Source organism: Pelophylax lessonae (genome assembly GCF_965119305.1).
Source record: "Pelophylax lessonae genome assembly, chromosome: 2".
Classification (NCBI taxonomy): Eukaryota; Metazoa; Chordata; class Amphibia; order Anura; family Ranidae; genus Pelophylax; species Pelophylax lessonae.
In genome coordinates this window covers 142,077,089-142,221,267 of record NC_138769.1, presented here as the reverse complement: position 1 = coordinate 142,221,267, position 144,179 = coordinate 142,077,089, and the positions used below count along the sequence as shown (strand labels likewise).

The 144,179-nt window shown below is 43.5% G+C and overlaps 2 protein-coding genes across 2 annotated transcripts in view; one reads left to right on the top strand and one right to left on the bottom strand.

The window, feature by feature from the left end:
- RAP1GAP2 (RAP1 GTPase activating protein 2) overlaps positions 1–20,962 on the top strand; it is a 949,148-nt gene extending 928,186 nt beyond the window's left edge. The window contains exons 20-24 of the mRNA XM_082245390.1: positions 1,077–1,190; positions 3,033–3,150; positions 10,269–10,386; positions 15,150–15,232; positions 20,108–20,962. Of these exons, the coding sequence (XP_082101516.1) occupies positions 1,077–1,190; positions 3,033–3,150; positions 10,269–10,386; positions 15,150–15,232; positions 20,108–20,110 (436 nt within the window). The 3' untranslated portion in view covers positions 20,111–20,962. The remainder of the gene's footprint in view (positions 1–1,076; positions 1,191–3,032; positions 3,151–10,268; positions 10,387–15,149; positions 15,233–20,107) is intronic.
- Positions 20,963–70,040: 49,078 nt separating this feature from the next.
- Positions 70,041–143,707, bottom strand: LOC309546878 (tapasin-related protein-like). The gene is made up of 6 exons (XM_082246574.1): positions 143,632–143,707; positions 131,446–131,616; positions 129,322–129,573; positions 126,514–126,855; positions 83,773–84,099; positions 70,041–70,177 (listed from the first exon to the last, which is right to left on the bottom strand). Exons 1-6 carry the CDS (start codon positions 143,681–143,683, stop codon positions 70,074–70,076), a joined length of 1,248 nt encoding a protein of 415 aa, XP_082102700.1. The 5' UTR covers positions 143,684–143,707; the 3' UTR covers positions 70,041–70,073.
- Positions 143,708–144,179: the final 472 nt, after the last annotated feature.

Here is a 144,179-nt window from a genome sequence, read left to right as displayed (position 1 = left end):
CAGTCACACTTCTGCATAGAAACAAATCAGCTTCCAGGATTTTTTGCCAAAGCCTAATTAAACAAGCTGAGGTTAGAAGCCGATTGGTTTCTCTGCAGAAGTGTGACTGATTTGCACTCTCTAGCTTTAGGAAGTAAACCCCTAGGTAACAAAGATGAAAATGCAGAGCATAACACCTTTTTTATAAAACACCTGAAGTGTTCTAATAGTACATGGCTGCACTGGGAGGCTGGATCACTGGAGGTTGGAGACCACCTGAAATATATCACCTTGAACTTTTTTACACAGACACTCACCTTGAACGACCTTTTATGTTTGCTTTTTAGTATTTTTCACTTTAATGTATTATTAGAACACTTCAGGTGTTTTTATATAAGATGTGTTAAGCGCTGCATTTTTTTTTTCTTATTTTTAGTATTTCAGTGCTTTGTATATCTGCACTAATTACAAGCAGCTACTTTAGCCTCGTACACACGCGTCTAAAATTGGCAGGGAAATTTCATCCAACGTCCGATCGCCGATTTTCGGCTTGTTAGTATGATGCTTCCAACAACCGACTCCGACTTTTCGGACGAAAAAAATCTGGTCTGCACACTATAAAATTTTTGTTGGCCGTCAACACAACGGCCGATTTTCCGTCAGTACAGATTTCGTCAGAAAAAAATCTTATGAGCAAGTCTGGGCATGCTCAGAGAAGAAAAAACACAAAGAAAGCAAACCAAAACATGACATCACTTCTGAAGTAGATTTTTGTTGGGCGAGAAAATTAGTGTGCAGTCTAGGCACATTCCAACCAACAAAACACCACTCTGGACAAAAGTCGGACGATCGGTCGGCCGATAATCGTTGCGTGTGTACGAGGCTTTACACTAAGAAGTGCTGACATTCTTAAATTTATGTAACAAAGATAATCACAGTTGAGTTGAACGTGGACAGATGTCTCACTGTCATTCTTGGTAAAACCTCTGGACATCCTAATAACTGTATCTAGTCACCCTTGTAGATTTGTCATCCTTCTCAGTTGACTTATGTGTTAACCTTAAATGTTTTGTGTTTTTTTTTTTTTGTGCTTAAAGTGATAGCATGTCCACCACTCCTAAAACCCCAGACTGTGCACATTCATCGCAGGATGTTAAATCTGAAACCTCATCAAATCCCAGTTCTCCAGAGATCTGTCCCAACAAGGAGAGGTAAAGGATAGTGTTTTAAACATTACATTGAAGCAACAGAAAATTCAGATAGTAAAATGCCTGTAATTTCTTGCTTTTATGTTGCTTTTATGTTATTCTGATAGCAAGGACTCTTCTCAGTTTCTTGTCCCTGTATTTTACGGTCATATATTTTCCAGATATATATAAGTGTAATGTTGTAATAGCTATGAAAAGTCATTGATAATAATACTGTACAGAATCAACATCTAAGTATGCAGATAAATTAAAATGGAAATCAAGGCAATTTTTCTACCCTTTTACGTGAATGCTCAGCTTGTAGAATCTTGATTTATCAAGTTCTAATTCTGTTGGCTGTAGTGGTGGCACTATAATAAAATGGTAGTGATTCTGTCATGTCCAGTGCCTCCACAGCTTGTGATATCAGAGGTTCTATGCCTCCCCGTACCTATATAGGGATAGTTAATGCCCTGTGTCATGCCTAATGAGTGGTTTCTAGAGGCAATCTCCTCCTTGTGCTATTTAACTACATCACAGATTACCAACATACACCTCTACAGCCATTTCTACTCCTCTTGAAATATGGATCAGACCAATGTGAGATCAATTGACCTGATTTTGTAACAGAATTTTATGATACTTAAGTAATTTATTTTTATAAGTGAATATTTTTAAAGTGACACTAAACTCGTTACGTGCTTTCTTCATTGTCCCACTGTATCTACAAATGTAACCACCCTCTCTTACTCACTCCCAAAATTGGACTAGGAACTATCAACTATGGGATTGGTAGTGTGCACAGAGCAGCACACTCGACCGCAACTAAATTGCCTTGGTCAATCAAAACAATGTTTCAATCTGACTGCAGTGAAAAGATGGCAAGGCTCAAATTCATTCTATTAGGGCTCATTTATATTTGGAAGGCAAAGGTTATGGCAGGCAGTATTCTAATTTTCTTGTGTCAGAGTGAATCTCTACTCACTGGAGGTCTGAAAGGGGCATGGCTTAACTGGAGACAATCACTGTCACTGTCTCTGAGGAATGCGACTCCCCCCAGCCAGGACCTGTGGCTGCCAGAGGAGCCAGTAGTGCGTATAGAAAAAAAGCCCTATGAAATCCTATCCTATTTTTCATTCCATAGCGTAGAGGGTTTGGGGTTTTGTAACACTCCCTGAGGTTTCAGTGCAGCAGAGGAAGGGTTGTCTGTTTACTTCAAGAAATTAGGATTTCACTGGATTTCTGGACGGATCAACAAGTATTTTTCTGTACTTGAAATGTTCATGTATTTCATAAATGGATGTGGTTTTATTTGCTCAGGTATATACTTAAAACCGGTAGTAAACTCTGCTTTTTTATATATACCTACAGATAAGCCTATAATAAGGCTCACCTGAAGGTACACTAAATATCTCCTAAACATGCCTCGTTGAGGAGATATGTTCTTTAGTAGCAGCCAGTGACGCCACTGGTGCATGAGCTCTCAATGGACGGCGTGCCATTGATTGAGAGTTCTGTGCTGTGGCCGTGACTCCTGCACACATGCAGAGCCCACCAACCCAGAAAGAAAAATGGGTGAAAATTGAAGCCCTGTCACCGGTGACAGTGCACCACTGGAGGGCTTAATTTTAAGGTAAGTCTGTCAGATCATGCTAGTATGTGATGCACGCTAGCACAAGACATTATACTGCAGGGACCTAATTGTTTTTCTTTTGCTGTTTACTACCGCTTTAAATAAAGAGCTGGATAATGTTTATTTGCTAATTTAACCATGATTTTCTAACTTTAAAAGCTTCCCTGTTGAACCAACTTTCTCAAGATATACTCATATTGAATCTTTCTTTTAACTATTTTCATTTTTTTTAGACCCTACATAAAACTGAAAGAGAATGGCCGATCCAATATTTCTCGCTCCTCGTCCAGTACAAGCAGTTTCAGCAGTACAGCTGGAGAGAGTGAGGCCATGGAGGAGTATGAGAGTGTGGTGCGTATTTCACAGTCCCAGTAGAAAGCTAACCTGTTTGTGAGTTCAGCATATAGACATTGAAATTATATAGCAAGAACATTTTTTATCCAAAACATTTTTTGGCTGTTCATTGGCCTATGTTTTAGTACCAATTTTTCTCAGGCCTAAATTATCGCAGTTGCTGACATGAATACACATTTCTTAGCTGAAAATGGGCAGAAAATACAGGGGCATCTCATAAAATGAGAATATCCTCAAAAAGTTAATTTATTTCAGTAATTTATTTCAGTAATTCAAATCATCAATGATTGTGTAAAATGTTGCATTTCATTTGGAAATCAAGCTCCCAGAGTCTGGAGGAAGAGTGGAGAGGCACATAATTCAAGTTGAATGAGGTCTAGTGTGGATTTTCCACAGTCAGTGATGATTTGGGGAGCCATGTCATCTGCTGTTGTTGGTCCACTGTGCTTTATCAAGTCCAAAGTCAGTGCAGCCCTCTATCAGGAAATTCTCGAGCACTTCATGCTTCCCTCTGCTGACCAGCTTTATGGAGATGCTGATTTCATTTTCCAGCAGGACTTGGCACCTGACCACACTGCCAAAAGTAATTATCATGGTATCACTGTGTTTGATTGGCCAGCAAACCCACCTGACCTAAACCCCATAGAGAATCTGTGGGATAGTGTCAAGAGGAAGATGAGAGACACCAGACCCAACAATGTAAATGAGCTGAAAGCCACTATCAAAGCCGCTATCCATAACACCTCAGCAGTGCCACAGGCTGATCGCCTCCATGCCATGCCGCATTGATGCAGTAATTCATGCAAAAGGAGCCCCGACCAAGTATTGAGTGCATACTATACTGTACATGGACATACTTTTAGTAAGCTAACATTTCTGTACTAAAATTCCTTTTTTTATTGGTCTTATGTAATAATCAAATTTTCTGAAATACTGAATTTTTGGTTTTAACTAGCTGTAAGCCATAATCATCAAAATTAAAATAGGAAAATCCTTGAAATATATCACTCTGTGTGTAACGTACCTATATAAAATATATAAGTTTCACTTTTTAAATTGAATTACTGAAATAAATTAATTTTTTAATGACATTCAAATTTTATGAAATGCACCTATATATATTTATTAACAGCACACATTGTGTGCAGTAAACCTTCATCAGCCAAGTAAAAACCATCTTTAAAAAAAAGCAGAACAAACTCATTAAATAAAAACTGTTTTTTGATTCAATGTATTCTTGCAATTAATGTATGTATTATTAATAGGAAGTTACCTATGAAGATAATATATTTTAGAGATTCATAATTTACCTGGTGATGAGGGATACTTTGTTTTCTTTCAATTGAACCTCAAAATATATGTATGAAATATATATATATATATATATATATATATATATATATATATATATATATATATATATATATAAACAGTATATATATACAGTATTTGACAAAAGTAAAGTAGTGAATGTACAGGTTGTATAACAGAGTAAATTTGCTGTCCCCTCAAAATAACTCAACACACAGCCATTAATGTCTAAACCCCTGGCAACAAAAGTGAGTACACCCCTAAGTGAAAATGTCCAAATTGGGCCCAAAGTGTCAATATTTTGTGTGGCCACCATTATTTTCCAGCACTGCCTTAACCCTCTTGGGCATGGCGTTCACCAGAGCTTCACAGGTTACCATCACAGAGCTGGTGGATATTAAAGACCTTGGGCTCCTCCACCTTCCATTTGAGGATGCCCCACAGATGCTTAACAGGATTTAGGTCTGGAGACATGCTTGGCCAGTCCATCACCTTTACCTTTAGCTTCTTTAGCAAAGCAATGGTCAGCTTGGAGGTGTGTTTGGGGTCGTTATGTTGGAATATTGCCCTGCAGAGGGGAGATCATGTCCTGCTTCAGTATGTTACAGTACATGTTGGCATTCGTGGTTCCCTCAATTAACTGTAGCTCCCCAGTGCCAGCAGCACTCATGCAGCCCAGGACCATGGCACTCCTCCCACCATGCTTGACTGTTGGCAAGACACACTTGTCTTTGTACTTCTCACCTGGATGCCGCAACACACGCTTGACACCATCTGAACCAAATAAGTTTATCTTGACCTCATCAGACCACAGGACATGGTTCCAGTAATCCATGTCCTTACTCTGCTTGTCTTCAGCAAACTGTTTGTGGGCTTTCTTGTGCATCATCTATAGAAGAGGCTTCCTTCTGGGACAGCTTAGCAGACCAATTTGATGCAGTGTGTGGCGTATGGTCTAAGCACTGACAGGCTGACCCCCCACCCCTTCAACCTCTGCAGCAATGCTGGCAGCACTCAAATGTCTATTTCCCAAAGACAACCTCTGGATATGACGCTGAGCTTGTGCACTCCACTACTTTGGTTGACTATGGCGAGGCCTGTTCTAAGTGGAACCTGCCCTGGTAAACCACTGTATAGTCTTGGCCACTGTACTGCACCTCAGTTTCAGGGTCTTGGCAATCTTCTTATAGCCTAGGTCATCTTTATGTACAGCCACAATTCTTTTTTTCAGATTCTCAGAGAGTTCTTTGCCATGAGGTGCCATGTTGAACTTCCAGTGACCAGTATGAGAGAGTGAGATTGATGACACCAAATTTAACACACCTGCTCACCATTCACAACTGAGACCTTGTAACTCTAATGAATCATATGACACCGGGGAGGAAATATAGCTAATTGGGCCCAATTTAGACTTTTACACTTTGGGGTGTACTCAATTTTTTTGCCAGCAGTTTAGACATTAATGGCTGTATGTTGAGTTATTTTGAGGGGACAGCAAATGTACACTGTTATACAAGCTGTACACTCACTACATTACATTGTAGCAAAGTGTAATTTCTTCAGTGCTGTCTCATGAAAAGATATAATAAAATATTTACAAAATTGTGAGGGGTGTACTCACTTTTGTGAGACACTGTATGTATGTATATATATACCTTAGATTGTACGCTCCTTGAGGGCAGGGACTGATGTGAATGTGTAATGTAAATGTAAAGTGCTGCGTAAATTGACAGCGCTATATAAGTACCTGACATAATAATTATATATATATATATATATATATATATATATACATATATATATATATATATATATATTTCCTTTGGATTGAGTAGGGAAGGTCTCAAACTCTTTCAGGTTTTTGCAGTCTGTGTCCTGTTGGGAAGATTTTCCTTCACTTCTTGTCCCAGGGACACAGCAGGATGTGAGAAAAAATTTCCCCAAATTTAGAGGAATTACCCACTTGTTACCAAATCAGGTGTACTATTGCAAGGCATACCTTCACTATTTGTTCAGGTGAAAACTCTGGGATTTACGCTCACTTGCTTTTTCAGTGACAGTGGTTACCAAGACAAAGCGCGGGGTAAATCTTCCCAGTGGGGATATAGGCAGCAATAAAAAATTTGGCAGAAGATCTAACTCTTCTCCAATCTATCCAAAATAAATAAATATTTTAAAAAATGTTTTCTTTAATTCCACCTCAACACAATTTAAGACATTAAGCACTGCTATATGTTTCTAAAGCAACAATATCGTACAACTAATATTTCCAGTTGGGAAATATTATCTTCTGTGTTGTTATGTAGCATAGTGTGTTGTGTTGTTTTTATGTATTCACAATGTGTTGGAAACTCCCTTGGCACTGGAGAAGTTGAGAATTTTATTATTCAAAATTTTATTTTTTTAGAAGCTGATTGTTTAACAGAAAATCCCGTTTGATTAAAGATGAGTTTATGCAAGTAGTGTTGGATTCTATCAATACATTGTATTATAGAACACAAAGCAAATGAGTGATGTGACAGAGTGCTATATCTATGTACTGAGGATATAAAAGTGACATACACTTCAATGTGCAATCCTAATCTAAGAGACAGAGATAGAGGCCATTGAATCCAGAAGTAGATCAATTCACTGTCAATATATAAAACAAACTGAAGCTTACAAAAGTTCTGGTTTGGCAGCTGACAGGCCTCACTGTCAAAATATAAACCATACTGAAGTGTACAAGGGCTTTGGTTGGCAGATGACAGACATTAATAGTCCTCTAGGGGTGTTTTGGGTGAAATGCAAGAGATATAGGAAAAAAGAAAAATGTGAGATTATATTTCATACTGAAACATCAAAAGGCAAAACCAACATAGTTCTAACTGACCGCTTAACCCTTCATAACGGCTCAAAGGGTTTCTGTGGTCAGCTTCTGGAACTTGCTCTTAACATATTAACATTTATCATATTGAACACATCAAGCCTGATACCATCCGGATTTTTATCAGCAATTTTAAGCCCCAATAAATGTTACATAGTTAGCCTGGTTGAAAAAAGACACAAGTCCAACCAATAGAAGGGTAAAATAAAAAAATATATCTATATATATCTATCTATCTATATATATATATATATATATATATATATATATATATATATATATACACACAGTGCATTGCGAAAGTATTCGGCCCCCTTGAACTTTTCGACCTTTTGCCACATTTCAGGCTTCAAACATAAAGATATAAAACTGTCATTTTTTGTAAAGAATCAACAAGTGGGACACAATCATGAAGTGGAACACAATTTATTGGATATTTTAAACTTTTTGCACAAATAAAAAATGAAAAATTGGGCGTGCAAAATTTTCAGCCCCTTTATTTTCAGTGCAGCAAACTCTCTCCAGAAGTTCAGTGAGGATCTCTGAATGATTCAATGTTGACATAAATGACTAATGATGATAAAAAGAATCCACCTGTGTGTAATCAAGTCTCCGTATAAATGCACCTGCGCTGTGATAGTCTCAGAGGTCCGGTTAAAGCGCAAAGATCATCATGAAGAACAAGGAACACACCAGGCAGGTCCGATATACTGTTGTGAAGAAGTTTAAAGCCGGATTTGGATACAAAAAGATTTCCCAAGCTTTAAACATCCCAAGGAGCACTGTGCAAGCGATAATATTGAAATGGAAGGAGTATCAGACCACTGCAAATCTACAAAGACCTGGCCGTCCCTCTAAACTTTCAGCTCATACAAGGAGAAGACTGATCAGAGATGCAGCCAAGAGGCCCATGATCACTCTGGATGAACTGCAGAGATCTACACCTGAGGTGGGAGACTCTGTCCATAGGACAACAATCAGTCGTATACTGCACAAATCTGGCCTTTATGGAAGAGTGGCAAGAAAAAAGCCATTTCTTAAAGATATCCATAAAAAGTGTACTTTAAAGTTTGCCACAAGCCACCTGGGAAACACACCAAACATGTGGAAGAAGGTGCACTGGTCAGATGAAACCAAAATCGAACTTTTTGGCAACAATGCAAAACGTTATGTTTGGCGTAAAAGCAACACAGCTCATCACCCTGAACACACCATCCCCACTGTCAAACATGGTGGTGGCAGCATTATGGTTTGGGCCTGCTTTTCTTCAGCAGGGACAGGGAAGATGGTTAAAATTGATGGGAAGATGGATGGAGCCAAATACAGGACCATTCTGGAAGAAAACCTGATGGAGTCTGCAAAAGACCTGAGACTGGGACGGAGATTTGTCTTCCAACAAGACAATGATCCAAAACATAAAGCAAAATCTACAATGGAATGGTTTACAAATAAACATATCCAGGTGTTAGAATGGCAAAGTCAAAGTCCAGACCTGAATCCAATCGAGAATCTGTGGAAAGAACTGAAAACTGCTGTTCACAAACGCTCTCCATCCAACCTTACTGAGCTCGAGCTGTTTTGCAAGGAGGAATGGGCAAAAATTTCAGTCTCTCGATGTGCAAAACTGATAGAGACATACCCCAAGCGACTTACAGCTGTAATCGCAGCAAAAGGTGGCGCTACAAAGTATTAACTTAAGGGGGCAGAATAATTTTGCACGCCCAATTTTTCAGTTTTTTATTTGTTAAAAAAGTTTGAAATATCCAATTAATTTCGTTCCACTTTATAATTGTGTCCCACTTGTTGTTGATTCTTCAAAAAAAATTACAGTTTTATATCTTTATGTTTGAAGCCTGAAAAGTAGCAAAAGGTCGCAAAGTTCAAGGGGGCCGAATACTTTCGCAAGGCACTGTATGGATGGATAGATAGATAGATAGATAGATAGATAGATAGATAGATAGATAGATAGATAGATAGATAGATAGATAGATAGATAGATAGATAGATAGATAGATAGATAGATAGATAGATAGATAGATAGATAGATAGATAGATAGATAGATAGATAGATAGATAGATAGATAGATAGATAGATAGAAAAAAAAAAACAATAAAGCATGATCCAATTTGCTACAGCATTGGAAAAAATTCCTTCCTGATCCCCCAAGAGGCAATTGGATTTTACTTGCATCAGCTTTACCTATAAATATTACTATCCATTTATATTATGTGTATCTAGAAAGAATCCAGGCCTTTCGTAAAACAATCTACTGAGCTGGCCAGAACCACCTCTTAAGGGAGTCTATTCCACATTTTCACAGCTCTTACTGTGAAGAAGCCTTTCCGTATTAAGAGATTAAATCTCTTTTCCTCCAGATGTAGACCTTAACCTCTGTGGTGACCTTAAAGTGAATAACTCAACACCAAGTTTACTATATGGACCACTTATGTATTTATACATCTTGATCATATCCCCTCAATCTCCTCTTCTCAAGAGGAAATAAAGGACGCAAACATTAAAAATGAACAACAGATTGCAAAAGAAAGTAGAACAAACCCCCCAAAAATCTTCAAATATATTAATAATAAAAATGTCAGGTCTCAGTATGTAGGCCCTCTACAAAACAATCTGCAGCGGGTGACTGGAAACAAAGAAAAGGCAATGTTGCTATCCCAAAGAAATGCGTTGGCTTCTCCTTTTATATTTGAAATAAACTCTTCATAGTTTCTCAACAGTTTGTCTGGCGCTCTTGTTTTTTTTTTTTTTGTTCTCTACCTTTTTCAGTATAAATCTGGCACAGTTTTGTCTATTAACAATCCATATGACTTACTTTTATTGTAATCATTTGTGCAGTCTGGTCCTATTCATAACTTGTCTATTTCTGAATCAGTTGAATGCAGCTTTATCTAAATATATTTTTACAAACATTTTCCACAGGGCAGCCAGCCACTGACCGCATCACCCTACAAACAGGACGTTTTTGTCTACAGTCCGTCGCCTAGCAATGAGAACCATACTTCCTCTACCCCTCTAATCATGAGCAGGAGCCCCACAGGTGCTTCTCTAACTAACCTTTATACACAAGCCTGAGCGGGTGCTAAAAATTGACCTAAGTTAGTGGAAAATAAGTAGGCATAGGTTTTAGGTATATTTGTGCTTTTTATGCAAAAGAAATGGCGCCTCCTATTTGGGCTACTTGATGATCACTAAGTTGTTGCCATAAATTTTGGGATTACCCAAAGTAAATGGTAAAATGTTTAAATTTGAGGCGCTGCATGATATACTAGTGCTAATTAAAAGTGACTAAAATAGAAAAAATATCATCCAAACTTAATAGATTTGTGTAATAGACCCAAAACTTTTTTTCCATGAATGTTGTGAAATTCTATATGGAAATTGTACACTTAAGTTAAGAAACTATATAAAAAAACTTAAAATTATGTAAAAAATATAATTGTGAACAATTTTTTCAAGATGAACAGCTGTCTTTCATACCCCATGCTCCAATGTGCTCTATATTTCCGTCTCACATGTTCTCCTTAGTGATACTTCTCCACCTTAATGTAAGGGGGTCACTCACCAGATGGATCTGGGCCACCAGGACCCACACAGCATGGCATATACAATAGGTCTCAGCTTAGGACTCCCATCTTCAAAACCAATCGCCTCAATTAGAATGGTCCCGACTTTGGTATATTTGTAAAAGCTTCTTTAAATGTTACATCAGGCTCCAAATCATCAAAATTCCCAGAATAAAGCAAAAAGCATATAATCATGCAATACGTTCATTAAAATTCAATTTTCCACATAAAATAATCCATAGAACAATCAAATTTTGTTGTGCCCAAAAGCGGCACCCACTACTTTGCATTCAATTGTGCAGTAAACTGTTTAAACGGTAGGAGTCTTAGGTTGAAACCTATTGTATATACCAAGCTGTGTGGGCCCTGGTGGCCCAGATGCATCTGGTGAGTACCCTCCTTACATTAAGATGGAGGAGTATCACTGAAGAGCACATGTGAGATGGAAATATAGAGCACATTGGAGCATGGGGTATGGAAGACAGCTGTTCATCTTGAAAAAATTGTTCACAATTGTATTTTTTACATCATTTCAAGTTTTTTATATAGTTTCTTAACTTAAGTGTACAATTTTCATATAGAATTTCACAACATTCACAAAAAAATTATTTTGGTCTTTTACACACATCTATTAAGTTTGGATGATTTTTGTTCTTTTTTAGTCACTTTTAATTAGCACTAATATGTCACACAGGCCTCAAATTTAAACACTTTTACTTGTATATTTGTGCTTGACTGGAAATATCTATGAAACAACCATTTTGTATTTTTAAATCTGTAGAATCCAGACACCCATTGCTAAAGCTGGTCTATAATGTACCCATTAAAGTGAACCTGTCACTTTGACATGAAGGCTTTGGAACAAACACCAGAAGATTCCTACAAGTGCTGTGCATAGTTCATTTTATTTACAGCCCAAGATACCATAGTGCTATGTAAGTTACAGCTCTGGCAACTGTAGCTTACAATACTTTGCTGCAGGTGGCAGAGGTGCAAATGGAAGGTTAGTACATCCTTGCAAACAGGTGTTCTGTGCATCCATGCAGGCAGTCCCATTTATGTCTATTGAGACGCAGCAGCTGCTCCCAAATTCACATCCATGTGGATACGGGTCCCCGAATGTATATATTGTAAATTCGAGGACACACACGCACCCGCACCCACATGGGTGTCAAATTAAGAGCAGCCACTGTGTCCCATTAGACATTAGACTGCCTGCATGCAAATGCAGGGAACACCTGCGAAACCTTTGTGGGCAAACACAACCTTAGGCTTTCACATGTATCCTTAGGTACACACCTGTGAACGATGCCCATATGCTGCTGGGCAAGTCATAGTTAAACTGAACCTATTGCTTTGGCCTCCTTACTATGTCATGCAGATGATCACAAGGGGGAGGGGGGATAGTCTGCTGCCCAGCAGAGGATAACTGAGTGGGGCTGATATAATTGTCAAGGACTTTAGTGCAGTAAAGTCACCTTTGTCAGCTCAAACAGAAATGTCAAAGTATACAGTGTGTTAAAAGATTAGACTGTGGAGTTGGGTGTTTTAGACTCAGCTGTTTTTCAGCATTTTAACATTGCTTCTTATACAACATATCAGCAAATTTCCTGTGTTACAATAAAAAGGTTAGAGCTGAATGCTACAAAAGTGTATACATACATACAACTGCAAAATATAAAGTACGTGGAGCTTTGCAGTCTGCAAGGCAAGGTTACCTACAGCCTTAAGCCCCGTACACACGCGCAGATTGTTGGCCAACTGATCGGCCAACTTTTGTCCAGTGTTGTTTGTTGGTTGAAATGTGCTCTAGACTTGCACTGGACTTTTGTTGGCCAACAAAAACCAACTTCAGAAGTGATGTCATGTTCTGGTTGACTTTCAGTGTGTTTTTTCTTCTCTGAGCATGCCCAGTCTTGCTCATCTGATTTTTGTCTGCCGAAATCTGTACTGACTGAGGAACAATCGGCCGTTCGTTGTTGGCCAACAAAAATTTTATAGCATGGACACCAGATTTTTTTCGGCCAAAAATTCGCAGTTGGTTGTCGGAAGCATCATACTAACAAGCCGACAATCGGTCGATCGGACGTTGGCCAACAATTTACGGCCAATAATCTGTGCGTGTGTACGGGGCTTTAGTACAGCGGGGGAAGATTACTGTCTTAAAACCTTCATCGTTAGTAAATGGCATATCTTTAAAAGGCTTATCCTTACCATCTCCAAACTGCAAGTGCACTTTAATAGGTAGTTACAAATTTAGAAACAGAAAAAGTCAGAGGCCTATTGTGAAAAGGGAGTTATTTAAAAAGGACAGAAATTTAGAAAAAACAAAACTGCTGTTCATAGTGACCAATCATGTTTCTTATTTCATTTCTGGAAAATAAGGAATCTTACTTTTGGCAATAACTCCACCTTTTTCCGTTGTTCCCTTCTTCAGTTCTTTATAAATAGCTCACCTGTAATGATTTCTGAAAGGCAACACTTGAGCACTTTATAAAGAAGAAATGGAACTTTCACTTTAAGTCACCTAAATACATTCCAGGTGCATGAATTCAAAAGCTGCTCAATGTCTTACAGTTCATTTTCTTTCTAATGCAGCTTGCATAGAAAAGCCTGACACCTGTCAACAGCTGCACAAGAGGACCCTTGAAACTCTGAGGATAAGTAGTAGTCTCTCTGCAGAGGTCTTCCACACCCTATGCTGCCTCAGACCTTTAGCGCTTGCTCCCTACCGATTGGAGAACTCTGGATCTGACTCAGGAGGGGGCATGTTGGACCTCTGCAGTTTGATCACTGCTTTCATACAGAGAGCAAGGGCAGGGGACAGGTTTTCTCACCCAGGCTGTGGTTGCTTTCTAAAGAAAGTAGACTGTAAGATGTTGTATACTTTTTGTTTTGATGCACCTGAAATGAATTTAGTTAATTTAATGTTAGGCTTTAATGTGACCCTTTTAGCCCGGTTCACATTAGTGTGATCACGGAGATCGCATGTAATTCGGAGCGCACTGCTCCTAAATTACATGCAATCTCATGTGCGGTGCAAATTTCAGCCATACACTTTGTATGGCTGAATTCGCACCGCATCCACACTAAACTCGCCCCTGACCCTTTTTTTTATCCGCAGCAGAATCGGATCGCATAGTGGTTCATACTAGTGCGATCTGATTCTGTGCGAACTTGCAGATCGCACTCCGATTTGCGATCGCAACTGGGGGTGTCCTTAACTTTTAATTGACACCCCCTGTGTATCGCATATGGCAGTGTGAACTGCCAGGGGTGCAGATGCGGTGCGGGATCACGCTGCATATTCGCAGCGTTCCCGCATCGCAAAATGTGAACTGGGACTTACCACAGAGTTACTTTTGCACAATGGATTGCCTATAAAACAAACATTAATATGTTTACCTTTCTAGTGACCAGCGTACTGAAAAACCAACTCATCTCCTCACCCAGCTGCTGCATTATATTCAGATCTTCCACTCATCCAAGTACTTAAGCTGCAGTGGCCAGGGGGAAGCAACTATTCAACTCATCCAGTTGGGGAGTGGAGATGTGGGGGCTTTTCAATACATGGGCCACTGGTAAGTAAGTATGTTCACACTTCTTTTACAGGCAACCTATTGTGTAAAATGGCCCTGTGGTGACAGGGTCACTTTAGGCTGACAGTTTTTCCTGTAATGCTTCTGTTCCTCCTTCATGTTGCTTCTCTCCTACATACCATCCGTTTTATTATTTCCACCTGGTACATATATATAAGATAAATAAAAAAACAATACCCAAATTAAAATGGTAGAAGCTATGAACTAAAGTTAACACATGGCATATATAACTAAATCATAGTATGTCTAAGTGGTATAGTCATTTTGCTAAACATTTCCCTCTATAATGAAGAAAATGTTTAAAGTGGATCTCTACCCAGAACTATTCTTTAGTTTGGGGTTAACTGTGTTTGATCACATTGTGAAGTTTTTACTCCTCCTCCTGTTGTACCATGACAAAGCTCTGCTGTGAGATTCATGGTTCCTCCAGCATATGGTGTTTCTAGTTCAGAACCATTCCTCAGTCAAAAATTCTGGTTTCTATTGCCTTGGGGTAAATAGAGGGGAGCTGGAAGGGGGTAAAACCTTGCTTTACTTAACCCAGAACTAAAAAATAATAAATGCACTAAGAAATGTCCACTTTAAGTTAGCCTAGAACCCAATTGAAGTGCACATCTGATGGTTTTTCCTTCTCACAGATTTAAAGAGTAGAAATTCCCCAAGATCCAACCTCAAATTTCGTTTTGATAAACTCAGCCAGTCAAGTTCCGGCTCCAGTACAGTAAGTAGATGTGTCTGCAGGCACGCAATCCAGCTCTAGATAGCATGAGCTTGCTGTTCTAGTGTGTGGCTTGGCCTCGGTTGTGCATTTTTTCAACTTGGAAAGTAAGCTTGGTGTGACCCAATCAACCAGCATATCTATAAGATGCCTAGAAACTTGTGTGTTAATTCTAGAAGGATTTTGTCACAGATATATTGATGTTTTTTACAACAGTGATGGGCACTTGCCATCAATATGTTTTTTAAGTGTGACATTTTAAAAATGTAAACGGGATAAGATAATACGTTTTAGTTTTGCAGGCCTAATTTTGCTTTGGAACACTCTGTTATATGCTAAGGCCATGTTCACACTTATACATTTTATGTGTGCTGTTAAGCACACTTTTAAAAAAAATTCTGCTTGTTGCATCTTTGATGTGCTTTCATCAAAACCTACTTTATATACAGTAGAGTTAAATGGTAATGCATTTAAAGCGCATGTAAACAGACCTAAAATATAACGCACCTAAAGTGCACAACAGATGTGAACACAGTCCTAATCTATAGTTCACTAAATTTTGTTTCAATTGATTTGCCCCAACTTTTCAAAAACTGTAGGTAGTTCAACATATGAACTTGTTACTAAACAGAAATAGTCCCAAGGGTTATTAGAAACTGCTTCCAAACACAGTGAACATAGGAACTATATTTCAAATATAGTTATTGAGCTTTCTTTTTCATGGGTATTCAATAAAAATTCTCAAGAAGCAAATCTCTAAGCAAAAAGTGCAGTACACACAGCAACCAACCAACTTTACCCTCTTAAATGGTGACATTGAGACATGAGGTGTGGTGCAAGGATTGCATGTTACCAGTTATAGCTTCACAGCAGCACGGATTATTTATGGAAATTGAAATTGACTCTTTGCATGGACTTTATGACATCAGTTTGTAGTGACATTTAACCTCTCACAGGATAGTCTTATGTTTCTTTTTTCTGTCCATTTTTTATTTAATATATCAGTTGTAATTTTATTATTGGTGTAGTAGAAGCTACACATTTGATTCACTAAATAGATCTCATGTGACAGTGCTGCTATATACCTACACAACACAGGTTGCTTCAGTATAAATACAGCCTGTTCTGTGCAGCCCTCTGAGGTTTTTTTTTAGAGAACCTTAGTGAACAAACAGCATCATGAAAGCCAAGGAACACACCAGACAGATCAGGGATAAAGTTGTAGAAAAGTTTAAAGCAAGATTAGGTTATAAAAATATCCTAAGCTTTGAGCATCTCATAAGGCACTGTTCAATTCAACTGTTCAAAGATAATTTTAGATTAGAGCTAGGAATGGTTAAAACCCATGTGAAGTTTTTTCTTTAGCATCGGTGAAAATAAACCTCTCTTGCTGCCCCATAGAGGAAATTTCTCCAAAATAAGAGAAAGCCATGCTCAGACACTTGCCACCTGAACACGTTTACCCATTGGAAGATTGTAAGGCTAAGCCCCGATTCACACTATTGCGATGCGGGAACCAGCACGATTCCAGTGCAGGTGTAAACACCCATGCAATCCAATTTCAGTGCGGGAAAAAGGCTTCTGTAGCATTTTTGTGCGAATGCAGTGCAATTTCAGCCATACAAACTGTATGACTGAATTCGCCTCGCACAGACATTGCATGTGATCTGCACAGCAATGCGGTGCAAATCACATGCAATGTCTATATATTGCAATAGTGTGCACCCAAGCTTAGTCTTTATTCCTATTCTGATAACACTTTAAAAATCCATTGGAACCAGGATAAGGCCTTGTTTGTTTGTTGACTCTACAATTCAGGTTAGGTTGGTGTGCAGCGACTTTGGTTTCTTTTTCCCCAGAGTGTGTTCACAGAGTCGGGAGGGGCTCTTTATTCGCCTATAATCATGAGTGGGAGTTGCTAGGGCTTTGGATGGTCACGCACAGTGGTTATATAGAAAGATGAACCAGTAGTGGATCTTAAAAAATCTTCACATTTATTCAAAAACCACAGTACACTACCGCAGATACGTTTAGCTGATGCGTTTCAAACGCATCAACTGATCTTATCTGCGGTTGTGTACTGTGGTTTTTGAAAAAGGTGAAGATTTTTTTAAGAGCTACTGCTGGTGTGTGGATCATCTTTCTATATATGCACTCAGTGAAACGGCTGTGGATCGGGCACCCTTGGGGCTTTTTCATTAGTGAGTTTTTTGGGTAGCAGCGCTGTTTCTTCTGTGGTCATGTGGAGTGGTGCCTCTAAACTTTTGTCACAGTTGCCATACTGGTTTTGAACTCTAAAACTTAAATACATTTCAGCTAACATTTTACTCCTTTGTCTGTAGATGTAAGAGTATGTTCCTTTTCTATGAAGCCATGCTGTATGTGTATGGACTGATTGCTTATACATGAAACCCATTAGATAAAAAAAGAAAATACATTTATATGAAAGGAGCATACTACTTATGATGTTCTCATGCATCTGTCAATAAACATTTGTTTGAGCTTTTGCTCCTGTGTGTGCCCTCTCCTCTGTGCCAAAGCTCCTCAACTCCCATCATGCAATGCAAACATTCAGTGGTTTGTTATTTGTACTCTTTAGTGTCAGTTAGCAGAAGGTAGAAAAGGGGGCACAGAGAATATTTTCAGGGACTTACTTTGCATTAAATGAGTTGGTCCCCTATTCTAAAGAAAGTAGAAGAAAGTGTTAATAAATTGTTTTAGTGATTTTAAAGCTTCTACTTTAAATTTAATACCCTGTTTATCAGCTACACTTATATACTTTATAGTTATGTATTTTTCTGATACTTATCATTTTGAAGATTTTCAATATTTTCTTTTACCGGTCAAAGCTTATTCCCCTCTAACCAAAAGCTACGATAGTTGATCCAATACTAACTTTGCACATCACTCATCATATGGTCCCATATTGCCTATGCATGAAAATGGCTATATGAAATGCAAATAATCCAGTGCCTGAGAGCTTTGCAATACATATAAAGGGCTTAGCAGTCTTGGCTTATAATCTGTGATCATTATTAGCGCTCAAATAGCTTTCTTTATATATACATTACATTATATTAATACTACAGTTTAAATACAAGGTGGTAAATCTCAGTTTTTCAAGCCACCTTCTCTATACCTGATGCTACAAAATGTCCTAAAATACACAGTACATTATTATTTATGATAAGTAATATATTTTTTGACAAATTCCACATTTTTCTGTGTAATGACTACAAGCAAACCTTTGCATATATAATGACCTTTATTATGTTTCCCAACATTTGAAAATGTAAAATGTGGCTGAACTAAATTATGTAAAAAAACATTTTTTTTTTGGTAGATATGCAAATGTTACTACTTCTAATTGTTACTAATTGAGCCAAATATGGGCAAAAGGGCTAGTAAGAAAAAGCAAGACTTTTGTTTGTTGCATTTACACAGAACATAGAGATTGATTATTGCACTGTATTGTCACAGAGAATATGCAATGGTTATAAATGATTATATGTAAAATAATATTATCAAATATCAATGTGTGTTAACTATTGCAATTTATACAGTATATGCAGTATATAAAATATGCAGTCATATTCTATCATTGGATAGGCAAGCTTTACAGCGTTGCTTCCTCCATTGATCAGTGGTGGAACACAGTGGTGGTGCTTCATTGTTCTTTCTGACAGGTTTATACCCCAGTTGGTAGTTTTATTTAAAACAATATATATATTTTAAACCTCATACTAACTAGGCCATTTGATAGGATATGAGTCACTGCTGTGATGGCTCATTCAGTTACGTAGTTTTGATTTGCTCAGCAAATCTAAAATATGAGGTAGCTGAAAATGTGGAAACAAGACTAAAGTGCCATCTGCTGACTGAATCAAAGACTACTTGGTAAGAAGAACTACACTGCCTCTGAGCACCACAAACCAAAAATGCTATTTGTTATATTTAATATTCAAAGCAAACTCACCCATCCATCCATGTCTCCGTGCTTTATTATACAGAGACATCCCTTTAAAATACATCCCTTAGCATGTCTGGCTGTGGCCATCTTGAGTAAGGGCAAATGATTCATGTTGCATTTACTTCCTGGAATCCATCTGCCCTAGGTAGGCAGGAAGGTGTGATTAGTTGAGAAAACCCCTCATCCCCCCTGAAGACTCCTGGGATATATTACATCATATGCCTAGGCATGGAAAACAGGGGGCAGATGAAGAAATGTAAAACAAAGTTTAAAATAAGTGGATTTAATTTGCCTTTCTATCTTTTTACTAATGCTAGCAGCATAAGGTTTAAAAATAGCCAATGTTGATTGAGAGAGTGAAGTTCTGCTTTAATATGCTATTTTTTAATGTTTTGACTATATGTACTATATGTACTACTATGTTTTGAATTGACTATATTTACAGTGTGTGTGTGTATATATATATATATATATATATATATATATATATATATATATATATATATATATATGTGTATATATATATATATATATATATATATATATATATATATATATATATATATATATATATATATATATATATATATATATACACACACACACACACGCACAAAACCACTGCACATTCCCTTCTTATAAATAGAAGAAGTAAATTGGGTTGCAAAATTTTACATGAAAAGGAAAGAATTGAAGCACATCCTGTTACCATTTGGTATGCCCATAGTCTTCTGTTTACCCTCACTGTTGTTGCAGTTCAGTATGTCCTTGTTTGGCTATGTGCACAGTGAGCATGTTCTTGTTAATAAAGATAAAATACTAGGCTACCGTTTAGCATAAGCATGTAGGACACACTATCACATATACGATTTCTTCACTGACTGTCTTTTTTTTTATTTGCTTTGCAGTGAGTTCAAGACTAGTCAAACTTTAACTACCATCTTGAGAATTGACCTGAATGGGTATGCTCACTCCACGAATAGTTACTGCCACAACGCATTCAAGGAAATGTTCAATTACTGCGCTGTTCCCCACGAATCAATGAAAGAACTGTCATCTTAGTGCACTCTTTGTGTCCACACTTGTCACACTTGTCTTGTGAATGGAGTCTTGTCTGATAGTGGACTTAACTCTTTTTCATTTCATTCTTTTATTTTGTCTAAAGCAAACAGCATTTTTTATGTGATAAATCCTACTTGCACAGTCTTTTTATTCAGGTGCACTGATCACCGGGTGCACCGGTTTGTTGTAATTATCAGGAAAGATCACTGGAATTAACACCACAATCCTAGGCATCCCATCTAGAAGTGGTGCTTCATGTTTAATTTACTGATATTACCAAACGCTGCTTTTCCATCTTCCAGGATATGTTGAAATCTTCCTGAAGCTTGCGCAGTCCCCTTCAATGCTGCCATACCATAACGCTTTGTCTACAGTACCACTTCATACATGGCTGTACAATAGTCACTGACCACAAAACATGTGCAAAATCATCCTAATGTTTTAGTAGTTTGAACAATTAATTCAGCTTAAATGTTACTTATGAAACATGAATTCCCGTTGTGCTGAGTAAGTCAAAGCAGCAATAGAGCTTCCAGACCATAGTATACTAAATATTTTTGCCATGTCTTGGTGATTTTAGAGAGGAACTTTATTTAAAATGTATTTAAAGTGGCTTTTTTTAGATTGATGTGCAGCTCTCAATTCATTGGCTTCCATAGAGACTGTGCTGAGAATGGTTTTTAGGGTGGGTACCCTAAAAGATTTAGGATCTAAAAAAAATTCTATGCTCAGCTATGGAACCTTAATGAGCCGTTGGCTGTACAAGGCTAAACAGTGCCCTTTCCTTAGAAACTAGGAGTTTAACTCTCTTTATTCAACCTCTGTAACCATTGTACAGAAACTTAGAATGGATGTAAATGAAAATGTCCAGCTTTGTTTACCTAAGCAGTATGGAGATGCTCAACTCATTGCCTGCAATGACAACATCAAGGAGAACCAAATAAGGCTTTCTTCCTCTGTAAAACTGGTAAAAAAAAACAACAATTTGCGGCCCTAAGAGCTTACATGGTGATGTCATGGGGCAGTAGGCCATCTCATTTGGACTATAGGTAAGGGAGTTCTTCAAAAAGTGTCATTGTGAATCTAACAGAAAGGTCATCACAATAAGCAGCACATATACAGTAAATTTATGTACATGTTTTCATAGTCTCTGCACAATGGTTAAATCATTTTAACTAAAGCTTCTATTTATTATTTCCTTTTGGTGATCACTGCTGCTGTTGAATGGGCATTTATTTATAGTGGTTTACAAGTAATGTGCATGGTAAGTACCAGCCCCAAACAGGGTGCCTCAAATGCGTTTTATGGGTCTCCAGGTCATTTACAGCATACATTCTGTTGAAAAGTATTTGGGAACTACTTTTTTTCTGGGGTCACAGAAAAATAACATATTGACAACAGAGGTCAATCAATTATGTTGTTTGGAGTCCCAGCATTAATAATATACCTCTGGTTTAGAAGACTGAACACACAGTACAGTGATACCTATCAGTATATGTATAGTGTGACGTGTTTGTTGTCATTCTGTTATAAAATATATTTTCAAAAAAAGAAAATGAACATATATGACAGCGAATAGAGCTTGTTTACAGACATTAGGAATAAGAAAAAGAATCAGGGATTTAGGGAGTGACAATGGCTAGAAAGTGATCATTTCTATATTAGACTGTTACCAAAGTTTTACTTTCTGCTATGTTATGTCTATAAAACCCAGACAAAATAGGTTGTGGTTTCCATAACATCACTCTGATTATAGCTTACAATTTAAAGATAGAAATGAATTACCTGATTGGTTGGTGTGCTATGCCTATGTCTTTTGTTTCCATGCTTTATTTTTTTATATTGTTGTATGTCCGTTGGTAGAAGTCCAACCTTAGGTGATACTTGGTATTCAAAAATTAACAACATTTTTATGCTTTAATGATAGAAGAGTACATAGCATGGGTTAATAAGGAATGCCTTCTGCCCCTAGATTCAGGTTCAGGTGAGGGGATTTGCTAGAAGCCAAAAATTTAGATCATAAGCTCTAATGTACAGGACCCTCCTAACTCCCTTGTCCTGAATTGTAACTGTACTGACTCCCTTTATACAGTAAAGCACTGCACAAACTGTTAGCACTATATGAATTCTGTATAGTCTTCAAAATAGTATTAAAAATAATAATAATGATACTAATAATAATAACTAGGCATCTTTAAAAACAAATTACAAGGAAATTCAAAATTGGAACAACAGCGTTTAATGCTCATACAATGTAAGTGAAGCCGATTCTCAATATTGTCCATTTTGGGATATATCTGTGAGAGTTTTGTGTGTGTGTGTGTGTGTAAGGGTGTGTGTGTGTGTGTATATATATATATATATATATATATATATATATATATATATATCTGTCCAAAACTAATATTTTAATTATGGATAGACTTTGGGCTGCTGAATCACCCTCCTGGTTTTGTGCATTTTATATTGCAGTCCATGGCTCTGCCTTTAACTCTATGAAGTCTCACACCATCCTATGAATTCTAGAGTACTGTTAATAAAAATGCAACCTGGAAATATAATCCTCTCATAATGATCATCACAGTAAGTGAATTTAAGGATTTCAAAGACTTCATCAGCAGTAAATCCATAGTTTGTAATCCGGAGTGTCTGTCTTCTAAATTGATCCAGCTCATAGTATAGTTAGTAGTAGTTATGCATGTTCTGCTGGACTTGTTCTATGAGGTAGTATGTTTGAATGTTTTACCACTCATCCTTATGGCTTCCTCCATTCTGATAAGTGTTGGAATTGAACAGTGATCCCACAGGTATAGCATATGCATAATTACAGTATATTGGTGCAAGCTGAACCAATGTAACTATGCTTAAAGATCCATACCTGGAATTCACTGTAAAGGAATTGCCCATGGGGCTACAAGTGCTAGGATATGTCCCCAACACACATTTGATTTGAGAAAGTCACCTGCATGAGTGGTAAAACATTTTTTAATATAACAGTCTAGTAAATGACTGACTACTTCTATATTTCAAGTGATACAGCTCACTGACATCTATTCATACTGAAATGTCAATTAATGGTAACCTTAGTCTTGTACCCTTGAAGCCAGTGCCATCTCTATGGATATTAGACATTAAATGGAATGTATAGGATTTCTTTATATATATATTTCTTGTAAATATTTTTTTAATTTCTAAAAAAGAAAAAGCACTCTCAGCCAGCTCCTTGCAATAATCACATGTAAAAACCTGGCAGGCTGGTTGCACCAAACTTTTTAGACCGCCCACACATGATTAGACTCTCGGCGGGTTCCTACTAAAGTGGGCGAGATTCAAACCATCTATGGCCAGCATTAGGTCTCATACATACTGGACAGTTAGCCTCCATGCGTGAGATTCCAGCATTTCTGCATTGTCCCAGCAGCTTGTAACACGGTATAGGAGGCTGAAAGCTGCTGTGGCTGGATGGTGCACTGTGTGGTGTTAGTGTTTGGGGCAATATATGTCCAGGGCCAAATTACAAAAATCCTAATTTCTTGTGTTCTAGTCATTCTTCCCTGGGCCCATATTGGTCTAAATGTTAGTTAGATACACCATCCAGCCACAGCAGTTTTCAGCCTCTCATAGACTTTTACAGACTGCCAGAAGCCGGGCTGGATGGTGCACCTGTGCCTTAGGCTTTACTGGTTGAAAATGGCAAATAGGGCATATTATACAGATAGTGCTGGGCTTTCATATCAGAAAGCCCAGCATGTAAAGTGGATGCACCCTGTAATACATAGATCATACATATCTGTAAAATAAATATTTAGAGTTTAAAATGTTAATGCCAAATCATATGGTTCTTCCGGCTTTAAATGTCCTGCTGTTTCTCTTTTTTGTTTGTTTCTGTAATAATATGCATTATCAGAAACAGACTTAAAAAAATGCCCAGAACAGTTTTTTTAACTGACTTTGCTGACTTTAATTTTGAACAGTGTGTGCATTTAGAATCTCTGCAACATTTATTGTGCTACCAGAGATAATGACACCATTATCACCTGAACAATGATTCAGTACTCTAATATTCAATTATTTAACATAAATATTTGTACATGTGTCATATAAACCATTACATGAGCATATAAAACGCCACATTGAGATGTGTATAGCTTACAGTTTTGTACGCATCTATTAAATGATAAGGTATAGGGCTGGATTCTAACACATGACAAAATACTGCTGTGTTGGGTGTCACTATCATTATCATCTTTAAGACTTAAGAATTCAAAGCATTTACCACTATTGGGTGTCCTCTTCAGGAACATCTCAAAAAAGTGTTCTGTGGAAACTTACCTTAGTATATTATTCACATTGATGCATTTTTGCAAGTTGCTTTTTTAGGGATATCCAAAAACGTCTTTTTTTTTTTTCTATGTTTTCCGAAATCATATTGTAGAGTTAAGTAGCTAAATGGCTCATTTATTTCTTATTACTTTAGATCAGATTAATTACTTCAATCTGTAAGTTTACATTTGTATAATCTCCAACTATAATTGGTTACATAAAAAACAACTCACTGGCTGCGGTATAAAAAGTGACATTGGAGCACCAACCTAACATTCTTATAGTGTAATCCCAAAATGCCATGCTCCAGATCCCCATTCATGCCCACCTCTCCACTACAGGAGGCAGCTCATCCCAAATTATATCCACATGTATTTTAATTTTCTTTAGCTTCTTAAAAGATTAGGGCTTAAAGCTGAACTCAAGTCAGAACACAAATTAATGCAGCTCTGTAATCATTAATACACCATTGAATGTGCTTTTTTTTTAATTCAAGTGGTGTAAGTACCTGAACTTGACCTGGTATCAGCCTATTTCAGTTCCTGGAATGTGGGAGAAAACAAAAGCAGTACAAGGAACCAATTAGAAAGAGAAAGCCAACAGATAAGCTCATTCTTCACTCACACCCCAATCATAGACCTGCCAAAGGCATTTGTCAAGAGAGTGACTACTATGCCTACCCTTCTCTATTCATAGAAGCTGTACTATAGTTTCCATCAATGAAAAGTGCTCTATGAATGGAGAAGGCAGACCTTTCATTCATCCACCCTTCCTCCATTCATAGAGCGCCTTTCATTACTGGAAGCTATAGTACAACTTCTATGGTGGAGGTAAGAGCAAAGGGCGGGCATGAATGTCTATGACCGGTCCAGTGATTCATATTAACACCCCTTCCCAGCAGTGGAAGATTACGGTTGCAGGGGTAAGCAATGGGGGGAAGAGGACTGAAGATTTCAACTAAGAGAGCAGTCACCAGCACAAGAGACATTTTTTATAGAATTAGGCATTAACTAAGGTTTAAGTGTAACTCTACTTATGTCAAGAAAAAAACATTCCCCTCTGGGTGATCTCTGTACATTGCAGGGATTATAAAAACCATTGTTGCAGATTCCTACCTTTTGGTATTGCGAAGAAATCACTGTTTGTTCCTCTGTGCTGAGTGGGTCTAATGCAGTGTTTCTCAACTCCGGTCTGCAGGGCACACTAACAGGCCAGAAGTATTACCTTGTGGAGATGCAAACTAGAATACTGCAATCACTGAGCAGCAAATAATATCACCTGTTATGTATTTCAGTTTTCTTGCAAACCTGGCCTGTTAGTGTGCCCTGAGGACTGGAGTTGAGAAACACTGGTCTAATGGGAGTGGTTTCATAATTATCAATCCACTGTGCAGCTGCAGAGCACTAATGAGGAAATCTGCTGGGCCTGCATCCCTTTAGATGTGATTTCCTATTGAAAGTATCTGACCTAAAATGACATTTTTGTTGCAGGGGATGCCAGAAATCTGACTTGTATCTTAGGCAGACTAATGGGAAAATTGGTGAGCCAATCACACAAGCAGGAAATGATGTTTCTGGGGTGTGGTCAGTACACATTCTGTGTACAGAACAGCTCCAGGTAGCCATATTGCATTGCATTTTCAGAAAATTATAGAGCTGCAGATTGATAAGGAAAGGTAACTTATAATAACATTCAATTACAATATGACTTGTGTCGCAATTGTATACACTATATTATTTTTTCTTTGCTATTTTTTCCCCACAAAAGTGGAGTTACATTTTAAGTGTAGTTTACGCACAAAAACACCCTAATTATAATTTTAGTACTGCTATACAGGCCTGGATTTTTGTAAGGGTAGCTTAAATGCTAAACATAGCAGAGTGGTATTAGCATTTTCATATTTTTTTTTGTAAGTCCTAAGCGAGAAGTTATGAATATTTATGTCATGTAAGAGGGAGTATTTTCTTTTATTTGCAGAATGACTGTTGGTGTAATGCTATAAATGTTATTACACATGGCTGAAAGTAGCCCAGAATTTAAAGCCTGAATGAACTTTCAGTTTAAGTCAGCTAAATACAGTCAGGCGCATCAAAACGAAACTTGCTCAATGTCCTACAATTCATTTTCTATCTAAAGTAACCATAGCCTGAGTAGAAAAGCCTGCCTCCTGCCAGCAACTGCAGAGTGGGAGCCTTGCTTTCTGTGAGATGCATTGGTCTGATTGCAATGTTCAAAATGCCTCTTACTGGGTTAGATCTGTAGCTTTACAATAGTAAAACTCCCTGCTGTTTGGAGAGCTCTCACTCTGACTCAGCAGGGGGCATGTTGTACCTATGCAAGGAGATCACTGCTTTCAGAGCAAGGGTCCTACTCCACAGTTTGCTGGCAGAGGACAGGTTTTTCTACCCAATCTGTGAATAATTTATACTTAAATGAAAACAAACTGTAAACTTTGCTCACCTTTAGTTTTGCTACACTTGAATTGTATTTAGGTCATTAAAACTGATAGTTCAATTCGAGTTTAAATGTAGTGGCAGTAAGATCAGATTGACCAGAGGTTCAAAGGCAATCTTCAGTGGCGGTTCACACTATAGTAATGTCAGACATCGCATGTGATTCGCACCGCACTGCTCCGCAAATCACATGCGATGTCTGTGCTATGCAAATTCAACCATACAGATTGTATGGATGAATTTGCATCTCATTCGGCCAAAGTCGTGCAGGACCCTTTTTTGATCCGCACCAGAATTGGATCGCATGGGTGTTCACACATATGCGAACTAACCTGGGGGTGTCATTAACTTTGTATTGACTCTCCCAGCAGTTTGCATATGGCAGTGTGAACTGCCTGCGAGTCGGGTGCGATGCGGGAACCCGCAGTGGATTTGCAGGGTTCTCGCATCGCACCGATGTGAACTGACACTTCATTCAGAATATTTGTTGTGATACATTTGTGTTATTCACTCTGACCAAAATTGAAATCTGCTTTAAATATTACTAGAACAGGTGCCATCACTCACTCTAATAAAACATATTTATGGAGTGCAAAACACTGATTATTTATTATAAATTACATTGGAAATACATTGTACTTTTATATATTGCTAAGGGTTGTGCAGTTATTTTAAAAAGCCCATATTATTACTTTTACCAAAGTGTTTACAGCAAAAGCAGTTGGGTTTAGGTTTCCACAGTCATGGAAGGTGAAACCAAGCTAAGGTTCTCTGAGAGTCAGAGTATAGAAAGAGCATAAGCAGGGAAAGCCCTATTCTGCTTCTAAGCATTTCAAGCAGTAAAGTGAGCTGCTCACCAAAGGCTCAGAAATGTAGTTTTGAAAGAGCAGCGTCTCTGGCATTTCAGCTGATCAGCGTATATTTAAAATCATTTAATTATTGTAAAATTATTTTAAAACTTTTTTTTATTTGAGAAAGGATTATATATATATAGTTATATTAAAGGTCATATTTTATGGGCAAAATTTGTCCTTTATTCCAATTAAAAATAGTAATAATAATAATAATAGTAATAATAATAATAATAATAATATAAATAGAGACAGAGTTCCCCAAAAAACAATCCTACCTAAAATTGCTATGACTAAAATGAATTTTCAGGTAAGATTTGATATACACCTTTTAAATTCTTGCAATCTTAAAAGCAATGAATAAAGTGGCGAAGGGTACCCTCCAGTGCGTATTAGTGTGTAATGCGTTCATATCTACTTGACAAGCGGGTACCCTATATCAGATTTATATTGATGTATCTCTCCCTGTTGGAAATATTTCCTCTTCCTGTGCACAGTCTGACAAACCGGGTGGGGGAAGGGCCAGAAGTAGCCCAGGGATCCAATCAGTTGTGCTGCAATGCACATGTGCTAATAAGGTACACGCTGATAGCTGGATAGAGCAGCATGACCGAGAGATGAGCTCATCAATCTGCTGCTTCTCCTTTCACTGCCCAGTCAAAGGCTGTGGGAGGGACAAGACCTGTTAGTGTTATTTAACTGGTGTAGATAAAAATCAGGTCCCCCCTACCAGTCAGAGCTGTATTGTAGAGCTGTATTGCTATGTTGTAGAGCTGTGTAAATCTCAAAACTGGATAGACAGAAATACAAGCATTGGTAAAACAGCTCCCTTATACATATTTTATCTGTGTATTAGGCTGTTTGCCTGGGGCTCAATTTTAAATATATGTCCTTAGCAGGGACATCGAAAGCAGTCAAAATTCCCAATTTATTAAAAATTGTAATAATTGTTCTGGCTAGAGTTGGGTTTAACAAAAAAATACAAAAATAAGATAAGGCCACAATTTTACCATTATTATCAGTTCAACAGTGGTTTTTATTCAGGATATTTTAAGGGACATAATTAAAAATTCAGAGTTTCTGTATTTTAATAGAAATCTTGTCTTTATTTTTTTATTTTCAGCTGCCAACTTTTACATTGACTGTCATTGCCCAGTTTCAAATATTTTATTCTATGGTATCCCAGGAGATGTTGGTGTTATAACCAGACATCTAAATCAGATTGTGTTTGATGGTTTAATTTATTTCAAACTATTTGTTTTAATTTTGCAGATATAAAAAAAAGAGTTGTGTACATAAAAACAGCATGCTGATATAAATAAATATAATTTTTACCTAAATGTAGCACTAGACAAAATACAAACAATAAGCAAAATCGGTTTCTAATTTTAGGGTAAAAAAAAAATAATTTTTAAGTATGTGAATTGAGTAAAGGGGATAATATACATCTATTTGTATTCTTTTTAGATTGGTGGTGCTTATTGTAAGTCTCCGGTGACCTCTGTCTGTAAATAGTGTACATTTAATTTATTGCTATGGTCTAGTAATGTATAGAATGAAATCAAAAGTTCACAAATGTATATTTTGTTGCTTAAATGTGTCTTTGCAAAATTCACAATAAATGACCTATTTTATGTCCACATTGTGCATTGTCTCCTTGTTTCTGGTGTAGGTTGTAAAATGTTAAAGTAGATGTGAATGGCAATAAAGTGGTTGTAAAGTCAGAAGGTTTTTTTTTTTATCTTAATGCATCCTACACATTAAGATAAAAAAAATAAATCTTCTGTGTGCAGCAGCCCCTCTCAGCCCCCCTAATACTTACCTGAGCCCATCTCACTCCAGCGATGTTGCAGGAGTGTCTTGGCTGCCCGGGACTCTCCATCCTCGTTGACTGAGATGCATGGCCCCATTGGCTCCCTGTCAAAGTCAGTTAGCCAATGAGGGAAGACAGAGGAGGCGGGGCCAGGCCACGGCTCCGTGTCTGAATGGACACACAAATCTGTGGCTCAGCTCAGGTGCTTGCTGTGGGGGCACTCGGCAGGAGGGAGGAGCCAGGAGAGCCTAAAAGGTAAGAGAAGAGGAGGATCTGGGCTGCTCTGTGAAAAACCATTACACACAGCAGATATACAAGTATAAGGTTTGTTATTTTTAACAAAAAAAAAAAGACTCTTTAGTATCACTTTGGGCTTGCTAAAGGCCTGTTTATCATAAGGTGGGCCATAGATTATGTGATTTTTCTACTGTGGTTGCAGGAAAGAAAATCGCTTGATTCCCCCATCAAAACTGATTCCCTCCCGCTGAGCTATTATGTTCTCCCAGTGAGGGGGGGCATGGAGAGCTGTCCCTGTCGGGGGAACACAATAGTTATTGCTAGTGGCTTTAGCCGCTGGCAACAATCACATGCTATAAATTAGACATTAAATATCATCATCTGTCTATACTGGATATTAGTAAATGGCTGCGTAATACTATGACCATGATTGGAAACAGGTGGTTGTCACAATACCTCATGTTGAGTCTCATTCACCGATGATCTGTCTATCTGCTCCAAGCAATTTCTGCTAACAAGACAAATACAACTAATTTATTACTTCTTAGGACTATACCAGGACCCTGTGACTGATGCTTCTTACGGAACTAATAGTTTCCACTTCACTTGGAGAACAAGATATTATGTTGGAATTGCTGGATTGATACTACTGGTCATACTTTAACATTCATCTGGTAAGCAGTTTGTAGGGCTGGGGTGACGGTCCTTCTGTGTGGAGTTGACCCTCTTCTTATCACAATCCTACCTTCCACTGGCACTATATCTTTTTCTGGTAAGCAGATAGTGTTATTGGTGGAGGCACAGCTTTTTTGAAGCTATCTGGTGTTCACATACACTTAATTTGGCGATTTATTATCTTAATCTGGTAAGAAGATTGCACTACAGGTGGCGGTTCTTGCACTTGGTGTGGTTTTCACCATTTAGAGGAATCTCTCTTTACACTGTTCAGTTTATTATATCAGTTTTACGCTATGGGATCCTATATCATTTATTTTTCATGTGCGTGGTCTACCGTTTTCTGAGTCTTCTTGAGCCACGGGATCCATAACACAGCTGAATTTGATCATATGATATCCCTCCGGAGTTTTTGGGTGCTATACTATCCTATTGGGCGTATTATCTGAAGCATTCTGTTAAGCAGTTTGCACAACCAGTGGATATTCATCTTCACTCAGTGGATTTCACGTTTATGTTTGAATTTGTATAGAGACTCAAAGACTTTGGGACTTTTTTATCACATTATTTCTCTGTGTGTTATAGCACGGATTCACTATTCGGCGCGGCTTATTTATATTATTTTCTGTTTAGGTGTTTGTCACACTTTAAGCTGCTGCTTATCAGTATATTTGCTTAGCGTGGTTCATTTTCCATATTTACATATTTTTATATAGAAATTAGACATGCTGGTTGTACACAAGCTGATCGATGAATTGACTTGGGTACATTTAGCCTGCCCATACATGGGTGGAATCTCGGCCAGTCCCTGTTGAACCAGACGAGATTCGAACCATCTATGGCTGGCTTTAGAAATTGCTTTTTGTATTATAATGCTGTTTTCATCTTTTCTTATCCATTGTTGCATCTTAGTATGGCTATTTCCGCATACATTATTTGACATTTCTCAAAAAAAAGTTTACTGATAGTGACAACAATAGACCAAACCTGCGCAAGGGTTGCCTGTAGCCTCCGATGGGATAACATGACAAGGTAGCAACACAGGAGCGCAATTGGGAGACAGGGACAAGTTGTATCACCATGTAACAGGAAGTGCCTGAACAAAGACCTTGACGGCAGCATCACAGAACACTATTTCAAAGAGATCTGCAGATTCAACAAGATTAAAAAATAGGATTTTTGACTTACCTTAAAATCCATTTCTCTGATGTTCATTGACGGACACAGCTCCTCAGAATCTTGACCAGTGGAATATACTGCCCCCTACAGGAGTAGGAGCTAGGGAGAAAAAAAGGCTCACTGACCTAGGCCAACTAAAAAGCCCTCCTTGTTCTTTTTACCATGCCAATCGAGAGTTATATTTCCTGGCTTTGAGGAGACCCCCAGGTGGATGGTGTATATTGGTTGGAGTGACTTACTGGAGATTGAACCACTCGTTTTTGCCCGCTTATTATCCTGTCTACAACTTTTGAATCTCAGCCTGAACCGACCCCCTATAATTAAGGGGTCCGTTCATTCTGGGAAGCATTTTTGTGCACACCGGGTGGTCCTGTGTCTTGGTGAAGGTGTTGGAGAGCCAAGAAGTGCCATTACAAGATCTTTTCAGAGACTCTATTTGATTATAGGACGGTGTTATTGGATTAAATCAATCTGTTTTATGGTCCCACACACCAATATCTGATTGGATCTTGTTTTGCACATTGCACTTTAATTTCACTATTGTATCATAGGACCATTCATCCTTCTACAATTTATTGATTGGATTATTTAATTAATTATTTATATATTGCACTGGATTAGAGCACTTTAACTGTGTATTTTTTTCTGAGTTTTATTTATTTATTTATCACACATGATTTAAGTGTATCACCCACACATATGTGCACGTGGTAATTAGCCTTGATTGTTTATCATATGGTTTTTTGGTATTTGCACTTTACACTAGTGCACTTGGCAACTAACTGGTATTGCTTATATATGATTTGAGAGTATTTTTTTGCACACAACACTAAAGTGTATGAGATTAGTTGAGCGCAGCTATTATATATTATTATATAATTTTTTACCAGAAAAAAAGGCTTGACTACGCCTATGGGCAGTCCCAAGAGGTATACTCCCCCGCTCTGCTATAGTTACTCAGTTTCGTCACAAGCAGTGCCAGAAGTATGACAACTCCATAGAGGGGCGGGTGCTGTGTCCGTCGATGAACATCAGAGAAATGGATTTTACGCTAAGTCGAAAATCCTATTTTCTATTTCGTTCATTGATGGACACTGGTCCTGAGAATCTTTACCAGTGAGGGCTCGGAACAGCAAAAGATTCCCCAAGGCTAAACCATTGCCAACCAGGTAACAGGAGCTCAACCAAAAACAACTGGAGCCCACCTGAAAATAACTCTCTTGAAGAGGGAGCAGACCCTCTAAACAGCAGCCTGCAAAACCTTGCGGTCAAAAGAGGCGTCCGCAGATGCCAACACATTCACTTTAACAAAATGTTATGAAGTGTGCACCGACAACCAGGTAGCCGCCTTGCACACCTGCGTCACTGATTCTTGATGACGGAAGGCCCAAGAAGCACTGAGCGCCTGTGTAGAGTGCGCCTTCAGAGGGGAAAAAAGCAACTTGACTCTTAATTGAATAGGCCTGAGTCACTGTCTGTCTGATCCATCTAGAAATGGTCGCAGACGAAGCGGACAGCCCTTTTTGAGGCCTATCTGTGAGTACAAATAGTGAGTTTGACTTCCTAAAAGACTCCATAGCTGCCAGGTACACCCAAACCACATCCAGGGCATGAAATGCAATTCCTTAGGATGTTTCGGCCTGGGACACAGGGAAGGCAACAGAATGTCCTCATTCAAATGGAAATTTAGAGACAACTTTTGGATGGAAGGAAGGAAGGACGGACAGGGGCAAAGAACCACCTTATTCTTTGTGAATTACCAAGTGAGAGGTGCGGCAAGACAACACTGACAATTCTGACACCCTGCGCGCAGAAATAATAGCCACCAAAAAAGCCACCCTCTGGGACAGCGCAAGCGTAAATCTCCCGAATATTCTCAAAGGGAGAATTCTGGAAGACTGAAAGCACCAATTTAAGATCGCAAGGTGGTAGTGGTGACCGCACTGGTGGAGCAAATGTCAAACCCCCTAAATAAAGGTACACACCAGGGAGTGCATGGCCAAGGGTCATTGAAAGAAAATCGCCAAGGCCGAAACTTGGCCCTTGATGGTACTCAAAGCCAATATCTGCTCAACCCCCTGTTGAAGAAAGGTCAAGACCTGTGCCACAGAGAGAGAGAGAGGGTGAACATCAAGTGACTCACACCACGAAATGTACGATTTCCTTGTACAATGGTAGATCTTCCTAGAAGTAGACTTCCTAGCTTTTAACAGTGTTGGAATCACTGACCCAGACAAACCTCTATCCTTCAGCACCTGGCTTTCAACAGCCAAGCCATCAAAGCCAGCGACTGTAAAGCAGGATGGAGGATCGGCCCTTGGGACAACAGATCCTCCCTGAGAGGCAGTCTCCAAGGAACGTCGGTGTACCAAGCCCAGTGGGGCCAGACTGGGGCCGCTAGAATGACTGGAATACCTTCTGCCTCAATCCTGCGCAACAGTCTCAGAAGAAGCTTGAGTGCAGGAAAGACGTAAATCAGATAATACTGGCCCCTGGGGGGACACCAGCGCGTCTGCTAGCGGATCCTGTGACAGAGCCACAAACCTTTGCAGCTTCCTGTTGAGCTGAGACGCCAACAGATCCAGCTCAGGGGTGCCCCGCCGCAGACACAGCTGATGAAACACATCCGGATGAAGGGACCACTCCCCTTGGTCTAATGCCTGCAGACTGAGATAATCTGCCTGGCAATTTTCCAGTCCTGGAACATGTATGGCGGAGAAGGCTGGAACGAAGTGTTCTGCCCTCCAGAGCTGCCAACACACTTCTTGTTCCACCCTGGTGATTGACATAAGCCATGGCTGTGGCGTTGTTCGATTACACTGGACAACCCTGAAGGCGATCCGTCCACTGATTCAGGCACAGTCTGATCGCTCACAGTTCTAGAACATTGACTGGGAGTCTGGACTCTTCCAGTGTCCAAACACCCTGAGCGGAGGTCCGACCCAGGACACTTCCCCACTAAGACAGACTGGCATCCGTGGTGACCACCGTCCAATACAAGGGGAGAAAGGATTTGCCCTGACGAAGAGCTGGAGAGTGAAGCCACCAGACCAGAGACCCTTTTGTTTCCTGGCTCAGCCAGATCTGAGACTTCGGACACTTGTCCCATTTGGCCAAGATCTCCCGTTGCACAGACCTCATATGGAACTGTGCAAACAGGATAGCCTCAAAGGTAAAAACCATCAGGCCCAGCACGCGAGGCAAATCCGGAGGGACAATCACCTGCTGGACAGCAGGAGATCGCTGCATGCAATTTTTGGAGCTATTCCAGAGGAAGGAACACTCTGGCTAAAGCCGAGTCTAGAGTCAGACCCAGATAGTCCAGCTTCGTGGAAGGAACCAGAGCAGACTTCTGATAATTCAGAAGCCATCTAAACTCCTTCAGAGTTTGTATAGTGATTTCCACATTGTCCACCAGAGCAGTAGGGGACTTTGCTCGCAGAAGAAAGTCATCGAGGTAGCACTGCGATCCCTCGTTGACAAAACAACGGCAGCGCCAGGGCCAACATTTTTGTGAAGACCCGAGGAGCGGAGGCGAGACCAAAGGGTAACGCCATAAACTGATAATGCTCCTCCCCCACGGCAAATCGGAGGAAGTGACAGACACATATGTGTAAGTAAGTGCCCTTGATGTTAATAGAGGCAAGAAAATCCCCCTGAGGCAGGGATGCCACCACCCTGCGAATGGACTCCATGCTGAACTTTTGTACCCGCACAAAGAAGTTCAAGGCCTGGAGATCCAGAATTGGACGCACCTTGCACTCTTTTATTTGAAAAGAGTGCTTGCAATCAGTCCGTGGACAGACGCACATTACATAGTTACATAGTAGGTGAGGTTGAATAAAGACAATAGTCCATCCAGTTCAACCTGTGTAGGTGTGTGTGGCTGTAATCATCTCGCATACCCCTGAATGTTCTGATCCTTGAGATGTACGTCTAGAAGTCTTTTGAAAGCCACCATATTACCTGCAGAAACCACCTCTTGTGGTAGAGAATTCCACAATCTTGTAGCCCTAACAGTAAAGAACCCCCCACGTTGCCTGAGGTTAAAACGCTTCTCCTCTAATCGCATTGTATGCCCCCGAGTCCTCATGCAATCCCTGCGACTGAACAGCTTTTCTTCTAAGCCTAGATCCCCATTGAGATATTTAAAAATTGCTATCATGTCCCCCCTCAGGCGTCTCTTCTCCAGGGAGAATAAATCAAGCGATTGCAGACGCTCCTCATACTCAAGGTCCTCCAATCCCCTAATTAGTTTAGTTGCCCTTCTCTGGACCCTCTCCAGCTCCAACACATCCCTTCTGAGGACTGGTGACCAGAACTGGACAGCATACTCCAGATGCGGTCGGACCAGAGTTTTATAAAGTGCAAGGATTATAGTCTTATCTCTGGAATACATCCCTTTCTTTATGCATGCTAATATTCTGCTGGCTTTGGCAGCTGCCGCTTGACATTGCATGCTGTTGCCTAGTCTATCATCCACCAATACTCCCAGATCCTTCTCCATTTTTGATTCTCCCAGGGGTTCCCCTCCTAACGTGTATTGTGCTTTTATGTTGCTAGTCCCCAAGTGCAAAACCTTACACTTCTCCACGTTAAACCTCATTTGCCAAGTCGTTGCCCACTCCGTTATTTTGTCCAGGTCATTCTGTAGGATATCTGCTTCATGCTGTGCTGTTATTGCCCTGCCTAATTTTGTGTCATCTGCAAAAACTGATATTGAACTACAGATCCCGTCCTCAATGCTGTTTATGAATAAATTGAACAAGGTTGGTCCTAGGACTGAGCCTTGGGGGACCCCGCTTACTACCTCAGACCAGTCTGAGTATGCGCTGTTTATTACCACCCTTTGGACACGCCCTTTTAGCCAGTTCCGTATCCAAGAGCAAACCCTGCTGTCGATACCTGCAGACCTTATTTTATAAATTAAGCGCTTATGGGGAACTGTATCGAATGCCTTAGCGAAATCCAACTACACCACATCCACTGGTCTGCCCCTATCTAGCTCACAGCTCACCTCCTCGTAGAATGTTAAGAGATTGGTTTGACAAGAACGCCCATTTGTAAACCCGTGCTGGTTACTACTAATGATGTTGTTGTCCTTAGCAAACTCTACGATATAGTCCCTTATCATCCCCTCCAGAAGTTTACATACTACTGATGTCAGACTGACAGGCCTATAATTTCCGGGATATGCCTCTGACCCTTTTTGAATATCGGAATCACGTTAGCTTTCCTCCACTCCCCTGGTACATCTCCTGTCCTAATACTGTCTGCAAAGATCAGGAACAGTGGTCTGGATATAACCTTACTGAGTTCCTTGAGTACTCTCAGATGTACGCCATCCGGGCCTGGTGATTTGTTTGTGTTAAGTTTATCCAGCCTTTCCCTGATTTCACCCTCTGTTAGCCATAGTGGCAAGTCCTGTGTATTACTACTAACCATACAGTCATGGTCAGTGTACCCCTCCTTTTCCTGTGTAAAGACTGACGAGAAAAAAGCATTCAGCATGGTTGCTTTTTCAGTGTCCTCTGTAACCATCCTCCCATCATCGTTAATTATGTGTGCAATATGCTCTGCCCTAGTTTTTTTGCTGTTGATATACTTAAAGAATTTCTTTGGGTTTTTTTACTATCCTCCGCTATTTGTCTCTCAAAGTCTATTTTAGCCATCTTGATTTCGTGTTTACACTTCTTATTTACCTCCTTGTATTGGTCGAAAGCCAATACTGTGCCTTCTGATTTATATTTCCTGAAGGCCAATTTTTTTCCCCTAATAAGATTTTTAACGCTATGGTTTAGCCAGCCAGGTTTGGCTTTGTCTCTTCTAAATTTATTTCCCATAGGAATGCACTGCAAGATGCCTTTGCTTAATATATTCCTAAAGCATTCCCATTTTTCCTCTGTGGTCAGGGATCCCAGGGTTCGGTCCCAGTTTACCCTTTCCATCAACGAGTACAATTTTGGAAAGTCTGCCCTTCTGAAGTTTAGGGTTCTTATGTTCCCCACTTGCCTTGCTATATTGTTATTTACGCTAAATGTGATCATCCTGTGATCGCTAGAGCCCAGGTTGTCCTGGACCCCTACCTCCGAGATTAGGTCTGGGTCATTAGTGATCAATAGATCCAGGATTGCGTTTTCTCTAGTAGGAGAGTCCACCAACTGTGACATGTAATTATTCTGTAAGGTTTCCGTGAATAGCCGGGCCTTCTGTGAGTGTGTAGTCCCCTCTTCCCAGTCAATGTCGGGATAATTGAAGTCCCCCAATATGATGACTGATCCTAGCTTTGCCATTTTACCCAAAAGTGCTAAAAATTCCTGCTCTACCTCCTCCCCTTGTTTAGGTGGCCTATAGCAAACCCCGACAATTACTTTCCCCTTTTCTCCTTCCCTATGGAGTTCTACCCATACAGATTCTAACTCCATACTCATCCCTTCCGTGATGTCACTCCTCTCTATCACCTTTACATTATTCTTGACGTAGAGACATACCCCTCCCCCTCTTTTTCCTATCCTGTCCTTCCAGTACACTGAATACCCTTGGATATTTGCCAGCCAGTCATGTGAGGGGTCGAACCAAGTCTCTGTTATTCCCACAAGGTCTATGTCCTCCTCATGTACTAACATTTCCAACTCAACCATTTTATTAGCTAGGCTCCTGGCATTAGCATATACCCCTCTTAGTTTTACGGAAGATAAACGTGATTGGTGGTTATGTTGATTCCTGTTTGGTCTGCGGTTCTCCCGCACAGACCTACCGATTGACGTTGTGGACCTACTGTCGCTGCTGACCCTACAACTGCCTTCAGTCCTTTGCTCCCTCCTAACTGACTCTACTTCTGAGCCCTCCCCCCCGTCACCTAGTTTAAAAGCTCCTCCAACTTGGTGGCCATCTTTCTCCCCAAAAGAGCTGTACCGCCCCCATTAAGGTGCAGCCCATCCTTACTAAAGAGCCGGTAGCCGACTGAGAAGTCAGCCCAGTTCTCCAGGAACCCAAACCCCTCCTTCCTACACCAATTCCTCAGCCACTTGTTAAGTTCCCTAATCTCCTTCTGCCTCTCCTGTGTGGCTCGAGGTACAGGCAGTATTTCAGAGAAAACCACCTTGGAGGTCCTTTTCCTCAATCTATTACCTAAGTCCCTGAAATCGTTCTTTAGGACCCTCCACCTACCTTTAACTTTGTCATTAGTGCCCACATGCACCATGACCGCTGGGTCATCCCCAGCCCCGCACAATAATCTGTCTGCCAGATCTGCGATGTGCCGAACGCGGGCGCCCGGTAAACAACATACTGTTCGGTTCACGAGATCTTTTTTACAGATTGCACTCTCTGTCCTCTTGATAATTGAGTCCCAACTACCACAACCTTTCTAACCTTTCCTGAGTTACGGCCCCCCTTCTTCCTGGAGCCGTCCCTCCCCTGGCAGCTGGGGGAGGGCGCATGCTCCAGCTCTGCCACCCCTGAGTTGATATCCCCCTCAACCTGCAACTCGGCAAATATGTTAGGGTGTACCAACTCAGGACTGGCCTCCCTGACTCTCCTCCCACTAACATTCCTAACAGTCACCCAGCTGCGTGCCTCTGCTGCTTGCGTCTCCTTCATTCCTCCCTCCTCTATGCTGGCCCCTGCCAGCGCCTGATGGGTAATGTCCAAGCTCCTTTCCAGGTCGTAGATGCGACCTAGTCTTGCCACTGTGTTCTCTAGATCCACAATGTGGGCTTCCAGAGCAACAAGTTGCTCACATCTCGCACAGCAGTATTCGTCCTTGATTGGTTGATCAAGAAACTCATACATGCCGCAAGAAGTGCACTGAGTGGCATCCCCAATCCTGTCGGACATTATTACCCACTACTCTATGGGGATGATGTTAACGACCTGCTCTTCCTTACCTACACCAGTGGTTCTCAAATCCGGTCCTCGGGACCCACTAACAGGCCAGATTTTAAGTATTACCTTGGGGGATGCAGACTAGAATACTGCAATCACTGAGAAGCAAATGAGATCACCTGGAATGTAATTTAGTTATCTTGCAAACCTGGCCTGTTGGTGGGTCCCGAGGACCGGATTTGAGAACCACTGACCTACACTACCACTAACTTCCCTGGTACTAACCTGGGGTACTCACCAGTCGTTAATATACTATCCAGTCACTAAGATACTCACCAGTCGCAAGATAGCAACAGACGCAAAGATACTCACCAGTCGCAAAGATAGCACAGACGCAAAGATACTCACCAGTCGCAAAGATACTCACCAGTCACAAAGATACTCACCAGTCGCAAGATACTCAGATACTCACCAGCCGCAAAGATCACCAGTCGCAAGATACTCACCAGCCGCAAAGATCACCAGTCGCAAGATACTCACCAGTCGCAAGATACTCAGATACTCACCAGCCGCAAAGAACACCAGTCGCAAGATACTCACCAGCCGCAAAGATCACCAGTCGCAAGATACTCACCAGCCGCAAAGATCACCAGTCGCAAGATACTCACCAGTCGCAAAGATCACCAGTCGCAAGATACTCACCAGCTGCAAAGATCACCAGTCGCAAGATACCAGCTGCAAAGATCACCAGTCGCAAGATACTCACCAATTGCAAGAATCTCTCCAGTCGCAAGATACTCACCAGTCGCAAGATACTCACCAGTCGCTAATATACTCACCAGTCGCTAAGATACTCACGGTCGGTCAGTCGCAGAGCACTGTCAGTCAGTCGCAGAGCACCGTCAGTCAGTCGCAGAGCGGTCTGTCAGTCGCAGGGCGGTCTGTCAGTCGCAGGGCGGTCTGTCAGTCGCAGAGCGGTCTGTCAGTCGCTGACGGTCGCAAGCAAGGTCAGTCAAACACAGATCCCTATGTGGTCAGTCAGTCAGTCACAGATCCCAATGTGGTCAGTCAGTCAGTCACAGATCCCAATGTGGTCAGTCAGTCACAGGTCTGTCAGCCAGTCAGTCACAGGTCTGTCAGTCACAGGTCTGACAGTCAGTCAGTCACAGGTCTGACAGTCACAGGTCTGACAGTCAGTCAGTCACAGGTCTGACAGTCAGTCAGTCACAGGTCTGTCATTGGAAGGAAAGAACCTTACCGGAGGGTAAGCATGAAACTCGATCTTGTACCCGGACCATATCCCTTCACTGACTTACTTATCTTGCACCAAGAAGGTCCATGGGCCCAAAAACCAGCGAAGATGTCCGTCCACCCCAGGCATGGGTGAGGGCGCATCTTCATGCAAAAGAAGCCTTGTCCGCGGGTCTGGAGAATCCCGCTCTGGGCTTGCCAGCCCAAGGTCACTTGGATCCTCCCAAAGAGGCCTTGAAAGGCTTTGAACCCTTATCAGCCAACCCTGAGGGACAAAAAAATTCTTGTGAGCCGGGAAGGACAGGCCACATCTGCGACAAGGTTCCTTACCCTTACCAGCCTGGGGAAGAAATGTACTCTTCTCTCCTGTGAGACTCTTAATGATGTCCTCCAGGGTAGCTCCAAACAGGCGATCTCCCTGAAAAGGAACATCAGTTAAATCTTTTTTTAGAGGTCTTGTCCGCAGACCAACACTTGAGCCACAATACACGCCTAAGTACCACTGCCGAAACAGACCGTCTAGAAATCAGAGCAACTACTTTCAAAGAGGCATCACAGATAAACTGCAGCTCCTGGACCAACTGGTCCACCAGATGAGCAAAGGCAGGGGGGAGCTGCTCACCCTCCAGGTCATGGTGTAAATGTTTAGCCCACTCGGTCAGAGTTTATGACACCAGGGCAATGGTGAAGACCGGCCTAAGTGCCGAGCCAGCCACAGTGAACATATTGCAGGCCACAGCCTCCACTTTCCTGTCATCCAGATCCTTAAATGCCAGCGATTCTTCTACTGGAATCATGGTTGCCTTATTCAACCTGGAAACCTGGGGATCCACCACCGGTGGAACAGTCCACTTTTTGAGGAGGGACTCTTCAAAGGGGTACCTCATTGTGAATCGCTTAGGAACAACAAAAGAACTTTTTGGATATTCACACTCTTTTGCAACATATCTGTCAATATAGGAGGGGAAGGGAAAAGCCTTTGCCCCTCTAGATGGCTTGTGAGTGCCAAAGGTATCCGGTGCCTCCGCCGCAGCTTCAGCTCCTCCATTTTTAAAGTCTAATGCACAGACACATTCAGTGTGTCCATCAGCGCCTTTTCATGCGCAGCTACAGGAGTGGAGGAATCCTTCTCACTATCTGTGAAATTAGGGCACGTGGCCGCAGAGCTCTCAGGGTGGGTCCCGTTAATGTCGGCCAAATCAGATTCATGATCTGAGGAGACAGATGAGGCAGGGGAAGATGGGGGGGGGCGCTTTTTACTACTTCGCTGCCCAAAAGCCACCTCCACCTGGGACACAAAGAACTTGAGGACCGCCGTCAGTGCATCAATGGATGGTTGGGACCCGGAGGGCTTCGCAGGCTCTGAGAGGGGGTCAGGTGGGGAAATGTGCTCCAAAGACCCCATGCTATGGGACACCCCCACCGCGCTGGTAACACCACCCAGTCACCAACAACAGAGCACCACCCAATCCTGCAGCAAAGAAAAGGAGGACCTCACCAGACAGTCTCAGGCAGCCCCAGGATAAAAGCACTCCACCTGTGGCACCCAGAAAGCAAAGAGACCCAGGAGTCACCACCAGGGGATAAGAAGGGGCTCCCACAGCCGAAATTGTTGCCCAGAAGGCTCCTTTACATAATATAGGCTACAACCAAACGGCGGCCCCGCGTGGCTCCACGAGGCTCCCAGGGACCCGGGAGGGATCCCAAGGACCCACAAAAAGGAAAGGGGGAACCAGGTAGGTGCTCCCGCCAGGTACAGCCCCCCCAGCAGATCGCCCAGTCACTAGCAGTGCACCCCCCCTGCACCCTTCGGCAGTGCAGCGCCCTGCCCCAAGCCCCAGAAACAGCCCAGACCGCCACACTACCCCATGCAAATAGGGTAGGGGGATGGATGGGGAACTAGATGACCCACATGTACCACAAAGGCACAAGGAGGGGACCTAAAAGGAAAAAGGGAAACCCAGGGGTCCGACCCTCCCAGGAAGGGCCCTGAATCCACCCCAAAACACTCCAGGGAGAGAGGGAAGACAGCTACTCACCATACCAGGAACCAGGTGGGTACTGCTTCAGACAGAACACCTCGTCATCTAAATGGGGGGCTGTCGGCCAGGAGGAACGCTGCTATGAGGGCCGAAACCCAGTCATATGGGACCTCGCAAGACGTTTAACTTGCAGGCCAGCCCCCATCCGGTGGGCTATGTTGCAGCCGAACTAGCGCAGAGCTGTGGTCTGCACATGCTCACTGGCCAGACTGGGGTGACCACTGGATCTAGATTGGAGTTGATTGTAGCACTCACAGGAAAAAAACAGGAGAAAAAATCTAACTAAAAAGAAAAAATTGCCAGGACCAGAGATCCCAGCAATGAGCGAAGTCCATACTCTGGACTAGGCAGAAAAAAGTACTTATAGCAGAGAGGGGGATTAAACCTCCTGTGAATGCTTATAGGAGTAGTTAAACCTTTTTTTCTGCCTAGTGTTCAATCCTGTAGGGGGCAGGATAACTCACTGGTCAAGATTCTCAGAAGCTGTGTCCGTCAATGAATGAAAGATAAATTACTTTTAAAATGGCGATGCAATGGTAAAACATATATGAGATTTTAGTGATTGGGTTTCTGTATATTTGAAGGTATCTGGATGCCTAGACGGATCTATTGCTCTCGCAGTGTGTGGCCTCAGCCATCACTGCTCCGGTCACCTTCAATGCATTTCCCCCCCACCGGGCTGGGTCACAGAGGTTCTGGATAACTTTATATATAATAAATCAGACCCCTCTAGTGTTGAAACGTCCCAACCACCTTCCCCATTTTTATAAACAACAGCATTGATCAGGCTGTATTTGTGCTCACAGTTTTATACTTCTTTCAATTTGCTTGTAGAATATGCTGATGTATTTGCATATTTGCCAGCACACCAAGGATACTCAAATGTCGTCCAAAAGTTTTTTTTTTTTTGCAGATTTATCACATCACAAGAGAGAGTGCATTGTTTTGGAGCCTTGCAGGACCCCTTCGTCAGCCATGTGATTTGTCACATATGCCTGACAAAAGTCCAGTGAGGCTCTGAAATGTTGCACTTTCTCTTATGATGTGATCATTCTGCAATAAAAACTTTTGGACGACATATGAAGATCCTTGCTGTGCTGGCAAATATGTGCATTTACCTGTGGTTTTCCAGTAACCAGCTGGTAGTCACTGCAGTAACCACTACTAAAACATGAAAAAGGTGCTGTTTGAATAATATCTCTAGTGTTGGAGTATACTAATAATATCTATATTTCAAAGAATTCACAAACATAAATAAATCTCATGCACACATAAATAAATAATAATCGTGACTGCAAATGCTCAAAATTAGTACCTATTACAATGAATACATGCTACAGGAATAAATTAATTTAGAAATAATTAGAATTTGCACAATCTATAGGTAACAGAGTAAAGTGCTATGCGCATAAGTGGAAAATATAAAAAATGTAAAAAGTCCAATATTTCAATGTGCAAGGGAAGTAGGTATATCCGATGGTTAAGTGATGAAAATGGCTGTTATGACCCGCACACCATAAAGGAGAGTGGTGGAATAATTTTCACCCAGTGGGTAACGATAAACAATTTGTGCTCACCAGACAGCTTCAGGCCCCAAGGACCTATAATGCTTTGTATAGACAGGTGTTAATTCTCAATTCCCCCTGGGATCTTTCCCACACTCCAAGGACATAGGCAATGTATGGACACAAAAAAGGGGTATATAGTGTAATCCTGTTTTATTAAAGACAATACCAGAGTAAAAAAGTTGCGCTTACATTCCAAAGTGCCCACACGGCACTGGTAAGATCTGCCACAAGAGAAAGAAATCACATCCCACTCGATATCCCTGCTGTAAATGTCACTCTCTTCTGCACAGACTTATATGATATTGTGTTCACAGAACACCTGCACTAAATACAATATATCAATGCACTAATTGTTGCACCTATATGTATTGCATTACTCACTTAAATGTAAAATCACTTATTATCCAAAGACCACTTCAGCACAATATTTTTAAAAGAATGGGCACACTTTAGAATATATTTTTATACTGGTCTTATCTGAGTACTATTCACAGTCATTTGAATGATGGTTTAAAAATTGTTGGTAATTTATTATTGATCGACACGTGATTATCATTTTTATACACTAGCACCAGCGCCCACTATATTTAAATTTTCATTTTGTTCATTTGTGTACACACATATAAAAGGGGCAGCAGGTCATTTTCCACAGAGTAAGACACAGCAACTTGGCGCCTTCACCTTTTTTATTTAAATTTGAAATCATTTAGCATTGATTGACAGCACTGAGATACTTTGTTCATGCTCAGATTATGAAATTACATTATGGAAATAGAAATGCGATTGATAACTTACAATCATATATCTTAACTATTGACCTAAATCCACTTTCCTGCATGTGTCATATTAAAAGAATGCAGAGGCGTAACTAGAACCTTCAGGGCCCCGATGCAAGAAACCATGAAGGGCCCCCCAGACCCCTGGCCGGGGCCCTTCCCTTCAAGCCCCGGGCTCTTCCCACTAATCCTGGGGCTCTTTACTCTCATTGCATGGCCTTTTATTATGGTCCCGCATCAGGATCCTTTCACAAGTTCTGCAGTGGGCCCCCTTCCTGCAATCTTGGGGCCTCCCCACACTGGTGAAATGCCAGGGCCCGGTCGCAAGTGTGACCTTTGAGATCCTAGAAGTTCACCCACTGGTTTGCTACCGGGCCCCCTGGAGCATGGGGCCCGGTAGCGATTGCAACCCCTGCAACCCCTGTAGTTACGCCCCTGAAAGAATGGTTTGAGACTATAGTCCACATATTCCTATCACAGGAGATTAATCAGAAAATACATTAACATTTATCACAATATTTTTATAGCACTGACCATTTACACAGTACTTTACATACTGTACTTTCACATCAGCACCTGCCCTCAAGATGCTTACAGTTCAAGGTTACTGCCTCACATGCATACATACACACATACCAGGGATAATTTAGAGCGGAGCCAATATCAGCAACCAGGTGTTCTCAATGGACATTGAGACTATGATGGAAGGGAGCTTAATGCCAAAGAATGGAGGCCTTAGTAAGAGAGTTGCCTGAGAAACCTCTTAGCACAGTTCTCAAGCTAATAAAAGTAAAAATGAGTACCGTTCAATGCATGCTTTTAGGGAGTTCTTTTAGTTTTAAGACTTTATTGGGCATACAGCGGTTTTTATTAGCAACTGCCATCCACATGGAAATTTTTAGCATCGAAGTGGACTGTTCCACAGCAACTCTTCCTGGATGGAAAAGAGAAACCATGTGCAGGCAGGTTGTGTTTTCTATATGCTTTTCAATCCTATTTTTGTTTAATTAATATAACTTGAGTATGCTATAAAGTACCAATCAAATCTTTATACAATAAACTTTTCAGCAGTATATGTTTATATATAATAATTTATAAATATAATAGTGTAGTGCCAACTAATGTGTACATTAATGGACAGTCTGTGAATTTACACCAGTTTTCTGCCCATCTATTGTTCCCATACTGAATGCACCCTGTTCATGAACAAGGCAGTTAAGCAATGTATATTTGCCACTATGAATGTGTTCCCTGGCAGGCACACTGGAAAATAATTCATGTAGCTCTCCACTGTCTGTCAGGCAGCTGAGGTGAAGCAGGGGCAAATCACTGTGTAGGAGAAAGTAGGCAGCTTGTGCAAGGTAAGTGTGAGCTGCTGAGTAGAGGAGTTTCAAACTGGAAGCCATGTCAAGGTATCGTATAAAAACAACAATTAATGGTAAGTAGGAATATGGGCCTTATCTCTGCTGCTGGCTCTGATTCTGGAGAATATGGGGCCCCGGATGTCCATGCCGTGGCCCTTTGTTGCTTAATATGCACCCCTCAAACCCCTGCAGTCGGTAATCGAAGCTTTGATTTGTAAAGGGGTTGTGATTGCGGTGATCTCTAACAGTTTCAAGTAACAGATCCCCAGTCTCCCACTGTCGCTTGTAGCAAGTCTCCAGTCTTCAACCACTCCTGTGTCTCTCACCATGTCATGTACAATGTCTGCAATCTCTAAAAGTCCTCTGTGACATTCCATATGCTGAATATTTGGAGGTTAACGTACTTAAGGCAAATAAGCTGTTCACTTTGCAAGCAAATTTTCCAGGGAGCTGGGGAATGTGGCAAAATTTCACTTTAGAAAAAATACCAAGTCACATGCACGTGGAACCCCTGCGCATCCCTTGTAGGCAGACACGGGTGCATGCTTAAGCACGCCCATGTGAACAAGGCCTAACTCTGCACATGTATGCCTCTACTTTACTGATTATTTTATTGTCACTGTTGATGGTTTCCCAGATCTGTATTTTATTCACTTAGCTTTTTAGTATCTTTCATAAATAACCACCAGTGCATTATTCATCAAATTCCACTATTTCCTGCAATAGTAGACAGCATGTTTCTGGTGGCTCATTTCCCCTACCGCCTCACTGTTCTAGTGTTGCAGTTTCTGAAAGCCTCTTCTGTATTAGTTACTTCCGGGTGCATCATTGTCTATACTCCTAAGGCAATGTTAAGTCCTGTAGGGATTTTGTAAACTGAAAGATTAGTAATACAGGGGTTACCTCCCTAAGAGAAAAAAAATGCATTCATTTTTACCTTAAACAGGTTGTAAAGTCAATCATATATATATTTACATACCACCCAACATTTTGGGATGGGAACGAGGGACACCAATTAGCAGAAAGCATGTAGGCATAGGAGAGGGGGTGGGTGTTACACCACCTTAAAGGAGAATTATACAAAAAATAATTAGGTAAACCCACAGGTGCTTTTTTTACCAGTACTATTCTTTTATACTGGCTTTTGGAATTTACAAATGCAGCAATTTAGAAACTGAATGAAAGGTTTAGCCTTGGGAAACACTTTTTGAAAGATAAAAAAGAGCATTTTATATACAACTATATAGATCAGACCAAATTAAGGGAAAAATAGGGAGGAAAGAGGGACAGAGTGACTTTGATCCAAATCCGGGACAGTCCCTCGAAACCAGGGACAGCTGGGAGCTATGTATTTACCTGCTCTGTGCAAGGGTATTGAACAAAGCAGCCAAGAACCTCCTCTCCTGACGTTCTCCACCAGCGCTCTCTGCCCTGCCTCTTCTCCGTGTGCCACCATAGGAAGCCACTTCCTATGGGGGCACATTCCTGTGTATGGCTGCGTGAGTCCCTAGGCACACACAGTGTGGCTCAGCCCTGCCTCCCTATCCCTCCTTACTGGATTTGACTGACAGCAGAACAAGCCAAAAGCTCCCGCTGCTCTCAGCCAAGATTATGAGAGAAGGGAGAGAGAACAGAAAACTTGCAGACGAGCACAGTGCTGGATCGATTTAGGACTCAGGGTAAATATTTAAGGAGATGGGGAAGAGCAGAATAGAATACATTTATAGTAAAAATCCTTTTTACTTTAGAACCACTTTAACTCAAGAAGTATGTATCTCAAAGGTTTTGCAATATTTACCACTTAAAGTTATTGTAAAGTCTCATTTTTTATCTAAAAAAATAACAAACATGTTATACTTCCCTGCTCTGTGAAGTGGTTTTGCACAGAGCAGCCCCGATCCTCCTCTTCTCAGGTCCCTCGCTCCTGGCACCTCCCTCCTGTTGAGTGTCCCACAGCAAGCAGCTTGCTATGGAGGCATTGAGCCAAGCTGTAGCTCTGTGTATCCATTTAGACATGGAGCCTCATATCCGCACAGTTTTGATCATCTCCTGTATCATGTCCGCACAGTTTCTGACCATCTCCTGTATCATGTCCTCACAGTCTCTGTCCATCTCTTGTATCATGGCAAAAGCAATGGTGTAGCGCAAATCATACAAAATATCATGCATATAAATCATGAACATAATCCATCTTTCATGAGGGGCTGGTAGGTGTCCTGGTCTCCTTCTCTTGGAATATCGACCCGAATAAGATTATTTTTCTGGATTTAGAAATATTCAGAGAGGGTGACGCTATCAGGACTCGTAGTTATTTCAAGCCAATGGACAGGAATGGTTACATTCCATTAAGTAGTTGCCACCATAGACTATGGCTTTGCAACATCCCTAGGGGGCAATTTGTTCGTTTGAAAAGAAATTGCTCCTCTGAAGCGGACTTTCTATCCCAATCTGCACAGCTATCCAGTAAATTTTTGCAGAAGGGTTATGACAAAGCAGATCTGGATAAGGAAATAACACGAGTGGCTGATCTGGATAGAAATTTGCTCGTATCAGGCTCTACTAAGAATAAAGAAAACACCCAGGAATTTAGGATGATTCTCGATTATAGTAGCTTTTGCCATATTCTGTCTGGGATTTGCTGTGTATCCTGGGTCGGTGTTTAGCTAGCATTTCAATTTTGTGTTCACGTATTTGATATACCTGTCTGCGCTGATTGTTTTTCCTTTATTTATATCTCTTGTATCATGCCCACAGTATCTGACCATCTCCTGAATCAAGTCCGCAGAGCACAGGAATAAATTTGTTCTTATCTAAAACTAAACCATATCAGGGGGAGGGGGGGGATGAATTCAGTCTGTGGACTCCTGAGGGGCGATTAGGGGTTGTGTTTGATTTGCACTTGAGCACTATCGTCTTCTTGGCATAAAATATTGAGACCCAAGTACACTTCGCCCTACTAACAGCCAGAGAGTCAACTAACCCCAGGATGCAAACCCCAAATTTTACAGGGACCTGTATAGTAGTTAGGGTAGATATAAACTGGGTCAGTAGCTACTAATCTGAGGGCACCCCCAAAAGATATTGGCAAACCCAGCAGGGTCACTAAAGCATCTCCAACAGCAAGAAGAGGAAATAGGGTATATATGATGTAGTCGTCTTGGTGTAAAATAAATTCTGTGCACTATTTTAAATTGGATCAGTCGGTCGATATTAGTGCTTGAAATGGGCTGTCCTAGAGATCTTCCCAGTCTTCATTGTCCAAGTCCTGTTCCTCCGAACGCCACGTAGTTAGCAGGGCATCTAGTTCCACATGAACGCAGGGAAGTAGTGACTTGTAGATCACAGAAAGTGTTTTATTTTAGAGCGTCATCCCGGAGGAGAACCTGCAAATCGTCCTGCTCCAATCTAAACAAGGAGGACCCAAATTGCGTTGCATAGGCGTGCCGGAGTTGCAGGAATCGGAAGAAGAAAGCATTAGGCAGTGTAAATTTATCTTTCAACCTATTAAACGTAAATAGTGCACTCCCATCACAAATATTTGAAAGGTATCTGATATGTCCACATATTCTTTGACCATCTCCTGTAACATGTCTGTACAGTCTCTGACCATCTCTTTTATCTGTTTGATGGGATCTGCCTAAGGGGGAAGATGTTTGGAGTATCTTTATCTGCTAATTATTAATTATTAAACTTTCTGGAATACACATATTGCTATTGTGGTGCAGGATCTGGGCCTGCTGTCCCTCCATTCCTCTCTTTTTCATTCCTTCTTTCTTTTCTTTCTTTCCTCTCGCTCCCTCCACACCTCTATCTTTCCTTCCTTCTCTCTCCCTCCCTCTTTCTTTCCTTCTCTCTCCTTCCTTCCCTCCCTCTCTTTTTCTTTCTTCCTTCATCCCTCATTCTCTCTATTCTCTTTCTATCTTCGCTCTCCCTCTCTCTCTTTCTTTTTTTCACTCTTTCTTTCTATCTCCCTCTTTCTCTTTATCTCTCCCTCCATCCTTCTTTTCCTTCTCCCTCCATCCCTCTTTCATCTTAGACTCTATTTAACCACACACCCCTTAAGCCACCCCCCAATATTTAGCATAGTTTAAACCACGCCCACCTTCCCATTCCTGCTAGACCACGCCCACAAATGAAATCCCCGTCCCTAAATAAAATTATTTTCTGCCTACATACGAAAAAGTATCCCTAAAATTTTTCGGAGAATGTATAATTCTAGAATGTATAATAGTCTAATCTTAAGCAAGTCAATTTTTAAACTAGTCAAAATAATTGATTTTCATGTTCTGATATATCCTTTGCATACATACAGTAAGAACATTATCAGAAGTAGAATCCCTTATAATTAATAGTCGACATACAAGTATTACCGTACTACACAGCCAGGCAGGTTACACACTAAATGCCTAGTTGAGCCTTGCAGCTTCCTGTGTCACATTTCCACCTCCAGCTTGCTCACTGGACAATCAACATCAATTGTCACTTCTTTATAAAAAGCCAGGAAGAAGTACCGCTAAACCAAGAAATTGTAGAGTGATCTTTTTTTCCCACATTAGCTTAGCCTACAGCAATGTTTGTTGCGGTTCTTTCCAATCACTGTTTTACACAACACAAAAAGAGAAGCATTGCACAGGGACAGTGTAAAATACATTTTATTGACTATAACATCGTAAAAAAAAAAATGTTCCATTCATGTTTAATAGTAGTCATATGGGTTCTATAGCCATTGAGTGCATCCTTTTTTTTTTTGGATCAGTCCCCTAGCAGCCAGTGTGGACATTTTTTTTGCACACAGGTACCATCACGGGTTTTTGTAAATATTACTAACTGATTTTCTGGGTGATGATACATTTGAATTGTATCACTGTGATATCAGAAATGTCACCTGAGGTTTACTGCCGGTTCACACTACCGCGACTTGTCAGGCAACTTGGTCGCCTGACAAGTTGTGCTCCATTCTGTGCTATGGGAACCGTTCTAATAGGAGCGACTCAAGTCGCTCCGACTTGGAAAAAGGTTCCTGCACTACTTTTGACCGAAGTCGGAGCGACTTGCATTGACTTCCATTATTTGACTTCACTAGTCGCCCCCGAAGTCGTGTCGCCATAGTGTGAACCGACTGTTAGGGTTTGGTTTCTGTTTAAGAATTACATTTAAAATGGTTGTAAACCCTCACATATACCCAGTGAAGTGAACAGCCTCAGATGATACACAGAGAAGAAGCAAATCCTCATACATAGGTTTTACTTGTTTATTTTCAGCCCTTTCTTCCTTCTACCCCTTCAAAAGGACAGAAAAGTGTTAAAATCTTTCTTAATCAACTACTACCAAAGTCCTAGGAGGAATGGGTCTGCCAGATATAAAAAACAATTACTTTGCAGCATTATTAGACCAATTGAAATTTTGGTTTTCCTCCCCTGATGACAAACTATGGACAAACATTGAAAAAGAGGTTACTATAGGACATTATCTGTTTGCCCTTTCTATGGCTAAATACTTAATACTCCAAAAAAATGTATACCCAAACTCCCTTCTATTAACCACTTCTGGACCAGAAGGATTTGCCCCCTTAATTACCAGGCCATTTTTTGCGATTCGGCACTGTGCTACTTTAATGGAGAATTGCGTGGCCGCTCGGCGCTGTACTCAAATAAAATTGATGTCCTTTTTTCCCCAGAAATAGAGCTTTCTTTTGGTGGTATTTGATCACCTGTGTGAATTTTATTTTTTGCGCTATAAACCAAAAATAGCGACAATTCTGAAAAAATTAAAAAAAAATAAAATATTTTTCACTTTCTGCTATATAACATTCCCAATTAAAAAATAAAAAAAAAGTAAAAATCAAATGTTTTGATCATTTTAGGCCAATTTGTATTCTGCTACATATTCTTTGTATAAAAAATCCCAATAAGCGTATTTTGATTGGTTTGCGCAAAAGTTATTGCGTCTACAAACTAGGGGAAAGATTTACAGTATGTCTATTTTATTTATTTATTTTTTACTAGTAATGGCGGTGAGCAGCGATTTTTAGTCTAATGATACTGGCAAGGAAGGGGATTGCTCAGGGGCTATCAAAGGGTTAAGTGTATGCCTAGGAGATGTTTTCTAACTGTGAGGGGGATGGGCTTGTGCAATCAACACAGAGACCTGTGATCCTAAATAGGAGGATCACAGGTGCTCTGTACTGATTCCTGAGAGAACAACGGTCTGCTGTGTTTACAACAGACTGCTGTTCTCTCTCCGCGGGGAGTGATTGCGGGTGACTGGCGGCAAATTGCAGCCGCCGGCCCGGTGAATCAGCTTCCCCGCTGGCTAAGGTTCAGGTACGGCGATTCGGCAGCAAATATGTGGCGGGCGGTCGGCAAGCGGTTAAATCAACCCTAACAGTGTGGAAGCATATCCTATCTAAAACTCAAAATGGAAATGTATATACTAAAGTACCATTACCTTCAGGAATAAAAGACTACTGTTAAATACGACTATCAACAAAAGAGTGTATCACTCAAGGTTACCAAAGTTATAACTGCCTATTATCACACAATAGGAATATAGTGGAAGGTAAAAATAATAAATGTACACACCTATAAGATATGAAACCTCATGATAACATCAATATTCCCAGAGAAATATGGCAATACTTTACATACAACAATTTCCAAGAGAAGAGAGGAATTACTCTATTCTATAATCTTCTTTCTTCTTCCTCTTCAAATGACAAAAATCCCAATATGATCAAATGGGAAAAGGATCTTTCACAACATTTTGGCAGAAAGCATTATCAATTACCAGTAAAGCATCCTCCTGTATCGAACATTGGGTTAATTCACAAAAACATTTTAAACAAATGGAACTTGACCCCCTATAGGTTATCAAAAATGTTTCCTTCCACCTCCTCGAATTAGCAGGCGATCTAACAAACTAGTAGACGATCTTCCACACACCCTTTGGGCTTGCAAAAACGTATCAAGTTTTTGGAACTCTATCTCCCTTTTCATAGCAGACCTTACAGGTAACCTGACAGAGCCTGTGATGCCATTACTAGGTATACATTTTGATATTTATCCGCTATGTTTTAGAACAATAGTAGCACATATTCTAATAGCTGCAAGGCTTACTTTTTCCAGCATGTGGAAATCTACCGAATCTCCCAACCTGTTGAATATTACTATTAGACTGAACATACAATCTCAGTACGAATTGTTTTTAGCATACACAAACTCTACTAATAATACATTTAAAAAAAATGGCAAGCATGGTTAAATAACCCTAGAAGCATCTAATTACTTAAAGAATTGTGATACATGAACTTCCACAAATTTGAATGTCATATGGATTCCCTCCCTTCTCCATGGTAATTCCAAGTCCTTGGTAACCAAGCCCCTCTTACAGTTAGCTCCTACCCGGGGTGGACAGATATAGGTTATCAATTATATGGCTATTACTCTGTATCCTTGTACTTTTTACTATATGTTCTTTAATTGTTTGGTAAATTGTGACCTATACAATGTGATAAGCAGTACCAAAATAACTGTAATTGTTATGTTTGGAATTTGTTAATTTAAAACACAATAAAAATTCTAAGTTTAAAAAATATACAGTAATCCCCCGCTCCATCGCGGTTCAGTTTTTGCGGTCCCGGTAATTCGCATTTTTTTTTTGTAATGTTATTTTACTATATAAATCATTAAAAATGAAATATTTTTGTGTTTTCCATAGCTCTTGCTATGTCTCTCAGTATCTTTTATGTTTTTTTCAATTAGTTTATATTGTTTTAAAAGTGTGTTTAAAGACCTTAAAATGCTTTTACACGTACAGTGACAGTAAAAAAAACATGCCTACAATGTATTTTAATAGGGTTTTTCTATTTCGCGGAATTTCACTTTTCGCGGCTGGGTGCGGAACGTAACCCCCGCAATTTAGGGGGGTTTACTGTATATATATTTTCATCTGTATCACAATTGCACTTACACTCTTCAGAGAAATGCCTATACATCAAGAGAGTGTAAGTGCTTTTGCTACATTCAGGCATTACATCAAAACACATTACCTCACACCGTTTGGAGTGGCTCTATCCCTTTTTTTGGCCTGCTACTCTAATCCCTTTGTCTATCACCTTGGAGACAACAGTCTGGGCTCATTGTATAAGGTTAACACACTTCTTTTGGATGGGTGTCTTGTCTTGCCTGCTAGTCCTTTCCACATCTGTTGGTGAGGCGTTTACTGGGTGGCTGCCCCTGGTTTTGTGGGGTGGTTTTGTGGGGTGGAGGAGCATGAGATACCATGGGTGCATGCGGACACACCTGTTTCATGTGCATAGATTATAACTGTAACATTAACATGTATATCTTCTGTGTTATCCACGATTATCAAGGCAAATTATTACAATATACGGTATACCCCTGAAGAAGCGGATCACTTCAGACCGCAAAACATGTTGGGTTGATAACCGGTGTTCTTTTTCAACGGTTATTGTATATACAATTTGTATTCCTGTATGATACATCTGTATGTATTCACACATTCACTTGTTTCTTCATATCTGTGATTTTAACGATTTTATGATGTACCAATAAATTTTGAATATTTTAACTTTATATATATTTGGTGTATATTCTACTTGCTACAGTACCATTAAAATCCCACCAGCCCTCTTTCTCCTGTTCTTTTTCTGTCCTTGCTCCCTTCCCCCTTCCCCTCCCCCCCCTCCCTCCTATTTTCCCACCCTTTTTTTCTTTCTTTCTCCTTTTTTCCTGTTCCCCCTCCCCCCCCCCTTTTTCCTCCCCCTCCCTTTCTCTCTTTTCTTCCCTTTTTTTTTTTTTACTTTTGTTTCCTTTTCAGTCCTACCTTCTGTTATTTCCTCTTGCTAATCAGAATATAGTTTTAGTGTCAGGCTCTGACACCCAGAGCCTGTTCACACTATATATTTCTGGTATTTATAGGCTTTGCATTTAAATTTTTTTTTTTAGTTTCCCCTATTAAAAATCAATGCATGGCAGCAGGGGAGTGACACACCTGTGTGTTAGAACAGTCCACAGTGGAATCATATCTACAGACCATTTTGTTAGAGCATGCATTGGGTAGGACATGATTAGTTTGTTTCCCGAGATCCAGGCCAGTGAATATATTACCCATCTGCAGCCAGACAGCTAGGCAGGAGACAGTTCTTCAACAGAAGACAGTAAAAGATATTGAATTAACATGGGAATGGCATTAATAATAGTCTAGTTGCAATACATGGCTTTTCTAGATTAGAATTACGCTATAAAGTTAGCAGAAATCGTATTTGCTGGTTGGAGATTTAATTTCTGTTAAAAAAAGATAGGGGTGGGGTTGTCAACTATTACTGGAAACCTTTAGTTTCCAGCAAGAAGAGCACTTTGTAATGAGTCTGTCTGTTCAAGAAATCTTTTTTACATACTCTCTAAAGAAGTCACTATTTCAGACATTGGGTTTGATTTAATAAAGAAAAACAGGCTGTTCACTTTGCAAGGGAATTTGCCCCAGCACTTAGTGATTGTACTGAGCTTTTACTTTGCAAAGAATACCCAATCATGTACAAGGAAAAAAAAAAAACTTGAAAACGATAATGAAAGTAAGCAGGGCTTCACCTTATTCACTGAAATCTGGGAAATTTTCTCTTACAAAGTGAACAGCCTTTAGTAAATAAACCCCAGGACATTACATTGTTAAACCTTCCCTGGCTGCAGGGAATAATATTATCTCAATAAGATCCATCTTATTGGCATGTTGTCCTAATGCCATCCAATAAAGGCTTCCTTCTTGTGGATTTGTCCATAGTTGAATTTCTTGGATCTCCAGTCTAGTAATCCATTGAATCCGCTTTCTGTCGCACACCTTGTCCATTTTCTTGCTGAAGACAGCTGCAAATATAATACAAAGAAAACATATTGGATTATCCTCAATATCATTGTATGACATCTCTAGGGACTAATGAGCATCAACAAATTTCAGGTGAGCAATCTTTACCGTGTTTTAACCTGGCCATTAATAGACATTTCGGACATTAATAGACATTTCGGGAATGTAAGTAATTTACCATGTGTCATGTTCAATAACATTTTCCATTTATAAATTACTGTTATTGTAGTATACTAGTAGTAAGACATATGAGCTATTTGTAAACTGATAGCTCAGTTCAGGAGTGCTCTATGTAATGACTTATGGCTGCTTTTATTTTGTTACATGACAAGATGATATAGCTGGCAAGAGGATTTATTGTCTTTCTAGAAAGGTGGAAGATTGTAGAACATTTCAAACTGAGAGAATGTGAAAAATGACTATAGGGATCATTTATAACTAACTTAGGTCTACAGAAGACATTTGTTGGTGCCATTTAGAATGCAGAAGATGTGAGAACTTTTCACAAAATTATTATATTTGACCTAAAACTTTAAATTAGCTTATATAGCAAAGTTTTGAATATAATATCAAAATAAATAAGCTTCGGTAAAACCAATTGCCGACTGCAATATATATATGTTGCGGTTTGCAAGTGGTTTACTGGAAGATATGACGCCACTTCAAGTCCAGGGTGGAAGTAAACTTTTTTTTTTTTTGTATGTAAAAGTGAAAACGTATTTTTTATTTTTGATCATTTGCTTTGAAAAGTACGGGAGAGATTTGGGGTCTTTTTGACTCCAGATCTCTCCATAAAGAGGACCGGTCATCCTTATATTATTCTATTACAAGGGATGTTTGCATTCCTTGTAATAGGAATAAAGGTTATCAAAAAAAAAGAAAGAAAACAATTAAAGTAACAGTGTAAAAAAAAAAAAAAATGAAAGTGCCCCGATCCCTCAGTGGCTGCGCACAGAAGCGAACACATACATAAGTCACACATGCATATGTAAACAGTGTTCACACCATACATGTTAGGTATCACCATGAACATTAGAGTGAGATCAATATTTCTAGCGCTAGACCTCCTCTGTAACTCTAAACAGGTAAACTGTTTTTTTAAGTACTGTAGTTTGTTGCTATTCCACGAGCATGCGCAATTTAAAAGTGTTACATGTTAGGTATGTATTTACTCAGTGTAACATATCTGCCGATTTTCAGCTCTCCTCTCCTCACGCCCATTCAGCATGAGGGGAGGATTGCCAATAACTGGCAAATCCTGTTTACCTCTGTGATCAGTTGTAATTAGACACAGCTGATCACATGGTAAAGCGCTGCCAGGATTGGCTCTTTATCACAATCTGTGATTAGCTACATCCAAAGGATGCAGCGATCATAGATCGCTGCCGATAAGTGCTGCGGGCAAATTTCAGCCGCACTGTAGCAGTCGTTCAGCTATGGCGCGGTCGCGAAGGGGTAACGTATCCTAATCTCACCACACATATTACAATATGATTGTACAATCTCCTTTAGATCTACCCACAAGTATAAAGTGCAAAGTCCTGCATGATTGGATACACATTATTTGTATAGATTAGGTAGGTCCCCAATTACATAGTTTTGGTAAATCCAAAATTAATTGTACAGTAAGATTGTAATGCGCATGGCAATCCTAAAAAAGGAAGTAATGCAATACAATATTGTGGAGTATAATCATTTGCTAAACACAGCGAAATGGCTGTCTGCTATCATACTGAGGTATATTGTCAAGTGACAATAGACTGGTAGGCAGTACATAAAAGTTACAATATTTAACAATGCCAATGTTTGTCTCAACCCCTTAGCTTGGTCAGTTAAAGGAAGTTAAAAACACAGTCTTACTGGCAGGATCAACTGGTAAAAAGAAGGCTTAAAAGAAAAAAATGGGGGGCATGGCCTGGATCGGCATGCGATAGGACGCGTGTAGCTGGAGCTCCGCCGGACTTTCATCCTCAACAGTAAATCCTGTCCCCCCCGAGTCGGCTACTAGGGCACCGCTGCTTGCTAGGAAGCCCCGCTCCTCTGCAGTCATGTCCCCGCCGAAAAAGACGTCCGAGGCGGCCGCAAAACTCGACAAGTTCCGCCGCCAGGACAAGGAAGCTTCCCCTCAAGATGGCGCCGAGCGCCCTTCAGGTTCTGGAGCGGCGGCGGGAGCAGATAACACGGCGGTCCTGGAGGCGATCTCGGCATGCCAGGCGACTCTAACCAGCAAGATTGATGAGGTGAAAGTCGATATCTCCCTCATCAGACAGGACATGCGGCAGCTGAGGGACAGGGTGTCAGAGGCTGAAACCAGACTTGGCAATGTGGAGGATGCCCTCCCCCCCCTCCAGCACTCTGCCGACCATCTCCAGCAGCAGGTTGCTCAGATTTTACAGAAACAGGACGATTTGGATAACAGGCTGCGCCGCTGTAACCTGAGATTCGTTGGCCTGCCGGAGGGTGTGGAGGGACCTGACCCTGCCGCCTACCTGGAGCGGCTGCTCATCCAGACCTATGGCAGGGAGTCCCTGTCGCCCACATTCGTGGTGGAGCGGGCGCACCGACTGGCGGGTCGCCCGCCGCCCCCGGGGGCCCCACCGCGCACATTTATAGCGAAACTCCTAAACTACCGCGACAGGGACGCCATCTTGCGTTTGGCGAGGCTGAAAGGCAATATTCCCCTGGACAACGGGAGAGTGGCGGTGTTTCCAGACTTCTCGGCAGAGGTGCAGCGACGCCGCAAGGGATTCCTGGAGGCCAAGAAGAGGCTACGAATAAAACACATCAAATATGCCATGATGTACCCTGCTCGTCTCCGGGTGGAGGGTGAGGACCGCGTGCATTTTTTTGAAGATCCTGAGGCGGTCATCTCCTGGTTGGAACGCCTGGAGGCCAGCGCTTAGCGACCGGGAGTCGCCTTCCCGCCTGGTTGATGTTTCCCTCTTTTTGCCCTGGATTGTCTCCTTTTTTCCTGAAGCCCTCTGTTGGAGGTCACCCTTGACTGGATCACCTTCACCATCCTTGCCTACCCCCTCTGTACCAGACCATCCGGACTGTGGACACTCCTGAGCTATGGGACTTCTGGGATACAGAGGGAAGCTGCTATTTTTTCCCTAACTTGGACGGCCTTCCTTTCTTGTTTCATGCTCAATTTCCTTTCACCAGGGGACTCAATTTGTCTTGGGTTCGGCGGAGGACGCCGGGTATCTTGCTGTCTTCTCCACTACCTGGACTGCGTCCACAGCCCGTCCTGCCGCCCAGCGGTTTTTCGCCCCCTGCACCCAACTGGCTTGGGTGCCTGGTCCCCATGGAGTTACTTTTCCCCCTTTTCTCCCTACTCCTTCACCCTGTTTTCTCGGAGCTGGTGGCCCGCCTCTCTGGGACCTCCCCTGTGGAGCCCGGCGATGCGGATTGCGGGCCCGACTGTTTCCTTCCCTTCAGCACCCAAGTCCATTGGGGACCTTTGTTTTTGTTTTGGGTTTTTCAGGGACTTTATGCCCGCACATGTTGGGGATGGTGCAGGGCGGGGTGGGGGGTTATTGTTTTCTTCATTATGTTTATTGTGCTGAGTTATATGCCTAATTTCTCATTACGTTTTCCATTGCTTGATGTACCGAAATGGTGTAGTGTTCCTATTGCTGCTACTTTTATGTCAGTACTATCAGATATGTGTCTCCTGGGATTGGTGTGCTGTGTGGGGGGGTTTGGGACCCTGGAGCTACGGTGCCTCGATTTTCTGTATCAGTTTAGATGACCGCCTTGAAGTTGATGACCTGGAATGTCCGGGGCATCCGCGACAAACTTAAACGTTCAGCCGTGTTTGCCTTCCTTAAAACTCAAAGGGTAGACATCCTTGTCCTTTTGGAGACTCACTTGGATGGCCAGATGCACCTTTCCCTGCGTAGACCCTGGATTGGTTGGTCATACCACTCTGCGTACACCTCCCACTCCAGGGGTGTGGCAATTTTAGTGCCCAAGACGGTGCACTTCCAGCTCCGGGGCTCCCAGACGGACCCACAGGGCAGGTTCATTTTTTTGCGGGTACTGATTTATGGAGAGCCCTTCTTGCTTTTAGCCTTTTATGTCCCTCCCCCTTTCTCTATGACGATCATAGCGGCTGGTCTTACTTACATGTCCCAATTCCCTAACGTACCGGCTATTTGGATGGGGGATTTCAATAATGTCTTAGACCCCTCTCTGGATCGATTGCAGCCCCTCCCCCAGGCCCCGCATCTGGTGACCAGCAGTAGATTTGCTAGGTTGCTGGAGGCGGTGGGCCTGGTGGACTTGTGGCGGTTTATGTTTCCCCAACTGAGAGCTTACTCGTGCTTCTCCTCGACACACCGTACCATGTCCCGAATTGACCTCATCCTGGTCTCCCGGGTTCTGTCCCCGCGTCTGGTGGCGGTGGGGTTCTCCCCCCGGTCGCTGTCGGATCACAGTCCCTACTGGATGACGCTCAGGCTGGACCGATGCAAACCGCGCCCGGCCTGGCGTCTCAACCCTATGTGGCTGACCCTGATGCCTGAGGAGACCTCATTGGCCGCCTGCTGGACCCAATTCTTCGCCGATAACGGGGGCACTGCCTCCCCGTTGGCAATGTGGGAGGCGTTCAAGCTGCACGCCAGGCTCTCTCTACAGACCCATATAAAACGATTTAGATCTGACTCGGCGGCGGCCTGCTCCCGTGCGGTGGTTGAGCTGCGGAGTGCTGAGGATGCGTATCTGGCGGACCCCTCGCAGGCGAATGCCTCCAGATTGGGGCTTCTGTCGCGGGCGGTCTCCCAGATAGAATATGAACGTGCCAGGTCAAAGTTGCTATTCCAAAAGCAGAGGATCTTTGAGCAGGGTGAGCGGGCGGGACGATTGCTTGCCTATCTGGTACACTGTGAAGACAGGCCCCCTGTGGTGATCACCCTGCGCTCCGACTCGGGCACTCCTGTTACTGACTTGGAGGAGGTGACGGAGCGGTTCCGTCTCTTCTTCAGCCAATTGTACTCTTCCAGAGCCCCCGCGGACGATGCAGCAATGCATGTGTTCCTGGACACGGTGGAATTCCCCTCGCTGACGGAGGAACAGGTCCTGCTTCTGGAGGCCCCCCTCACGGAGGAGGAGGTTGCTGAGGCTATGTCCAGGTTTCCCAGGTCAAAATCCCCGGGTACTGATGGTCTTCCCATAGAATTTTATGCCCACTATTCGGAAATCCTTGTCCCTAAATTGCTACAACTGTTCACTCACATGTTTGAGGAATTCACCCTGCCCCCCACCATGAGGGAGGCTATGATCGTGTTAATCCCTAAACCAGGAAAGGACCCTCAGTGCCCGGAATCTTATCGCCCTATCTCTCTCTAGCAGGTGGACATAAAGATACTTGCTAAGATCCTGTCCATCCGCCTGAACAAGGTGATCTTATCGCTTGTTCACGAGGATCAGGCAGGATTTATGCCTGGTAGGAATACATCCTTTAATCTCCGCAGGCTCTTTATGAACCTCCAGGCCACACATGAGAACTGCGGGGAGAGAGTAGTGGTGACTCTGGGCACGGCAAAGGCCTTTGACTCCGTTGAGTGGGGGTTTCTGTGGGAGTGTCTCCGGAGGTTTGGTTTCGGACCCAACTTTATTAAGTGGGTCAGGCTCCTGTATACTGCCCCGACTGCCAGGGTGTTGGCTAATGGGTGGCCCTCCGCTGGGTTTCCACTCGCTAGGGGGACCAGGCAGGGGTGCCCACTCTCTCCCCTGCTGTATGCCCTGGTGGCGGAGCCACTGGCTATCGCCATCAGGGCCCACCCGGACATACACGGCCTCCGTGTGGGCCCCCTGGTGGAAAAAATTAGCATGTACGCTGACGACACCCTCCTGTATCTGGCGGACTCGGGGGACTCTCTCACTACGGCCCTTTCCCTTATAAATACGTATGGCACGTACTCCGGACTGCAAATTAACTTGGATAAATCCCAAGTTCTCCCCGTAGACCCCCCGAGCCCGGGGGGGACCCCCGCGGCGGGACCCCTGCAGCGTGTAGACAGTTTTAAATACCTCGGGGTTCGGGTCACGACACGCCCCCGGGACTATATCCGGGACAATATCCAGCCCCTATATCCCCTGATTAAGGCCAAGACCCAGATTTGGTCCAGATTGCCACTGGGTGTAATGGGCAGGGTAAACTTAATCAAAATGGTACTACTGCCAAAGATTTTGTATGTTCTCTGGCACTCCCCGATCTACCTCCCGTTAAAATATTTTAAACAAATGGATTCTCTACTGAAGACGTTTGTGTGGGGCAACAGCCGGCACAAGCTCTCCTGGCGTAAATTGCAGAACCCCACCAACCTCGGGGGCGTGGCGTTGCCGGACTTTAATTCCTACTACCTAGCCGCCCAATTGTCCCAATTTTTCCACCTCGATAACATAGACAGAACCCGTTTCCTTTTGCTGCTCTGCCCCCGGTGGTCTCACGGGACGAGCGACCCCCTATCCGTCATCCTGAGGGGTGGGGGTGGTGCGGTGGTGGGGGGGACACGTCCTCTATGCTCCATCACTACAGCCGTGTTTGGGCGATCGTGATGGTCAAACTCAGTTACCCCCCGCTCCATGCCCTCACGCCCCTATGGCATAACGGGACCCTCCCGGAATTCCGTACGGTGCCGGACCCTGAGTTGTGGGGGGGGGCGAGGGAATATATTATCTCTCCCACATAGTGACGGGATCCACCCTCCGCACCTTTGATGACTTGCGAGTTTCCTGTCAGCTACCGGAGAGCATGCTATTCCGCTACTACCAAATTAGACATGCCTTCCAGGCACAGGTCCAGCCTGACATGCCCCCTTTGGAGTCCCTCCCGGTCCTCAAGATAATTAGGTGCACTGAGCCTAGCCATTTGATCTCTATCCTGTACTCAGAGCTGCACTCGCCCTCCTCCACCTCTATAGCGTATGCCCTGAAGGCTGGCTGGGAGTCGGAGGTAGGCGATATTGAGGATGAGGACTGGAGCGATGCGCTGGAGACGTGCCAGCAGGTGTCTCCTAAACTTTCTGATAGGCTAACTCAGTTATTCATAGTCCACCGTGCCTACCTTACTCCAGCCAGGCTGGCAAGATACCGACCTAATTTTTCCCAGGACTGCCCTATGTGTCATTCCGCCCTGGGTACGTTCCACCACCTCCTCTGGCTTTGCCCCCAAATTCAGGCCTATTGGCAGCAAGTCGTGACCTTCCTGCATGATACCATGGGCTCTCCACTTCAGCTAGACCCTAGACAATGCTTGTTGGGTATCTACCCAGAGGATGCTATGGATAAGCCTACAAAAGTCTTCCTGCAGCACTCCCTCTTTGTAGCTAGGAAGTTGGTGGCCAGGCAATGGATGAGGGAGAACCCCCCGGGTTTCCCACAATGGGTGAAAGAGGTCAATTCCATTTTGCCGTATCATTGTATCATGTATAAAAATCAGGGTTGCCCCACGAAATACCATAAAATCTGGGACAGATGGATTCAGAATCCGGCTACTTGTACCTAGTGGCTCCATTGTTACTGCTATTGCATGCATACCCTTCTACTTGCACCGTCATCGGTACTTCTCCCCCTCTGTGATTGTTATCTACTTGTTTCCCCTCTATGTCAGCAATGTATGCACTGTTTCATTGTACTCATGACTGCACTACTGTTTGTAAAAAAATTTTGTCCTTGTTACACAATAAACTCTCTGCTTTTGGAAAAAAGAAAAAAATGAATGCAGCCACCAGATAATGATCAACGATCCATAATATACATTTTTCTTTTTGGGGGGGGGGGGTTTAATACCGCTTTAAGATAAAGTAACAGAGTCATTTATACATATATTTTTCTTATTATAATTATTTACATGAAAAAAAGTTTTATTTTTTTAATTTTGTGCTTTTTAAAAACAATAAAAAATATTGAACAAAATAAAAAAAAAAGTTTAAATGATGATTAGAAAAATAAAAACTAAGCAAAAAATGAGCGGGAAAATTATAGTGGCAGCGAAAAGGGGGAGAATGTGTTAGGACTGAATAGGGGAAGAACAGAACAAATTATAATATACAAACATAAGAGTGTTAATTTGTTTTGCTCTATCTTGCATGCATGTTGTTTAAAAACACTGTATAAGATGGTCTGTCCTTTTGACGATTTATTTACACAGAAATTCCCAACTGCCATTTGGGGAGAAGGGTATTTGCAGCAGGGCAGAAGGACAGCACACTACACAGACCCTGTATATTTCTATTACGTTTTTTGGGGTTTGTTGCATGCCCAGTGTCTACAACTGGTTAAATCTCTCTAAGAAATACAGTACATATTGGAATACATGAGCAGTATTGGATACCAGAAGGTGCTACTTCATACCAGTACTTTTTCGTAATTTTATTCCAGTGTACCATGTACATTATATGCAAATATTAACTTTACTAGCAAAATTGAAAGAACTAAATCTTCAAGAGGGGGCCACAATATAGCTGTTGGGGGTCGCGCCTACTTAATTCAGAACTTAACATTATACTACGAACTGCTACTTACAATATTTCATTGCAGAAAAAAGGGGGGCCAAATATTCCCTGAAGTTTTTAGCTGCAAAGTTATAGTCAGAAGTATAACTTTTTAACTGGAAACAGCTGGGGACACATTCATTATGTTATCCACTGAGGGCCCCAGAGGAGAGATAGAGGGCTGCAAACGACCCATAAAAAACAAATTTTGAATGCCTGGTCGGATATGCTTCAGCCCATGTATCACGTGCCATCAAACAGCTATGTCAGTTTTTTACAATATTTATCAGTAACAGATTCCTTCTTCACTTACCTTAAGTTCTCCAACAGTTATTAGTATGGCTTGGGCTGAATAAAAAATAAAATCCCTGTGTTAAGTCATTAATTATTTCATTTTATACATAAATATGTTTACATGAAATGACTTCTAAATGAATAAAACTATGCAACGTAACCATTTGATTACTTGTTCCTTTGTATGAGTCTAAGACGTCTTGAAAAACATGCTTGGAGAAGAACTTTTGTTTAGGAATACAGTGTGCCCTGACTATTTCTAACTCGTAGTCCTTTACTTCTGGTATAAGAGATTATAGCAGCTGGCATAAATAGCTCAAGAGATCCACTTGGGTAACAGTTTTGGGGATGCACCTGAATTTTATATTGTTCCTCATTAGAGCAGTCTTTAACATCTGCCAGCTTTGTTTTTAAGCATTTCATGTCAAAGTCATGGTAGTTGTGTGAGTCTACCAACTCATTATGGCCTGTAGAGAATTTACTCATTTTGGTTTCTGGATAATTAATTTTGTTCCCCAAATCTGGAACAATAAGACTTACAATGTCTTATTGACCATATTTGACAGGTCCTGATGTAGTGAGGAGTGCAAGGACAGTGGCATCCCCTTTAGGGTCAAGTCTGATATAGGCTGATTAGTGACTAGAATGCTGCCTATGGAGCCTTGTGGCCTTAGGCCTGAAAAGGGTGGTAAAGCTGAGGCCTTGCCCAGTAATGTGATACTAAACTATATTATGAACAAACTGCAAACTGCTAAGTATCTGTGTAACAGTTGTACAAAAACAAACTTGTGTAAAAATATTTGCATTAGTAGGTCGCTCATACATTCTCATAACCATGTGAATAAACAAATGAAACAAAGTAAATGGTGCCTTGCTCTACACTATTGTGCTAGTATTAAGTAATAAATGATCATAACAAACGATTACTTAAACAACATGGCTAAATGATCATGACAAATAATTACTAAAACCACATGCAATAACTGAGCAGTGTATATTGCACCTACTCACTATACACCAGTTACAGAATATTCTCCAGGGTATTAGTTTACTGCAAATCCTCGGCATGTAATGTGTAGAGCATCAAGACATCAAACCCCTTGAAGGTCTGATGGGGAGTCTCTAAACTAAAACCCTGGAGAATAATACTGTATACAGTACTATTACATATGTGATGTTATGCACATACAGTATGGTGCACTGGGAGCACCATTAAAATGTGAGTTTGTTAACTAGCGTTTTTTATAGTAATAAATTAGCGTGTTTCTACAATAAAGCACTATTGGTGTTTTTACATTTATATGTGTGGCTGGCTGCATTTATTACTGATGTATTACTGATACCCTGGAGGAGTACCTTTAGTCCTTTTTGGAGGGACAGTAGTGTGGAACGGGGCACCATTTATTTTGTTTCATTTGTTTATTCACATGGTTATGAGAATGTGCGAGGTGTGTATGGTTACTTAAACCACATGGCTAAAGATCATGACAAATCATTACCTAAGCCGCATGCAATAAATGCGTAGTGTATATTGCACCTCAAAGTGATTATTTGTGCCACACAAGTATAAAATAAAACCAAAACTACATAAATACAGAACCATGGACACCCAGGAGTCAATATCCAATGGTTCTGAGTTTTGCCAGGTAAAAAAATATTATAAAATCTGAAAAAATAAAAAATAAAACATATAGTGCATTCAACAGTATAACTCTGTGCTCTTCTGGCCACACTCCACTGTGTTTCATGCCATGTGAATCCCCTCCACCGGTTGTGCTCTCACCTGGGGTAATGGATGATACAATATACATATATTTGATCTTTTAACGCGTTTGTCCCTCCTAAGGGGACTAGAGGAACTCCTCCAGGGTATCAGTAATAAAGGCACTTCTTTCTAATAACTCCTCCAGCCAGCCACACATATAAATATAAAAACGCCAATAGTGCTTTATCTTTAAAACACGCTAATTTTTTTATAGGAAAAACTCCAGGTAACAAACTCACATTTTAATGATGCTCCCAGTGCACCATACTGTATGTGCATAATATCACATATGAAGTAGTACAGTATACAACAGTTATATTCTCCAGGGCTTTCCTTTACCAATTCCCCATCAGCCCGCCAAGGGGCTTGATGTCACGATGCTCTACACAATACATGCCGAGGATTTGCGGTAAACTAATACCCTGGAGAATATACTGTAACTGGTGTATAGTGAGTAGGTGCAATATACCCTACTTAGTTTTTGCAAGTGGTTTAAATAATAATTTGTTATGATCATTTAGTACTTAATACTAGCACAATAGTGAGGGGCATGGCACCATTTACTTTGTTTCATTTTCCTTTTAATGTACTGCTACTATCCCCCCTCCCTGCCGCTGTTTATCAGGACTGCAGGCTGATGAGGAGTCACAGGTTCAAGAGTCTTAAGACCAAGGTGCTGGAGAAGACGTGACACTACCTTAGGTTACCTCCCTTGGCCCCTTCTTTAAGTCTCATTTCTTGGATATGATCAGTGGGTTGAGAAAATCCTTCCCTGCTATGAAAAGCACCATTGGGTGGATTGTCAATGTGAGGTGCTACTTTGATGAAGGTGCGAAAAATCATACTTATGGTTAAAGAATAGTGCCAAAAGTCAAAGTGATGGGGGAAGTACAGTATATGCAAATATTAACCAAGTATAGCACATGCATGTCTACATACTACGTAAAACTTTACGGAAAATGCTAATATAGCTCAGTTCGATTATAAGCTGGTAGGTGAATTTAAACAATTGCAGGAATAAACACTGAAAAATAAAGCATTTTGAATGAGTTGGGACACTGTACAAAAAGTAAAAAAAGGAATGGCCTAATTTACAAATCTCATAAATTTATATTTTATTCACAATATAATATAGATAACATAATAAATGTTGAAAGTGTGATATTTTGAAATGTCATGCCAAATATTGGCTCATTTTGGATTTCATGAGAGCTACACATTCCAAAAAAGTTGGGACAGGTAGCAATAAGAGGCCGGAAAAGTTAAATGTACATATAAGGAACAGCTGGAGGATAAATTTGCAACTTATTAGGTCCATTGGCAACATCATTGGGTATAAAAAGAGCCCCTCAGAGTGGCAGTGTCTCTCAGAAGTCAAGATGGGCAGAGGATTACCAATTCCCCCAATGCTGCGGCAAAAAATAGTGGAGCAATATCAGAAAGGAGTTTCTCAGAGAAAAAATTGCAAAGAGTTTGAAGTTATCATCATCTACAGTGCATTCAAAGATTCAGAGAATCTGGAACAATCCCTGTGCATAAGGGTCAAGGCCGGGAAACCATACTGGATACCCGTGATCTTCGGGCCCTTAGATGGCACTGCATCACATACAGGTATGCTACTGCAATAGAAATCACAACATGGGCTCAGGAATACTTCCAGAAAACATTGTCGGTGAACACAATCAATCGTGCCATTCGCCGTTATATAGGCCAAAAAAGAAGTCATTTCTAAACATGATCCAGAAGCACAGACGTTTTCTCTGGGCCAAGGCTCATTTAAAATGGAATGTGGCAAAGTGGAAAACTGTTCTGTGGTCAGACTAATCAAAATTTGAAGTTTTTTTGGAAAACTAGGATGCCATGTCATCTGGACTACAGAGGACAAGGACAACCCAAGTTGTTGTCAGCGCTCAGTTCAGAAGCCTTCATCTCTGATGGTATGGGGTTGCATGAGTGCGTGTGGCATGGGCCTCTTACACATATGGAAAGGCACCATCAATGCTGAAAGGTATATCCAAGTTCCAGAACAACATATGCTCCCATCCAGATGTCGTCTCTTTTAGGGAAGACCTTGCATTTTCCAACATGACAATGCCAGACCCCATACTGCATCAATTACAACATCATGGCTGCGTAGAAGAAGATCCGGGTACTGAAATGGCCCGTCTGCAGTCCAGATCTTTCGCCCATAGAAAACATTTGGCGCATCATAAAGAGGAAGATGTGACAAAGAAGACCTAAGACAGTTGAGCAACATTTTCTCAGTTTAAACATTTGATATGTCATCTATGTTGTATTCTGAATAAAGTATTGCAATTTGAAACTTCCACATCATTGCATTCTGTTTTTATTCACAATTTGTACAGTGTCCCAACTTTTTTGGAATCGGGCTTGTACTTCACCAAGTGTAAATTTCCTCTTTGCACATCATAACTCCCTCCTCCCTCCTGTCTACTCTGTGCCAGTTAAGCTCCACTGCCCCTCACTACATAACCTTTTATGCAGCTAATGGGGGAGGAACAAAAATTGTTAATTGAATGACAGCTCTGAGTCTGCTGGTTCTGGTGACATCATATCCAAGATGACAGCTCCCAGCAGCCATGTTAGTGTGTAGTAAATACATAAAATGGGAAGATTTTTATTGAAATATAAGCCTAAAGATACAGTCTCTTTAATGAATTGTCTCATATTTCTTACATACATAAAATGAAAACGTAGAGTACAAGCTCACCTTTCTGGAGTTCGTTCCTTTGTGTTTGGGAAAAAAAGAGAAAGCGAAAGTAATTTAACTTGAAAATTTCGGTAGTTCTCATGATCATCAAAAAACATATTGAAGCCTGATAATAGCTTGTTTAACTCTAACCAGAAAGTAGGTTGTATCCCAAGCTGGCTGAAGAAGTGGAAATACACTTTAAGCTTACCTGGGCTGTCTTGAAAAGATCTATGCTGTCTTGAACCCTTTTGCTATATGGAAATAAACTGAATTCTGAGATATTATTCATAAATCACAATAACTAGGTAGGCTTACCTGAGCACAATACTATTAACCCACAAATAATGATCAAAATAAATATTATGATTGTAACTTGAAGCAATGTCCAGGTCCATCCATAGTTTTCTGTAAAATAAATAAATAAATAATTGAAACACCCATATTATGGCACTATATTTGCAACACTCGATCAGAGAGGTCTATACTTAAGTAATTCATGTCTGTTATTTAGAAATGAGAAATCAGGATGGCCACAAACTGAACCTGTGTGATTTTATTTACTGAGCATAGAGCTTTGCTATTTTCCTTTTCTAGGCGGGGTTTACACTGATGCAATGTTTGACATTGCAAGTGATTCGCACGGCACTGCTGTGCAGATCATATGCGATGTCTGTGCAAGGCGATCTTTAGAGCGAAAACAATAATTTGAGCCCTAGCCCTCCTGTAACTCTAAACTTGTAACCTGTAGAAAGTCGCCTATGGGGGTTTTTAAGTACCAATGTTTGTCGCCATTCCACGAGCGTGCGCAATTTTGAAGCATAACATGTTGGGTATCTATTTACCCGGCGTAACATTATCTTTCACATTATAGAAAAGAATTAAAACAAACTTTACTGATTTCTTAATTTTTTATTCAAAAATGTGATTTTTTTCATAAAAAAATTGCATTTGTAAGACCGCTGCTCAAATACAATGTGATAAAAAATATTGCAATGATCTATGATATATATATAAAATGTTTGCGGGTTCTAAGTAATTTTCAAGCAATATTGATTGGACACTGGGTAAACATTTTCTTGGACCCCCCCTGCCCCCATGCAATTTCACTCTCCACTCCAACATCCCAAAAAAACATAGACTCAGCTCAAAAAACTTTAAGGGTTCATTTATACTTGCTTCGATTTTAACACACATTGAAGCGCCCACTGCTTTAACATGATTTTTTGATGTGTTTTTGATGCATCTGCGATGCTTCGATACTGCTTCAGTGGTGCTTCGGTAATGCCTTTTTGAAGCTTTAATGAAGCTTGGCAGATGCCCTGTATGTGTGTGCTGATATCTCATACTTGAAATACCTCCAAAACAAAGCAAAGCTAAAGCTGAATAAAAACCCCTTAAAGGCTGTGGGTGCTTCAAGTGAGCTTTGTCATAGACTTCTATAGAGGCTTTGAAGACACTTTGAAGCACCACTATAGCGACATGTGGTATCATTTTTGAAGCGAAGCAAAGCAAACACAAGTTGTAAACAGGACTGTAAGGTTACCATTTTATTTAGTGGCAGAAGCTTTGACTGGTGTTCAGAGAGCTTTAAAAATGCCTGTCCGAAGCCATATTTTGAAGCAAGTGTAAACAAGCCCTTATAATGTATACATATAGAACTGGTCCACATTTACTGATTGGTTGCTAGAAGTTACTGCACATCACTACGGCTCTCTGATTGGTTGCTAGAGGATACTGCACATCATTACCACTCCTTGATTGGTTGCTAGAGGATACTGCACATCATTACCACTCCTTGATTGTTTGTTAGAGGTTACTGCACAATATTACTGCTCACTGGTTGGTAGCTAGATGTTACTTCACAGTATTACCACTCACTGATTGGTTGCTACAGGTTACTGCACATTATTACTGCTCACTGATTGGTTGCTAGAGGTTGCAGCATGTCATTACCGCTCACTGATTGGTTGCAAGAGGTTAATGTGCATCATTACTGCTAACTGATTGGTTGCTGAATGTTACTGCACATCATTATTGCTCACTGATTGATTGCTAGAGATTACAGCTGATCACTACTGTTCACTGGTTGCTAGAGGTTACTGCACATCATTACAGCTCACTCATTGGTTGCTGAAGGTTACAGCACATCATCTCCTCACTGCCTGCACACCAAAGCCTGGGGAAGTGAGGGGACCCACCAATAGACCGAAAACTCCTAGAACGTGTTATTAGCAATGAGAAAAGCACACACAGCTATGAAGGTTAACTGAATTCAGGTAGGAACAAAGCCCAACGTGAGCAGCATCCCCTGGGATTGGCTGCCAGGAATAAATGACTAGTCATGCTGACTGTAGTAGAAGGACCGGCTGGAAATAAAGAAGTCATACAGGCCAAGTGAGACTTACACAAAAATTGTCCTCCAGGTGCAGCTCATTGTCAGCTGTCTAGAAGCAGCCAGCACCTCTCTCTCCTCTGCCGTCACCTTCCTTCCCTGTCGCCTGCTCAACCCAAAGAAATCAGTGCACCTTCGGCCAGGCACAGCAGCGTTCCGAAGCCCCGCCCTCTGCCCTGCTAACACTGGCTGTGGCCACCCTGGTATCTGAGCCAGGCCACTGCTCTCATTGGCCCTTTGCGCTATCCATCTACCATCGGTTTGGCACCACTTCTGAAGCAGCTGCTTGGTAATTTTGCATAGTCTGTTCTTCGCCTCTACTCCAAGAACAATATCAACCCATTTGACACACCTGGTTGAGTAAAAATCACTATAGGAAAAAGTAAAGACACAAGTGTAAAATACCTTTAACCTGGCTGTGGATTACTACAAGTAAATAGACACACACCCATTTAGTGGTAAATACTCTTAATCTATTGATATGGGCTGGAATGAGTGCCGACTTGAACATAAATGAGCACAAAGCAGGTCAATTATGACACAATCTGCTAGAGTATTAACTATGACAAAATGACGAATATTACGTTTTATACCACTAACTAGAACATAAAGGTGAGTTGGCAAAACAGCAATAAACAATATCAATTAATGTTAAATGCAAAATAGATGAGGATAATACTACAATAGATTAGAATGCACTCTAAGGGAATGAATGTGGTACAGCGTCTCTCAAGAGGTACCTCCAGCCATTAGGCCTGCAGGTAGTATTAGAGCTATAAGGTAGCTGAAAGGTTGTGCCTAATGGCTCAGTCTCTAGTGGTGGCAACAAATAGCAGCCACAAGGCACTCTCACTAGACCCAGTGACATAGCAGCAGTGACTCCTTTGTTGAGCTGTCAGCTCTCTGGGTTGCCCGTGGCGACTCTGGTAGGCAGCACAGGAGGTCTGCATTCTGGCAGCAGCTTGGTCCCTCCGCACTCAGATCACACTCTGTACTCTTTGGTAATCCCACGGACACAGCAGTGAGTTTTCACTGGCGCAGCCTCTCTTTCTTCCTGAGATGGCGTCCCTCAACACAGTCATTTCACACACTCTGCCCGTGTACCACTTCAACTTGAGGAGAAGATATTGTCTGGGAAAATCTGGTTCTCTCCTATTCACTGCTGCAAAGTTGAGTTAGGGCTGCAGTCCATGTCCCATTGACTTCAATGCACTGTCAACCCTCTGACACTACATGTACCCACCACCCCCCCCCCCCTCAGTCCACAGCTCACCTCTGTACCCCCACAACCACAGCTCACCTCTGTACCCCCACAACCACAGCTCACCTCTGTACCCTGTATCCACAGCTCACATCTTTACCCTGTATCCACAGCTCACCTCTGTACCCTGTATATCCACAGCTCACCTCTATACCCTGAGTCCACAACTTCCCACTTTACCCTGCGTCCACAACTCACCACTGTACCCTGCGTCCACTGCTCACCTCTATACCCCATTTCCCCACCTCACCTCTGTACCGCCTTGTCCACAGCTAACCTCTGTACCCCGTGTCCACAGCTCACCTCTGTATCCCGTGTCCACAGCTCACATCTTTACCCTACGTCCACAACTCAACTCTGTACCCTGCGTCCAAATCTGACCTCTGTACCCACGCCCACAGCTCACCTCTGTACCCTGCATCCACAGCTCACCTCTGTACCCTGTGTCAACAGCTCACTACTGTATCCCAAATCCACTGCCCACCTCTGTACCCCCTGTCCACACCTCACCTCTGTACCTCTTTGTTCATAGATCAACTCTGTACCCCGCATCCACAGCTCACCTCTGTACCCTGCGTTCACAGCTCACCTCTATACCCTGCGTGCACAGCTCACCTCTGTATCCCACGTCCACAGCTCACCTCTGTACCCCCCCTCCACACCTGACCTCTGTACCCCGCGTCCACAGCGCTCAGCTCTGTACCCTGTGTCCACAGCTAACCTGTCTACCCTGTCTCCACAGCTTATATGTCTACCCTGTGTCCACAGCTTACATGTTTACCCTGCGTCCAAAGCTCACAGCTCTACCCTGTGTCCACAGTCCGCCACTGTACCTCCTTGTCAACAGCTCACCTTTGTACCCTGCGTCAACAGCTCACCTTTGTACCCTGCGTCAACAGCTTACCTCTGTACCCTGCTTCCACAGCTCACCTCTGTACACCCCCCCCCCCCCAAATTCACTGCTCACCTCTGTACCACCTGTCCACAACTCACTTCTGTACCTCCTTGTCCAAAGCTCACGTCTGTGTCCCACATCCACAACTCACCTCTGTACTCCCTGTCCACACCTCACCTCTGTAATTCCTTGTCTACAGCTCAACTCTGTAGCCCGCGTCCACAACTTACCTCTGTGCCCCGTGTCTACAGCTCACTTCTGTACCCCGCCTCCACAGCTCACCTCTGTATCCTGTGTTCACAGCTCCCCTCTGTACCCCACATCCACAGCTCGCTTCTGTACACCACTTCAACAGCTCCCCGCTGTACCCAGCATCCACAACCTACCTCTGTACCCTGTGTCCACACCTTACCTCTGAACTTTCTTGCCCACAGCTTACCTCTGTACCCCGCGTCCACAGCTCACCTCTGTACCCTGTGTCCACAGCTCACTCCTGTACACTGCGTCCACAGCTCACCCCTGTACCCCGCTTCCACAACTCACCCCTGTACCCCGCTTCCACAGCTCACCTCTGTACCCTGTGTCCACAGCTCACTCCTGTACCCTGCTTCCACAGCTCACCTCTGTACTCCGCGTCCACAGCTCCCCTCTGTATGCTGCGTCCACAGCTCACCTCTGTATCCCGCGTCCACAGATAACCTCTGTACCCCGCGGCCAAAGCTCACCTCTGTACCCCGCTTCCACACAGCACCTCTGTATCTCCTTGTCAACAGCTCACCTTTGTACCCCGCGTCCACAGCTCACCTCTGTACCCCGCGTCCACAGCTCACTCCTGTACCCCGCATCCACAGCTCAGCCCGGTACCCGGCGTCCACAGCTCACTCTGTACCCCGCGTCCACAGCTCACCTCTATAACCCGCGTCCACAGCTCACCTCTGTACCTCCTTGTCTACAGCTAACCACTGTAACCTATATATCCCGCGTCCACAGCTCACTCCTGTACGCCGCATCCACAGCTCAGCCCTGTACCCGGCATCCACAGCTCACTCTGTACCCCGCGTCCACAGCTCACCTCTATAACCCGCGTCCACATCACACCCCTGTACCTCCTTGTCTACAGCCCACCACTGTCCCCTTTATATCCCGCGTCCACAGCTCACTCCTGTACCCCACATCCACAGCTCAGCCCTGTACCCGGCGTCCACAGCTCACTCTGTACCCCGCGTGCACAGCTCACCTCTATAACCCGTGTCCACAGCTCACCTCTATAACCCGCGTCCACAGCTCACCTCTATAACCCGCGTCCACAGCTCACCTCTGTACCTCCTTGTCTACAGTTCACCACTGTACCCCGCGTCCACAGCTCACCTCTGTACCCTGCCTCCAATGCTCACCTCTCTACCCCATGTCCACAGCTCACCTCTGCATCCCGCGTCCACAACTTATCTCTCTACCCTGCATCCAAAACTCACCTCTGTACCCTGCTCCACCACAGCTCACCTCTGTACCCCGCATCCACAGCTCACCTCTGTACCTTCTTGTCTACAGCTCACCTTTGTACCTCCTTGTCCACAGCTCACCTCTGTAACTCCTTGTCAACAGCTAACCTCTGTACCCTGCTTCCACAGCTCACCTCAGTACACCCCCAACTTCCCCATCCACTGCTCACCTCTGTACCACCTGTCCACACCTCCCTTCTGTACCTCCTTGTCCAAAGCTCACCTCTGTGTCCCACATCCACAACTCACCTCTGTACCCCCTGTCCACACCTGACCTCTATACCTTCTTGTCTACAGCTCAACTTTGTAGCCCACGTCTACAATTTACCTCTGTGCCCCGTGTCTACAGCTCACTTCTGTGCCCTGCCTCCACAGCTCACCTCTGCATCCCGTGTTCACAGCTCCCCTCTGTACCCCACATCCACAGCTCGCTTCTGTACCCTGTTTCTGCAGCTCACCACTGTACCCTGCATCCACAGCTCACCTCTGTACTCCACTTCCACAGCTCCCCGCTGTACCCAGCATCCACAGCCCACCTCTGTACCCTGTGTCCACACCTTACCTCTGTACTTCCTTGCCCACAGCTTACCTCTGTACCCCGCGTCCACAGCTCACCTCTGTACCCTGTGTCCACAGCTCACTCCTGTACACTGCGTCCACAGCTCACCCCTGTACCCCGCTTCCACAGCTCACCTCTGTACTCCGTGTCCACAGCTCCCCTCTGTATCCTGCGTCCACAGCTCACCTCTGTATCCCGCGTCCACAGCTCACCTCTGTACTCCGCGGCCAAAGCTCACCTCTGTACCCTGCTTCCACACAGCACCTCTGTATCTCCTTGTCAACAGCTCACCTTTGTACCCCGCGTCCACAGCTCACCTCTGTACCCCGCATCCACACCTCACTCCTGTACCCCGCATCCACAGCTCAGCCCTGTACCCGGCGTCCACAACTCACTCTGTACCCCGCGTCCACAGCTCACCTCTATAACCCACGTCCACAGCTCACCTCTGTACCTCCTTGTCTACAGCTCACCACTGTACCCTGTATATCCCGCGTCCACAGCTCACTCCTGTACCCCGCATCCACAGCTCAGCCCTGTACCCGGCATCCACAGCTCACTCTGTACCCCGCGTCCACAGCTCACTTCTATAACCCGCGTCCACATGACACCTCTGTACCTCCTTGTCTACAGCCCACCACTGTCCCCTTTATATCCCGCGTCCACAGCTCACTCCTGTACCCCGCATCCACAGCTCAGTCCTGTACCCGGCGTCCACAGCTCACTCTGTACCCCGCGTCCACAGCTCACCTCTATAACCCGCGTCCACAGCTCAGCTCTATAACCCGCGTCCACAGCTCACCTCTGTACCTCCTTGTCTACAGCTCACCACTGTACCCCGCGTCCACAGCTCACCACTGTACCCTGCCTCCAATGCTCACCTCTCTACCCCATGTCCACAGCTCACCACTGTACCCTGCCTCCAATGCTCACCTCTCTACCCCATGTCCACAGCTCACCTCTGCATCCCACGTCCACAACTTATCTCTCTACCCCGCATCCAAAACTCACCTCTGTACCCTGCTTCCACCACAGCTCACCTCTGTACCCCGCATCCACAGCTCACCTCTGTACCTTCTTGTCTACAGCTCACCTTTGTACCTCCTTGTCCACAGCTCACCTCTGTAACTCCTTGTCAACAGCTAACCTCTGTACCCTGCTTCCACAGCTCACCTCAGTACACCCCCAACTCCCCCATCCACTGCTCACCTCTGTACCACCTGTCCACACCTCACCTCTGTACCTCCTTGTCCAAAGCTCACCTCTGTGTCCCACATCCACAACTCACCTCTGTACCCTCTGTACCCCCTGTCCACACCTGACCTCTACTGTATACCTTCTTGTCTACAGCTCAACTTTGTAGCCCACGTCTACAATTTACCTCTGTGCCTCGTGTCTACAGCTCACTTCTGTACCTCGCCTCCACAGCTCCCCTCTGTACCCAGTGTACACAGCTCACCTCTGTACCCTGTATATCCCGCGTCCACAGCTCACTCCTGTACCCGGCATCCACAGCTCAGCCCTGTACCCAGCATCCACAGCTCACTCTGTACCCCGCGTCCACAGCTCACCTCTATAACCCGCGTCCACATCTCACCTCTGTACCTCCTTGTCTACAGCCCACCACTGTCCCCTTTATATCCCGCGTCCACAGCTCACTCCTGTACCCCGCATCCACAGCTCAGCCCTGTACCCGGCGTCCACAGCTCACTCTGTACCCCGCCTCCACAGCTCACCTCTATAACCCACGTCCACAGCTCACCTCTATAACCCGCGTCCAAAGCTCACCTCTATAACCCGCGTCCACAGCTCACCTCTATAACCCGCGTCCACAGCTCACCTCTGTACCTCCTTGTCTACAGCTCACCACTGTACCCCGCGTCCACAGCTCACCTCTGTACCCCGTCTCCAATGCTCACCTCTCTACCCCATGTCCACAGCTCACCTCTGCATCCCGCGTCCACAACTTATCTCTCTACCCCGCATCCAAAACTCACCTCTGTATCCTGCTTCCACCACAGCTCACCTCTGTACCCCGCATCCACAGCTCACCTCTGTACCTCCTTGTCTACAGCTCACCTTTGTACCTTCTTGTCCACAGCTCACCTCTGTAACTCCTTGTCCACAGCTAAACTCTGTACCCTGCTTCCACAGCTCACCTCAGTACACCCCAACTCCCCCAACCACTGCTCACCTCTGTACCACCTGTCCACACCTCACCTCTGTACCTCCTTGTCCAAAGCTCACCTCTGTGTCCCACATTCACAACTCACCTCTGTACCCCCTGTCCACACCTGACCTCTATACCTTCTTGTCTACAGCTCAACTTTGTAGCCCACGTCTACAATTTACCTCTGTGCCCCGTGTCTACAGCTCACTTCTGTACCTCGCCTCCACAGCTCCCCTCTGTACCCAGTGTCCACAGCTCACCTCTGTACTCTGTGTCCACAGCTCACTTCTGTACCCTGTGTCCACAGCTCACCTCTGTACCCTGCATCCACAGCTTACCTCTGTACTCCACTTCCACAGCTCACCACTGTACCCAGCGTCCCCAACCCACCTCTGTACCCCGTGTCCACAGTTTACCTCTGTAGCCCGCGTCCACAGCTCACCTCTGTACCTCGTGTCCACAGCTTACCTCTGTACCCCGCATCCACAGCTAACCTCTGTACCCCGCGTCCACAGCTCAGACCTGTACCCGGCGTCCACAGCTTACATCTCTCCCCCGCGTCCACAGCTTACTCCTGTACCCCGCGTCCACAGCTCAGCCCTGTACTCAGCGTCCACAGCTCACCTTTGTACCCCGCGTCCACAGCTCACCTCTATACCCCGCGTCCACAGCTCACCTCTGTACCTCCTTGTCTACAGCTCAGCCCTGTACCCCACGTCCACAGCTCAGCTCTGTACCCCGCCTCCAATGCTCACCTCTGTACCCCTTGTCCACAGCTCACCTCTGCATCCCGCGTCCACAACTTACCTCTTTACCCTGCATCCACAGCTCACCTCTGTACCCTGCTTCCACCACAGCTCACCTCTGTATGCCGCATCCACAGCTCAACTCTGTACCTCCTTGTCTACAGCTCACCTCTCTACCTCCTTGTCCACAGCTAACCTCTGTACCCTGCTTCCACAGCTCACCTCTGTACACCCCCCCCCATCCACTGCTCACCTCTGTACACCCCCCCCCATCCACTGCTCACCTCTGTACCACCTGTCCACACCTCACCTCTGTACCTCCTTGTCCAAAGCTCACCTCTGTGTCCCACATCCACAACTCACCTCTGTACCCCCTGTCCTCACCTGACCTCTATACCTCCTTGTCTACAGCTCAACTTTGTAGCCCACCTCTACAACTTACCTCTGTGCCTCGTGTCTACAGCTCACTTCTGTACCCCACCTCCACAGCTCATCTCTGTGCCCTGTGTCCACAGCTCACTTCTGTACCCTGTGTCCACAGCTCACCTCTGTACCCTGCATCCACAGCTCACCTCTGTACTCCACTTCCACAGATCACCACTTACCCAGAGTCCACAACCCACCTCTGTACCCTGTATCCACAGTTTACCTCTGTAGCCCGCGTCCACAGCTCACCTCTGTACCTCGTGTCCACAGCTCACTTCTGTACCCCGCGTCCACAGCTCACCTCTGTACCCCGCATCCACAGCTCACCTCTGTACCCCGCATCCACAGCTCACCTCTTTACCCTGCGTCCACAGCTCACCTCTGTACCCTGCTTCCATAGCTCACCTCTGTACTCCCCTTCCACAGCTCCCCGCTGTACCCAGCGTCCACAACCCACCTATGTACCCCGTGCCCACAGTTTACCTCTGTAGCTCGCGTCCACAGCTCACCTCTGTACCCTGTGCCACACCTTACCTCTGTACTTTCTTGCCCACAGCTTACCTCTGTACCCCGCGTCCACAGCTCACCTATATACCCTGCGTCCACAGCTCAATCCTTTACCCTGCGTCCACAGCTCACTCCTGTACTCTGCGTTCACAGCTCACTCCTGTACCCCGCTTCTACAGCTCACCTCTGTACTCCGCGTCCACAGCTCCCCTCTGTATCCTGCGTCCACAGCTCACCTCTGTATCCCGCGTCCCCAGTTCACCTCTGTATCCCGTGGCCAAAGCTCACCTCTGTACCCAGCGTCCACAGCCCACTTCTGTACCCTGTGTCCACAGTTCACCTCTGCATCCCGTGTCCACAGCTTACCTCTCTATCCTGCGTCCACAGCTCACCTCTGTACCCAGCGTCCACAGCTATCCTCTGTACCCTGCATCCACGCCGCACCTCTGTATCTCCTTGTCAACAGCTCACCTCTGTACCCCACGTCCACAGTTCACCTCTGTACCCCACTTCCACAGCTCACTCCTGTACCCCACATCCACAGCTCAGCCCTGTACCCGGCGTCCACAGCTCACTCTGTACCCCGCGTCCACAGCTTACCTCCATAACCCGCGTCCACAGCTCACCTCTGTATCCCGTGTTCACAGCTTACCTCTGTACCCAGCATCCACAGCTACCCTCTGTACCCAGCGTCCACAGCTCACCTCTGTACCCCACGTCCACAGCTCACCTCTATATCCTGCATCCACAGCTCATCTCTGTACCCAGCGTTCACAACTCACCCCTCTACCCCGTGTCCACAGTTTACCTCTGTAGCCCACATCCACAGCTCACCTCTGTACCTCGTGTCCACAGCTCACCTCTGTACCCTGCGTCCACACCTTACCTATGTATCTCCTTGCCAACAGCTCATCTCTGTACTCCGCGTCCACAGCTCACCTCTGTGCCCTGTGTCCACAGCTCACCTCTGTACCCCGCGTCTACACCTCACCCCTGTACCCCGCGTCCACAGCTCACCTCTGTACTCCGCGTCCACAGCTCACCTCTGTACCCCGCGTCCACAGCTCACCTCTGTACCCCGCGTCCACAGCTCACCTCTGTACCCCGCGTCCAAAGCTCATCTCTGTACCCTGCATCCACAGCTTACCTCTGTACCTCCTTTTCCACAGCTCACCTGTGTACCCCACGTCCACAGCTCACCTATGTACCCCACATCCACAGCTCACCTCTGTATCCCCCCGTCCACACCTCTGGCGCCTCTGCACCCCACATCCAAAGCTGACCTCTGCATTCCCCTCCCCCACATCCACAGCTCACCTCTGTACTCCGTGTCCACAGGTCACCTCTGCACCCTCCCCACGTCCACAGCAACACCTCTGTACCTCCTTACCAACAGCTCCCCTCTGTACCCGGCGTTCACTGCTCACCTCTGTACCCATCGTCCACAGCTCACCTCTGTACCCTGCATCCACACCTCACCTCTGTACCTCCTTGTCAACAGCTCACCTCTGTACCCCACATCCACAGCTCACCTCTGTACCCCCGTCCACAGTTCACCTCTGTACCCACATCCACACCTCACTCCTGTACCCCACGTCCACAACTCAGCCCTGTACCCGGCGTCCACAGCTCACCTCTGTACCCCACCTCCACAGCTCACCTCTGTACCTCCTTGTCTACAGCTCACCTCTGTACCCCGCCTCCAATGCTCACCTCTGTACCCCATGTCCACAGCTCACCTCTGCATCCCACGTCCACAGATTACCTCTCTTCCCTGCATCCACAGCTCACGTCTGTACCCTGCTTCCACAGCTTACTTCTGTATCCTGCATCCACACCTCACCTCTATACTTTCTTGTCTATAGCTCACCTCTGTACCCCGTGTCCACAGCTCACCTCTGTACCCGCATCCACAGCTCCCCTCTGTACCCCACATCCACAGCTCCCCTCTGTACCCTGCATCCACAGCACATGTCTGTACTCTGCATCCACAAATTACCTCTGTACCCTGTGTCTACAGCTCACCTCTGTACCCTGCATGCACAACTTACCTCTGTACCCTGTGTCTACAGCTCACCTCTGTACCCCGCGTCCACATTACACCTCTGTACCCCGCATCCACAGCACACCTCTGTACCCAGTGTCCACAGCTCACCTCTGTACCCCCCGTCCACAGCTCACAACTGTACCCTGCATCCACAGCTCACCTCTTTTCCCCTCGTGTCCACAGGTCACCTCTGCACCCTCTCCATGTCCACAGTTCACCTCTGTACCCCCTGTGAAAAAACTCAACACTTCCCCCCATCCACTGCTTACAAAACCTGCCCCCCTCCCTACACAACTGTCACCTCTTTTAAAAAGTCACCAGCCACTCTCTCCTTCAGAGCTCTTCCCCCTTTGCAAATTCAGTCCCTTATGCTCACTGTTCTCATCTCTTCACAATCCCCCCTCCCAGCTGTCACCTCTGCTCTGCATTACACCTCACGCCTGACTACAGCTGAGGCTCTACACAAGTGACTTCCCACACACACACCCACCCCGCGCAGCCCTGATGACTGGAGAGGGAAGGGGGATGAGCGGGGGAATGCAGAGAGCTACTCTGCCACCCCAACTACCTGTGACAGCTGAAGCCGCCCTTACTACCTTTCACCAACTCATCAGAGAAGGAAACTCGATGAGCAGGCTCCAGCTCTCCCCTCTCACATTCGGTGGCCGCTTGTAGGGGGGGAGGGGGCCGGGATCCGCTGCACCTGCTCTGGGAAAACTATTTGTGGACTTGCAGCGTGGGTTCAAGGGACAGCTGCTTTGGACCCCACAGCAGAGACTGGGGCCCGGGGAAGGTCAACTTTTTTCGCCATCTTAAAGACGGCCTGTACACATCCACTACTTACTACTTAATGGCCCTGCAAGCTATTTTTCATTAAATTGCTTCTTTCTGTGTCCCCCTCTCTCTCTCTCAGGAGGAGCTGCTGGCCTAAACAAGGCTATGAAGACAGGAGATCACGGTGAAGGGTAGGAGGGATGGGGGTGGGGCTAGGCAGGTCTAGACATGCCTGTCTAAGAAAGACCAACAACCTTATCAGGAAGTGAAATACAGCTTATCGATTTCAGATAACAGGAAATAGAGTTGTCGGTGATGAACAGGAAGTGGCTGCTAGTCCAGCTTAGATAAGACTTTCTAAGCTACACAAGCATCTAGGCAGAAAATGAATAATAATATCAAAGATAAAGATATTTTAACATGCTATTAATAGGACAAAAAACATTTTTGACTGGGTTTTCCTTTTAGGTGAATGGGGAAAATCCTGCATTGTGGCCAGTAGATGGTGCTGACTAGAATAGGAAATAAGTATGCTCCCCATCTCCATCTAGTGGCGATAATGCAGTATCCACATAGCATAAAGTCTGAAAACCTTCGATTTTGCCGCATTTGCAAAGAACAAATTTCCAAGCAATTTCCATGGACAAACTGTTATGCATTTTTTTTTATAAATACACCCATATGTGTATAATATTGCAGTAAATTGTATATATGTATACATTACCTACAACTGTAAGGCTCACTTTCTTCTTTATTGGTATGCTTAGACTTTCATGCTCCACACGACAGGTGAAAGTGGTGCCACTGTCCTGCAGGGATGCTGTGTAGTAGAAGGAACCAGAAATGCTATAGGTGCCATCACCATTGTATCTATGGCTGCTATAGATGACGTGTGGTACTAAAGTTGGCAAAAGTCCTCCATGTTGGCCTTCTCGTAGCCATTCAATACTGACATCCAGAGGATAATAATTTGAGGCATCACAGACAAACTTCTGCTCTTCTCCCTCTTTTAGTGTCACTGCTTCCACATTTACAGACACCACTGGGCTTTCTGCAAAGAAAGATATGGTAATATTCTTGTTTGTTACACTAACAAGGAGCATATGGTGTAAATGAACATTATTTACCAGATGATACATTAATTGTGATACATTAATTGTGAACTAAAGGATCAGTCCACCCCAAACTTTAAAGTGTATGTAAACCAAAATCTACGTTTTAGTATGTTTGGCTTCATGTTTCACTGTAAAAAATGTTTTTCAGCAAAACACTTTAGCAATCTATTGCAGTTTTTTACCTGGAGATCCTGCCATAACAGCACTTCCTGTAGCAGGCTGACAACTCTAAACCATTGTCTAATAATTAGCAGCAGCATTTATCAGCCTGCCATGTGCACTCCTTTAGTTAGCAGTTGTTCAGCTTATTGGAGCCATCAGATAGACAGCCCAACGGACAGCAGAAGGTGCTTACATGGAGGCTGACAACACTGCTGCTAATTGCAAGGAAGTGGCTTAGTGTTGTCAGCTTGCAACAGTTAATAATGTCACTGACAGATTCACAAAAATTAGGAGAAATTTGCTCATGAAAACTGTATACAGTGAGGCATAATGCCAAACATATTGAAAAATAGGATTTTGCACTTACCGTAAAATCCATTTCTCTGAGTTCATTGATGGACATGGCGCTCCATATTCAGAACCGGGTTACACCCCACAGGTGTAGGTCACTAGGCATAAAAAAGACTTGGCTACGCCTATGGGCAGTTCTAGCTGGTATACATCCCCCTCTTTGCTATAGGCCTTCAGTTTAGTAACAAGCAGTGTCAGAAGTATCAAAACACCATAGAGGGGTGGGTGCTATGTGTGTCAACGAACTCAGAGAAATGGATTTTACAGTAAGTACAAAAATCATATTTTCTCTTTCGTTCATTGACGGACACAGCGATCCATGTTCAGAACCATAGGGACATCTCCAAGCAGTGCCAAACATGAGCGGTAGCACAACAAAATAATCCCAAGGCTAAACACAAGAAGCCAAGAGGGGTATATGCAAATGCCAGGAGCCTAGCTATTAAAATGGATGAGTTGGAATTGTTAGTACATGAGGAGGACATAGACCTTGTGGGAATAACGGAAACTTGGTTCGACCCCTCACATGACTGGCTGGCCAATATCCAAGGGTATTCGGTGTACCGGAAGGACAGGGTAGGAAAAAGAGGGGGAGGGTTATGTCTCTATGTCAAGAATAATGTAAGGGTGAAAGAGAGGAGTGATATTATGGAAGGGATAAGTATGGAGTTAGAATCCGTGTGGGTAGAACTCCATAGGGAAGAAGAAAAGGGAAAAGTAATTGTGGGGGTTTGCTATAGGCCACCCAACCAAAGGGAGGAGGTAGAGCTTGAATTTATATCACTGTTGGGTAAAGTGGCAAAATTGGGATCAGTCATCATATTGGGGGGTAGATAAATATATGTAGCGCTTAATCAAAATTTTAAAAAGTCTATAATCCATATAGGAAAAGATATCCAGAGATCCCCATAGAAGAGTGTAAACACACAGCAACCAACACTGAGTAGGAGGGTGAAGCAGATCCGCCACCAAGTAAAGTGCCAAAACACGCTTAACAGACGGATGTAATAGACAAGCATTCAAGCTATAGCCATGGCAAACTGCAGATAACAATCACAGGGTCGCCATCCCAATCCACTTCTCAGATGAAGGTCTCACAGATAAAGGTCAGATAGCAAATCGGAAACCGCTCATAAAAGAAAGATAATACCCCTCATGGTGTAGTATGTAAGCATCAATCGTTTATTTAAATAGTAGGAGAAACACTCACATTATAGCAGGGGATTACGAGCATGTAAACGCCGATCAGCGTGGTTCCGATTTTAACCAGCAAGATGGCCGCGGTCGTCCTCAGCTGCACATGTGCGTCCAGGCGTCAACAAATAGGGAGCGGTCATACGCAAATTACGTCTTCAGGGGCGTGACGTCTCATCTGAGAAGCGGATTGGGATGGCGACCCTGTGATTGTTATCTGCAGTTTGCAATGGATATAGCTTGAATGCTTGTCTATTACATCCGTCTGGTAAGCGTGTTTTGGCACTTTACTTGGTGGTGGATCTGCTTCACACTCCAACTCAGTGTTGGTTGCTGTGTGTTTATTCTCTTCCACGGGGATCTCTGGATATCTTTTCCTATATGGATTGTGTATGGACTTTTTTAAATTTTGATTAAGCGCTACATATATTTATCTACCTAGCTTTTTTATAATTTTAGTATATGACTAGTGTAGCTGCTATTTGATGTTTTTTATATATTTATATGGTTGGAACTTGTCAATACTCAGCGCAGTTATCTATACACAATTCCATCATATTGGGGGACTTCAATTATCCGGACGTTGACTGGGAAGAGGGGACTACACACTCACAGAAGGCCCGTCTATTCATGGAAACCTTACAGGACAACCACATGGCTCACTTGGTGGATTCTCATACTAGAGAAAATGCAGTCCTGGATCTATTGATCACTAATGATCCAGACCTAATCTCGGAGGTAGGAGTCCAGGACAACCTGGGCTCTAGCGATCACAGGATGATCACATTTAGCGTAAATAACAATATAACAAGGCAAGTGGGGAACATAAGAACCCTAAACTTCAGAAGGGCAAACTTTCCCAAATTGTGCTCAATGTTGGAAAGGGTAAACTGGGTCCAAACGCTGGAAACACTGACCACGGAGGAAAAATGGGAATGCTTTAGGAACATATTAAACAAATGCATCTTGCAATGCATTCCTATGGGAAATAAATTTATATGAGACAAAGCCAAACCTGGCTGGCTAAACCGTAATGTTAAAAAATGTATTACGGGGAAAAAATGGCCTTCAAGAAATATAAATCAGAGGGCACATTATTGGCTTTCGAGCAATACAATGAGGCAAATAAGAAAAGTAAATACGAAATCAAAATGGCCAAAATCAACTTTGAGAGACAAATAGCGGAGGAAAAAGAACCTTTAAATATATCAACAGCAAAAAAACTAGGGCAGAGCATATTGCACACATAATTAACGATGATGGGAGGATGGTTACAGAGGACACTGAAAAAGCAACCGTGCTGAATGCTTTTTTCTCGTCAATCTTTACACAGGAAAAGGAAGGGTACACTGACCACGACTATATGGTTAGTAGTAATACACAGGACTTGCCGCTATGGCTAACAGAGGGTGAAATAAGGGAAAGACTGGATAATATTAACACAAATAAATCACCAGGCCCGGATGGCGTACATCGGAGAGTACTCAAAGAACTTAGTAAGATTATATCTAGACCACTGTTCCTGATCTTTGCTGACAGTATTATGACAGGAAATGTACCAGGGGATTAGAGGAAAGCTAACGTGATACCGATATTCAAAAGAGGGCAGAGGCATGTCCCAGGAAATTATAGGCCTGTCAGTCTGACATCGATAGTATGTAAACTTCTGGAGCGGATGATAAGGGACTATATCGTAGAGTTTGCTAAAGACAACAACATCATCAGCAGTAATCAGCACAGGTTTACAAATGGGCGTTCTTCTCAAACCAATCTCTTAACATTCTACGAGGAGGTGAGCTGTGAGCTAGATAGGGGGAGACCAGTGGATGTGGTGTACCTGGATTTCGCTAAGGCGTTTGATACAGTTCCCCACAAGTGCTTAATTTATAAAATAAGGTCTGCAGGCATCGACCGCAAGGTTTGCCCTTGGATAGGGAACAGGCTAATAGGGCGTGTCCAAAGGGTGGTAATAAATAGCGCATACACAGACTGGTCTGAGGTGGTAAGTGGGGTCCCCCAAGGCTCAGTCCTGGGACCAAACTTGTTCAATTTATTCATAAACAGCATTGAGGACGGGATCAGTAGTTCTTTTTTTTTTTTTTTTAACAATTACATTTTTATTGAGTTTTTTAGAGAATATACATGACAAATTGTACAAACATTTAAGCAGTCAGATATAAAACATGGCAATAACAGCAAATCACCAACAGAGTCAAGTATTAACATAAATTGCTATTGCCTGTGGATAAAGAATGGAGTTAGTGGAACCACTCTTTTACGACTTAGTAGTACAAGTCACATAACAGAAAGGAAAAAATACACAACAGTAAACGTAAGGCAATAGTGCACTCTAGTGGACAATGTATGAAAGACAGGTTTCATGTATCATGGGTAGGGTTGAGCGGACACCTAGATGTCCGTGTTCGACGGGTTCGGCCGAACTTTAAAAAAAAGTCCGGGTCCGTGTCCCGGACTTTTACCGAACTTTTCCCTGACACCGAACCCCATTGAAGTCAATGGGGACCCGAACTTTAAGGCACTAAAATGGCTCTAAAACACCAAAGGAAAGGGCTAGAGTGCTGAAAATGGCAGCAAAACGTAATTAAGAGCATGGCAAGTGCTCTGCAAACAAATGTGGATAGGGAAATAACTTAAAACAACAAAAAAAAACAGAAAAATAAAACAATGTTCTTCTTCATCTCTGAAGGACGAGGCCCATATGGAGTAGGAGGGAGGTTGAGGTGGTGGTGGATGTGGCGGTGACATAGGCATGCGCACAGGGTGTGCCGGGTGTGCCTGGGCACACCCTAATTACCTAGGGCACATAGCATTGCCAGTGAGGAGATGGGAAAGATCTCCCTCGGACCTGCTCTGCTCTATTTCTCTTTGCCTACAGGTACATGGCCCCGATACATTACTCTCCCTGCTGGCAAACACATGCATGTGTATTTCAACTTTGGGGTGCACACCTTAATGCAATAGGCTGCGCACACCTATGGGCGGTGTAGGTGGAAGCGGCGGTGGAGGAGGACCAGGGCCGGATTAAGATCATCATGGGCTTGGTGCTGAGGATTTTGAAGGGCCTTAAGGGCCGTGCCTTGCCATGCACCCAGAGGAGGAAGGGTGCAGCCATGCATGCCTAATTCAACATGGGATGCTGTCTCTGAAGCCCATAAACACATCCATGCATCGGCAACTGTCCCTCCTTGTCCGGCCTTCGCGCTGTGTGGGGAGGTTCTGAGGGTGCTGCCTGGGGAAGCGAGCATAGAAGCCAGACTTCTGTGTTTACAAGTGACAGAAGAGCGGTAACAGTGAATATGGCCAACCCGGGGCCTATATAAAAGGTAGGGGCCTGGAGCTGCAGCTCCAATAGCCCCTACGTTAATCTGGCCCTGAGGAGGAGGACGAGGTAGCCAACACTGCTTCTTTTCACAAATTTTAAATGAGGGTACACCCCAAAAGAGTGAGAAAGAGCAAAAATGGAACAATGGGTGGGTAAGGTCGGAATCCATTGCTATTCTGCATAAGGTACGGAAAAGTCCCGTGGGATCCAGGCCTGGTTCATTTTAATGAACGTGAGCTTGTCCACATTGTCTCTGGACAGGCAGCTGCGCTTGTCTGTTATAACGCCCCCAGCCGTGCTAAATACCCGTTCAGATAATACACTGGCTGCAGGGCACGCCAGCACCTCCAAGGCGTAAAGGGCAAGCTCAGGCCATGTGCCCAATTTGGAGACCCAGAAGTTGAAGGGGGCAGACCCCTCATTCACTACATGTAGGCGTGTGCACACATACTGCTCCACCATGTTGGTAAAATGCTGCCTCCTGCTAAGACGTTCCATCTGAGCTGCTGGTGCTGCTGTTTGTTGTGGCGTGCTGACAAAGCTTTTCCACATTTAGGCCATGCAAACCCTGCCTTCTGAGGTGCTGGCGGTGCCCTGGTTGCGTTGGCGACCTCCTCCTCCTCCTCCTCCTCCTCCTCTGCCTTGTGCTTCCACTGCGGCCCCGCTGTCAGATGGGAATGCCAGCAGCATGGTGTCTACCAGCGTGCGCTTGTACTCGCGCATCTTGCGATCGCGCTCCAGTGAGTGAATTAAGGACGGTACGTTGTCCTTGTAACGGGGATCCAGCAGCGTGGCCACCCAGTAATCAGCACAAGTTAGAATGTGGGCAACTCGGCGGTCGTTGTGGAGACACTGCAGCATGTAATCGCTCATGTGTGCCAGGCTGCCCAGAGGCAACGAAAGGCTGTCCTCTGTGGGAGGTGTATCGTCCGTGTCCTCTGTATCCCCCCAGCCACGCACCAGTGATGGCCATGAGCTGGCCTGGGTGCCACCCTGCTGTGAACATGGTTCCATCTCCTCCTCCAGCTCCTCCTCCTCCTCATCCTCCAGAACTGTGCCCCTGCTGGACAATTGTGTCCCTGGCGTTTGTGTGTGCAGGAACCCACCCTCGGAGCCCCTTGCGAATGACTGCCCTGAAAGCCTTGGAAATGTTACCTCTTCATCCTCCTCCTCCTCCTCATCCTGTGCCACATCCTCTTCCATCATCGCCCGAATTGTTTTTTCAAGGAGGCATAGAAGTGGGATAGTTAATCTGAGAACGGCGTCATTGCCACTGGCCATGTTGGTGGAGTACTCAAAACAGCGCAACAAGGCACACAGGTCTCGCATGGAGGCCCAGTTATTGGTGGTGAAGTGGTGCTGTTCCGCAGAGCGACTCACGCGTGCGTGCTGCAGCTGAAACTCCACTATGGCCTGCTGCTGCTCGCACAGTCTTTCCAGCATGTGCAAGGTGGAGTTCCACCTTGTGGGCACGTCACATATGAGGCGGTGAGCGGGAAGGCCGAAGTTACGCTGCAGCGCTGCCAGGCGAGCAGCAGCAGGGTGAGAACGCCGAAAGTGCGCACAAACGGCCCGCACTTTCTGCAGCAGCTCTGACATATCGGGGTAGTTTTTAAGGAACCTCTGCACCACCAAATTCAGCACATGCGCCAGGCAAGGGATGTGCGTCAAACCGGCTAGGCCCAGAGCTGCTATGAGATTTCGCCCGTTATCGCACACCACCAGGCCGGGCTTGAGGCTCGCTGGCAGCAACCACTCATTTGTCTGCTGTTCCATGCTCCTCCACAACTCCTGCGCGGTGTGGGGTTTGTCCCCCAAACAGGCAAGTTGTAAAACTGCCTGCTGTCGTTTACCCCTGGCCGTGCTGAAGTTGGTGGTGAAGGTGTTACGCTGTCCGGATGAGGAGGCGGTAGAGGATGAGGAAGCGGAGTAGGAGGAGTTAGGAACAGGAGGCAAACTGAAGCGCCCTGCAATCCTCGGTGGTGGAAGGACATGCGCCAAATTGCTATCCGCCTCAGGCCCATCCGCCACTGCATTTACCCAGTGTGCCGTTAGGGAGATATAACGCCCCTGACCGTGCTTACTGGTCCACGTATCGGTAGTTAGGTGGACCTTGGCACAGATGATTTTTTCCCCCACTTGGTTGTGCAGGGAAGGGATGGCTTGCCTGGAAAAGTAGTGGCGGCTGGGCACGACGTACTGTGGGACAGCCACCGACATAAGGTTTTTAAAACTGTGCGTCTCCACCAGACGGAATGACAGCATTTCAAAGGCCAATAATTTTGAAATGCTGGCATTCAGGGCCAGGGATCGCGGGTGGGTAGGGGGGTACTTCCTCTTCCTCTCAAGTGTTTGGGAGATGGAAAGCTGAACGCTTCCACGGGACATTGTGGAGATGGTTGTTGGTGACCCAGGTGGTGGTGTTGCTGACAGATCGTCTGTTTGCGGGGTGGCAGGTGCCGGTATCACTTCAGATGTGGCTGGAGCGGCCGAGACTGCAGCAGAAGAGGAAGCAGGATGAGCCAGAGACGTTTCTTGGTTTTGAAGGTGTGTACTCCACTGCAGCTCGTGCTTTGCACTTAGATGCCTGATCATGCAGGTTGTGCTCAGGTTGAGAAGGTTTATGCCTCGCTTCAAGCTCTGATTGCACAGGGTGCAAACCACTCGTGTCCTGTCATCAGCACATTTTCTAAAGAACTTCCACGCTAGAGAACTCCTTTGAGCTGACTTTGGTGCGCTCGTTCCCTTGCTGCGTTGGGCAGTAGCGGGCGTAGTGTCTAGGGCACGGCCGCTCCGCTTCTGCACCCTGCTCCCTCTTCTGCTGTGCTGGTGGCTCTGTGCGACCACCGCCTCTTCCTCCAAACTACTCAGGTCACCTGCATGACGTTCATTCCATGTGGGGTCGAGGACCTCATCGTCCTCCACATCATCTTCCACCCATTCTTCACCCCTGCCCTCCTTGTCGGTCTCCACAATGCTGAACGCCGCAGCAGTTGGCACCTGCGTTTCGTCATCATCGGAGACGTGCTGCGATGATCCTTGCATGTACTCATCTTGAGAAATAAGTGGTTGGGCATCGCTGCACTCAATCTCTTCCACTTCTGGGGCAGGGCTAGGTGGATGGCCCTGGGAAACCCTGCTGACAGAGTCATCAAAAAGAAGAAGAGACTGCTGTATGGCTTGGGGCTCAGACTGCTTGCCTGATTTGCAAGGGGGTGAGGTGAAAGACGGTTGGACATCGGCTGCAGGTGCCAACTGTGACCTTTCTGCAGTAGACTGGGTGGGAGACAATGTGAAGGAACTGGAGGCACTGTCAGCAGAAAACCAATCTACTATCGCCTCCACTTGTTCTGGCCTCATCACTTCTAGGGGCGTATGATGCCCTACCAAATACTGATGCAGGTTCTGTCGCCTACTCACACTTGAGGAAGGTGTTTCACTTGTGCGTGTAGCTGGCACAGATCGACCACGTCCTCTCCTTGCAACAGGAGCTCTACCAGCAGCACCACGACCCAGGCCACGGCCCTTATTTGACGGTCTCCTCATATTTCTGTAATTTAAGATCTTGCCCTAGAAAGGTTTTTATTGAATAGCGGAATAGGAAATATGATCAAAAAAAGTGTATGTATCTCGCACGTACACCACCACACTAGGCCCCAATTACTATTGTTTGTACCCCTAAAAGGATGGTTGAGCAGTAGGAGGAGGAGTATGAAACAGGCAGCACCCTCAAATCTTCAGAAGTATGAGATGAACCCCAAAAACTTGGAAAGGTGGATCTCACACGTACCGACACAGACTATCACGCAATTTAATTGATCCCCAAAGGTTTTAATTGAATAGCGGAATAGAAAATATGATCAAAAAGAAAGTGTATGTATCTCACACGTACACCACCACACTAGGCCCCAATTACTATTGTTTGTACCCCTAAAAGGATGGTTGAGGAGTAGGAGGAGGAGTATGGAACAGGCAGCACCCTCAAATCTTAAGAAGTATGAGATGAACCCCAAACACTTGGAAAGGTGGATCTCACACGTACCGACACAGACTATCACGCAATTTAATTGATCCCCAAAGGTTTTAATTGAATAGCGGAATAGAAAATATGATCAAAAAGAAAGTGTATTTATCTCACACGTACACCACCACACTAGGCCCCAATTACTATTGTTTGTACCCCTAAAAGGATGGTTGAGGAGTAGGAGGAGGAGTATGGAACAGGCAGCACCCTCAAATCTTCAGAAGTATGAGATGAACCCCAAAAACTTGGAAAGGTGGATCTCACACGTTCCGACACAGACTATCACGCAATTTAATTGATCCCCAAAGGTTTTAATTGAATAGCGGAATAGAAAATATGATCAAAAAGAAAGTGTATGTATCTCACACGTACACCACCACACTAGGCCCCAATTACTATTGTTTGTACCCCTAAAAGGATGGTTGAGCAGTAGGAGGAGGAGTATGGAACAGGCAGCACCCTCAAATCTTCAGAAGTATGAGATGAACCCCAAAAACCTGGAAAGGTGGATCTCACATGTACCGACACAGACTATCACGCAATTTAATTGATCCCCAAAGGTTTTAATTGAATAGCGGAATAGAAAATATGATCAAAAAGAAAGTGTATGTATCTCACACGTACACCACCACACTAGGCCCCAATTACTATTGTTTGTACCCCTAAAAGGATGGTTGAGGAGTAGGAGCAGGAGTATGGAACAGGCAGCACCCTCAAATCTTCAGAAGTATGAGATGAACCCCAAAAACTTGGAAAGGTGGATCTCACACGTACCGACACAGACTATCACGCAATTTAATTGATCCCCAAAGGTTTTAATTGAATAGCGGAATAGAAAATATGATCAAAAAGAAAGTGTATGTATTTCACACGTACACCACCACACTAGGCCCCAATTACTATTGTTTGTACCCCTAAAAGGATGGTTGAGCAGTAGGAGGAGGAGTATGGAACAGGCAGCACCCTCAAATCTTCAGAAGTATGAGATGAACCCCAAAAACTTGGAAAGGTGGATCTCACACGTACCGACACAGACTATCACGCAATTTAATTGATCCCCAAAGGATTTAATTGAATAGCGGAATAGAAAATATGATCAAAAAGAAAGTGTATGTATCTCACACGTACACCACCACACTAGGCCCCAATTACTATTGTTTGTACCCCTAAAAGGATGGTTGAGCAGTAGGAGGAGGAGTATGGAACAGGCAGCACCCTCAAATCTTCAGAAGTATGAGATGAACCCCAAAAACTTGGAAAGGTGGATCTCACACGTACCGACACAGACTATCACGCAATTTAATTGATCCCCAAAGGTTTTAATTGAATAGCGGAATAGAAAATATGATCAAAAAGAAAGTGTATGTATCTCACACGTACACCACCACACTAGGCCCCAATTACTATTGTTTGTACCCCTAAAAGGATGGTTGAGCAGTAGGAGGAGGAGTATGGAACAGGCAGCACCCTCAAATCTTCAGAAGTATGAGATGAACCCCAAAAACTTGGAAAGGTGGATCTCACACGTACCGACACAGACTATCACGCAATTTAATTGATCCCCAAAGGATTTAATTGAATAGCGGAATAGAAAATATGATCAAAAAGAAAGTGTATGTATCTCACACGTACACCACCACACTAGGCCCCAATTACTATTGTTTGTACCCCTAAAAGGATGGTTGAGCAGTAGGAGGAGGAGTATGGAACAGGCAGCACCCTCAAATCTTCAGAAGTATGAGATGAACCCCAAAAACTTGGAAAGGTGGATCTCACACGTACCGACACAGACTATCACGCAATTTAATTGATCCCCAAAGGATTTAATTGAATAGCGGAATAGAAAATATGATCAAAAAGAAAGTGTATGTATCTCACACGTACACCACCACACTAGGCCCCAATTACTATTGTTTGTACCCCTAAAAGGATGGTTGAGCAGTAGGAGGAGGAGTATGGAACAGGCAGCACCCTCAAATCTTCAGAAGTATGAGATGAACCCCAAAAACTTGGAAAGGTGGATCTCACACGTACCGACACAGACTATCACGCAATTTATGGCAAAATGTAGCGCTAATCTTAAACTGTCTACACAGAATGTCTTTAAAACTTCAGAGGGGAAACAGCAGTCCTTATGTTTTCCACATAGAATGATGTGAAAAAAATATATATATCTTTGGATAGTGAAGATCCTCAGTAGTAAACCACCACCAGACACCGCACACACTGGTCCTTACCAAATGTAGGTGACCCTCATCACAAAGGTCATAATCGCATGATAGTGCCTGAGCCCTGGAAAACCGGGATCCTTCACTGCTCCTTCCTTGAATAGGTCAAAATAGCAGGCAAGCTCCACTCCACATGGGGTCCCCAAAAGAAGAAACAGAACACCGCCTCATAGTGTATACTGCTAATGCTTTATTGGCCCCAAAGGATTAAAAGTAACTTACTGGATGGCCGCTATTAGAGAGCGTTGCAAGTTTCTCCTCCTTAGTTATGGATGCTGCTGCATCCCACCATCAAAATGGCCGCCGTGTCCCTTCCACGTGTGGCGTGCGTCGCCGTAAGCTCCACCCGACGCGCGTTTCGTCAGAGGCTGACGTCGTCAAGGGGTGTGGTCTCACGGCGGCGACGCCGAATATAAAGTAGTCGAGACGGCGGAAGTATTACTCATCACCAATACCCGGAAACGGTCCACTTGCGTTCCACCGACCGGATATGGCAGATAGGGAGAGAGAAGTGGAAGTATAACAACCTCCTTACATCGTCTACCACTTAACATGGGACGAACTAGATAGAAGGAAAAAAACTTCTTTATTCACAAATAGGAGATTAATATCCATATCTAAACTAAAGGCTGCCTACAGCAATTTCAGTGATCACGGCTCCATCTAGTGGTGACACATCAAACCGCAGGTAGGAGAAACATGCCTCACTCTCTTCACAAAGCGGTAAACCAAATATGAATCACATTAAATACATAAAATCCATAATGGAAACTAAAATTAATCATATTAAAAAGGAAATTGGACGGAATAGTAAAAAGATCTCACTGGCAATCTGTATAAGAATAAAAATATTAAAAACAGACTAAAATATTCAACAATGTCAATCTGATCACAGGAACATACCCCTAGGGATATAAGACACACACTATAAAATCATATCAAGAGTTATTAATAAAGGCGTTGATATCCCATTCTATATTTAAACCCAAGGGGGTATAGGATTTTAGCCTGTATATCCAACTGGTCTCCAATTTGGAGACCCCCCGGGTCATATTACTACCCCTCCAGTTTTTTGAGAACCGGTCAATGCCAAGGAAAATAGTCCCCTTGGGGTCCCTTTGATGGCATTGATCATAGTGCCTTGAAACACTATGTTTCGGGAACCCCTTGACTATGTTGGCCACGTGCTCCTTGAGTCTAACATGGAGCTCACGTATAGTGCGGCCAACATAGTCAAGCCCACAGGGGCACCTAAGCAAATACACCACATACCTTGTGGTACAAGATATGAAAGGCTTGATGGTGAAATCTTGGCCTGTGGAGCCAGAGGTGAAAGAGCAGATTCGCCTGTTTTTATTGTGGTTCAGCTGGCATATGGAGCATTTCCTGCAAGGAAAATAACCTCCCAACGTTTGAAAAAAGGAGACTACTTTAGGGGGGTCCCTCACATTAGGAGCTACTTGAAGTTTCAAAGGTGGGGCCCCTCTAAAAACCACCTGAGGCTGCTCCGGAAGCAAAGGGCCCAGTACCCCATCGTTTTTCAAAACATGCCAGTGACGGCGAAGAATTTTCTTGACAGAAAAATGCTGTGTAGAATAGGATGACAAAAACGCAAAGCCAAAGGACTCATTTTTCTCCCTGATTTTTGGTTGTAGCAAATCATCCCTATTTCGCACATCAGCCTTTAGAATGGCATCATCTAAAAGTTGCTCACTATATCCCTTTTCAAGGAACCTCTCCTTCAAGATGGAGGTCTCTCTGAGGAAATCACTCCTCCGCGAGCAATTTCGCTTGAGGCGTAAGAACTGACTGACAGGAACGGACTCCAACCACGCAGCATGGTGACAGCTGGTGGTATCTATGAATCCGTTCCTGTCAGTAGCCTTAAAGAAAGTAGATGTCAAAATTTGACCCTCTTGAACCATTATCCTCAAATCCAAGAAATGAATCTCGGAACTGCTGAATTCATATTGCAGATGGATACCTCTATCATTTTGATTAAGAGTGGCCATAAACTCCTTAAGGGAATCAAGAGAGCCATCCCACAAGAGGAGGATGTCATCGATGTACCTACGCCAGAGTACAAGCTCCGGCCTAGGCACACCTGTGACGACATCCTCCTCCCACTTGGCCATAAAAAGGTTGGCCAAACTGGGCGCAAATTTTGCGCCCATGGCCACACCCCTATTCTGCAGATAGAAGTCACCTTTGAACCAAAAGTAGTTATGGGCTGTAGCGAAACTTAACAAAGAAATCAGATAGTCCTTTTGGAAGCTCAGAGGGATATCTTGTCCTAAATAATAGGACACCGCTTACAAACCATGGTCATGGGAGATAATAGTGTACAGGGACGATACGTCCGCTGTCACTAAAATATACCCCTCTTTCCACTGTATCTTGTTAAGTTCGTTCATAACGTGCATCGAATCTCTGAGATAGGAGGGCATCTTGGAGACCAAGGGTTGCAGAAAAAAATCTATATATTTACCCACCCGGGAGGTAACGGAATCGATACCGCTTATAATGGGCCTCCCGGGTGGGCAAACAGGATCCTTGTGCACCTTGGGTAAAAAATATATGACTGGAATCCTAGGTGTTTTGGGTACTAGGAAATCCTTTTCCTTTCTGGTGAGCAATTTTCTGTCGAACCCCTCATTCACCAGGATCTCTAAAGCTGTTCTATATTTTTTAGTGGGATCACCCCGCAAGGGGATATAGGTCTCCCGGTCAGAAAGAAGTCTCATCATCTCCTGATCGTAGGCTACTGAGTCAAGGATCACAATCCCCCCCCCTTGTCCGCGGGCCGGACAAAAATGTCTTTACGCCCCTTGAGTGTCTTGAGTCCTCTATAAAAAGCGAGATCCGTTCCACACTTTTTGATCTGCAACTGATCTAAATCTCTCGCTACCAGGTCTCTAAATACAGTCAAGGATGGTGCCAAGGGCCCCGGGGGGTTAAACGTGGAGGCATTAGAGAATTGAGTATTCCTCACCCCCATAACATACTCCTGTTTGGGTGGGATAGGATTACTGGTAAAATGTCTTTTAATGCTCAACTTTCTCACATATTTTTGAAGATCGATAAAAGTATCGAATCTACTGAGTGGTTTGGGGGGGGCAAACTTCAACCCTCGATTGAGCACATGTCTCTCATCCGAGGAAATGGGAGCTGAGCTCAAATTAAAGAGCCCATCGTCCTTTAAAGCCGCCTTCTTTTTGAATTGAAGTCTCCTCCCCCCTCTTGTCCCCCTTTTACATTTTTTTGTTTTTTGTTCTTCGGGGTGACCCCCTGAAAAAAACGTTGTTGAGGTCCTTGATTATATTGGTCTGAAGGGTAACCATTCCCATAACCATTATTTCCCTGATAAGGGAAAGGTGCTTGATAGCCATTTGGGTAAGGATTGGTCCCCTGACCATTTGGACGGAACGGACCCCTTTCCCTCTCCTGGGGGTGATTGGTAATATAGCGTTCCGGTTCGGGGGGATTATTAGCCAATGGGGTAAACCTATTGGACATAGGCAGTACATCTCTTTGGCCTTGCGCCTGAGATGGATGCCCTCTACCTCTCGCTCTTCCCCGACCCCTTCCCCGGCCTCGGCTGGTCCATAGGACAGGCTGGGGATAAGGGGAAAAAGCTTGTACACCATTAGATGTTCCAGGTAATGGGGTATCTGGGGTCTCAACCGGGGTGATCTCCATAGGCGCCAAAGTGTCCTCCTTGGCTGGTTCACTCCGCTTAATTGCCTGCCATTTGAAGACACTTTGCGATTTATAATCACCAAGATCCCTAGAAAATTTTTTCCTTTTTTTATTTCTCTGCTCCATTTCTTCTTTTTCTAGGTGTTTTTTAAGGGCTTCAGACTTGTTTTTATATTCGTCTTTCCCCTTAAAAGTCACCAATTTTTCTTTAATCAGATTGATATCCTCATCCAATTTCTTCAACTTTTGTCTCTTTTTGGACAACATAAAATTTAACAAGCTGATCCCAGCATTGTTAAAAAATAAAAACCACTCCTGGGTATCTAAAAAATCACTCTGTGGAAACACCTCCCACCTCAGGCTCCTGGGCACCATGCCGTCAGCAACATACCTCTCAAAGAAGGCAATGTCCCAATTTGCATGGAGCTCAGCAGTCATGAGGTTCTTCAGTCTCATGAATAGACCCCCCAGGTCATCCAGGGTGTCATCCACAGGAGTGAACACTCCTTCGGCATTAATAACATGTGCTGAACGGAAATCAAAAATATCCATATTACATGTGTGGTGAAACCACAGGGAAAAAAACCTCGCAATGAAGCTGAATATAAAAGCTGCAGCACTAATACAATTTCTTGATCAAAACAATATAACAGGATATTGCTGCGCTAAAATATGATATAAATAACATATAAGACGAAAAGCAGCCAACACAAATCTTAGAAATACAAGATCAAAACAATATATGGCAAAATGTAGCGCTAATCTTAAACTGTCTACACAGAATGTCTTTAAAACTTCAGAGGGGAAACAGCAGTCCTTATGTTTTCCACATAGAATGATGTGAAAAAAATATATATATCTTTGGATAGTGAAGATCCTCAGTAGTAAACCACCACCAGACACCGCACACACTGGTCCTTACCAAATGTAGGTGACCCTCATCACAAAGGTCATAACCGCATGATAGTGCCTGAGCCCTGGAAAACCGGGATCCTTCACTGCTCCTTCCTTGAATAGGTCAAAATAGCAGGCAAGCTCCACTCCACATGGGGTCCCCAAAAGAATAAACAGAACACCGCCTCATAGTGTATACTGCTAATGCTTTATTGGCCCCAAAGGATTAAAAGTAACTTACTGGATGGCCGCTATTAGAGAGCGTTGCAAGTTTCTCCTCCTTAGTTATGGATGCTGCTGCATTCCACCATCAAAATGGCCGCCGTGTCCCTTCCACGTGTGGCGTGGAACCACAATAAAAACAGGCGAATCTGCTCTTTCACCTCTGGCTCCACAGGCCAAGATTTCACCATCAAGCCTTTCATATCTTGTACCACAAGGTATGTGGTGTATTTGCTTAGGTGCCCCTGTGGGCTTGACTATGTTGGCCGCACTATACGTGATCTCCATGTTAGACTCAAGGAGCACGTGGCCAACATAGTCAAGGGGTTCCCGAAACATAGTGTTTCAAGGCACTATAATCAATGCCATCAAAGGGACCCCAAGGGGACTATTTTCCTTGGCATTGACCGGTTCTCAAAAAACTGGAGGGGTAGTAATATGACCCGGGGGGTCTCCAAATTGGAGACCAGTTGGATATACAGGCTAAAATCCTATACCCCCTTGGGTTTAAATATAGAATGGGATATCAACGCCTTTATTAATAACTCTTGATATGATTTTATAGTGTGTGTCTTATATCCCTAGGGGTATGTTCCTGTGATCAGATTGACATTGTTGAATATTTTAGTCTGTTTTTAATATTTTTATTCTTATACAGATTGCCAGTGAGATCTTTTTACTATTCCGTCCAATTTCCTTTTTAATATGATTAATTTTAGTTTCCATTATGGATTTTATGTATTTAATGTGATTCATATTTGGTTTACCGCTTTGTGAAGAGAGTGAGGCATGTTTCTCCTACCTGCGGTTTGATGTGTCACCACTAGATGGAGCCGTGATCACTGAAATTGCTGTAGGCAGCCTTTAGTTTAGATATGGATATTAATCTCCTATTTGTGAATAAAGAAGTTTTTTTCCTTCTATCTAGTTCGTCCCATGTTAAGTGGTAGACAATGTAAGGAGGTTGTTATACTTCCACTTCTCTCTCCCTATCTGCCATATCCGGTCGGTGGAACGCAAGTGGACCGTTTCCGGGTATTGGTGATGAGTAATACTTCCGCCGTCTCGACTACTTTATATTCGGCGTCGCCGCCGTGAGACCACACCCCTTGACGACGTCAGCCTCTGACGAAACGCGCGTCGGGTGGAGCTTACGGCGACGCACGCCACACGTGGAAGGGACACGGCGGCCATTTTGATGGTGGGATGCAGCAGCATCCATAACTAAGGAGGAGAAACTGGCAACGCTCTCTAATAGCGGCCATCCAGTAAGTTACTTTTAATCCTTTGGGGCCAATAAAGCATTAGCAGTATACACTATGAGGCGGTGTTCTGTTTCTTCTTTTGGGGACCCCATGTGGAGTGGAGCTTGCCTGCTATTTTGACCTATTCAAGGAAGGAGCAGTGAAGGATCCCGGTTTTCCAGGGCTCAGGCACTATCATGCGGTTATGACCTTTGTGATGAGGGTCACCTACATTTGGTAAGGACCAGTGTGTGCGGTGTCTGGTGGTGGTTTACTACTGAGCATCTTCACTATCCAAAGATATATATATTTTTTTCACATCATTCTATGTGGAAAACATAAGGACTGCTGTTTCTCCTCTGAAGTTTTAAAGACATTCTGTGTAGACAGTTTAAGATTAGCGCTACATTTTGCCATATATTGTTTTGATCTTGTATTTCTAAGATTTGTGTTGGCTGCTTTTCGTCTTATATGTTATTTATATCATATTTTAGCGCAGCAATATCCTGTTATATCACGCAATTTAATTGATCCCCAAAGGTTTTAATTGAATAGCGGAATAGAAAATATGATCAAAAAGAAAGTGTATGTATCTCACACGTACACCACCACACTAGGCCCCAATTACTATTGTTTGTACACCTAAAAGGATGGTTGAGCAGTAGGAGGAGGAGTATGGAACAGGCAGCACCCTCAAATCTTCAGAAGTATGAGATGAACCCCAAAAACTTGGAAAGGTGGATCTCACACGTACCGACACAGACTATCACGCAATTTAATTGATCCCCAAAGGATTTAATTGAATAGCGGAATAGAAAATATGATCAAAAAGAAAGTGTATGTATCTCACACGTACACCACCACACTAGGCCCCAATTACTATTGTTTGTACCCCTAAAAGGATGGTTGAGCAGTAGGAGGAGGAGTATGGAACAGGCAGCACCCTCAAATGTTCAGAAGTATGAGATTGTGTTCACTGTACCCCACAAAGATTGTGTTCACTGCACCCCACAAAGATTGTGTTCACTGCACCTCAAAAAAGGATTTTGTTCACTGCACCCCACAAAGATTGTGTTCACTGCACCCTAAAAGGATTTTGTTCACTGCACCCCAAAAAGATTGTGTTCACTGTACCCCCCAAAGATTGTGTTCACTGCACCCCACAAAGATTCTGTTCCCTGTACCCCACAAAGATTGTGTTCACTGCACCCCACAAAGGATTTTGTTCACTGCACCCCAAAAAGATTGTGTTCACTGCACCCCAAAAAGGATGTTGTTCACTGCACCCCAAAAAGGATTTTGTTCACTGCACCCCAAAAAGATTGTGTTCACTGCACCCCACAAAGATTGTGTTCACTGCACCCCACAAAGGATTTTGTTCACTGCACCCCAGAAAGATTGTGTTCACTGTACCCCCCAAAGATTGTGTTCACTGCACCCCACAAAGGATTTTGTTCACTGCACCCCAAAAAGATTGTGTTCACTGTACCCCCCAAAGATTGTGTTCACTGCATCCCACAAAGATTCTGTTCACTGTACCCCACAAAGATTGTGTTCACTGCACCCCACAAAGGATTTTGTTCACTGCACCCCACACAGGATTTTGTTCACTGCACCCCAAAAAGATTGTGTTCACTGCACCCCAAAAAGGATGTTGTTCACTGCACCCCAAAAAGGATTTTGTTCACTGCAACCCAAAAAGATTGTGTTCACTGCACCCCACAAAGATTGTGTTCACTGCACCCCACAAAGGATTTTGTTCACTGCACCCCAAAAAGATTGTGTTCACTGTACCCCCCAAAGATTGTGTTCACTGCACCCCACAAAGGATTTTGTTCACTGCACCCCAAAAAGATTGTGTTCACTGTACCCCCCAAAGATTGTGTTTTCTTTCCCCCCCAACAAAGATTCTGTTCACTGTACCCCACAAAGATTGTGTTCACTGCACCCCACAAAGGATTTTGTTCACTGCACCCCAAAAAGGATTTTGTTCACTGCACCCCAAAAAGATTGTGTTCACTGCACCCCACAAAGGATTTTGTTCACTGCACCCCAAAAAGATTGTGTTCACTGTACCCCCCAAAGATTGTGTTCACTGCACCCCACAAAGATTCTGTTCACTGTACCCCACAAAGATTGTGTTCACTGCACCCCACAAAGGATTTTGTTCACTGCACCCCACACAGGATTTTGTTCACTGCACCCCAAAAAGATTGTGTTCACTGCACCCCAAAAAGGATGTTGTTCACTGCACCCCAAAAAGGATTTTGTTCACTGCACCCCAAAAAGATTGTGTTCACTGCACCCCACAAAGATTGTGTTCACTGCACCCCACAAAGGATTTTGTTCACTGCACCCCAAAAAGATTGTGTTCACTGTACCCCCCAAAGATTGTGTTCACTGCACCCCACAAAGGATTTTGTTCACTGCACCCCAAAAAGATTGTGTTCACTGTACCCCCCAAAGATTGTGTTTTCTTTCCCCCCCAACAAAGATTCTGTTCACTGTACCCCACAAAGATTGTGTTCACTGCACCCCACAAAGGATTTTGTTCACTGCACCCCAAAAAGGATTTTGTTCACTGCACCCCAAAAAGATTGTGTTCACTGCACCCCACAAAGGATTTTGTTCACTGCACCCCAAAAAGATTGTGTTCACTGCACCCCAAAAAGGATTTTGTTCACTGCACCCCAAAAAGGATGTTGTTCACTGCACCCCAAAAAGGATTTTGTTCACTCCACCCCAAAAAGATTGTGTTCACTGCACCCCACAAAGATTGTGTTCACTGCACCCCAAAAAGGATTTTGTTCACTGCACCCCAAAAAGATTGTGTTCACTGCACCCCACAAAGATTGTGTTCACTGCACCCCACAAAGGATTTTGTTCACTGCACCCCAAAAAGATTGTGTTCACTGCACCCCACAAAGATTGTGTTCACTGCACCCCACAAAGGATTTTGTTCACTGCACCCCAAAAAGATTGTGTTCACTGTACCCCCCAAAGATTGTGTTCACTGCACCCCACAAAGATTCTGTTCACTGTACCCCACAAAGATTGTGTTCACTGCACCCTAAAAGGATTTTGTTCACTGCACCCCAAAAAGGATGTTGTTCACTGCACCCCAAAAAGGATTTTGTTCACTGCACCCCAAAAAGGATGTTGTTCACTGCACCCCAAAAAGGATTTTGTTCACTGCACCCCAAAAAGATTGTGTTCACTGCACCCCACAAAGATTGTGTTCACTGCACCCCACAAAGGATTTTGTTCACTGCACCCCAAAAAGATTGTGTTCACTGCACCCCAAAAAGGATTTTGTTCACTGCACCCCAAAAAGATTTTGTTCACTGCACCCCAAAAAGGACGTTGTTCACTGCACCCCAAAAAGATTGTGTTCACTGCAGCCCAAAAAGATTGTGTTCACTGCAGCTCACACACAGAAAAATGGATGTGGATCACTGACACCTGCCTATCTCCTATCCCACACCACACAGCAATATCGATTGTAGTTTGTAGAACACAGTTTCCCTAAAATTCAGCAGCAGCAGCCTCTCCCTAACAGGATTGAGAAGGATTGAGTGCAGAGTCACCCCACCCCCCACACAGCAATATCGATTGTACTTTGTAGAAGACACTGACCCTATAATTCAGCAGACTCTATCCCTAAAATGCCTACAACTCGCCCTGCCTAAACACTCCGACCTGTCCCTCAATTCTATCCGGACACAAATGTTTTTTTCCTGCCTGTCTTTCCCTAATCAGCAGCCAGCACGTTGATGTGTGCTCTGTCCCTGATCTAAGCAGCAGAATGAAGACGCTGCGGCTGCCTGGAACTTATAAAGACTTGGTCACATGCTTCAGACGGCCAATCACAGCTACTGAGACATTTGCAGGCATGGCTGGGATGGCTTAAGGCACACCAGTTAAACGATTGTTGATTGGCTGTTGAAAGCCCGCCATGAAAAGAGCGCCAAAGCATGCAAAACCCGGAAATAAAACGACCGAACACGGATTTTTACCCGAACATACAGTAAAGTGTCCGTGTCCGTGTTCGGGTACAAAAAATCCAATTATTCGGTACGAACACGAATAATACAGTCCGTGTTCGCTCAACACTAATCATGGGCATAATCCTGCCAGGGTTTCCAGAATTGGCTTATTCTGTGTACAGAACATTCCTTCAAGGCCATAATACGTTCATATACGTAAACTTCCTTAAGAAGTCTAATAACTTTGTGAAGTTCAGGGACCTCAGTAGATTTCCATTTCCTCATCAATACCACTCTGGCCACAAACAAAATCTGCAAAGTGATAGGTCTGATAGAACAGTGTATTGATTCACTTCCTATGCTCAAAATCGCAAGGGCTGGGTTTTTTTGGAGTATGTAACCTGTGACACCGGCAATCAATCAGAAAATCAGCCGTCCAAAAGCTTTTGACATGCAAGCATATCCATGTCATATAGGCACCACATCTCCAACATTGGGCTGAGGCATTTTTAGAAAATGTTGAAATCAAATGAGGCGTAAGGTACCACCTCTGGTGGAACTTTTGAGCAGATTCCCAGTAGTTTGCACATCTGGTATATTTGAGATTGTTGCGGATGGCTTTGATCCATTGATCGGCCGTGAATGTTAAGTTCAGGTCCCTTTCCCATTTAAAGATTTGTGGGGTTTTCACAAAGGTCGTTTTCATTTGCAGTAGGTTATAAAAGACTGATATGCCCTTCACTGTGGGATGATTTGCAGTCCAAAAATTCCAGGCTGCAGTTGCCACCTGAACGTGGATATGTGGTACTAATCTCAAAATGTGCCGAATTCGCATGTATGTAAATATTTCTGATTGGGGCAGTTGGAAACGGGATACAAGGGAACTAAAAGGGGCTATGTTAGTCTGTGGAGTTATATCTGCTAGTACAGAGATACCCTTATAGCTGGATACACACTATTTTGTGGTTAGATTTCCTTCAGATTTACCTTTTCTATGTAGTGCAAGGGCCTACCAGATTGCATACAAATTGAAAGTGTTTAGGTTTGACCTCCTATTATATGGTTTTGGTAAGTCTGAAGGAAAAAGTCTTCAGAAAATCTTATAGTGTGTATGGCCCATTAGTGTCCATAATTTTAGGTTTACATCTTGTGTCAGAAACTGCAGCGACTCTAAAGGGATCGGTATCTGTGTACATTTCTCAGGGTCTATGTGTTGCTTGAGCAAAGTTTTCCAGGCCTCCAAAGATGGGTAGATAAGTGGGTGTGGCCGAGCTTGTTGAATGTCTAAATTTGTACTGATCAGGAGTAGGTTTTTCAGTGTATTCGGGGACACATGAGCAGATTCTAGGTTGGTCCAGTGTTTAGTGTTCGGATGTAAAAACCAGTACCGTAATTTGTCTAAAAGGGACGCTGTGTAGTAGTCTTTAAAAATGGGCACGCTCATACCGCCAGCTAGTTTAGATTTCATCAGGAGTTTACTGTTGGCTCTAGGCCTTTTATCAGCCCAAATAAAACCGTTAATGAGGGATTGCAGTTTGCGGAAGTAGAGGGAAGGGATGTGGACAGGTAGTGTTCTAAAATAATAAAAAATTTTAGGGAGGAGAAGCATTTTTACCGCCGCTAGCTGACCCGACCATGACATAAAGAATTTCCGCAACCAGTTTATTTCCAGATGTATGTCTTGCATCAATGGCCAGAAATTGGAACTGAAAATATTAGAGACCTCCGGGGTAAGTCGGATGCCTAAGTAGGTTATGTGGTCTGCGGCCCAGGGGAATGGGAAGTTAGTCTGCAGTATGCGCTTCGAGATATCGTCAATACCAATTCCTAGGATCTGTGACTTTATAGCATTTACTTTGTAATAGGAAACAGCATTAAATTGCTGTAAAACCTCTTGCGCTGCTTGGAGGGAGCGGACGGGGTCTGTCAAGGTAAGAATTACATCATCCACGGATAATGTTATTTTGTGATGAATGTCTTTGGACACGATGCATAGTATGTTGGGGTCAGATCTAATTTTTGCAGCCAGCGGCTCCAATATAAGATCAGAGATCAATGGGGACAATGGGCAGCCCTGACGTGTCCCATTCGTGATATTGAAAAGCAAGGAGTACATACCGTCACACAGCATGTGCGCCGAGGGGGTCGAGTAAAGGGCCAGGATGGCCGAGCGAATAAAGCCTTGGAAACCAAATTTATGTAATACCTGGGTCATGTACCCCCAATGAACCCTGTCAAAGGCTTTCTCTGCATCAAAGGCCAGAAGCAGAGAAGGCCAGCGCCGCGACTGAGATACATGGATCAAGTTGAGCATTCATCTGGTAGCATCAGGAGCTGGATGGCCTGATATACACCACACCTGATCCATGTGGACCAAAGTGGGCAATACCGTGGCCAGACGGGTAGCAATTGCCTTAGCATACAACTTGACAGCCACATTTAGTAGAGAAATCGGCCTAAAATTTTGAGAGGTAGTGGGGGGTTTCCCCGGTTTAGGCAGGGTGACTATGGTGGCCGTCAACATTTCTTGGGGGAAGTTTGTGCGGATTGTGGCTTCCGTGAAAACCGACAATAAAAGTGGAGTCAGAAGGGAGTAAAAAGTCTGATAATATTCTGCTGAGAAGCCGTCTGGGCCCGGGGCCTTATTTTTAGGTAAAGAGCGGATAGTTCTATGCAATTCTGTTTGGGTGAATGGTGAATTTAAGAATTCTAAATCTGGGGACGTAAGGAAGGCAGAGACATCGAGTTGAGGAACTCATTAATTTTATCAGGTTCCGGTTGAGTGGTGGTCGGGTCAGAGGTAAGATTATACAAGGAGCTATAATATTTGCAGAAGGCCTCAGCTATCTCTTTAGGGTTGGATACTATTTTGCCCATGACTGGATCTGTTATGGAGGTGATTTTTTGCTGCTTGGCTTGCTTTTCTTTAAGTTGAGAGGCCAGTAACTTTCCAGCCTTGTTGCCATATCTGAAAGATTGGGCTTTAAGGAATCTAAGATTTCGACCATGATTTTCAATGAGCAATAGACGGAGATCGTGTCTGGCTTGGAACAGTTTGTTTGCAAGTGGATCAGAGGGAGACTGTTGGTGTCGTTTTTCTAATTCCCGGATTTCTGCAAGGAGGTCATTTCAATGTTTTGTTCTCTGTTTCCTCACCTTGCTACCAAGCTGAATCAGAATACCCCTGATAACCGCCTTGTGGGAGTTCCAGAGAACAAAAAGGTCAGACATTGAGTGGGCATTAAGTTTAAAATATTTGGTGATGGCAGTCGATATTTCCTGGAAGTATCAGGGGTTCAAAAGTATAGAGAGGTCATTACGCCATCTATTAACGCGTGTCTCGGTTCGGGTTACACTAATAGAGATAGAGATAGGGGCGTGATCTGACCAGGTTATATTGTGAACCACAGATTTAGAAACTTTTTGAAGGAGAAATTTGTCTACTAAAAACATATCTATCCTTGAGTAAGTCTGATGGACCTGTGAATAGTGGGTAAAATCTTTTTCTGAGGCATGATGGCATCTCCAAGCGTCAAGGAGGGTGGAGTCTAAAATAAACTTTTTGAGAGTTAGCCTTCGTTTCTTGGCCGCACTGGAGGCTGTACTATCTCGTTCCAAATCGTGGATTTTGAAATGGAGGAGGATCGTGGGACCGGAAGTGGGTCTCCTGTAGGCAGAGGACATCACAGTTTAAACATTTGGCTTCATGCCATACCATACTACGTTTAGCCGGACTATTCAAGCCCTTCACGTTCAGAGAGGAAACAGTAAATGCCATTGTCATAAATAACAAGATATTAGAATAACAGATACGAATACCTGACCACAAGTGGACCCGTATTAGTTGAACGAGTACCAGGTCTGGTCTCAAGTACAATGACACTTCTGAATCAAGACAACTCTTCAGTCTATGTCCTTCCGGAGGGACGTTGTATGGAAGATCTGATGCACTATAAAAAAAAAAGGTAGAACAAAGGCAACAACAAAACAGTAACACTGTACGTCTCAATACTTTAGTAACCGTGAGACAGAAAGTAAAAAGAGATGATTCCAAGGAATATGGGTGGATCTATGCAGCTGAAATAAGGGGGTAACAGGAGCAAAGGCATGGAGCCAGAGGCCCACCGGAAAGATGGGTAACTTCGTGGATCCGGAGACACAGGATCAGCCAGAGTCAGAGTCACTACCCCGAGCACCGGATGGTCTGGTAGGGGAGGGACGGGGAGGAGGTTTTGGATGCAGGATCTTCCAATCTCTCAAGCAGCGAAGGCCTTCTTGCAGAGATGAGATGACAAATGTGGAGTTATCTTTCGTTATCAGCAGCTTAGCAGGGTAGAGCCACCAGTAGGTGATATGGTGGTTGTAGAGTGGTTTGGTAATGGAGTCTCGTTGATTCATTGTAAAGGCGGATAGATCTGCAAAGAATGATAGTTCCGCCATGCATTCCGGGAGAGATTCTTTGTTTCTAGCTACCATCAGTAACTTCTCTTTGGTGTGGAAAAAGTGTATCCTGTCAATAGTGTCTCTGGGAGCATGTTCAGGAACATGTTGTGGTTTTGGCAAGTGGTGTATTCTATCAATAGTAAGTTCCTCAAGCGGAGAATCAAGTAAGGCTTTTCTAAGTATGTTCACAAAATATGGCTTTAGGTCGTGAGTTTTAACAGACTCAGGTATTCCCCTAATCTTCACATTATTTCTGCGGGATCTATCTTCGAGATCTGCCAATTTAGACTTGATCCAATTTAACTCATCATCTCCGTTGTTGTGAGAGTCCACCATTTCATTGAATGTTGTCGCAAATTCTTCCATTTTGTCTTCAATGTGAGTGACCCTTTCAGATACTGCATTCAACGAAATTGACCGGCCAGGGAGAGGATATCAGTGTGCAGAGTGCCTCCAGATTTTTGAAAGTTGAAGTGGCGAGGGGCATGGAAAAAGTCTGTAATTTTCCCGCGGTCCTTTCTGCTTTGTAGAAGCCATAACTATTGAGATATAGAAATAATACACCAATAGAACGCTGTATAGGAAGTCTGCGATCCTGTGTAGGCTATAAGAAATCCGGCAAGCCTTTCTTTAAGATTATCACATCATTTGGTAAAACTCACATGCCAGGAGAATAGAAAAACAATAAGAAAAGCAAGGCACATCGGTTTGAGAAGGCTCCAACTAGTACGGGGTGTTTATGTAATGTCAATTGGGTACTATAAGGCTCCAGCAGCAGGTTGCAAGACTGTGAGTGGGTGCAACAATCTGCAGGCAGCACAGTACAGATGACAGTGAGGCAGACAGTCTGTGCAGGGAGAGAAGAGATGCTTACTATAGTAGTGGATGGTGCTGGTTCTGGCACTGCTGATATCCCCCTCTGGAACTTTAGTTGGGCCTGCCGCTTGTGGGCTGTAATCTCAGGGGGTGGATAGTAGAGTTGCAGACTGCGCAAGTCCCGATCTTAAGCGGTGTATACCCGCACTCTCAGGTTTGAGGTGCTGGTGGCTCAGATATGCCTCTAAGGAGATGCGGTGGTATTAAGAAGGTGCAGGTCGGCGCCGGGCCTAGGCCAAGATGGCGGCCGGGGCCTAGGAGGAAGGCACCAGTGCGCAGTTTGTGGGATCCTGGGAGAATAGGAGCTGGATAGCGGTGGTGGCGGGATGGTTAGAGGAGTGCCCCAAGTTATATTGCGAGCCATGGCCTACCTTCTTGTCGGATAGTGGTCCGAGGCACGCTGTACCGGGTCCCGGCGGAGGTACAGGCGGCGGAGCTGTGTGTAGGCCGCGGGTGATGTCAATGTGCGATCCGTTCCCAGATGTCTGGAATTAAGGTACGAGGCACTTCTGCTAAGGGAGGCCGATGCAAAGGTGGTGTTTGTGGCCGTCTCTCATGAAGAGGGAGATGGATGTCGGTGGATTACAGCAAGAAAAGCAGGAGCTCCTTCAGAAAGCGTCTGGCGCGGCTGACGCCCGGACACGCCCCCGGGATCGGTAGTTCGATATCAGTTTTTGCAGATGACACAAAATTGGGCAGGGCAATAACTGCACAGCATGAAGCAGATATCCTACAGAATGACCTGGACAAAATAACAGAGTGGGCAACGACATGGAAAATTAGGTTTAATGTGGAGAAGTGTAAGGTTTTGCACTTGGGGACTAAAAACATAAAAGCACAATACACTTTAGGAGTTCTTCCACTTTATAAAACTCTGGTCTGACCACATCTGGAGTATTCTGTCCAGTTCTGGTTACCAGTCCTCAGGAGGGATGTGTTGGAGCTGGAGAGAGTCCAGAGGAGGGCAACTAAACTAATTAGGGGATTGGAGGACCTTAATAATGAAGAGCGTCTGCAATTGCTTGATTTATTCTCCCTGGAGAAGAGATGCCTGAGAGGGGACATGATAGCAATTTATAAATATCTCAATGGTGATCTCAGCATAGAAAAAAGCTATTCAGTCGAAAAGGATTGCATGAGGACTCAAGGGCATACAATGCGATTAGAGGAGAAGCGTTTTAACCTCAGGCAATGTGGGGGGTTCTTTACTGTTAGGGCTACAAGATTGTGGAATTCTCTACCACAAGAGGTGGTTTCTGCGGGAAGTATGGTGGCTTTCAAAAGACTCTTAGACGTACATCTCAAGGATCAGAACATTCAGGGGTATGAGAGATGATTACGGCCACACACACCTACACAGGTTGAACTGGATGGACTATTGTCTTTATTCAACCTCACCTACTATATAACTATATGTAACTATGTAACCAGATAACAGGAGCTCAACAAAAAAACAACTGGAGCCCAACCTGAACAATACACCTCCAAAGAGGGAACAGACCCTTTAAACAGCAGCCTGCAAAACCTTCCGACCATAGGAAGCATTTGCAGATGCCCAAACATCCACTTTATAGAATTTTGTGAAAATGTGCACCGACGACCAAGTGGCCTTCTTGCAAACCTGCACTACTGACGCCTTATGACGGAATGCCCAAGAAGCACTAAGAGCCTGAATAGAGTGCGCCGTTACAGGGAAAGGAGGAACCTGACCCTTGGTAGAATAGGCCTGAGTCACCATCTGTCTGATTCATCTAGAAATGATCGCAGAAGAAGTGGACAGCCCTTTTCTTGGCCTGTCTGTAATCACAAAAAAAGAGTCTGACCTCCGAAAAGACTCTGTTGCTACCAGATACACCCGAATCGCCCGAACCACATCCACAGTATGTAATGCAAGTTCCTTGGGATGAGCGGGCCTGGGACACAAAGAAGGCAACACAATGTCTTCATTCAAATGGAAGTCAGAGACCACCTAAGGAATAATGGGCATGGATGAAGAACCACCTTATCTTTGTGGACCACCAGATAGGGGGTACGATAAGATAACGCTGCCAGTTCTGACACTCTGTGAGCAGAGGTTATGGCCACCAAAAAAGCTACGTTCTGCGACAGCGTAAGCAGGGAAATCTTTTCAAAGGGAGGCTTTTGGAGAAGCGAGAGCACCAAGCTCAAATCCCACTGCAGTAGAGGAGACCGCACCAGTGGAGTCAGGTGTTGCACCCCTTGAATAAAAGTATGCACCAATGAATGCATGGATAAGGGTCGCTGAATGAAGATCGCCAAGGCAAACACCTGGCCTTTGATGTTATTCAAGGTCAACTTCTGCTTAACACCTCGTTGAAGGAAGGTCAAAATCTGAGCCACTGAAAAAAAGTGAGGGTGAACCCCAAGAGACCCACAGCATGAAATGTACTCTTTCCACGTACGATGGTAAATCTTCCTAGAGGTAGACTTACTAGCCTTCAACAGTGTCGGAATCACCGACCCAGGAAACCTCTATCTTTCAGCACCTGGCTTTAACAGCCAGGCCGTCAAAGCCAGCGACTGTAAAGCAGGATGGAAGATCGGTCCTTGGGACAGCAGGTCCTCCCTGAGAGGCAGTCTTAAAGGGAGGTCGGAGACCAAGCACACCAGGTCGGCATACCAAGACTGGCGAGGCCAGTCCGGGGCCACCAGAATGACTGGAATACCTTTGGCCTTGATCCTGTGCAGGAGCTGTGGAGGAAGCTTAAGACAAGGGAAAGCATAGATCAAACGATACTGGCCCCATGGGGCCAGCAGAGCATCTGTGGCATCCTTCAGAGGATCCGTGACCTTTCTGTTGAGCCAAGATGACAACAGATCTACCTTGGGTTTGCCCCACCGCACACATATCAGATGAAAAATATCCTGATGAAGGGACCATTCGTTCAACCTGCCGACTGAGATCGTCTGCCTGCCAATTTTCTACTGCTGGAATGTGTACGACCGAGAGGGCCAGAATGAAGCGTTCTGCTGATCGGAGAATGCCTGCTACTTCCAGAGCCACCAAAAGACTTTTTGTTCCGCCCTGGTGATTGATATAAGCCACCGCGTGGCGATGTTTGACTGGATCCATACAGGGAGCCCCCCGGAGCCGATCTGTCCAGAAAACCAGGCACAGCCTGATAGCCCAAAGTTCCAAGACATTGATCGGTAGTCTGGATTCCTCCAGCGTCCATAAACCTGAGCGGAGCTCAGTCCAAGGTCACCTCCCTACCCAGACAGACTGGCATCCATAGTGACCACTGTCCAATACAAAGGGAGAAAATATTTCCCCTGCTGAAGAGCCGGAGAGTGAAACCACCAGACCAGGGAACACTGGTTTCCCCGGTCAGCTGAATATGATTGTCCAGAAACTTTGGACACTTGTCCCATTTTACCAGGATCTTGCTTTGGAGGGACCTTGTATGGAACTGTGCAAACAGACCCGCCTCGAAGGTAGGCACCATCAGGCCCAGCAACTGCATACAAGTCCAGAGGGAGGACCGCTTGCTGGATAGCAATAGATGAATCACAGCATGCAACTTCTGGAGTTTGTCCAGAGGAGCTAGAACTGAATTCAGAGTCAGACCCAGATAATCCAATTTTCTGGAGGGAAGCAGGGCACACTTCTGGTAGTTTAGAAGCCAACCGAACTCCTTCATGGTCTGTATAGTGATCTCCACATCGTCAATGAAGGCAGAAGAGGACTCCGCTCCCAAGAGGAGGTCATCTAGGTAGCCCAGTACCGCAATCCCCCTCTGACGCAGCAATGCCAGAACCGGACCAAAACTTTTGTGAATACCCAAAAAATGGAGGCCAGACCAAAGGGTAACGCCACAAACTGATAGTGCTCCTCTCCCACAGCAAAACGGAGGAAACGCTTGTGTCTGGCACATATTGGAATGTGCAAGTAAGCATCCTTGATGTTGATAGAAGCTAGAAAATTCCCCTGATGTAGGGATGCCACTACCGTGTAAATGGATTAAATTCTGAATTTCTGTACCTGCACAAAGCAGTTCAGGGCATTAAAGGTCCAGAGTCGACGAACCTTGTCCTTCTTTTGGACCGTAAACAGGTTTTCATGAAAACCTTGAAACCATTCTGATACCGGAAGCGGGACATAGTGAACATATTGCGGCCACAGACTCTGCCTTCCTGTCAGCCGGATCCTTAAAGACTGGGGATTCCGCTACTGCAATCATGGTTGCCTTGTTTAACCTAGAGACAGGTGTCCGCCGGCAGGCTCTGTCTGCTTTGAAGTATATCACATTGGATGTATGCATAATACAACTTGTTCTGTACACAACTGTTCCCATACTATATGAAGGTCTAGTACTTCATGTAATATTATATCTCATACTGTCGACCGTTTTCTGGTCTTATGTTCAATGTAGATTTTTCTCATCTGCTTGTATCACTAGATGTTTTTAAAGTGTTTGTTTAATAAAAAGCAATTTTATGAAAATTTAGTGCCCGAAATCCTTGTCTCCCAACCTTTCCATAACCTAGAGACAGGAGGGTCCACCACTGGTGGGACAGTCCACTTCTTGAGGAGTGACTTTTCAAAGGGATACCTCATCACAAAGCGTTTAGGAACCACAAAGGGACATTTTGGCCGCCCCCAATCTTTATAGACAAACTTGTCAAAATAGGAGGGATAAGGGAAAACCTTTGTCATGGGAGACGGCTTGTGGGTGCCAAAAGGTATGGCCACCTCCACAGCCACTTTAGCAGCATCCTCCATCTTCAAAGTCTCCCGCACGGATGTAATCAGTGCGTCCACCAGCTCCTTCTCGTGCACAGCTACAGCTGTGGAGGAATCATCCTCACTATCTGAGAGATCAGGAAGCGTGGCTACAAATCCACGTGCGGCATCCAGGGGAAAAGGAAACCCAGGGGTGAGCACCCGGGGAAAGGGAGGAGCCCCCACAGCCATAATCGCTGCCCAGAGGCTCCACGGTCATGGCCGCCACTCTCATTGCACGCAGGACCAACCAAAAATGGCCACCAGACTACTTAAACATGGCCGCCGGTATAGAGAAAAACGCAGGCACAAAGGCTATGGCTCCAACCACAGCAAAATGGAGTGACCCCTGGAGCCCAGGCCACATACACAGTGGAAGGGGGGACCCAGGCACAGGACCATAAAAAACTGTCAGTGCCCACCCCAGCAGGGAAGTCCATCCTGCCAGCGGAATGCCCGCATCCACCCCACACTGCATTCAAGGGGAGAGGGGGGACATCTTACTTACCATACCACGGAACCAGGTGGGCACCACTCCAGACAAAACCTCTCACTATCGAAATGGGGGGGCTGTTGGCCAGGAGGAGAGCTGCGACCCGGCCATCTGCGACCTCGTGAGGCGTTTAACTCGCAGGCCAGCCCCTGTCTAGTGGGGCTATGTCGCGGCCGACCCAGCACCGAGCTCTGGTGTGTGCGCGCTCATTGGCCAGACTGGGGGGACCATTGGACCCATCCAGCCCATTGCCCAGTCCGACGGCTGATTGTAGATCTCACAGGAAAAAAACAGGAGAAAAAAAGCAAATTAAAATGAAAAAATTGCCAGAACCAAAGATCCCAGCAGGGAACTCGGTCCTTACTCCTGATTAGGTAGAAAACACCTGAAGGCCTATAGCAGAGAGGGGGATGTATACCAGCTAGGACTGCCCATAGGCCTAGCCAAGTCTTTTTTCTGCCTAGTGTCCTACTCCTGTAGGGGGCGATATAACCCTATGGTTCTAAATATGGAGCGCTGTGTCCGTCAATGTCTAAAAGACAAAATTCATTTTGGCTTTACATACACTTAAAACTGCCTAACTAAATAGTAACTGAGTGCAAACAGGACAATATCTGGAAGATGCTCGTATTACGATGATGATGATAAAGGAAGACACCATCAACTTGCCACCCCCAGCTCCTTGTGTCTCAGTACCCTGAATCTTACCTATAAACTTAACTCCTAACTTTAACCTATAAAGTCAGCTCATAATGCTAATAATTTTAAAGTGGTTGTAAACCCTTACATATACCCAGTGAAGGGGCTATCCTCAAGTGATACACAGAGATGAAACAAAGCCTCCTACTTAAGTCGTTTTTCTTTATCTGCAGTCATCTCTCCTCTACAGCCATCCAAAGTCCAGATTGTATAACGCATGTCTGAGCTGTCAAAAAACTGGTGGAGAGCTCAAATGACACCTTGCAATGCTCAGCGAAGAGAGCTCTGAGATATGATTGGTGGGAAGGGACATCACCAACCCCCTTCACACAGCACACAGGAACAGAGCTGAGGCTGTCAATCAGCTGGAGCTCTCTTTCCTGTCACCATTTTTCTCTTAGTGTCAGGAAAGCATGTCAGAAATGACTCATGCTGATAGCAGAGGAACGAAGCAGCAGACAGAAATGACACTTAGTGTTCTTAACTGAGAGAAGTACATACTATAGTGTGTGTTTCTCTCAATTAAGAGCACAAAGTGTAATTTCTGTCTGCTGCTTCGGGATATGCTTTGTTCATATTTCATGTTTACAACCACTTTATGCATCTGATTTAGAACTGCTCAGATTGTAAAATTCTCATCTCCCAGCAACTAGAGGGAGACAGAGGTTCTGAGAATGGATAATTAAGGGGAATTGATCATCAAAACAGGCATAGGGAACCCCTGTTCCAATGACAAATGTAAAATGTTGGATTTCCATTAATTTTCCATTATTTTCTATACCAGAGACAAAGGTCACTAGGACAAATAGAGAGAGTGAAACTCCCCAGCATGGACACAAACAGAAATAGATGTCTGACAGGTTTTACCACTTCCAAAACTAAAGAAAAAATGTTTTGGCTTTAGATATACTTTAAATTTTGTGAGATAAATTTTCCCAACTTTCGCCCAAAAATCCCCTGCGGTAGCACTAAGGAGCAATTTTTACACTGGGAAATCCTTTCAGCCTTGATTTGAACTGGCCCTTTAATCTCCAAAATTACTGAGTCCAGTTAAAGTGGTTCTAAAGTCAAAACATTTTTTACCCCAGTGCCTTCCCTACATTAAGGTAAAAAAGAAGACTTCCTACTACCCTTTTTAACCTTTGTCCCTAAACACTTACCTGGCTCCTCTCACTGATCTAGCACTATCCCAGCTGCAGCATCGCTCCTCTAAATTCCTGGTCTCACAAGAGACACTGAAAGCAGCAGGAGCCATAGCCTGTCAGTCAAATTCCTGTGAGGGGGGGCAGGGGTGTGGCTTACTGGCACTGTATGTGTCTATGGACTCACACGGCCCCTCTTGGGATCACATAAGCACGGGTGCTCCCATAACACATGGCTTGTTAAGGAGGCACCCAAAGAAGAGAGAAGCAGACAGCATTGACGGGGGACTGCCAAAGAGGAGGTAAAGGATTGCTCTGTGCAATATCAGGTAAGGAAAATTCTTTTTTATTTTAACACACAAAAAAATTATCCTTTAATATCACTTTAAAATCATATAATGTCCAGACATTAATGAGCTTGGGCTGTCATCTGTATGGGCCAGTCATGTGCGACTGGGGTATTCCTGACCCTGCAGCCACACATATTAATGTCCTATGCAGGAGACAGTTTGCTGGAGGGCTCACACCCTGGTCCAAATACACCCAAGCTCATCACTACCAACAGGGTGCAGTAATAACCGTAATATTATTATTATTTTCAGGTTCTATTGTAAAAGAACGCCAAGCACACATGGCAACTGTAAAAAAAATAAACTGTTAGCTTAAAGCTGAACTCTGGCCTAAAAAACTTTCATTTTAATATATTACCTAATATTCACAAATAAGAGAAATCAACCTTGTGAAATTTCTTTCAGTCTGCAAGGCCTTTTTAATCCCAGTTTTCATCTTGTAAAATAAGCAGTGATATTTTTACTGTGGGGTACATAAGCTAAGGGATCTAGCACGTCAACCCACTACAGACTACCGGCAGAAAACTACACAAACAAGACCAGTCACCAGTGTTAATTTTGGCATCAAATTTTGATTTAGTTTTAGTTATAGTCTTTTGACTAAAATGCCATTTTAGTTTTAGTCCCATTTTAGTCATCTGCAATTGTTTCAGTTTTAGTCTTTGTCTTTTGACTAAAATGCCATTTTAGTTTTAGTCCCATTTTAGTCATCTGCAATTGTTTTAGTTTTAGTCGTATTTTAGTACATTTTAGTCTAATAAAATCATTTTAGTCAACTAAAATCTAATTTGTTAAGTTTAATTGTAATGCATTGTTTAAGCATTTCTATAAAATTTCCAAACTCAGTATATATATGTGGAGTAAAAAAAAATAGAGTATCATGTTATTATTTATGGTATTAAGTTGTAAGGCTACCCTTGTAGGGGCTGCTGGTGAATGTGGTCCTTTCTCATCCTGCACAGCCAGGCACACAAATTTCCAGTTACTCAGAGTCAAGAAGCATTTCTTGCAGCTTTATTTATTTTTATTTTTTTTATTTAGGGGAATTGAACTTGGATGGGGAAAGGTGCATTTGGGATGCCCATTTGATTGGTTAAACTCTTTAGGGACTTGAACTACTGTATATACATTCCAGTATATACATTCTCCCCTCTTCTACCCCCAGCACACACCTGCTTGCATACTATCATTCACAGGATGAGCTAGCACAAGTTTCAGATCCAGCAGTCTCAGCCAAATCTGAACATATGCCCTTTGCAGGCAGGGACCACAGGCCCCTACGGTGCAGCAAAAATGAAAATCTGAGTGCTAGCTGTCCTGTCTGTGGCTACTACTCCCAGTACCACTTCCTCAAGCACTGCCAGCACTCCTGGCTGCAGCTGCCCCTTTCCACTGCCCGTGCCACCACAGTCCTCCTGACTGGCTCTGCACCCATCCCAGACTGCTCCATCTCAGTCCTTTTAGGGGTACCTCCCAGTCCTCCTGACTATGTGTCACTCACAAGCCCTCTTGGCTGTTCCTTGTCCTCCTGGAGACTTGCCTGGCAGTGTTCTCCCACTATCCTCTCTTTGCTTCCATGCCTCCTGTCCTGGATACCTCTGTGTGCCTTGAAGAAGGTTCTATCCGCACCCGATCCCAGGCGCAAGGTCAATCCCCCCTCCCCCAGACTAGAGAGCTCCCTCAAAGGCAACAAAAACCTAACACACCACCTCCAGCTTCCACCGAAACATACTCCTTCCCAGCTTGACTGACCCAGAGTATTTGAGGGAGCCTGCCCCCTGCCAACCCAGGTTGGGGATTGGTCAGGGCCCTCAGAATACTCCCGGCAACTCAACCTTACCTCCTCTCCCCTCCCATTCTTCTGAAAGTTTCCAGCAAATTGAGAAGTAGGGAGGAGGTCTCAGTGATGCTGCCTGTGAGTCATCCTGCTCTCTCTGCATCTCTGCCCAAAGCAGGAAAAAACATAGACAGGTTTGGCTGCCAGCCAAGTCTGCACAAATGTACCTACACTAAACAAAATATAGTGCCTTGCGAAAGTATTCGGCCCCCTTGAACTTTGCAACCTTTTGACACATTTCAGGCTTCAAACATAAAGATATAAAACTGTAATTTTTTGTGAAGAACAAACAACAAGTGGGACACAATCATGAAGTGGAACAAAATTTATTGGATATTTCAAACTTTTTTAACAAATAAAAAACTGAAAAATTGGGCGTCCAAAATTATTCAGCCCCCTTAAGTTAATACTTTGTAGCGCCACCTTTTGCTGCGATTACAGCTGTAAGTCGCTTGGGGTATGTCTCTATCAGTTTTGCACACTGAGAGACTAAAATTTTTGCCCATTCCTCCTTGGAAAACAGCTTGAGCACAGTGAGGTTGGATGGAGAGCGTTTGTGAACAGCAGTTTTCAGTTCTTTCCACAGATTCTCGATTGGATTCAGGTCTGGACTTTGACTTGGCCATTCTAACACCTGGATATGTTTATTTGTGAACCATTCCATTGTAGATTTTGCTTTATGTTTTGGATCCTTGTCTTGTTGGAAGACAAATCTCTGTCCCAGTCTCAGGTCTTTTGCAGACTCCATCAGGTTTTCTTCCAGAATGGTCCTGTATTTGGCTCCATCCATCTTCCCATCAATTTTAACCATCTTCCCTGTCCCTGCTGAAGAAAAGCAGGCCCAAACCATGATGCTGCCCCCACCATGTTTGACAGTGGGGATGGTGTGTTCAGGGTGATGAGCTGTGTTGCTTTTACGCCAAACGTAACGTTTTGCATTGTTGCCAAAAAGTTTGATTTTGGTTTCATCTGACCAGAGCACCTTCTTCCACATGTTTGGTGTGTCTCCCAGGTGGCTTGTGGCAAACTTTAAACTACACTTTTTTATGGATATCTTTAAGAAATTGCTTTCTTCTTGCCACCATTCCATAAAGGCCAGATTTGTGCAGTATACGAATTATTGCTGTCCTATGGACAGAGTCTCCCACCTTAGCTGTAGATCTCTGCAGTTCATTCAGAGTGATCATGGGCCTCTTGGCTGCATCTCTGATCAGTCTTCTCCTTGTATGAGCTGAAAGTTTAGAGGGACGGCCAGGTCTTCATAGATTTGCAGTGGTCTGATACTCCTTCCATTTCAATATTATCGCTTGCACAGTGCTCCTTGGGATGTTTAAAGCTTGGGAAATCTTTTTGTATCCAAATCCGGCTTTAAACTTCTCCACAACAGTATCTCGGACCTGCCTGGTGTGTTCCTTGTTCTTCATGATGCTCTCTGCGCTTTAAACGGACCTCTGAGACTGCATCACAGTGCAGGTGCATTTATATGGAGACTTAAATACACACAGGTGGATTCTATTTATCATCATTAGTCATTTAGGTCAACATTGGATCATTCAGAGATCATCACTGAACTTCTGGAGAGAGTTGCACTGAAAGTAAAGGGGCTGAATAATTTTGCACGCCCAATTTTTCAGTTTTTTATTTGTTAACAAAGTTTGAAATATCCAATAAATTTCGTTCCACTTCATGATTGTGTCCCACTTGTTGTTGATTCTTCACAAAAAATTACAGTTTTAAATCTTTATGTTTGAAGCCTGAAATGTGGCAAAAGGTCGCAAAGTTCAAGGCGGCTGAATACTTTTGTAAGGCACTGTAATCTAGCTACACTTCTAGCACACTAGAGGGTGCTACAAAGGTTTGAACAAACTCAGAGATACAGATTTAGCCCCTCTGGATGATCTGAGGAGGCCTGTAATGCTGCACAGTGCTCTCGACATAGACAGTCTGAAGAGGAGGCCTGTAATGCATTGCACACAGTGCTCTGGATGGTGGTCTGAGGAGGCCTGTAATGCTGCACAGTGCTGTAGACGGTGATCTGAGGAGGCCTGTAATGCTGCACAGTGCTCTGGATGGTGGTATGGGATGCCTGTAATGCTGAACAGTGCTCTAGATGGTGGTCTGAGGGAAGGTCTGTAATTCACAGTGCTCTGGATGGTGGTATGAGAGGCCTGTAATGCTGAACAGTGCTCTGGGTGGTGGTATGAGAAACCTGTAATGCTGCACAGTGCTCTGGACGGTGGCCTGAGGGGAGGCCTGTAAACGGAATTGATTTTCTTCATAGTTTTTGTTAGTGGACGAAAATGTGGTGTACTTTTAGTTTAGTTTTTGTCAAAGGCCTGTAAAAAGGCTGATGAAAATTTAGACAAAAATGTTTTCGTTGAGGAAATTAACACTGCCAGTCACCCTGCACAAAGAGAGAGAACAGCAGTGACTGGTCTGTATTACAGCAATCTCCCGCACAGATGTAAAGTTTTACAGTGGATTACTGCACAAATATGGAAGAAATTCTCAAAGAACACCAATATTAAGAATATACATACCAAGTTAATAAAGTATAACTAACCACTTACCGCCCGCCCGCCCGCCGTTGATTTACATCGGTCCTTTGACGCTAAATACTGGGGTTATGGCACCAGGTATCTGCCATAACCCCGGTATTTTTGAAAACGGTGGGCAATTGGCTTTCAGGTAAGGGTGGTCCCAGCGGTGGATTCGCCATGGGATCACCCTTATGGTGCGGCAGAAGAGGTGCTCCTCCCGCCGCGTCCCGGCCTGTTGCCCGCTTACCGGACTCGCCGGCAGCTGGGAAAATTATCCTGTCCCAGATCCTCTTAGACAGGAAGTCAAGTGAGGGCAAGATGGCCCTCACTCAACTCTATGGTCTTGGAGGACTGGAGCGACGTCAAACGTGGTTGCCTAGTATAGCCTGTTTACCGGATTCATCTAAATCTATTTGGGGTTGTTCTGCCTCTTTATTATTAAAGCTTCTGCAAAGTAATGATATGATAGATTGTAGGAAATGTAGTCCCGGAGAGAATGGAGACTATGGGTCACTTGTCTGATTGGACTATCCTCCCAGGGAGCATTGGGACTCGCAGAGACAGATGGGAGTGTCTATATAAAGACGGGCGGGATCAACATTCACTCTCTTGCCTCAAGGACAGCGTGCTGTGAGGAGGGAAAGAGCTGCTGCAAAGCGCAGAGAGAGAGTAGGCCAGCGGCCTAGCGGAAAGACACCGGAGAGAGAGAGAGAGCGGTGTACGGACGGAACTCGGTGGCTGACCGAGTAGAAGGACACTCAGAGAGACTGCGGGTGCTTCTGAGGAGCGTTGGAGGCTGGTGACAAGGACAGCGGGACACGGATTCCATCCCACTGGGTGAGAGAGATCCAACTTATAATAGATACAGTATTACTGGACAGAGTCAGGGGAGGCCTGTGACACAGCTTAGTGTAACCAGAGAGCTGCAATTAACATATAACGGTCGCCATAGGACACTGTAGTGCTGATTAGTGCGTGGCGGATCAGAAGGTCTCACCTTTCATTCTCAGTTCCCCCTAGATTGCATTTCATTTGACTAAGTACGGAAGCAAATATTCTCCTTCCATTTGGATTACAGTTAAAAAGTTATCTTTACTGTGGATTACAATTGGTCGCTACCTTCTACAGTGGATTACAAATTCAGTCCCTTGGGAGACAGAGGATCTCTTGCCGGCAAAGACTAGCAAGGCCTTGCTCATCTAGGAGATTGTAGCAGTCCAAAGTAAAGGGGGCCCCCTATAGGACACAGAGTGAACTCTGATAGGTAAATTGGTCTCAAGTTAGTAGAGACACTGAGATAAGTTAATTAACCTGCAGTATTGTTTCTGATTGTATTTAATATTGTTTCTGTGGTCACTCTCACATGTTATTTGAGGGATGATTTATTAACAGATTCTTGATACATCAATCCTCAATTTACAATTGTATGCTATACATGTGCTTTTATTTTGCTCTATTAGATCCTGAGTGCTTAATCCTAAACCGCTTTGGGTTGAGGATTCAGGATCTTTCCTGTGTTCTGATTATTCACACTATTTGTTGTTGAGATTACTTGTTCATTCCTTTACACAAAGTCAGTAAACCTGATCTTTTATTGAAATCTGATAGTGTCTAATTATTCAGCATGTCTGAACCTATAGTTTCAGGTGGGTTGGACCATGTTCAGGGCAACAGAAGTGAGGAGGATGTGAATACCTCTGGCCCATCCCCTTGGGGCAGGGCTGCACTAGCAACCGGTTTAAAGAGCCAATTTTTCTTTAACCATTTTTTTTTTCTTTTTTAGTGTACTTGTGAGGTCTGAAGTCTTTTTGACCCCAGATCTCACAATAAAGAGGCCCTGTCATGCCTATTTCTATTACAAGTAATGTTTACATTCCTTGTAAAAGGAATAAAAATGTGTTTTTTTTTTTTTAAAAACAAATGTGTAAAAATAAAAAATAATAAATAAATAGGAAAAAAAGCTAGCTAGCTCGCTTGCAGAAGCGAACGCATACAGAAGCCCCGCCCACATAGGTAAACTGTGTTCAAACCACACATGAGGTATCGCCACGATCGTTAGAGTAAGAGCAATAAGTTGAGTCCTAGACCTCCTCTGTAACTCTAAGCTGGTAACCTGTAGAAATTTTTAAAGTGTCGCCTATGGGATTTTTAAGCACCAAAGTTTGTTTCCATTCCACGAGCGTGCACAATTTTTAAGCATGACATGTCGGGTATCTATCTACTCGGCGTAAAATTATCTTTTACGTTATGGAAAAAAGTTGGGCTAACTTTACTGTTTTCTTATTTCTTTAATTAAAAAAAGTGAATTTTCTCCAAAATCCAAATTGCGTTTGGAAGACCGCTGAGCAAATACGGTGTGATAAAAAATATTGTAACAATCTCCATTTTATTCTCTAGGGTCTCTGCTAAAAAAATATATATAATATTTGGGGGTTTTAAGAAGTTTTCTAGCAAAAAGAAACAGATTTTTTTTTTAGTTTTGGAGTGGAGATGGATTAGAAAACCTGTCAGTTTGAATTGCTGTCTGTGTCCACGTTAGTGAGATTTACACCAGGGATCAGTGAATGAAATGGCGCAGGATGAGCACGTCATATGCAGTTGTACTCAGTGCTATTCAGCTGCTTGATGCTGTGGTATGCTGACATTTTAATTGTTTGTAAGTGCATTTAACCTCCCTGGGGGTATTTCCGAGTGTGGCCCGGGTAGGGATTTCACTGCCATAAGCAGTAACCCCCAGCCACACTCGGGGTACCGCCAGGGAGCATCGATGGATCCTTGTAGAGGTTACTTACCTTGTCGCCGGGATCCAGCGATGTGTCCCTTCGGCATACAGATCTTCCGCCTGATGCTGTAGAGCCCCGGCTTCCATCTCCTGCGACGTGACGCTCGCATGGGGGTGGAACCGGCGGCAAATTTGAAAATTTGGAAGTTATACACACAAACACACTGATTTCATTACAAAATAAAATAAACTGATATTAGTTTGCCCCCCAGTGCCCTTTCCTGCAGTTTTACTGTACTTTACATATATATATATATAAATGTATATCACACTTTAACTTATTTATAGTTGTTTATTATATTTTTGATTTTGTGTTTCAAACTTTATCATACCCGAGATGTTATAAAGAAGAACGCACAGTAAAAAAAAAGCATGTAAATAGTTGGTTTGGGCTGCCCGTCCTTTAGAATAACTAGCAAAATAATTGTACCGCTTTCAGCACCTAAAATCGGAAAAGAATCATACCGCCAGGGAGGTTAAGGAGGAGGGTTTTTTAAAGTAATAAAAATGTAAGCAATATGTAGCTTGTTTCCTTTTATGGATGGGAGAGATATTTTATCCATTGTGACTTCAAATGAATAAGGAGATGTCAATACAAGGCGTAAGACATTCAGAGATCTGATGAGTGCAATTCCTATTGGGGAGCGGATCACACGAGGTGTGGTGACGGTACACTCATATTGACTGCACGAGGACTAGAAGGACTGGATGTCTCTACTAATATCATTTCTGGATAGGACTGTATATTTGTGAAGGCACACAGTGTTTGTCACACTAGATAAGCGCTGTTAATGATTTCGATTTTTTATGATTTTAAACATTTGTTGATATTTTTATGATTATTATAGCAGCAGCTAAGGGTGCAAAGGAATATCATCATTTTTTAAATTATTATTGAGCATATTTTGGGGGATTTATTCACCTGTGTACAATAATGGGACACAAATGGCGAAAAAAAACAATCAACCTTACTATATTGTCTACAGTTCAATTTTAAGACAATATTTGACTATTCTGGATTTTAGCTTTAAACATGCCATTGTATCAGTTAGTTACATGTACCATCATTACATTATGGGTTATCACCAATCCCATACCTCTGACCTCAAGGTGAATCTGTTGTTCAGCATAGAGAGATCCTACAGACACAGTGCAGGTGAAGAGTCCTTCCTTTTCCAAAGCCATACTGGTCACACTAAGAGAAGCAATCCCCTTCTGTATTTCCTCCACTTGCACCAGACCCTTCTTATTGTGATACTCCAGCTCCTTTGTGGATCCATTGTAAGACAGCAGTTTTAGGTTTCTCCTTCCTTTACCCTGGAAATTCCATGTAACTGAGGCTTCAGCCTTGTGATCGACCATGAAAGCACAATCCAGAACTACGTCGTCATTTAGTCTGGTATAGATATGAGGGGTATGGGTACTTATCGAAAATGTAGCTATAGACAGGAAAAAAAAAGTTCAATGTACCGTACATACAATTTATTAATACAAAAAATAAATGATTTTTTATCATCTCATGAGAGTTTGTTCTTATTACATTTCTGTATTCTGATAAATGACAGAAAATGATTCCTGTTTGTAGTTGGGTGGAGAAGAGTTAGGGCTGGAGTTTAGTGCCATGTCCCCGTAGGTCAGTAATTATTGATAATAGCCAGTGTATGTATTCTATATCTCATTCAGTAAAGAAATAGTAAAAGATTTTGAGCAGAGCTACCTGGCCCATATCCAGTAGATCAATTAAAGTGTACTGTATGTCAAGGCATTTCCTAAGTTTACCCTCAAACTTCCCCCCTCCTCTATAGTTCATTTTTCTTTTTAACCTTTTTGTAGCAAGAAACAATTTTATTAATTCCTCTGATATCATCACCAGGCTTGTAGAATTCTTGCGGGGGTAGCTGGCGAAAGCTCAATTCCTTTTTCTGTAGGAACACCCCCAAAATGACATCTCTCACAAGCTTTTTCCTTGCACGCAGTGTGTGGGGAGGCTCTTGGGAGTCACAGCAGTATCACTGTATTGCTAGGAAAAAAACTGGAGTAGCCAGAATTTGGAGCAGCTGTGGATGGCAACCAATTGGCTTCTATCTTTCATTTTTAAAGCTTAACTAAAGAAGTTAAAGATAGAATTTTACTGGTTACCATGAACAGCTGTTCTGACCATGGGCGTCCGCAAGGGGGGGGGGGGCAAGTGCCCCCCCTGGAAATTTCCTGGCCTGCTCTAAAGAGGGAAATCTTTGTTGACCCTGCTCTAAAGGGGGATCTATGGGGGACCCTGGCCTGGCCTGCTCTAAAGGGGGATCTGTGGGGGCAAAAAGGGGCAGAGCACGGTTGACCTTAAAATGATGCCCCCCCCGAGAAAAGCTCTGCGGTTGCCCATGGTTCTGACTGTTCCAGGTTCATTATTTATTTAACATTATTTATTACAGGTACTGTTATAGGGCCGTCAATTTATGCAGCACTTTGTATATACAGTATATATATTATACATTCACATCATTCCCTTCCCACAAGGAGCTTACAATCTAAGGTCCCTAAGTCACATTCATACATATACTGTACATACTAGGACCAATTTAGGCAGAAGCCAATTAACCCCACCAACATGTCTTTGAAATGTGGGAGGAAACCCATACAAGCACAGGCAGAACATGCAAACTGCAGGCAGGTAGTGCCATGGTTGGGATTCCAACCAACAACACTAGTGCTGCTAGGCAGAAGTGCTAACCACTTAGCCAGATCCCCCCAATGTGAGCATGTTGAAAGGGAAGGACAGGTTTCGAGGATAGGAGGAGCTCTGTAGTCAAGCAAACAGGACTGACAACACTGGTTGAGATTTTAGTGCATCAGAGGCACAGTGCTGTCAGACCAAATAAGGCTTTAGGAGCACATAGGATTTCTGGCAGATCAATAGGTATTTTTCTGTACTTAAACATTTATTTATTTTTGCACTGACATACACATTAAGTTGCTAAAACCACTAAGATCTTATTGATCAGTAAGCAGATGTGCAAACTACACAAGTAGCATGAAGTAGCAATTGATCCCTTGTGATCATATAATGCTCCGATAGATTTCTGATACATGCTAATAATAAGGTATTTCCTGGTTTCTAGGAAAATTATGTTGTACATCCCAGGAGTCTTAAGGAGGGGAGGATAGGTTTTCTCAGCTAAGCACACACTCCTGCCTGCATGCCTGTGTTAAGGGCAGATGGATTCCAGGAAGTAAATGATACACAAGTCATCTGCCCTTACTCAAGATGGCCACAGCCAGAAATGCTAAGGGGTGTTTTTCCAAGGTGATTTCTTAGCAAAATAAAGCATGGAGACATGCATGGATGTTTTTTTTTTTACTTTGAATATTAAAAATTAATCAAATAGCACTTTTGGTTTGTGGTGCTCAGATACAATTAATTTCCACTTTAAGTGTTAGCAGGGGACAGATTAACAGTTTAGTGTCCACAAAGTAGGTATTTTTTAGTAAAGCAGTGCATACTAGAATAATGAGGGGCAAAGTTCAGAAATCCATACCAACCAATCACATTTCACTTAACTGATGTCAGAACTGCAATAGATAAATGTTGTTTTGTTGCATTTGGTTACTGCACCTGTCGCATAACCTAACCATAACATAATATTAATATAATCATACTAATAATAACAACCTAATCATAAAATAATAATAAAAATAATAAATCAATTATAAAATAATAATAGTAATAATAATAATAACTTAATCATAAAATAATAACAATAATAACCTAATCATAAAAAATAATAATAACCTAATCATACAATAATAAAAAAAAAAAAAAGGTAATCTTGTTCTAAATTGTGAACAATGATATCAGTAGAGAAGTTTGTGGTTGGTGACACACAACCAGGTACAGCTTGGGAAATACTAACCTAAAGCATGATGTATTTCATCCTCTCTCTCTGCCATCAATGGCGTCTGGGTAAGTATGGTGAAGAATGTTGACATCTGAAACTTTCCATCAGTGTGTTGTGCAGTGACAATATACCAAGAATCCTGTGTATTGTCAGAGGGGGAGATATTTGGCCACAACACCTGAATGTTGTCTGTGAAATAAGACTTAATCTTACAATTCAGCTTCTCTGTATCTGCTTTCAGAAACGGCATCAGATTTAAGGATGAATCTGCAAAGAAAGAACGAAAGAAAGAAAGAAAATTCACTGCAGTAAAAAAAAAAAAAAAAAACTAAATTAAATCTAAAGACAAAACTTTTTTGGGTCATTTTGGAGTAGGGAATAGCCCTATCGGGATTTTCTGCTATTTATGTTCCATTGGGTAGATTTCCTTTCACTTCCTGTCCTGTAAACAGAACAGGAAGTGACAGGAAACTCTTCAAAGTAAGCAAAATGCCCCCTTTTTAAACAGTCATTACTGGAACAAGTATCCCCAATAGAAAATGTAATGTTTTAGGCTACGTTTACATCTAGGCGTTGCTATTTTATAGGCGTTTTTCAGGCGTTTTTACAAGATTTTTACAGGCGTTTTTATAGGCATTTTTTGCAGGTGTTTGGAGGAGGGCATTGTCATCTAACAAAAACGCCCGTAATCTTCCCAAAAAGAAGCTCATGTACTTTTTGGAGCGTCGGGCGTTTTGCTCAAGGCGTCGGAACTCTCAGATGTGAACAGGGGCCATTGAAATGAATAGCATTTGTCTTGTTGGTCATTTTTTGAGCTGATCCTTAGAGCTGAAAAACGCCCTAAAACGCCTACATGTGAACGTAGCCTTAGTGACAACTTATAATGTTGTATCTTCTCTACTTTTCAGTCCTAGTGACAATTGTCTCCAGGACAAATATAAAGCGTACATCTCCCTAAGGGGGGCACAGACAGCAACAGACTTCATGAAAGGAATAAACAAAACATTTTTGCCATTATACTATACAGAATGCTTTCACCTCTTCCTGCCGCTATAAAGGCATATATGTGGTGACAAGGTAAGTAGGCCCCAACCCCCGCCATCGGCCAAAAGTGTCCACTGTGGTCTGAGGTTCTGTGCAGAGAGCGTGTTTACTGCCCACAATGACCAAGCTCATGGTCAGGGTGTGATCAGGAGCCAGAGGGACAATCTCTGATCATGTGACTACTGTGAGAACCAAATCAATCCTTTCCTGGTTATTGGCAGACTGTGAGTCCTGCTGGCTGACCTTTGTGTTGATGACCTATTCATTTTTGACATTGAAGCATATAAATGTTTATCAGGGATGCAACTAATGGATTTGGCATACTAGCCTAACCTCGAAAAAGTTGTATTTTAACATCATTTTCATGGATTTATTGTTATAGATTTTTGTCTTTAGCAGAGAAAATAAAAACAGGTTTTAGAGAGCTGAAAAAAAGAAAACTACAGGAGGACCCACATCTGAAGTATTTTTAATATTTAAAAGCCATCAAAATTGAGAAATATTCAACAATTACCCTTTTCTTTTTCTATACATTTTGCTAATCAAGGATCTTATTAAGCACCCACCAAACAATGAAAACAGTATAAAAAATACTATGTGTACATGGTGTCATAGGGACATCTGGTGGTATTAATATGCATTGCAATGCTTTAACTTTCAGTAATAGACAATATCACTCAGAGCTGGAGTTCTTCAAAAAAAATGTTCTCCTCTTTACAAATTTTTTTGCTTTTATATTTATATTTTAATATTATTATACAGGATTTATAGGCAAAATGTAATAAAATGTTTGTTTTTTTTCTACTGAATGTATGGAAAAATGTATGTACGTTTACCAAAAAAGGTTAATATTTATTTATTTCAGGTTCTTATATAGCTCTGTCAATTTACGCAGCGCTTTACATATACATTGCACATTCACATCAGTCCCTGCCCTCAAGGAGCTTACAATCTAAGGTCCCTAACTCACATTCATACATACATAGTAGGGCGAATTTTATACAGGATCCAATTAACCTACCAGCATGTTAATATGTCATGATGTGTAGAAACTGTTTTTTTTTTTTTTTTTAATATTATGTTTTACATTCTTACCTTTAAAAACAAAGGTAGGTCCTTGTAGGGTCTTGTACACTTCTGGCTTACTTTCCATAACCAGCCAGGCTTTTTGTGGAGGAAGACTCGTGTTCACCCATACACCCTCCTGAATTTTTTCATACAGACAATGAAGTTTTGTGAAAGCTTCCACTCCAGAAGACCAGCTTCCTGAAAAAAAAAATCCATAGGTGTTCCTCTTAAAACCGATGTATGTATTTTGTATGAATTCTATTGCACAAAGGAAACCTGGCAGGGTAGAAATATGGGGCTCTGCTTTACAACTTTGGGGCTGTCATCCTTATCCTTGCGACAATACAGGGCTCAGCCTGGAACGTGTAATAAAACATTTACGTCATTGAGATGAGACAAATCTCCCTACATACGTTTTACATGTATATCTGCTGTCCTAAGCTTACTAGACTCCTCATAAAGTGCACATCATGTTAAAAATTTTTCATCCTGTTTCAGCAGTGGGAGAGGAGTCTAGGCACACACTGTGTAAGCTGATTGGAGGAAAGGCACCTCCCCCCCCTCCACATAGGCAGAGGAATGAAGAAACTTGCAGAGCTGTGCTGTGAATAGACCAGCTCTCTGCCTATTTGTCTCTAAGTCCATTCCCCGACACAAATTTACAGCTTATTTTATCTCCTTTGTAGGAGAACGGACATTATCATGCTAATAACAGAGGAACTTAGCAGCAGAAAGAGAGAGATTAGCAAACACTACAGATAAATGTGTCCAGGTCAGATTTAATGACTGGGGGTTAAATCCACTTTAACTGTGACATAATAAGTTTCAAATAAATCAGACCTATATAAACATTTTGGTTCTTAAAAGAAAGAGCTAGATACACTGAAAACCTGTACTGAAAAAAGGCCTTACAATAAAGCTGTGCCCAGTATAAATGAAAAAACTTTTTTTTTTTTTTAAACTCATTGACAAATACTTTTTACTGAGTTTGATGACGGACACCCCTATCTTATTCCTAACAACTGTGTTATACTGCCACCTGCAGTACTAGGAGGTACAAAGCAAAAGCCTAGTCCAGGTGCAGCCATGCTGATAGACAAACCCCTGATTTTCTGGAGAGTGTAGTTACTAAAGTTGAAGTAAAAGGAGGAAAAAGCATTCCAAAACATGGGCAACATACTGTATTCTGTGTCAATGAACAAACAGTAAAGGTTCAAATAACTTTCAGGGGGTAAAAAAACATTAAACAGGCCACTAAGTCTCGGGAGGGAAACATAGGTTATAACTCCTTAAAACTGGGGAAAAAATCAGGACCACCCCTAGGCTAAGTTTTTGTTTTTTTGCACCTAGTGACCTACTCCAGCAGGTGGTAGCATAACCTAATTGTCGAGATTAGGAGAGCTGTGCATTTCAAATAACAAAACCGAAATTGATATTTACCTTGTGTTTTATATAACTCAATGTTCCTCTGTCCAGCACTCTGTGAACCTCCAATACAGGAGTACTTATTTACTGCAAGCATCAAACAGCTTCTATGTCCCTGGCTTTGGCCTGCCCCTTTCATCATCCATGTCTCAATACAGGCTTGTCACTGGGACCAGGCCGAGGCAGCGACTTGGTAGCTAATGTCTGTTTGCAGGAGTAAAGCACACTGCTATTTGTGGATCCTGAACTGGCAGTACCTGCAACACTGGAGAAATCTGTCTGTCTGTCTCAGTCACTTGCTGTTAACGCTGTCTTGACGCCTGCCGACACTAGCCAACGCTCACTGACGCTTAGACCACACTGTAACATGAAGGAAGTGCTGAATCCTCGACTTTGAGTCCACAAGATCCAGGACTATAGAATAATGAGCTTCTAACACTGCTGCACTTCAAAGTCACTGACTTCTTCCTCCAGCCTTGCACTGGCTTGAGGTAGAATGTTATGAATTCCTGAATGGCTGCAACTCTCAACTAAGACAATGCACACTGTCTCTTCAGGGCCCAAATTGCAGGTGCCCCCTTTAACTCTTCAGGGTCCCCTGACTAGGCACCCCCTCTGTCACTTCAGGGTCCTCAACCTAGGTACCCCTTTACAGCTAGCTGATATCTGGATCCTAGAACCTTCTCTGGAGTGGTCCCCTCTAACACTTCAGGCAGACCCCCAGGGGCAATCCTCAGTACTCACGACCTGTGTAGGCTTTCCTGGGACTGGACCCCTCTCGCTCTCCGCTGGTTCTCGGCACACTGGATCCCCTCAGCTCAACTCAGCACTCTCTGGATTCTCAGGCAGCACCCAGAGACATCCGCTTCCTCAGACCGGAGGAGAGACAGCCGTTCTCTCCCTCCTGGGACTCTGCTCCCGCCAAAGACACAGAGTCACGCACTTCCCTCAAACTTATACACACTCCCAGAATCCCTTACGGCATAATCTGCCTTCTGGGGTAGTTACAAGCCTGAATGTGTCCCCTGATTGGGTTTCCTCCACTGCCCTATGAGAAGCCTCTCACGGGAACCAGTGGGGAGACTTCCCACTCAGCAGGCACACCTGGAAGCCATGACACCCTGGCCAAAAGGAATCATGGCCCTGCTGTTAGCCAGACAAGGCCCACCTATCTATCTATCTATCTATCTATCTATCTATCTATCTATCTATCTATCTATCTATCTATCTATCTATCTATCTATCTATCTATCTATCTATCTATCTATCTATCTATCTATCTATCTATCTATCTATCTATCTATCTATCTATCTATCTATCTATCTATCTATGCCACTTGCGTACTTTAAACCAGAATTTGTCTCCTTTGCTATAAAGCAAATGTATGTATAAGGACAACTGTATAACAATATATAACAATGTATATTTCTTGCCGTTAACATGGCCAGCCACCAAGAAAAAGGTTAAAATAAATTCTCCCACTCCTGAGATTCGCGTTGATACCACATATGTGTATAATATTTTTACTTATAGGGCCAAGAAGCAATAGGAAGCATTTACTAAAACTGGAGGGTACAAACTCTAATAATGCAGCTCTGCATAGAAACCAATCAGCTTCCAGATTTTTTTTTCAAGGCTTAATTGAACAAGATGAAGTTAGAAGCTGATTGGCTACCATATACAGCTACACAATATTCTGAGTGCTTTAGTTTTAGTAAATTAACCCCACTAATAATTACACTATCACCCCTCCCCTTTTTTTTACCTACCTAAAACACACAAACTCTGACCTTTAATCATGACTGTGGCACTGATCCTGACAATATTCAAGATCAAACCCTGACCTGGATTTTATCTTTATTTTTTATAGATCTTAGATGGGTGATGTGGTACCCAGAACATACAGCGGGGGAATATTGCCACGGATGCAGAGCAAACAGAGAAACCCCCAATATAGGTATGTTTTGTGTCCACATGCACACAGCATACCTAAAAATAACAAAACAAATTTTGGTTTGTATATAGAACTCTATAGGAAACATACATTGTTCAGAATAGCTGCCAATATGCAATTAGGGAACACATTTGTTCAAAATTGTAATAACATAAAATGAATTACACAAGCCTTGAGATCTTTAACCCCCCCTTTTTTTTTTTTTTGGAACAGTCAATGTGCACATCTTGTTTACATTACAACTGATAATGAAATCTGCCAGCACAGAGCAAACAGGGTTAAATACAGTAAACATAATTTCACAGCACCCTCCATGACATTACATAGAAGGCAAAAGCTCGAAAGGATTTTTAAACAAGTAAAAGGGTAAGCAGCAATTTTTAAATGATATGTTTCTAGTTATGTTATGTGAATGGGAATATGTAAGTAGGCACTATCCTAATTTAGCTGCAAAAGTGGAAATACCCTATAAGCTACACAGCTCGGTCACCTCCTTATCTGTGGTTGGACAGTGAGGAAGCAGCAGTATGCTCTTAAAGGTTCAACTAAATATTTTCCTTTGGTATATGAGGAGTTTAAGGAGAGATCTTGAATAGATTGGGTAAACAGTTGTTAATTTTGTGATGAGTCTGCTATTGCCGACATTCACGTGTGGGCTGGGTACTCTTGGCTTTGGGGTGCCCAATCTACATGTCTAATGAAAATAAAACGAAATAATGATCTGGTTTTGATATAGAAGATTAGTAAAAAATGATTGCAGTTAGCTATGGGGGGTATTATGTGGTTGTTGGAAAATAATTGGTTAAAGTGGATTCGATTAGAAATTGTGATTTACTGCTTGCCAACCACACGCCGCCTTTTTACTGCGGCAGTGTGGCTCTCCCAGGCAAACCAATGTAGGGCTATGTCGGTCGCTTGGAGGCAGCTAGGGGGAGAGAGCACCACCAGCGGCACGCTCCCACCCCCACTCGGCAGCGGGGAAGCCGATGCAGCGGGCAGGTGGCTCCGATTGCCATCTGACACCCGCAATCGTTCCCCGCCGAGAGAGAAGAACGGTCAGCTGTTGTAAACACAGCTGACCGTTCTTCTCCCTGGAATGATCACAGAGTTCCTGTGATCCTGCTATATAGGAACACAGGTCTCTATGATCATTTCACAAGCCACACACCCCAACAGTTAGAATCACTTCCCTAGGCTCACATTTAACCCCTTGATCACCCACAATGTTAACCCCTTCCCTGCCAGTGTCATTATTACAGTAACAGTGCATATTTTTAGCACCGATTACTGTAGTAATGTCACTGGTACCCCCAAAAGTGGCAAAAATGTCAGTTAGCGGTCTGATCTGTCTGCCGCAATGTCGCAGTCCCGCTAAAAATCGTAGATCGCCGCCATTACTAGTGAAAAAAAACCCAATAAAAATTACATAAATCTTTCCTGTAGTTAGTAGACGCAATAACTTATGCGCAAACCAATCAAAATACGCTTATTGCAATTTTTTTTTTACCAAAAATATGTAGCAGAAAACAAATTGGCCTAAAATGTTATAACAATTAGATTTTTAATTTTTTTTTTTTAATGTTATATAGCAGAATGGGAAAAAGATTGTTTTTTTTTTTTTTTTTCCAGAATTGTCGCTCTTTTTTTGTTTATAGCGCAAAAAATAAAAATCGCACAGGTGATCAAATACCACCAAAAGAAAGCTCTATTTGTGTGAAAAGAAGGACATCAATTTTATTTAAGTACAGTATCGCAGGACCGCGCAATTGTCCGTTAAATTAACGCAGTGCCAAATTGCAAAATAGGGCCTGGTCATTAACCACTTTCATACAGAGCAGTTAGACCCCCTTCCTGCCCAGACCAATTTTCAGCTTTCAGCACTCTCACACTTTGAATGACAATTGCTCAGTCATGCTACACTGTAACCAAACAACATTTTTATCATTTTTTTCACACAAATAGAGCTTTCTTTTGGTGGCATTTGATCACAACTGGGTTTTTTTTTTCCGTGATATAAGCAAAAAAAGAGCAAAAATTTTGAAAAAAAAAAAACACCTTTTTTTAGTTTCTATTATAAAATTTTGCAAAAAAATTAATTTTTCTTCATACATTTGGGCCAAAATTTATACTGCTATATATCTCTGGTAAAATTAACCCAAATTAGTGTATATTATTTAGTCTGTGTGAAAGTTATTGAGTCTAGAAGCTATGGTACCAATTACTGAAAATTGATCGCACCAGATGTACTGACGGCCTATCTCCTTTCTTGAGGCCCTGAAATGTCAGGACAGTACAAATACCCCCCAAATGACCCCTTTTTGTAAAGTAGACAGTCCAAGGTATTTAGTAAGAGGCATGGTGAGTTTTTTGAAGTTATATTTTTTTCCCACAATTCTTGGGAAAATTAAGAAAAACATTTTTTCTTTTTTTTCCCACAAAGTTGTCAATTTATAAGCTATTTCTAACACACAGCACGTACACAGCAAAAATGACACCCCAAAATACATTCTGCTACTCCTTCTGAGTATGGTGATACCACATGTGTGAGACTTTTACACAGCCTGGCCACAAAAAGAGACTCCACATCCAGGTAGCACCTTTAGGCGTTCTAGGAACATAAATACACATAAAACTTTCTGACTACCTATCACACTTTTGAAGGCCCTAGAGCACCAATACAATGGAAAAGTCCACAAAATTACTCCATTTCGGAAAGCAAACACTCCAACGTATATTCTATGAGGCATTATGGGTCGTTTGAACATGTCGTTTTTTTCCACAAGTTTTTGGAAAATGTGGGAAAAAAATGAAAACTTTTTTTTTTTACACAAAGTTGTCAATTTATAGGATATTCCTAACACATAGCATGTACACAGCAAAAACGACACCCCAAAATACATTCTGCCACTCCTCCTGAGTATGGCAATACCACATGTGTGAGACTTTTTCACAGCCTAGCCATATAGAGGGGCCCAACATCCAAGGAGAACGATTCATGCATCCTAGCCACTTGCCTAGGCCTATTTTTGACATTTGGTGTTTACAAGCTAAAATCAGTTGTTTTATATATTTTTTTTAGCAGAGAGTAGACCCTAGAGAATAAAATGGAGATTATTGCAATATTTTTTATCACACCATATTTGCGCAGCGGTCTTCCAAACACGATTTTTTTGGAAAAAAATTCACTTTTTTAAATTAAAAAATAATAAAACAGTAAAGTTAGCCCAATTTTTTTTGCATAATGTGAAAGATAATGTTACGCCGAGTAAATAGATACCCAACATGTCATGCTTCAAAATTGCGCACACTCACGGAATGGCGACAAACTTTGGTACTTAAAAATCCCCATAGGCGACATTTTAAAAATTTTTACAGGTTGCCATCTTAGAGTTACAGAGGAGCTCTAGAGCTCAAATTATTGCTCTTGCTCTAACGATCGCGGCGATACCTCACATGTGTGGTTTGAACACCGTTTACATATGTGGGCGGGGTTTCCGTATGCGTTCGCTTCTGCGCGCGAGCTCACGGGGACAGGGCGCTTTAATTTTTTTTTTTTTTACTATTTATTTTATTTGTTATTTTTCCACCGTTTAAAAAAAAAAAAAAATGGATAATTTTTATTTCTATTACAAGGAATGTAAACATTCCTTGTAATAGAAATAGGCACGACAGGACCTCTTTTTTGTGAGATCTGGGGTCAAAAAGTCCTCAGATCTTACAAGTACACTAAAACAGTGGTCCTCAACTACGGTCCTCAGGGCCCACTAACAGGCCAGATTTTAAGTATTGCCTTTGGGAGATGCAGACTAGAGTACTGCAATCACTGAGCAGCAAATGATATCACCTGGGATGTATTTCAGTTATCTTGCAAACCTGGCCTGTTAGTGGGCCCTGTAGGCCAGGGTTGAGGACCACTGCACTAAAATATAGAAAAAAAAATGCAGACGGGTCCGGTAAGCGGGGAAAAGGACCGAAACGCGGTGGGAGGGGGGCACCTCTTACGCCATCCCGGAAGGGTGATCCTGCGGCGAATCCGCCGCTGGGACCACCCTTATCAGAAAGCCAACCGTCCACTGTTTACAAAAATACCAGGGTTATAGCAGCTATCTGCTGCCATAACACCGGTATTTAGGTTTAAACGGAGGACGTATATAAACCTTTTTGGACTTGGACATGGTGGCTGTATGAAGGGTGACAGGTACTCGGGTACTTTGCTGGGCAGGTGACAGGTACTCTGGTATCGATGAGCAGGTGGCAGGTACTCGGGTACTCCGATAGGCAGGTAACAGGTACTCGGGTACTCTGATGGGCAGGTGACAGGCAGGTTATAGGTACTGATGGGTACTGATGAGTAGTACTGATACTGATAGGTGATACTGATACTGTACTGATGGGTACTGATGATCAGTACTGATAGGTGGTAGGTACTGATGGGTACTGATAAGTACTGATGAGTAGTGATGGGTACTGATGAGCAGGCGGCAAGTACTCGGGTACTTCAGGCGTCAGGTACTCGGATGAGCAGATGGAAGGTACTCGGGTACTCTGATGGGTAGGTGACAGGTACTCGGATACTCTGATGGGTAAGTGACAGGTACTCGGGTACTCTGATGACGGGTACTCCAATGATGGGTACTCAGGTACTCCAGTGACAGGTACTCAAAGTACCCAAGTACCTGTCATCAGAGTACCCGAGTACCCGTCATCAGAGTACCCGAGTACCCGTCATCAGAGTACCCAAATACCTGTCACCAGCCCATCAGAGTACCCAAGTACCTTCCATCTGCTCATCAGAGTACCCAAGTACCTTCCATCTGCTCATCAGAGTACCCGAGTACCTGTCATCAGCCCATCAGAGTACCCAAGTACCTGTCATCAGAGTACCCGAATACCTGTCACCAGCCCATCAGAGTACCCGAGTACCTTCCATCTGCTCATCAGAGTACCCGAGTACCTTCCATCTGCTCACCAGAGTACCCAAGTACCTGTCATCAGCCCATCAGAGTACCCAAGTACCTGTCATCAGAGTACCCGAATACCTGTCACCAGCCCATCAGAGTACACGAGTACCTGTCACCAGCCCATCAGAGTACCCGAGTACCTGTCATCAGAGTACCTGATGGGCTGGTGACAGGTACTCGGGTACTTTGATGGGCTAGTGACAGGTACTTTGATGGGCTAGTGACAGGTACTTTGATGGGCTAGTGACAGGTGTTCTTTATTGGGGGGGGGAGGGCAATCAGTGTGTTTTGGGGTGCACTGTAATTGGTAACTAGCTGTTACACAATCTCCTCCTCACACAGTATCAGTGTGTGAGGAGGAGAACACGGTGACAGCTAGTTACCGTCTTCTCTGTTGACATTTGTGACCGGCTGTGATTGGACACAGCCGGTCACGTGGTAAAAAGCCAATTTCATTGGCTCTTTACCAAGATTGGGGACGGGCTCTGTCCGAAGGACGAGCCTGGTCCCCGATCGCATTGAGGAGGGACGCGCATTGAGGAGGGAACGAGCGGCTTGCGCTGGAGCCGCTCATGTGATCGGCTGTGATTGACACAGCCGATCACGTGGTAAACAGCCAATTTAATTGGCTGTTTACCTTGATCGGGGTTGGGCTCAGTCCGAGGGACGAGACTCACCCCTGATCGCCACGCTGCGCGCCCCCGGGGGCGCGCAGTAGCGGCGAGACCGGGCGGACGTCATATGATGGCCGCCCGGATCTAGAAAGCCACCCTGCCGGCGTCATTTTACTATACGCCGGTAGGGATGTGGTTAAGGGAGCAAATCTTCTGGTCCAGAAGTGGTTAAAGCAGAGTTCCGGCCTCGGAAATTATTTTTTACTAAAAATACCCCCGGGACAGTCAGGGCTAGTACATTCCACAATGAATACCCTCTAAACTGTCCCAGGTCGCACTTACCTTTTAGAAGAAATACTTACCTTGGAAATTTCTTCTCCAGCGCTGCCATCTTAGGTGTGGGCAACTGAAGCCAGCGCGTCCTCTTCCGTGTCCTCTTCGGTCCCACAATGCACTGCACCGGCCCCGCCATCACTTCCGGGGCAGGAGCGTCATCCCTGCACAGCTTCTGGGCATGACCTAGAAATTGTTTAGCAGGGAATGACGCTGCTGTACCGGAAGTGACGAGCGGGGCTGGTGCAGGCGCATTGACTCCTGGGAGCGTTCAGCTCCCAGGAATCACTGCAAGGAGGAAGTGATGGTGCGGGCCCCGGCCGCAGAGGGAGGAAGTGGAAAAAAGGTGAGTATATTTTCTTCAATATCAAGGTAAGTAAACAAAAAAAAATTGTGACTATCCATTTCTTTTACCGGTGACACTGAGCAAACGAGTGGCCCAAAGTGGATTTTGAGGCCGGAACTCATCTGTGTAGTGTGAGGCTGGACTCACTGAGGGAATAGAGATAAAAGATTGTACTGAGGCTTAGTACTACACATGCAGCTTGATGAAGGACATATGCATGTCCGAAACTGTGCATTCGCTTGTAAATGTATGTTTACTTATATGCATGAAGATCAGAAGTAAAGGATATTTGGAACAACAATTGGATTGCATTTTCTATTATGTGATGGATACTTTTGTATAAATATATATATATTTTTTTTTTAATGTAAAAAAATAATTATTAATTTGCATTGGAGTCTGCAAAGCACTGCCTCTATCAATCAATGGATCGTGGGTGCAAAGCCCTGGCTCCTGCTGTGGTGACATCACTGTACTTGCGCTCCACTGAGAATAGTATTCTACCGTGGCACAGATGGGACATGTCATTTCTTTTATTCCCAGATTTCTGTGAATGAATAATGTGGCTGTTCCAGAAAAGTCACACACAGCCACGCTGAATTAAAACAATTATAGGATTCAACGGGCAGAATAATCCCTGCATTCGGTAAATGTATGGGGGGGGGGGGGGGGGGGGTTATTTGTTACACATGTAGGTGCAACATAAATTGTGATCAGAAATATGGACTTAGCTTGTAGGTTCCTTCTGCTCACTAGGTATTAATACAGCAGCAACAGTTAAAAATGTATATTAAAAACGAAATAAATAATTATCATTTATTTAGATGCAGAATTATAGTATAACTAAAGACCAAACTTTTTTTTAGCTTTGGAAGTGCGACGTGCCAGAACCGCAGGGGCGACACGTGAGGTGCACGGTGGGCCGATGAGAGACAGCAATAATACAGTTCATCGGTTTACTCACGGTTAGCAGAAAGCCTCCCTGGGCTGGTCGCACAGTGAAGAGGAAGACAGCACGAAATCCTCTGGGGCACGTTCTGTGATAGGGAAACACTAACCAAGATGGTTGAGGTGCCCGTGATGACAGTGGTGTTTAGAGTGCTTGTGACGGCTGGGTCCCTTGATGGTATTTGTCGTGACGCCAGTACCATTAATGGTGGTACAACCAGTTGTAGTAGCAATATTAAAGAATGAGGTAGACAATGGTAGGATACAACTCACAACTTTTACTGTGACTGGTTTTGGTTGCAGTATAAACATCCAGATAGAATACAGTCTCTGGTTAAATAGAGGAATTCTGCTGATCCACTGTTAATAGGCTTTGGTAATGCTGGACTCAGGCTGTGGTTCAATATAATGCTTACTTGTAAGTGATTCAGTTTCTGGTCCGTTTTGAATCCAGTGACATTCGGTGAGGTTGCCGGTGGCTAAGAAATCCTTCACCTTTATTATCAAAGGTCTTTGCTGCCGGTTGGTGGCTATTACCCTTTGGTTTGAGCACTTTCAATTTGTCCCCTCTCTGGACTGACCTTCTCTCCTTCACATGGTGCTTTCTCTCCACACACTGACTTCCTGAACTGAACAACTGACCACAGATAGAGCCTGAGCTGGGATAGATATCTCAGAGTGGTGCTATCCCCATCTAGTGGTGGGAAGTATGAAGCACACTTGACCAGCCTATGAACAGGGATACAACAGGTGTAGCAATGCAAAATGACATGCAATACAGCCATAACAAAGAAGTAATACATTTGCAGTTCCCACGTGTCCTGAGTGGGACGCTGCTGAAAGAGTGGAGAGGTATTAGAACATCTTTCAGTTTTTATTGCTGTCTGTGTCCTGTTAACCACTTTAAGACCGGGAGATTTTCCCCCTTAATGACCAGGCCCTATTTTGCGATTTGGCACTGTTACTTTGCACGGTCGTGCGACGCTGTACCCAAACAAAATTTACGTCCCTTTTTTCCCACAAATATAGCCTTTTCCCACAAATAGAGCTTTCTTTTGGTGGTATTTGATCACCTGTGTGATTTTTATTTTTTGCGCTATAAACAAAAAAAGAGCGACAATTTTGAAAAAAAAAAAAACAATATTTTTCACATTCTGCTATATGACGTTCCTTCTGCTCACTAGGTATCAATACAGCAGCAACAGTTTATAAAGAACATGGATTTACTAAAGGCAAATAGCCTGTCCACTTTGCAAGGGAAGTTGCACTTTGCATTTGCAATTTGCCCCGGAACTTAGTAAATGTGGTGAAATTTCCCTTTGCAAAGAATACGATCACATGCAAGGAAAATAAAAACAGCATTTTTGCTTGCATGTGATTGGATGATGGAAGTCAACTCATTCACTAAGCTCTGGGGAAAAACAGTCTCTTTGTCTTTAGTAAATCAACCCCCATGCACTCATTGGTGATCAAACAAAGGATTCTGGTGCTGCAAGGCAAGTGTTGCACGTACTGAGCTGATGGATAGAAATGTTCTATATATATTTCTGCAGGAACTTCAGTCTGGCCAGCTGTGATCATTGCACACATCAGTCCTCTATACGACCACCTATTGTGACACAGCCACTTACCTGATGTTAGAAGCACACAAATAAGAATAGTTAGAGTTAGCTTGCTCTCCATTGCAGTGCCTTAAAATGCTGCCTCAGTCCTTCACTTACTAAGTCACTTTTACTTTCGTTTCTTCGCTGAGAAAGCAGCAAGGAGGGGCCATGTCACAGTTATAGGAAGTTTCATTCCAAGTATTGTATGTTCATATAAAAGACGGTGCTAAGGTCACTACGACCTATTTAACCCCTTAAATTACAACCTAGTCCAATTTTCATGGTCTGAACATTGCACCACTTTACATGGTAGTATTCTTTATATCAAATGTACCCAAGTTTGTTTTCTCGGTAATGATGAGATTATTTTCTGCTGCAATAATTATTACATGCAAGGAAAAAAATGTATATTAAAAATGAAATAAATTATTTATTTAGATGCAGAATTAAAGTATAAATGAAGACCAAACTTTTTTTTAACTTTGGATAGCGTGGAGAGGTATTCGAAAATCTTTCAGTTTTTATTGCTGTCTGTTTCCCTGTTAACCACTTTAAGACTGGAAGATTTTCCCTCT

Coding starts and splice junctions, on each gene's coding strand:
- LOC309546878 (XM_082246574.1), bottom strand. CDS start 143,683: ATGGAGAGCAAGCTAACTCTAACTATTCTTATTTGTGTGCTTCTAACA. Junction 131,617..143,631: donor TTGTGTGCTTCTAACATCAG/GTAAGTGGCTGT, acceptor TTTTTTTTTCAG/GAAGCTGGTCTTCTGGAGTG. Junction 84,100..126,513: donor GATTCACCTTGAGGTCAGAG/GTATGGGATTGG, acceptor CTTTCTTTGCAG/AAAGCCCAGTGGTGTCTGTA.